This window comes from Petromyzon marinus, chromosome 43 (assembly GCF_048934315.1).
Source record: "Petromyzon marinus isolate PM22_M1 ecotype Great Lakes invasive population chromosome 43, UKy_Petmar_22M1.pri1.0, whole genome shotgun sequence".
NCBI lineage: Eukaryota > Metazoa > Chordata > Hyperoartia > Petromyzontiformes > Petromyzontidae > Petromyzon > Petromyzon marinus.
The window spans coordinates 7230796-7346515 of NC_133709.1; the positions used below are offsets into that span (position 1 = coordinate 7230796).

The 115720-nt window shown below is 45.6% G+C and overlaps 1 protein-coding gene and 1 long non-coding RNA gene across 5 annotated transcripts; both read right to left on the bottom strand.

Annotated features, from left to right (window-relative positions):
• Positions 1 to 19694: 19694 nt before the first annotated feature.
• LOC116951470 (chymotrypsin-like elastase family member 2B) lies at positions 19695 to 109056 on the bottom strand. Of its 4 annotated transcripts, none has more exons than XR_012946753.1 (8): positions 108214 to 109056; positions 108003 to 108097; positions 95701 to 95804; positions 95365 to 95487; positions 40954 to 41090; positions 24365 to 24501; positions 23973 to 24125; positions 19695 to 22466 (listed from the first exon to the last, which is right to left on the bottom strand). XR_012946753.1 is itself a non-coding variant. In XM_076073771.1 (6 exons), exons 1-6 carry the CDS (start codon positions 108251 to 108253, stop codon positions 82330 to 82332), a joined length of 546 nt encoding a protein of 181 aa, XP_075929886.1. In that variant the 5' UTR covers positions 108254 to 109041; the 3' UTR covers positions 81581 to 82329. The 4 variants fall into 4 exon arrangements, 2 of the variants coding, with proteins under 2 accessions (XP_075929886.1, XP_075929887.1); XR_004404241.2 differs by lacking the exons at positions 19695 to 22466; positions 23973 to 24125; positions 24365 to 24501; positions 40954 to 41090 and adding exons at positions 81581 to 82376; positions 84947 to 85099; positions 85340 to 85482; positions 86770 to 86906 and having other exon boundaries at positions 108214 to 109045; XM_076073771.1 differs by lacking the exons at positions 19695 to 22466; positions 23973 to 24125; positions 24365 to 24501; positions 40954 to 41090 and adding exons at positions 81581 to 82376; positions 86770 to 86906 and having other exon boundaries at positions 108214 to 109041.
• LOC142930799 (uncharacterized) lies at positions 46525 to 56530 on the bottom strand. The gene is made up of 4 exons (XR_012946752.1): positions 55417 to 56530; positions 55206 to 55300; positions 46853 to 46956; positions 46525 to 46636 (listed from the first exon to the last, which is right to left on the bottom strand). It is a non-coding gene; the product is annotated as an uncharacterized LOC142930799 (long non-coding RNA).
• Positions 109057 to 115720: the final 6664 nt, after the last annotated feature.

A 115720-nucleotide genomic window follows, 5' to 3' on the forward strand; every position in this document is an offset into this window, starting at 1 on the left:
TTCAGGGCTACGTCTTGGACAAGGGCGCACCAGAACGGTTGCTGACCGACCAGGGAAGAAATTTTTCAGGAGTCCTGCTGAATGATGTGTGCCGCCTGTTGGGCACAAAGAAAGTGCTCACTTCGCGCTAGCATCCCCAAACCGATGGCATGGTGGAGCGCTTGCATAGGACTCTCACCGCTATGTTATGCCATCAGGTCGATGAATCCCATCTCGATTGGGACTTGCAGCTTCCGGGGGTCCTCGCCGCGTACCGCATGGCATCTCACGCGGCGACGGGATTTTCCCCGTTCTTTTTCATGTACGGCAGGGATGCTTTTCCTCCCGCCGACGTTTGGCTGGAGATCGAACAGCCACTGCAGAAGTCCAAGCTCGTTGGCCACTTGTGATTCAACCTCCGTAAGTTGGCCAAGGCACGGGAGGCTGCCATTGAGAATTCGGCTTCCCGCCAACGAGCGAATTTGAGACTGCATGACCCTCGGACGTCCACGCATCGGTGGACACCAGGAGGCAGAGAGTGGCTTCACTGCCCCCAGGTGCCGGTGTCCACGTCAGCAAAACTCCTCAGGCCATGGTGGGGTCCGGTAGAGGTGGTTGAGGTCCTGCGTCCCCAATGTATTAAAATTCGCTGGGGACGGCGTCGCTGGTTCGTTCACCCCTCTCGGTTAAAACCCTTCGTCACGCCGCGCATCCCTCCTCAATACACACAACACAGGGGCCGAGTGTGCGATGCGTCCGACGAGCCAGATGTTGCGCCGTTGGTGCCTAACCCACAGCGCAGGCGTGTCATTCCTCCTGCAGATGACACGGGAGTGATGGCTCCGTGCAGGCCACGTTCGGCCTTGATGGGCCATGGAGCATCAGGTGTCCCCGGGGTGATGCCTCAAGACCCACCGGATGCTCTTGTCCATCCTCCTCCTCCTCTTGTGCCGCCGACGAATCCTACCATCCTCTACGATGGCCCCGCGAAACACACGCGCGCGAAATCTCGCCATTTGTTATGATGTTCTCTTTCCTGCTCTATTGCCTTGTATAGACCTTATGTTGTTAGGGGGGTATTTATATGGGTTTTTATTGTTCATGTTCTTGTTGTTCGTGAGGTACACTCACAATTCTTCCAACGTTGATAATTTCGGAATTTCACATTGTTGCAGCCGGGACGGCTGGAACTTCCGAAGGAGGGGGTGATGTAGAGGTGTTAACTACGCACTGTTCGATAACCTGCATTGCCACCAGGTATAAAAGGGGCAGTGCAGCGTTACCTCTGGGTGCATAACGGTTGGGGTCAGACGAGGTGAAGTTGATTGTAGCCACGATTTGGTAAGAACCAATCAGCCAGTTCCACGTGGGAATGTGTGATTGGTTATACCTGGCCACGAACGAGTATAAGAAGGGGGACCCAACAGAGCTCGGGGAGTTCTCTCCCTACACGAAGACCGAAGCCCGGGCTGAAGACTAGCTAGGACCCTGGACCAGCCTTCCAGCCCTTCTGAGGGCTAAGGCTCGGCATACCCACTGGTCAGGACCCACCGGGCCAGCGGTGGGTCAGATAGCTTCCCCTAGGTCCCAGCTGGAGGACTCTAGAATGGCGGTAGACGCGTAAGTCCCGCCAAGATAGGAGGCGGTACCTCCTTAGGCTCGGATAGCGGTGGATGTGTAAGTCCCGCCAAGTCCGGAGGCTGTACCTCCTTAGGCTAGGATAGCGGTAGACGTGTAAGCCCCGCCAAGTCCGTAAGCTGTACCTCCTTAGGGTATCGGGTGATAACGGTTGGGGTCAGACGAGGTGAAGTTGATTGTAGCCACGTTTTGGTAAGAACCAATCAGCCAGTTCCACGTGGGAATGTGTGATTGGTTATACCTGGCCACGAACGAGTATAAGAAGGGGGACCCAACAGAGCTCGGGGAGTTCTCTCCCTACCCGAAGACCGAAGCCCGGGCTGAAGACTAGCTAGGACCCTGGACCAGCCTTCCAGCCCTTCTGAGGGCTAAGGCTCGGCATACCCGGTGGCCAGGACCCACCGGGCCAGCGGTGGGTCAGATAGCCTCCCCTAGGTCCCAGCTGGAGGAATCTAGAATGGCGGTAGACGTGTAAGTCCCGCCAAGATAGGAGGCTGTACCTCCTTAGGCTAGGATAGCGGTAGATGTGTAAGTCCCGCCAAGTCTGGAGGCTGTACCTCCTTAGGCTAGGATAGCGGTAGACGTGTAAGTCCCGCCAAGTCCGGAGGCTGTACCTCCTTAGGGTATCGGGTGAAGGGACCGGATACCCCTCTGTGTGTGTGTTAAGGACTGTATAAGGAAATAATTACAATAAACAGAGTGTGCCTCCTAACAAGTTTATTCGTCTTTATAAACACTACACATGCAACAATACACAAGAACATATTGCAATATGCAAGTAAAGCATCTACAATAATCATTGTACCGTCAGTTTCACGATACTTCAATTAAAGGATCCCAATGATTTATGCCACATAACTGCCAAGTGATAAATTAATCCAAAAGTGATTTTATAAAGTGCTAATTTAATTGGTAATCGTGATTTATTTCTGATCTGTAATTATTGTACTATGTACATGTTACATTCAGACCCGGCCGATGCTGTGCAGGCCAACTACAAAACCTCACACAGCACATCGAAGATGCTTACCAACAGAAGATGATCACTGGTGCAGCGTTTGTTGATCCATCTGCTGCATATGACACTGTTAAACACCGTATCTTGATCCACAAACTGTACCTCATAAATGTCGAACTAGACCTTAGCCAGACCATTCGTAGCCTCCTAGAGAACAGACGCTTCTATGGTCAGAAAAGTAGATGGGGTTCCCGAAAGAATGGCTTACCACAAGGCAGTGTGCTCGCTCCGCTTGTATTCAATACCTACAATGATCAACCACTTCCTACTGAATTTCAGCGGTTCGTCTATGCTGACCTCTGTATTACCACACAACAGAGGAATTTCAAGAACACAGAGAAGATCCTGGAGAGGGGACTGGACAAGATGTCAAGATACTCCCTAAATAATAATCTCAAACCCAACCAAAGTAAAACCCAAATCTGTGCCTACCACCTATGAAACTGGGATGCAGAGCGACGCCTGAATGTCACTTGGGGAGACCAGAGCCTAGTGCACCAGAGTCACCCAGTGCACCTCGGGGTAACACTGGATCGCGTACTCAGCTACAAAAAAACACACTTTAAATACCAAAGCCAAGGTCAACACACGAATCAGCATTCTGCAAAAGCTTGCAAATTCAAAGTGGAGAGCACATCTGTCCACTCTATGCACCACCGCCTTATCAGTTTGTTTCTATGTGGCTGAATATCCATGTTGTACCTGGGGGACGCTCAACCCACAGCAAACATGTCGACACTGCCCTAAATGACACGTGCAGAATCGTAACAGGGTGCCTGAGAGCCACCTGTCCCCTACATATATGCACTATCTGGCATAGCGCCTCCCTAACATCAGGAGGTGAGGAGCAGGTGACCACGACCGGCAAGTCAGAGTGACACGTTCGTCACCCGCTACATGGCCATCAGCCAGCACACTGTCATCGAGAAACAGCTTCTTGTGCTCCACTGTGCCACTGACCACATCACCATAATCTGCTAGCACTTCCCTCTGGCAAAAAGAATGGGAAAAATCAAGTGACAAAACTGCTGGATGGAGCCGGTGAGGAATCATCCCCAGTGAGGAGCTCGCATATGGTTCCAATTCCAAATAGCTCACATGCCGGAGCCTAAACATACTGAGAGTGGGTTTCGGTAGATGCAACTCTCGTATGAAATCATGGCGCTTCTGCATAAGCGAACAATGTGCTTGTCAGGAGAAGCAAACCATGGATCTACTCCTGGGATGCCCTGCAGCACCACAATGCACTCTTCAAGATTTTGCAATGCCAACACCAGACGCGGTGGCCTGTGCAAAATATTGGGAAAAGACCGTGCAGGTTGGACAGGTGACACGACGAAGAAGTCAAGATATGAAATATTTGTTAAAAAAAACCCCAAACGGCAATAATCATGGAATAATATTTTTCAAATAGATGATACAATGATCATGATATATCATAGTATCTCCATGTCACAGCAACCATTGTCACAATGTATCGTATCATCTGTAAATATACTGATTTATTTTTTAACACTAATGTAGAGACACACGACATGGAGAAGAACACATCCTCAAAGTGACTGTATGAAAATAATTACATTGATCTCCAGCTGTGATCTAGGAAGCACTAAATGGACAGCAAATTAGAATAGCATGAAATAAAATGGAAAAAGAAAGTTAAGAAAAGTATGGCGGGAGGAGATGATTAATGGAGGCAGAGGTCAGGTCAGAACCGAATGAACACAAATCTCCCTGTGTTCTTTTGGTGATCCATGCTACAGGTCCTTATTAATATCGATTAGAGTTCATCATAGATGTGTTGTTTTTAAACTTGAGAAAAATTAGGTCAACTCGGGTTGACTGAGTTGATTCGAGTTAGCTGTCCCATGAAAATAAGATGTTGTGTTGTCTCAAGGTCAAATAAGAACGTAAATCAATATTCAACTGTGAGTATAAACTGGCTGGCAAATTTCCATAATGTGTCAATTGTACCGTGTTGTTTATAATCGGAGAGAGCTGTAAAGAGACAATTGTAACCCACTGTACTGTTTCTATGTTCGAATGTCTATGTACTCCACCTTCACCAATACGCAGGGATCAGCGTGATGATGTTTGAAAAAAGTAGCCCAAGAACACTATTGTTTGTCTACATCCCGGGTGTGAATGCAGAACTTCACATCTAAGAAACTCATTATACTGTCACAATCCTGAAATTTTGAATTGATCTCATACCTGCCAAGGCCAGCTGTGAGGAGTGGCCTCATTACCACCCTCAATGCGGTTATGAGGAATCGCAGAAGAACCACAAGTCTGAGCCGAGACAAATGCTGTGGAAAGAAAAACATGCGAGTAACAAACACTCCTGGTGAAATAATTTAGCAGTTACATGAAAAAAAAACTTATAATGCAAAACCAATCTTACTGTGAGTAATATATATGTGAATACCTTGATTCAGCAGGAAAGTGAAGATCAGGAGAGTGACCATGATTTATTGATTGGGGTTTTCAACACAGTCAAATGACCGACACGCAGCCTCTATATATACGTGGACATACTAGGAAGTGAAATGTATTTCATGCAAAACATTTTGCATAGATAAATGTTCTGCGGGCATGGTGTCACGAGTCTACGAGTCGTAGGTGGTAAAATTCCATCACTACTTAAAAATTCCTGCGTGTTTTTTTGAGTTGCGACAGGAAGTATACAAACAATTGACGAGCGCATTGTGTCATGATCAGTGACTTTCAATTGATTGCCATTATTTTAAATCTTTATTTAAATGCCACATAATGTACATACACTGCATTTCTAAGCTAGTTTATGTAAATGCACGAGTTAAGTCTGTAAATTACTTCATGAAGTCAAACTATTCGATAAAAACCCATGGGATACAATTCACGGAATACAATTACGACGTATATAGCAGTGTGCACCTATTTTATCTGTAAAAAAATAGTTTCTTACCTGTTGCCATTATGCTGCTGACAACCACGTCTAGCCTACTTAATTTCTTCCCCTCCTGATTTTGTTAGTCATACTTAAATGATGAACTCATTTGTGATTAACACCAATGCCACAAAATGCGTGTTATAGCCACACCAAAAGCTTCGTTTTCACACATTAGACGTAGCATGCACAATTCTGTTACGGTTCATTTACCATAAATGTGGTAACATACTTTCAGAGCATTTAATAGTTACATACTCTCAGAGCATTAAAAACGAGAATATACACTTGCTCGCTTTCTATTGGCTTTATCAGTACAGGATACTCTGAAGAAACAATAAGTAAATTAAATAATAATAAAATCCGATTCTTTATATGCAGCACAAGCGTAGCGCCTCAAGTAGGGAGCGTTGTATTGCGGGCTAATGCTGATTGCTCGGTTTGGAACTTCTGAATTCTTGTGAACGATCATATGAGGGTGTTTTTTAAAATCTGTTTTTGTTGTTGTTGCATTACCGGTACAATAACCGAATAAAAACACGGGTAAAACACGTGTTTTTGCACATACTGTAGAGAAATATCGAGCAATAAACATTAACGTTTTCACTGATGAATGAAGGGAGCTGCCATGGTGTGAAAACGAGCATGTCACATACACCACGACAGTTGCAATGGGAAAATGTCTTCCCCATTTCAATTTCTGTTTCTTAAATGGTTACACCACAATCGTTTGACAAGGTTGTATGTGGGTGGGATAAAGTGTGGATACGTCCACCTCTTCCAATGTTTGGTCAGCGTGGAAGAGGAGACCAAATACGCAATAGAACTGCGTGTAATTAAGGCTATTTCGCCAGCGGTGGAGTGAGCAAGAAAATAATTAATTTCAGGATTGCACTTTTAACTGAGAAATGAGGCCAAATGTACTTAGACCGCTGTGCAGATTGCTCGTTTCCGCGTACCAATAAATGCAATCGCGAACATTCCACTGTAAACGGCACCGTTCCCTACTTTTCTGACTGGTAATCGATTCTAAAACGGTTAATGGATTACCTCGTGTCATTTTACGACCCTAAATTATATGCAAGGGTGTCGACCCCCAACGAAATTGCGTGACGGGCGCGCGTACTTGGTTCACACGTAATTTGCTTAATCGGAATACGTGGGAAGGGGCCATGAATGGTTTCGGCTATTTCCAAACACAGAATTAGGCGTTTTTGTTCAGTGGCTTAGCAAATATTTGAATCATGTCCAATGTATCCACAATTGTATGCTCAATCACTTTTAAATGACAATCGGTGACATCCACCTTGATCAATTATATTACACCCAGTGCGGTAATATTGCACGGTGTGACTGTCATTTTCTATCAATGTTCACAAATCAAACCCTTTTTTTACGTCTTTACTATTCTTGATTGGCGAGTATGTGAACGCACTGAGTTTTCTTTATAATAATAGTTTGTTGCATATATAGTTTTTCTATTAATTATGCTAATAATTTGTAGTAATTCTATAAAGTTGACCATGTTGCACAACCCAATTCCAGCCACGCACGGAAGAGTAACATATCACGCACCACATTGCATGCATCATGGTTCTGTAGTGCTGATGGTGTGCAATGTATCTGTGATTGAATTTAATTTTGCTTACATTGTAATTGTTGTATAAAAATGGGTGAATGTCCATCTATTTGGAATTCATTTATGAAATAACATTTTAATCATGCAACCACGAGTATAGCATATAAAGGTTTCTAGAGAAAAAAAAAACTAATTTAAGGTGCGATAGAAAAAAAAAACTCCTGTGTTTTATGTGCTTTTAACAGTATAATTGCTTAAACAAATTGGGAGTACGTTACAGAGTTCATAATTATTACTTGAGAGGAGAAAGGGGAAAAGGTACAGGAATTACATGGCAAGCATTGAGAAGTTAAAACGGCTGAAACGGAAACATTGATTCATGTTGTATTAAACAAGCTTGTGGTAATATTTCAAGAGACATTACGATGTAAATATCAGTGATCCAGTATGTGTATTCTTGGTTCTTTCGGTAAAGTCACGTAGAAGGGAAACAATAAAATGATAAAAATATTAAACAATACAATTTTCACGTTTCGACTGCAACACAAGCAATCATCATCAGGTGTTGTTGTGGTTTTCACACCTGATGATGATTGCTTGTGTTGCAGTCGAAGCGTCGTGATAATTTTATTGTTTTATATTTTTATTATTTTATTGTTTCCCTTCTATGTGACTTTACCGAAACAACCAAGAATATGAATCCCTGCAGTCACGAAAGCTTTAAATCAAAAGATGCAGTATGTGTTAAGACGGCGATGACCATCTTGATAGTACCGTTGATTGGCCACAAGAATGTCCTTCCAAGTTTAATAACGCGCCATCACCTGCACATTGGAAATTCACATAAAATACAGTTTAATCTCATGAAATATTACTGACAAGCAATATTACAACACAGTTATTTGTTTTAAAATCGACTAGGAACGTAATTGTAATGTTAAAGGCCAATACAATGGTTGAAACCACTCTATACATCCAATGACACAATTTCGCAGGCCCAATATTATGACACAAAATTATGCATTTTGCTTTTCTCGTCTAAATATCGGGCTTTTTATTGTCAATGGATACATTTTATAGCGTAGTTTCAGCCCTGTAAATTGATATTAAAAGCTGGGGACATGGGGTCAATGGAGAACTCATTGAATAATTTAATATAATTTAGATGCATTTACCCTTTAAAAGTGGTATAGTTTACTGCAATATGTTTAGGTTCTTTATCCATTTGATCAGTTACTGTTTTATATTCTAAATTGGAATTGTTGTATATTAGGGAGACTTGATTATTTGTATAAAGATCATCATATGACTGGCAATTAACTTTATTTATATCAGAAAGCCTTACTGAGTCTCAAATGTAAATTGAATAAGGGCATTCACTGGGATTCACGTAGGGTTGCCATATTTTCCATAGACCAAATCTAGACATTTCTTGTTTGAGTCACAAATTGTCACTCAAGAAATATTCTTACATCGCATACACCACTTGAACCATCACCAGCACATATTGTGTTGTCGGGTAATGTAGAACCCCAAAATGCATTTGTTTTGTACGTGTCGTCGTCTATCACTGGTAGGATGGCTTGCTGGAACATGCTGGTATATACGCCTCTATCTGAAATATATAGGGGAAATTACAAATAAAACTCAGTGACTGCTGTGTTACGATAAAATAAAATAAGAATTATGATTATTGCTTGGTGTCTTGAAACCCACTTTCAAATGACCTTGAGGCAGCCTGTAAGAAAGTGTGAATCGTATTCCACGTGAAACATTCATTCACAAATTTGCATAGACATGTCATTTATTTTTTATTCGAAAAATGTGACCGAACCTGTGTTTAAGGTCTAAACACAGGTGGCCTTCCTGCTAAAACCCACCGGGTATTGGGCCTCGAGACAAAGGTGGTAACATTCCATCACTCATTCTTTCCACATTTTTTGGGTTGTGACAAAAAATATAAAAAAAATAATTTAATGGGGCGCATTTTGTAAAGAGTGAGATGAATTTTAATTAATTACCGCACATCAGTACTGTTATGAATATGAGAGCAGGGATGGAGAATTACAATCTAAACGTTCCAATTTCTCATCTGGGTCTTAATGCATTTCTTCCAATTTGCTTTGGAGCCAAAATATTGTTCTACAATTTTCCTTGAGATTCTGCTGGAACAGAATGCTTTGGAGCATTCCTTATAATTTCCATCAGTTAAAATACAGTAACTGAATATGACACAATTTTCTGACGCTTAATATGGTAGATGCGTTTCAAAACAAAAGTGGTCAGCCATCCAGAAATCCAGCAGAAAAGTACTTTTTTTTATAATACAGCATCGTATGAATCATGTTTAGTCGAGGTAAAAAGCTCACAGGTCGTGGACACAGGACGAAGCAGGGCTGCACAGGTCATGGACTCGCGGGTGCCGGCACAAACCAAGTAAGGTGCAGCGGTTGGACAGCTCGCAGAGCTTTTCAAGGTCTCGGCACGGACCGGGTAGACTTGAGGCTTTGGCAGTGGTTACAGGGCTGAGTTGCCCTGCGGATTGACTCCTCGGTGTCTGCTGCTCATGGCAGTGTAACACTGTCCCGAGATTACTTTTAGACACCTCCTGTCACTGGAACACTGCGCAAGGAACTACTGCACTGACGTAATAAAAATGTGCTTGAATCTGTCACTTGACTCTTTAATACTGTACTGGATGTATTGACACTCAACACAACCGGGATATACTATCACCAGCACTGTAACACTAATGGGATCTCCTGTCACCGACACGCCAAGAATGTACTGGGATTGACTTCCATTGACACGACAAAACTATGCAAATATCTACTGTTGAACTGTGATAGACTGAGATCTACTGACAGCACTACACTACTGGGATGTACTGTTACAAACATGACTGGGATCTACTGTTACTGACACTGTAACAGTATAGTTTGAGAGCCTTCAAACAAGCAATGGCTCTGCAATTGCAATTCCTCGTTCTCAGTGTCGGGTGTTGTTGTGGAATAATGGTGTACAGCATCCACTGGGACTTCCCATCAAGTTATTCTTTACGACGGTTGGCAGTGTGTGCCGGGTTAAATTGTGGATTACTCCCAACCTCTTTCAAGGATGCCTGGCTAGCGTGGAAGACGAGGCCAAAACACACTCTGGAGGGGGTGTTAGGGAGACTGCCCCCCGTCTCCCCGTTCTCCTGTGACCCACCGTCCTCCTGCTCTCCCCCCTTCGCTGCTGCTCCTCGGGGCATGATTGAACTAGCTGCACTAACCAACTCGCAGATACACCGCGGTGCCCTTCTCGTACACGCTGACCACGAGCTGCGCAACGGCGAGAGTGCCCACGCGTACAGAACACACGGGGCACCACAACGCACAGGCTCACAGTTAACGTGCACGGCGACCGCGCACGCGCGGGCAAAATATACGCACGTGCGCAAACACAAGACACCACACAACGCACAGGCTCACCACACCACGCACCCCCCTCCCTCCCCGTACTCACAGAGACAACACGACACGGTTATATGTCTACTGGTGGTTTATTCTCTATTTAACTAGAATGATTCTACTCGTGTTAGTGCGGGTCAGCAGGGCAGGTCTGTCCTATCTTCCAGCTGTTTAGGGCTCAATTTGCCTAGTCTCTCCCTACTCACCCCTCTACGGGATTTTTTCCTCGGACTTACCTCTCCACTCTATACTTACGCTCCGACCTCGAGGTGTAGGAAGCCGCGGAAAGGCGAGGCCGCACGTGGCTTTGGCTGGGAAACTGGACCCGGCTGCTCTCTGACCCGTCTCACGGACGTTCGAGTAGCAGTGGGGATGACGACTCCTCGATCCCTTTCTCCAGTTGACCCCCGGCGCAAAGAGACTGAGCTTCCCAAATCCATCCCTTTTTATGCTCCAACTTCAAAGCCTACGTGCCACCGACCCGCTGGCCCCTTATCCAATCGGCAGCCTCGGATTTCCCGCCCCTGGCCAATCGGATTATCCCCCCTCTCCGACGCCCCGCCCCCATTGTTTAAACGATGTGTGCCAGTTTGTGGTGATCGCACACATCGTTTACAGACCTTAAAGGTCAATCTGCGCCGCCCCGCCCCCCGCCTGCCTGCCGTTGCGTGTGCCTTGGGCATTTCCTCATTGCGGTTCTCAGTGAGTTCGCCGTGGCCATACAATTTTAACTTAATCCACGGCGCCGCAGTGTCATCCGGCCTGGGAGGGGTTCTGCCAATTCCCTGGCCCTGAGAAACCGTGGAGCACCCCCACGAGGGGGTCTCTCGGGTAAAAACTCAGGGGCAGGTGACCCCCCACAAGGCCCTACGTGAGTGTATGTGTGTGTTCATGTGGGGAATGGTGGGGGAAGAGCTGTGACGGAAGCCGGGTGGCTTCTCTACTGCAGCAGCACGGCGGCGGCCCCGCCCTCGGCGGAGCGGCTTCGCTGTCGTGGCATCACAGGGGCCTGTCCAGAACTTCCTCTGGTGGAGGCCTTTCTGCCAGCGATGATTATAAAGGGGTGCACTCTTTACCCGTTTAAACTTGTTTTTTCTTGCCTTTTCATAAAAGCTGTGTCGGGTGGTGGCAAGTTTAACGACGTATTTATATTTATGCGATCTAATCCCAAAAAACTTTTATTATGGATGTTTGAACTAATTGTCACCACAGGCTCAGTGCTGTAAATATAGAGCCACCGCCTCAATGCTCATTTGAGCAGGACAAAAACAATCACTATGACTTCATGGCTTTGACTCCAACTTCTTCCAAGACGTCTTGGGCGAGCGTGAAAGAAAAGGCCAAAAATATCCCTCGTGAGGCCAGAAATGGCACGAGCAAAGCAAATTGCAGTGCTGAACCGTCTTACATTATAATAAATACCATGTCAACTCATACAGTTTACTCTACTCTTGTACAGGGACATTTTAGTTTTCAGATCCATACGGTTCAGAGTTTTACACATCTGGGTGTTCCACCAATCCTCACCTCCCAAAAGTTTACGGATCGCAGGTGTGTGCAACTACCCCTGGCTCGATCGTTTCAGAATTCCTGTACACAATTTGTTGATGTATAATACCTAGCACAGATGATGTGGTCACTGATGTGAAATTACTGTATTTACAAGGCTTTAGGGGTTATTTTCGCACAAACTATTCAGTCCTTTTTCATAGGAGTCACATGACCTGCCCCGCTGCTTCCTCGAGTTTTGTTGCGATTGCCTTTTAATTGCTTTTTTCATCATTCCTGAACGTCAACACTCATCTGTTTAATTTATGTTGCATCTGCTTTGTCTGGCATTATTGTCTCTTTCCCCATGCAGCATGTTTCCTACTTTTCTGAAACTAGGCCATGTGACCTCACTGCTCAAGAAAATAGTTTCCAAGTGAAATTATCCTGTTAATTACTGTCCAATCGCAAACCTAGCAACAGTTAAAAAACTTTTATTTAAAGCTTTCATGACTGCAGTAATTCATATTCTTAGCTCTTTCGGTAAAGTCAGGTTGAAAGGAAACAATAAAATAATAAAATATATATAAAACAATAACAATTTTCACGACGTTTCGACCATAACACAAACGGTCATCATCAGGTGCGAAAAACCAACGGCAAGAAACATTTGAAAGAAGTGGCGGTTTGCATCTATTTCTTTATTTATTTTAAACGGTGTATTTATTTATAAAAAATAAACGTTATCACCACGGGCAGCGATTTGGCAGTTTATTTAGAAGGATGAGTCCATCTATGTTCTGAAAAGAGGAGGGGGGAGACGAAAAATTAATGTATGCTGTCTGAAAGCCACCTTAAGCGTGAACAATCAATTAAGACCTGAAATGGTTTATCAAATCCTTCCAATGATTGCTAAGCCAGAATCCATCTTCTCGGTTGAAATTGTCTCTGTGCTTGTATATGTGGATAGCTTCATGAACGAATCTCTCATGGTAGCCAGATGGCTTGCAAAGAACCTCTGTCTTGGAGAAGTCAATGTCAGGTGAGCCTACTGAATTAGAACAATGATCTACCACGGCCGAGGTGTTGGTCCTACCGTGTTTAAGGTCTGCTTTGTGTTCACGAATGCGGTCCGAGACATGGCGTTTGGTTTCTCCAATGTAACTACTACCACAGAGGCAACTTAGTTTGTTGACACCAGGGTACTGTATGTCCGGAATCACATCTTTTACAGACGGAACCAGATCACGGATTTTACGTAATGTGTTGAAACGGACCTGGATCTTGTGTTTATTCAAGATTTTGGAGATCTTTTTTGTGATCCCCGCAATGTAGGGTAAAGTGATGGTTTTGAAAGGCTCCTCAAGAGGGTCCTTCTTCTATCCACATATACTAGCACAGAGACAATTTCAACCGAGAAGATGTATTCTGGCTTAGCAATCATTGGAAGGATTTGATAAGCCATTTCAGGTCTTAATTGATTGTTCACGCTTAAGGTGGTTTTCAGAGAGTATACATTAATTTTTCGTCTCCCCCCTCCTCTTTTCAGAACATAGATGGACTCGTCCTTCTAAATAAACTGCCAAATCGCTGCCCGTGGTGCTAACGTGTTTTTTAAATAAATACACCGTTTAAAAATGAATAAATGCGATCCGCCACTTCTTTCAAATGTTTCTTGCCGTTGGTTTTTCACACCTGATGAGGACCGTTTGTGTTATGGTCGAAACGTCGTGAGAATTTTTATTGTTTTATATATATTTTATTATTTTATTGTTTCCCTTCAACGTGACTTTACCGAAAGAGCTAAGAATATGGTTTAAAAACTCTTAAAACTTCTCGTCCTGTCAAATTAAGAACCATGGGACAAATTCGGCATGCCCTCGACGGTATTTATGTGCCACCTCAGCTACTCAAAATAGGCATGAATGTGTTATTTTCTCAAAATGTTTTAATTCTCACGCCTGGAATGGCCCCAAGCTATAAACATTATTTTTGTAATTAAAACAAATGCGTTAGATTGGTAAGAAATGGGCATCAACTTTCCGATAATATTTTACCAAACATCGCAATCTTTTGGCAATGCTTTCTGTTCTGAAGAATGGAGCAGTTTTAACAAATGTTAGCTTATATTTGTTCAGATGTAATACAGCTGCTGATGACAATCAAAGGCATAGTATGCCTAGCCTAGGCCTAGGTGCCCCTTGTCCAATTTCCCGCCATGCCTACTTCGTAGCCTGTTGCCTCAATCATTCCAGACTATGGGCCCCAGGTTAGTTGCACTGCCTGTACACTCAACAGCCAAGCCACCGTTGACATCTCTGGTAAAGTGGCACTCAAACGTTGCTCCTTTGACACTGCCACTGAGAGATCTGTCAACCATTACACCATAGCAGCATCCACAACGCAGGTCACACGGTTCAATCATTCTTTAAATTGCACACATTCCAAAACCTGTATGCATGGAACTTTGATTGATTTTCATTGGAAAGTTACATTCAATTTATTGTCATTGACAAAAACATCTCGGAAATATGTTTCATTCTCCAAGACATTCGTTATCTCTGTCAACATAAACTGGTGCAAATCATGTGGCAAAAGCAGTTGCGTAGCAGTCTTGCAGGAGTGCCCGTGCACGTTGGTTTAGTAGGCGGACCTGAGCAGGATGCAAATCATGCTCATGAGCTTCTCAAAGCCGGCATCGCCTGCGGCAACGGTGTCAGCAATGACCGCGGCCAGGACCTGGAAAGACATCAGAGAAAATTCGATTTGGCAATTAAAATAGGTTATCTTTCATTACACAAGCATCTAATAGTGAATGTAAAACTTTTTTTTTTACTTCTGTACTTTGTGCAAAATGGCTATTCATGATCCCGGCTGCCACTAGGCCATAAAACGTATTATTGAATAGAATTGCAGACTGAATCGTGAAAATAAATAAAATAGGGGAGAGTGGGGGATCCTTACAGACCGATTGAGTATAATAAATATTTACGTAACTACTCTATATCAAGTTTTAGGTGGATACAAAGGCACTATGTGAGAGGGATTGAGATGTATCTTCATTAGTAAACCCTGTACCAATCTTGCTAACAGATGTAGGCAGCAATCACCCAAGAGCCAACCAGTAGTAATTGAACGTTATGTTCACTGCATTCGTTACCTTGAAGTACTGGGGTCCACCTAAAAGCTTATGGCATGCTTTCCACTCAGATCCCTTAGCTTCATGCTAATCTTCTCGGTGTCATCCATGGACGTCACGGCATCGTTGACGGCGTTGATGATCCTCTCGGCGTGCTAGCGCACGTCCGCGGATTTCTTGAGCTGATCAGCCGAAGTCATCCCCTTGAACTTGGGGAAGAATTCCTGAACAGCGGGGGTGCTGGTGAAGAACCTGTTTTGAAGGAAGGATCATTCTGTGATTTAAATTTATTTGTCAATTGGGCCAGATAGTTAACCATACACAAAATTTTATTTTTCCAGTAGAAGATGCAATACATCAGGATAATGGTAATGACAAAATATATTTTAAAAATTCCACTTATCCTACTTACTTATTATGGTTAAGAATTAACACGATTGCTATATTATTACAATTTTACGAAATGAAGGTGTTTCTACGTGTTCACTGCTCATAACAAAAGATTGCCTTTCTTCACGAGGATGTCCACACCGGAGGTCGCATAATTGAAGTATGAGACCTCCGGTGTGGACATCCTGAGAGGCGCAACACTTCTAGAGTCGACGATAGGCATGGTGATTGCTTTTGGAGGTGATCAGCGATGATCCTGCGAAGGGAGTCTGAAGTGATGAGCCACTCATCTGAGAACCTCGTTATATATCCATTTAATCAGCGTTTTCCCAATATCATACATGATGATGCAGATGTGAAATGATTGCAGCAACAACATTAAGAACGATGAAATTAAATACTAAATACATTTATAACAAAATCTGAACTATTCGTGAATTAAATGCTAGTATGCATTTAGCATTTTTTGATTTTCATTATATATTGACAGGAAACAGGATAATTTAAACAATATTTTTTTTTATAAATTGAAGTTTATTGCAATATGATTATGGGCCAATATGCACCATCAGCTCTGAGTGAAGAAACAATAGATTTTGTAACGGGGCTGTTTTCTGCGGTATTCTGAAAACATGGTATGAAAATTTCTATTTAAAGATTTTGTGACTGCAAGGATTCATCTTCTTTGGGTCTTTCGGTAAAGTCACGTAGAATGAGAATAAAATAATAAAATAAAATAAGACAATAAAATTCTCACGACGTTTCGGCCACAACACAAGTAGCATTCTTCAGGTGAAAGAACAGAACTGTCGGGACGACAGAGCTTCAATTAACGCTGCTAAGATTCGCAGCGTCTTTTTTAAGCTCGGTGAGCGGCGTGAAGAGACTTGACAAAGGAGTTGACATATCAAAGCAGCATAATTTAGCATTGAAAAAGCTGAAGGATTAGCTTGTGACAGAAATAGCTGTGTTAAAGTCAAAGTTTACATATCAACAGAGGCAATTAGCATATGCACGCTAAAAGGCCTCCAACTATTAACTATCATAAAGTAAACCATAGCGTCTTTTAAGCTCGGTGAGAGGCGTGAAGAGCCTTGACAAAGGGGTTTACATATCAGAGCAGGAGAATTTATCATTGAAATAGCAGAGGGATTAGCTTGTGACAGAAATAGCTGTGTTGAAGTCAAAGTTTACATATCAACAGAGGCATTTAGTATATGGACGCTAAAGGTCTCCAACTAACCAACTATCATAAAGTAAACCGATGTAAAAAGAATTAAGTCTATATCACATCAATATAATAAATGTACTTAATATATTCTTCAATAAGCTGAGCTATTAATCATACAGCACCTGGGTATACATTACACTATAAAATGAATACCATATAGTAAACCAATAAAAAAAAACTAAAATATAAGCTCCTCAATGTTATCAATAAACTCTATATACTCTCCAGTCAGCAAAGCAACTAACAATAAGTCGTTATATATCACAATGTTATATGGTGAAAAATGGCGTTTTTTCCTTCCCCTCAACACCAGAAACACGGACAGCGACATTCAGGCGGACGAGTCAATCCATGCTCGGAAGGGAGGAGGGGGGAGAGAGAAACAGTCACAATGCCAGCGAAAGAGCTGCGGTCTGACGGTCACCGTAAAATACAATTAATTAAGAACCGAAATGGTTTAAAACATCTTTCCAATGGTTACTAAGCCAGAATCCATATTCTCGGTTGAAATTGTCTCTGTGCTTGTATATGTGGATGGCCTCATGAACGAATCTCTCACAGTAGCCGGTTGGCTTGCAAAGAACCTCCGTCTTGGAGAAGTCAATACCATGTGAACCCACTGAATTAAAACAGTGATCTGCCACGGCAGAAGAGTTCGTCCTACCGTGTTTCAAGTCTGCTTTATGTTCGCGGATGCGGTCCGAGATATGTCGTTTGGTTTCCCCAATGTAGTTGCTACCAAAGAGGCACTTTAGTTTGTAAATGCCCGGATATTGTATGTCTGGAACAGCATCTTTTACAGATGGAACCAGATCACGGATTTTATGTACTGTGTGGAATCGGACCTGGATCTTGTGTTTATTCAGGATTTTGGAGATCTTTTTAGTGACTCCTGCAATGTAGGGTAAGGTGATGGTTTTGAGTGGCTCCTCAAAAATTGCACTTTTTTTTTTACAAATTTTACTAAGAACAATTTTGATACATAACCGTATAATAAAATGTTAGCAAGTTCATATAAATTCAAGTACTCTTTATATTACACTTATTATTTATGCTTTGATTCTAATACGTTTCTCGTGTTTTCTACCTTATAATTTTACGTGCTCATTTGTTCATGACTAAAATAACCTAAATTTAGATTTAAAGCTTTCGTGACTGCAGGGATTCATATTCTTTGTTCCTTCGGTAAAGTCACGTAGAAGGGAAACAATAAAATAATAAAAATATAAAACAATAAAATTCTCACGACGTTTCGACTGCAACACAAGCAATCATCATCAGGTGTGAAAACCACAGCAAGAACATTTTTTAAAAGTGGCGTTTTTTAACGTTAGCACCACGGAGAGCGATTTGACAGTTTGTTCAGATGGACGAGTCCATCTATGTTCGGAAAAGAGGAGGGGGAGACGAAAATAATGGATGCGGTCTGAAAGCCACCGTAAGAGTGAACAATCAATTATTTTATTGTTTCCCTTCTACGTGACTTTACCGAAAGAACCAAGAATACAAAAGAACCTACCAAAGCATTATTTTATTGTTAGTCAATATTGCATTGTGCTGTGAATCGTATAAATGGGAATGTAATGTACCCTATTGAAAATTGTATGACATTATATCGTAGGTATGTTAGAACTGCATGTTAGGGTTGTGCAAAGTCATCATGCTGTATGACATGCTGACGGTTATCTGCAAGCATGCTGGTGATGCAACATTTAGATGGACTTCTTTGGAGTTATATCCTTTGTCCAGAAAAGTCTCAGGCTCACTTGGGATTTTGGCCACTTTCAAACTAACGAGTGTTTTTGCATGACAGTAAATGAGAGTACCTGGGGGGACAACATCGTGCCGAAGAGAGTATGACAATGCATGGTGCTATACATGCAGTGTTTTTAAATAAATATGGTAATGTGAGATGGCCATCTCTTTCGTGGCACAGATCCAAGAGGAGTCTCTTTGGAAAGTCAGAGTGGTGTACACAAACAACTGCTGGTAAATATGCTCGCATGCATTTCATTTACATCCAAGATGCGTGCATTTTATTTATATCGATGTCCCACAAGCCACAGTGGGGTTACAATGTTTAGTTCCGAGAAGCTTGAGACAACCCATATTTGGTATACCTTGAATCGTCTCCATGGGCTCCCTTGAAGAATCGACATTTTGCCTTGCTGTGTGCTTGTTTCCCCAAAATTAAAATGATTCTTAGAAGCCTGGTAAGTCCCCAAGCTATAAACATAATTTTTGTTGCAAAGATAGTTTTTCTAAGTGGCAACAAATATGTAAAAATATGAGCAAAATCCTGTTTCAAACTATATCAAAATCTGTTTGCGGTCCATTGTGGGCCATTGCCGAAAATTATAACTATTTTATTCAGCTGTGAGACAACTGTTCATGACAGGGCATGATAGGTAGGGCAATGCCATTGCCTAGTGGTAGCGCATTCACTGCTTTTTGTTGAGTTACATGGTTCGAATCCAGTAGCCGTCCTAATTATTACAGCGAGTGTAATAACTATAATGTGCCATTTGCTTTATAGTAGACATTAAAGATCTCCTGACGTAATAAGAAAGAGTAGGTCATTGCGTGCCATAGTCAGGGTCCAAATTTGCCAAACTGGAAAATTGCCCGTAAATTGCTCAATTGGGATTATATAGAGAGATTATCCCCTCCGACTCGCAGACTGATGCACCAGGGTCATTCAAATTAGCTTATCTGTTCTCACCTAGCTAAACAAAATACACTTGAACATGACAACCAGATGCATAGCATGGTTAATGTAATAAAGTCACATGTAATTTTGAAAGCTTATTTCGTGAAAATTGCATCCCACAACGCTGTACAATTTGTAAAACGTGCCGTTTTCAAACGGAGGCATGGGAAACCACATACAAGCCAGAAGAGAGCCAGAACCGGTGCCAACAATTACCCAAGCTATGCGGCCTGCCAAAATAATCCCGTTGGTTTGGCAAATTTGGACCATGACGCGGGCACACAATGAACTATTATCGTGAAAGACGCCACGGGTCCTTCAACGTCCACTCTGAAAGCAGACGGCACGTAATATTTTTTTGTGTTTTTAACCCACTGTATTAATCAGAGAGGCTGCTGGATTTGAAGCTTGAGCCTTTGTAAAAAGGGTCGAGTGCACTTCCATTCGGCAATGTCACCCCCTTGTGGTTGGCATAGGTCTTGGTGCAAGGGATAAAATAGGGGGCCCTGTCCAATTTCGCCGCCCCCCCCCCCCCCCCCCTTTATCGTCTGGAAGCTGGTAAGAACACTTAAACCACGTAAATTTTTACGCACCGGTGTAAAATGGCAAAGCCATACAGTTTGGACCTCCGGAACATGTACCAAAGGGTTTATTTAGCTTTTTTTTTACAACCCTCTAACGAGACTTGTAATGTGTGCAGAGAGGAACAATTACAATTCATACGACTCAGAGGAGCTCTTTGGTACAGGTATCTTTGTCTACACACCACACAACACCCATTGTTTAGAAATCTTTATTCAAATACTACATTACGTCCAGAAACTTCATTTATAAGCTATTTTAGGTACATGCACTGGTTTGTAAATGATTTCATGAAGCAAAATGAGTAAATCCATGAAGTATACAACACCTATGGGATCCCATTCACGGTATACAAATCGCTGTATATAGCAGTGTGCAACTATTTTAGCCATAAAACATGTTTTACCTTTTGCCATGATTATATTGCTGATATCACCATGTCTAGCCTACTTAATTTCGCCCCTCCTGATTTTGTTAGTAGTACTTACATGATAAAATAATTAATCCGTTTGTGGCTTACAACACCGCCACTGTATAAATTCGTGTTCTGTCCACATCAAATATTCATAATAAAGGTTTTTGGGTTAGATCGCATTATTTATAAATGTGTCGTAACCCTCCACCACCCGACACGGCCAATTAGCAAAATAAAGTGTCACGTTGACAAACTACAATTAGTTCACTACTTTAGCCCACCGGTGTGTTGAAGAGTGAATCCACAACATTGACAGTTTGAATGCGACGTTTCGCTGGTAATTACATCCAGCATCATCGGGCAATTCGCCAGAATGGTAAAGCCCTCACTTGCTCTCGGTCTTAAATAGCGCAGCAGGGTGACGTCATCATTTAACTCATTTCAGGTGCAGTGATTTGAGGCCGAGGGGGGGGTATTGTAATTATATAATCGATTTGTAATCAGTCAATGGTTATGATTAGTAATGAGTTGTAGATTAGTATTTAGTTGTAATGTGTGTTATTGTGATTATATGCTACATTAGTAATCCGTTAATTAATGTTTCCCCTATAAGGAATTGTAATATGTATTATTTAATATTACGCTTCCAAGCCGCACTAAGCCTAAAGCTATTAGAACGATTAAAGTTATTTCTGTTTCTCTCAATTTCAATGGATTCTCTAATTAGTCTTTGCCAGTAATAATTAGTTTTACACAACACTTCAACGTTATCAAAATCAATTGAGTGTCCTTGTTGACAAGCATGTTCTGCCACTGCCGACAGTTGTGTTTGAGATAATTTAATATTTCTTTGGTGTTCTTTTAGTCTTATGCTGATGTTACGTCCCGTCTGTCCAATATAGCATCTGCCACATAAACAATTAATCCGATATACACCTTCTGTTGATAATTTAGGTAATTCGTTTTTCGTGCAAGATACTAGTTTTTGAATTTTGTGTACTGTACCAAATCTTACTGTAATGTTTTGCTTTTGCAAAACATTGCTAATTTGTCAGTTACTCCTGAGATATATGGAATTTTAATTGTTTTAAGAATCTGATCGTTTTCAGCAGTGTTGCTTTGCGATCGTGATTTGGCATTCAGTGCTCTGTTAATTTGAGTATTATTGTAGCCATTCTGTCGTAATGCTTCTTTAACGAGTTTGATCTCTCTCACTAGACTTTCACCATCTGACACTGTTTTAGCCCGATGTATGAGCGTCTTGATAAGAGAGGCTTTCTGAGCTGGATGATGATGCGAATCTGCATTCAGATAGGTATCAGTGTGCGTTTGCTCTCTGTCAACGCTGTTATTTTCCCGTTAATGCCATGTCCAAGCAAAATATCTAGGAACGGGAGTGTGTTATTCACCTCCATTTCCATGGTGAACTAGATGGCCGGGTTTTGTGTATTGAGATGATTTAGAAAATAATTAAGTGTATCATTACCATGTGGCCAGACAACCAAAGTGTCATCCACATATCTAAACCAAAAAGATGGTTTTAATGTGCTCGAGGCAAGTGCTCTTATTTCAAAGTTTTCCATGTACAGATTTGCTATACGTGTTAAACTCACATCAAATATGTCGTTTTCACATGTTAGATGTATCATGCACAATTCTTTCACGGTTAATTCGCCATGTGGTTACGTAACTTTCAGTGTTTAAAACAAGAATATACATTGTTACCAGCTGTTTCCTTTATATATGTAAACAACATTTTTTGATTCAGATTAGATTAAACAAGCTTGTGTTAATATTTCAAGAAACATGATGTAAATATCAATGAACCGGTATGTGTTAAGACGGCGATGACCATCTTGATGGTACAGTTCATCGGCCACAAGAATGTCCTTCCGAGTTTAATAACGCGCCATCACCTGCACATTGGAAATTCACATAAAATACAGTTTTATCTCATGAAAAATTACTGACAATATTACAACACAGTAATGGTTATTTGTTTTTTAATCGTTTCTAAATGTAATTGAAATCTTAAAGCCAATTGAATGCTTGAAACCACTGTACATCCAATAACACAATTTCACAGGTGAAATATTATGACACAAAATTAATAATTTTTATTTTCTGGTCTAAATATCTGGGTATTAAAAAAATAATTTCTTGCATACACTTCATAGTGTAGCTTCAGCCCTGTAAATTGTTATTAAAAGCTGCGGACATGGGGTCAATGGAGAACTCATTGAATATTTTAATATAATTTAGATGGATTTACCCTTTTAAATCTGTATATTTTACAACAATGTTTAGGTTCTTGATCCATTTGACCAATTACTGTTTTGTAGTGTAAATTGGAACTTTTTACATTAGGGAGACTTGATTTTTTGGAAAAAGATCTTCATATGACTGGCAATGAACATAATTTATCTAGGAAAGCCTTCCTGAGTCTCAAATGTAAATTGATTAAGGGCCCTCATAGGGATTCACGTACGGTTGCCATATTTTCTATAGACAAAATCTAGACATTTTCTCAGGTAGCATAGACCTATCAACACTATACCACATAATACCATAATAGAATTTAAACAAAACTAACCATTCTCCATATGAATTATTTCCCGCCACCCGAACAGAAATGTAAATTTCTGAACTGTCTGTGTGAAACCCAGATCAAACCTGAACAAGTGGGAACCCTAGCTTGATGAGCTACTTGATAAGTTATACAGACGGACGTGTGAAGGAGACTTTGGTTGGTGTACTTCAACTTCTTTATTTCGTTTTCACCGCTCGTACACCATAGAAATACTCGTTCAAACCAACCCCGTTTCCTTGTTTTACAGTCCATTTTAAACCTCCTCTCAGCCCTTCCCCACCAATCACCTTTCTAAACTTTACCACTATTTTACGATCCGTTTCTCTTCGACCAGTGTCATCCACTCACCAATCTGATTGCGTGTCGTGCACGTCAGTGCTCACACCCCCGATCTCTATTCCTTGCCCGAGTGAGCTGTGTGTGCGTGACGTCAGTGACCCCTGACCTCCGACCCTTACTTGGTGTATCCCCCGTTTGCGTGATTGACATGTGCGGCGTGTGTGATGTCGAGTGCGGAAAGCATGCGTGCTGTTTGTGTGGTGCGAATGTGAGGATGGACGAGACATCCTCTACACATGCATCAATTTGCTGTACTGCCATCTTATGGTCAGCTCAGTCCAAGTTTTGTCTGATGAAGTCTGGATGAGCCACCAGCCTCACATCTAAAGCACTGCATCATAAGTGTATGCCACCATGTTCAACAAATGATAGACATATTCCATTAAATATATGAATTTGCAGAGTGTACAAATACTGTTTCAAAATATGTATAACGGATGAACATAGTATACGAGCTTGTGCATAACATTAGCTGTTTAGATGTCCAGCTTACGTTTTGAATCCAGGGAATGTAGGCAGATATACGAGTGAAGACTGTAGGCACATAGTAATCTTTACAACTCCGTTTTGATATAAATGTAACAACGCCATGCAGAACCCATGAATTGTCACTCTTCAGACATAGTAGCGGTCCACCCCAATCACCCTTTGAACGAACGGAAAAGTCATTGTTAAACCATTATCCTTAACCACAACTGAAGTTGAGTAGACAAAATTCTTACATCTGTCAGACTGTCAAATACTGTACTGTGTGAAATATCTTGATGCACTTTGAGCAGAGTAATCCATGCACTGTACAACTTGGGCACATTATTCCTAAAAACACTTTCACAACAAATGAGTAAATTGTTTACAAATTGTGACTCAGACAAGACATTTTCTTACATCGCATGCACCGCTTGATCCATCACCAGCACATGTTGTGTTTGCAGGTAATTGAAAACCCCAAAATGTGTTGCATGTGTTGTCGTCAATCACTGGTAGGTTGGCTTGCTGGAGCGTGCTGGTAAGTAAACCATTTTCTAAAAAATATCGGGAAAATGAAAAATAAAACTCAGTCACAATCCTCTTACAATATCAAAATCTCATTTATAGATATATTGTACAGATTGCAGTCAAGTCGCAAGACGTTTCCTTTTTCAAAAAGGCAGCATTCCACGAGAAGCTGCACCAAACACGGCAACACATTCTAAGTTAAGGGAGGCGCAAGGGAATTCTACCATGATGTGGTGAAATCTCATCTGTAACAGCATTGTGCAAAGTTACGAATGTCCTCAAAGGTGCACACCGCTGCAGGGTTTGGGAAATCAGCAGCAGTGTCCACAAAGGTCAACACAACATTAATGCAAGTGATCCCTCAACGCCTGGCCGTTGGTTATGTTGTCAGATCCTGCAACTGTTGTAGAGTTACCAGCTGACCTCCAGAGACCACACCTTGGTCACCCACTTTTCGGTGTCCACTTCAGTACCTCTGTTGATAGTCTGCCCCCCATCCTGGTACTAATGTAATGAACAGTGGAAGGACGATCGTGATGTTAATGAGGCCAGTTTTTAGACGGTGTTACCACAATAATTTCTACAAATAGAGGAATCCAATGGCAACCACGGATTTGCCAACCACGGTGTATTACTTGTGTAGTGTTGAACACGGAGGCACACACTTTGACTTGGAGGCAACACGTTTATTACACAGCCCCAACACGGCTAACTACATCAACGTACACACACTAACTAGACCCCAACAGGGTAACAACAGCTAAGCTTAACAGGGTAACTACATAACCGGGTCAGTCAGTAAGATGCTGGCTGACCCACGTTGCCGAGCGAAGATCGAAGAGCTGTAGCGCCGAGGGTTGATTCCAAAGAACAGCCCAGAACACTCTCGGGACTGCCCCTTTATGCTCATGAGCGTGGCCTTGCTCCGCCTTCGGCCACGCCCACTTTGAGACCTTTCCCGAAGCATCTCGACTGAGCATCACGTGTCCCTCAAGCCCCCCTCGGGCCCCCCTCACTACCCTGTCCCGGTCACGTGCCCTCTTGGGTTCTCCCAGACTACCATGTCCTGACTTGCCCTCTCTCAGGCCGTTACCAAGACTATGCCCCTTAGGGCCCGTCCGCATGCCGTACTCACTCTGGCCCCAGAGAGGGGTTCCAGACGCACAGTAGCACTCTTATAACAGTGCCTGGCGCTAACACCATAGTGACACCCTTAACGTCACTACACTTGTATACCATTTACCAACTGCGGTCTGGACATTTTAGTATCCATGGGTAAGCACGGTGTTCAGCAAGTCAAATTACGTCGGAATTACATCATTGCATTGTTGCATGAGATTGTATTTCGTGACATCATTGTTACAGAATTGCAGGGCCATGGTCTTCTGTGGCCCGGAGGAAGAGGGTGGACCGAGCCCCTCCTCCTAACTAGCCCCTCCCCCATCATCCCATTGTCATAATCATCTTACCTATAAAATTCATTTTTTGTCCGTCTGCGCACGCGCGTTTGCGAGGGATTTGGCTCCCAAACGGTGGGGTTTACGTAAAAATAAAATTAGCCAGGTACCATGCTGTAAGCCCCACGGTGGGCAAGCGCTCTTTCCTTTTCCCGTCCATCACCTTTAAATTAGTTTAAATAGCATTTTTTTACGATTTATCTATTTATTTATTTTCACTATTATGTATTTATTTTCCTTCACCGCTCAGGGCAGGACAACGCAGCAGGCTGCACATGCGCACAGTGCTCATCACGGTTAGCCCCTAGCAACCCACACGCGCCATCGCCGGAGGTGTGTGGCCTTTTTTATTCGCCTGCACACTCTACAACAGGGGTCGGGAACCTTTTTGACTAAGAGAGCCATGAAAGCAAAAAATTTGGAAATTTATTTCAGTGAGAGCCATATAATATATTTTAAAAGTGAATTCAACTAAATGTCAGTATAATAAGCCTCTGAATTTATTCTTTTAAATAATGTTGTTATAACACTCACCATTAATGCGACTTCTGGTGCTGCATGGATTTGCTGATGTCTTTGTAGTCGGGTTGGTACTTGGTGAGGTTAAGCTTCATGCAAGCGTTGAGGCTTTCATCCGTTAAACGTGATCGTAGGTTGGACTTGATGTTTTTAAGATGTGAGAATGACTGCTCACATGCATACGTAGATCCAAACATGGTCAATACAGCAATACTCACACGCTGCAGTGTGTGGTATGTGACAGGAAGCGCGTTCCAAGTTTTGAGAATCAGCTGGTCTTCGGGTTGGAGTTTTTTCATTTCTGTCCACATGTGCTTGCTCGCCAACTCCGCTTTCTGTCGTGTGATTCTTTCCAAATCTTCATTCAGTGACTTGAACTTATTCACCCACATGTCTGAGGCCTTCAGGTCAGCCACTTCTGCTTCAAAATCTCTGACGGAGACACCAGGGATGTAATTCAGGTCGGCTGTGTTCAGTGAACACTCGTTTGGATGGGTGATGAACTTAAAAAGACGAGTGTGCTCACGAAATTCTCCAAAGCGTGCTTTGAAGGACTGTAAGAGACTGGATGTGCAGTCAGCTAGCTGGTGGAGATCAAGGTTTTGAATGGGCTCACTTGCTGTGCATGCATCTTTAAATTGGCTCAGTTTTTCAAAATGTAGTAAACGACCTGTTTCAAGATCCGTGATGAAAAGCTCCAGCTTGTTTTCAAAAGCAAATACAGCTTGTTGAAGGGATAACACTGTATTTCCAATGCCTTGCATTTTCACGTTGAGCTGGTTCAGATGTTCAGTCAGATCTACGAGATAGTAAAACTTGAGGAGCCACTCGGTGTCGGCTAGCTCAGGATGCCCGACGCCTTTCATTTCAAGGAAAGTCCGGATTTCGTTCAGGCAAGCCGCAAAACGGCTAAGCACCTTCCCTCTTGACAACCAACGCACATTGCTGTGCAAAAGCAGACCAGGATAGTTATTTACAACTTCATCCAGCAGTGTTTTAAACTGGCGATCATTTAAGGCTCGGGCAACAATAAAGTTGATCACACGAATGACCAGCGACATCACTTCGCCAAACTGCCTGTCACACATCTGAGCACAAAGTGCCTCCTGGTGTATAATGCAATGGAAACTTAGGATGGGTCTATTTTCATGTTCACGGAGAAGCGCCACAAATGCTTTGTTTTTCCCCACCATACACGGAGCACCATCAGTACACACTGAGAGAAGTTTATCCATAGGTAGACTTTTTTCTTGAGCAAACTCCATGAAAGACTTGAATAAATCCTCACCTCTTGTGGACCCTTTTAATGGCAGAACAGCAAGACTTTCTTCGCGCAGTGTGTCACCAACAGCATATCTTGCAATCACGCTGAACTGCGACAAATGGCTCACGTCTGTTGACTCATCCAAAGCCAGAGAAAAGAACGGCGCTGCATTTATGTCCTTCACTTGCGTTTCCTCCACTTTGTTTGCCATCACGATGGTACGATCATGAACAGTTCTTGCCGACAGAGGCATGTCTTGTATCCGTTTGATTATCTTGTCTTTGTTCGGAAGATCATCAAAAAGTTCATTGGCTACATCCAGCATGAACGTTTTAGCATACTCGCCATCTGTGAATGGTTTTCCGTTCCTCACTATTGCTAAAGAACCAGCAAAGCTAGCCGAATTATAGTCACCTTGCCGGGTCCATACGCGGAGTTGCTGCTGGCTAGCTTGCACCCTGCTCAGCTCTTGGCACGCTTTCTTTCTGCTGTCTCCCGCAGGGTATTTTGATGCAAAGGTAGCGTGGCGCGTGTCGAAGTGCCGCTTTACATTCGACCGTTTCAACGATGTAATTTTGTCATTGCAAATTAGACACACCGCAGAACCCGCTCTCTCCACAAAGGCGAATTCTTCGGTCCATTCGTCCTGAAATGTACGATACTCGTCGTCTTTTTTTCTTTTCGCCATCTTCTTCGTCGAAGGGTTAGCTTTGAGCTAATGACCGAGCAGACGCAGTCTCAGACTGATTCAAAAGGGGGCGTTTACCTGTTTTACCCAGCAACGGCAAACGTAGGCCAGTATCATCCAATTAAAATAATGGACAATTGCTCCTGCAGCCCTGAACAGGACATGCGCAGTGAAAAATCGATGGATGGATTAAAACAAGTGAGAATATTTTGTTTTATCTGCGAGCCATATGCAATCATCAAAAGAGCCACATCTGGCTCGCGAGCCATAGGTTCCCGACCCCTGCTCTACAAGGTAAGTTGCACACATTAGTATTATAAGCATTTATAAAATTACACTTTGCACTGCTGACAGGGGTTGCCCCTAGCAACGCACACACGATCGGCACACATTTTCATTCGAGTTAAACATGCAACTAAAATACAAAACGCTGAGGTTATTTCTTCACAGTGTTATGTCCTCATCACCCCACCCCAACGCAATACGTCCTGTTACTACTATAGAGCCCCGAGATATTCTTATAGCGCTTAGATAGTATTATTGTAGCGCGGCTGGGGGGAGCGGCCCAGCCCCCAGCCTGCCAAGGTGACACTCGGCCGGCTGCGCACTCTCGGCGAGGACAAGGGCTCTGCACGGGACTAGGCCTCACCACGACAATGTTAAGTACCATTTCCTTGCTTCTTTCCCTAACCTCACCTTGATAGAAACCAAGTTTTTGAATAATCACCTTGCTAATATTACATTAACTGTGTGCAGACTATTTTTGTTTGCCTGGTCACAACTAATCTTTTAACAATCACTTTGTAATGATATTTATTATTTGTCAACTCACCTTTATAGAAAACTTTACTCAATAACCACCTTGATAATATTACATTAATAACAACTCATCTTTCTCTTCCTTGCTTCTTTCACTAAACTCACGTACATATAATCCTGTTATTTTAATAATCTTCAAAATATAAAAACATTGATTTTTGTGTGCTCACAACTAATATTCTTTCAATACCTTGGTCATTAATAATATTATTGTGTTAACTAACGTTGACAGAAACCTGAACTTTAAAGAATCAACTTGAAAATACAGCATTGCATTTGTTGTGTGGTTAATCTTGACACCACTGGAGACTTGTAGATCCACACGGAGACGGAGCTTCTTGTAAGGGCTTGCGCCAGTTGTTTATTAAACACTCTTCTTCACACACGACTCTGTGTACTGCACACTCTACACACGACGCCTACACCCGTAATGGTGCGCGTCAGAACTCTGACCTGCACGTGGAACTATCTCCCATTATTCTACGCACCGGCACGGCTCCCCTCGTCTGCCCCGGGCGGGGGCTCGCCCATCACCGCCAGGCGACGAGGTGAGGCTCTACCCCTCTAGCCTTCCTTCGGCGGCGGCTGGGCTTTTCCCACAGCAGGCACACGTTCCCATCTCTACTTTGCCACCCTCTACAAGCCAGGGGAAGGGTACTGGGAATTTCTAGCACTTACACAGGCTGCTCTAGCCTGGCGCAAATTTCACCCTACCACGGGTCACAACTTCGAACCTCACACGATCCCATCTCTCCAGACGACCTGGACCACGTCACGGGTCCCAACCTAAATACCCCAGGGGTACATGACGTCACCGTCCCGCCCACCGTACATTACGTCACTCCATGACGTCACTGCACCGGTGGGTGAGCGTGACGTAACGTCATTTTTTACTACTCTACACATTCATAATGTTCGTGTGCTGACAACAAAAAAAAAATTATTGATCAATATTAATATATGTTTTATTGTGTCTAAGACCTTGTGTACTAGTGAGTCCATGTGCGTCTGCCACCATGTGTGTGTCTACGTCCGTGTGTGTATCAGTCGATGTGTGTGCGACTCGATGTGTGTGCATGAGTTGCTATCTCTGTGTGTCAGTCGCTGTGTGTGTGTTAGTCAATGTATGTGCGTGGTGTGTGTACACAACTAATATTTAACAATTAGGTTACTTCAATTTAAAATTATTGTGTGTGTCTGCGTCCATGTGTGTGTGTGAGTCGACGTGTCTGTGTGCGTGAGTCGATATGTGTGTGTCAGTCGATGTGTGTGTTAGTCAATGTGTGTGCGTGTTTTGAGTGTGCGTAGACAACTAAGATTTTTACAATTAAAATAGTACATTCATTAATGTTTATGTCTGTCTAAGTACATGTGTGCGTGTGAGTCGATGTGTCTGTGTGTGAGTCGATGTGTGTGTGTGGCTCCATGTGAGCGTCTTAGTCCATTTATTTGTGTGTGTGTACGTGCATGTGTGTTAGTAGATGTGTCTGTGTGTGTCAGTCGATGTGTGTGTGTGAGTCGATGTGTGGCTGAGAGTCTATGTGTGTGTGCGTGAGTCGATGTGTGTGTGTGAGGGTCCATGTGTGTGTGTGAGAGTCGATGTGTGTGTGTGGCAGTCGATGTGTGTGTGTGTGGCACCATGTGAGTGTGTAAGTCCATTTCTTTGTGTGTGTAGGTGCATCTGTAGCGCCATAGATGGAATGGTACCTCGTACCGTCAGGGGAGGGGCTGCAGTGCCAGCCCAAGAGAGGAGGGGCTGCTAGGGGCTCAGGATCCCCAGACAGCTAAGCCCCTCGGCGCCCCCAACGGGGGGATTGGGCTGCGGGGGTTCTGGGATCCCACGCAGCCCCACCCCTCAATGGGCAAGGGGCATAAAAGGGGACCTCCCCAGCCGATCTGGACCAGTTGAAGACCAAAGCCGAAGACCAGCTAGATAGGACCCTGAGACCCCTAGCCGCGCTGTCCTTTTCAGGTGAGACCCTGGGAACCCCTGGCCCTGATGTCCTTGTAAGGGCCGGATTCAGTGGGTCAGTGGTCGGAACTCGCACCCTGGCTAGGGCGAGTTAGAATAGCCTCCCCCTAGGCACCCATAGCCGGAGGACCCTGAGTGTAGTCCTGTGTTAGGGCATGTTAGCCCGGAGGCAGCACCTCCCCAGACAGTAGCTGTAGGAGGACAGTAACCCAGAGTGTACTGGGACTGTACTGCCGAGCGAGGTGGTTTAATAAATAGTGTTGCCTCCAAGAACCGACTCCAATGTCTCCTGAATCCACAACACTACAACTGGTGTCGGGAGTGAAAAATGGAGACACGTCGGACAGCACGTACCTGCAGCCCGGACGGGGACGGCGGCGATCGTGCAGGGCCGGGGGTGGCGACCCTGTCCGGGGCCGCCATCGCACTGCCGGCCGAGCAGCCACCCACCTCGCCACCCACCGCTTCCCTGCCATCACAGACCCCGCTGCAGGAGGCGCATCTCCGCCTCGCGGAGCTGCTCCAAGCCGCAGCCGCCATCCTGGGCAGCATCCATCAGGCGGAATCGCCTGCGTCGCTGGGGGAGACGGAGCATGCCGCCAGCGTGATTCCCGCCATAACGGGAGGAACTTCCACTGGGCGCGTGGTGGCCGCTGGGGGCCACGTGACTTCCGGGACTGAGGGTGTCCAACCAGGTGGCGCCGCGTCATCAGGGCTGCGACCGCTCCCAGTGAGCGACATCTTAGTGGGGATGGGAGCTCCTGGACCCGCGACAGCCGCATCTTCATCGCTGGCCGAGGGTCATACCGCCAACATCCAGCAACGCCTGCCGACGTTAACGACGTTTTCAGCGGTGGGAGGTGACTGGGCGGCCTTCCAGCACCGGTTCCTCTCCCACTTGGAGATGGCCGGCTGGTCGGAGGATGACGCGCTACGCGCCCTCCCGGCTACACTGGACGATGACGCCCTCGCCTACTTCATCACGGTCACTCGGGAGAATCGCTCCACGCATGACACCCTTCACCAGATACAGGCAATTTATGGCATGCCCTCCGACTCCCGCCACCGCTTTGATACCCAGAGGAGGGGGGAGGCCGAGTCTGCGCTGGCATACCGTACCGCGCTGCTGGCGCTGGCTAAAGCCGCCTACCTCCGCATGGACCAAGAAGCGATCGACTCACTCGTCCTCCAGAAGCTTGTCGTCCTGGCTCGGGAGCTTAGAATCGTCATGCCAGCGGCTGACGATGACGACTTTAACTCCTTGCGAGCTGCACGGAGTGTCCAGGCACACCTGCGACAGCAGGGGGCGCCGACCGTCACTGCCTGCGCCGCTTTATCGGTGGGCCTGGACCGCGACGATGACGGGATCTACGACCGGGCCTTCTCTGCCTCGGCGGGGGAGGACCGGAGACCGGCTGATCGTCGGCCCCTGCGGGATCGCCGACAACGCGACCGACCGGCCCCGCGTCAGGACGGTGCAACCATCACGTGCTACAACTGCGGCTTGCGGGGACATGTGGCATCGGGCTGCCGGGTTCCCCAACGCAGCAACCCCGGGCAACCTCCGGCGCCTCGCTCACCTTCGACTCCGCGCCGGTTCCAGGCAAGTCGCGACACCTCACATTCTCGGCCCCTACTCTTGTCACGCACTCGCACCACACAGGGTTGCCATGCGTCGGGTGGAGGGGATCCGGGGGGGGGGGGGGGTGTGAACGACAGGGCGCTCGGACCGGGTCAGTGGTCCGAGTTGGCCCATAGGGTCGTCGCTGCGGCCGCAGGTTCATCTGCCATCATAGGTTCCATTGAGGGGGTTGACGTCCAGATGTTGGTCGACACGGGAGCGTCGGCGACCATCATCTCGGACCTCATTTATAACATCTTGCCCGACAAGTGTCGTCCCATGCGGACTGTTGATGTGCCATGTTTTGCCGCTAATGGGAGTTCGTTAGGGATAATTGCCAGGATTGACGCCCAGATCCGCATCGGGGATGTTCAATTGCAAGGGCCTGTTTTGGTTTCGTCAACCCTCGCTGTTCCATGCCTCTTGGGCACGGACTTTCTGGTGAGAATGCCCATTAAAATTCCCATCGACCAGGGGTGCATCGAGCTCCCCTCCGGCCGACGCATTGCTTTCTTGCCCTTACCCACTCGATTGTACGCTGCGTTTGCCATGGTCCAGGCGATGGCGTCTCGTACGATTCATGTTCCGACCGGCTGTCAAATGCTCGTCCCTCTTCGGTTTCGGAAACTTCTTACATCGGACGCGCTTGCTAAAGGTGTGCTGCTAGGTCCGTCCAACACGGCGATGCGCGAGTTAGATCTTATCGGTGCGCAGACGCTCGTGTCAGCTGACAGGGAACCATTCATTCAGATTTTGAATGCGGGGTCAAGGACCACAGTTATTCCCCAAGGCACGGTGCTTGCCCATGCTTCACCGGCCCTTGTGGGAGACTCGTTGGTGGGTCACGTTGGGAATGTGGGCCATCCTACTCCGCATTTATGTCCGGATACTGAATGGACTGACGCGCTTTGTTCGGGAGGAACGCATTTGTCATTGTCAAAGCGCCTTCAATTGCGTGCTCTCTTACGGGACTTCACCAATGTCTTTAGCATGGGTAAATTTGACATCGGCTGTACTAAGCTACTCAATGACCACATTGACATGGGTGACACTGCGCCTATCAGACAAAATACATTTCGGTTAAGCCCGGGTGAAAAGAACATGTGCGGATAGCCGTTAATGACATGTTGGCGGCCGATGTAATTTCGCAATCCACCAGTCCTTGGGGAGCGCCCATTGTTTTGGTCAAGAAACATGATGGTACCCTTCGCTTCTGCGTGGATTTCCAGAAACTAAATAAAGTCTCGATTGCGGACGCTTATCCACTCCCCCTAATGGATGAGTCCCTGGATGCCCTAGCAGGCGCACGATACTTTTCGACTTTAGACCTGTTGCCTGGCTTTTGGCAGTTGCCTCTTGATGACGCTTCAAAACCAAAGATGGCCTTCCGCACTCCTCAGGACCTCTTTGAGTTTAATCGGCTTCCCATGGGATTGCACTCGGCTCCAGCGACGTTCCAACGCCTGATGGAACTGGTCCTTGCTGGACTCCAGTGGGACTTCTGCCTGATTTACCTCGATGATGTCATTGTTTTTAGTCTAACTTTCGATGACCATCTCGAACGTTTGAGGGCAGTCTTCCTCAAAATGCGGACAGCAAATCTGAAATTTAAGCCACAAAAATGCTTCCTCATGCACGAGTCCGTTCATTACCCGGGTCACATCGTCAGTCGCTCCTGTATCGCCACAGACCCCGAAAAGACCGACTGCGTGCGCTCTTGGCCTGTTCCCACCTCTGTGGGGGATGTGCACAGCTTTGTGGGTTTTGCCTCCTATTATCGCCGGTTTGTCACTGGATTCGCGTCCATGGCCAAACCCCTCCATGCGTTGACAGCCAAAGGCACGAAATTCCACTGGGGAGATGCAGAGCAGGCCTCCTTTGATGCCATCCGAAAGGGCTTGATTGATGCTCCTCCCTTGCGATACCCCGACTTCGCTGAGCCTTTCATTTTGGACACAGACGCCAGTGATACTGGCATTGGTGGAGTATTGTTGCAGGTGCTCAATGGTGTGGAATGCGTCGTAGCCTATGGCAGCCGTGTGCTGTCCCCCGCCGAACAGCGTGATTGCGTGACCCGTCATGAACTACTCTCCATTGTTTTCTTCATCCAGCATTACCGGCCATATCTGTATAGTAGACACTTTACAGTACGTTCGGACCACGCAGCGCTTCAGTATGCTTTGAAGGTCGATCAGCCGTCGGGCCAATTCTCACGATGGCTGGAGATCTTTCAAGACTATGCGTTTACGGTGGTCTACCGGAAGGGTATTCGGCATGGTAATGCTGACGGCTTGTCACGGTTGCCCCTTGTCGGAAAATGTGCTTGTTCCTTGGGTTCGGGCCGTTGTAAGCCTCCTGACCCAGCGTCGCATCTGTCCCTTGCCGCCACAGCCAGTCCGGTCATTGACGGCCAGGTGGCGTCCCATGCGCCTATCGCACAAGACACGCTGTTGGGCCTAAGTTCTGACGAATGGGGACGTCTTCCATTGGAAGACTTATTCCTCCTCGGCTTACGCCACCATGCAAGGGAATCGCTCGAGGGGGGCGGCCGGGGGGGCCCCGTGTCCTCATGATGTGTTATGGCGGCTCGCACACATTCAAACTTGTTCTCCCCACGTCCCTGCGGGGTAAAATTGTTTGGGGCACCCATGCGCGCTTGCTTCTTTTGGGAGTCCACAAGACGCTGGCTACTCTCCAACTCGAGTTTTTTTGCCCAGGCATGGCCAGGGATGTGGCCGACCTCCTGCAAGGTTGCACTGAATGTGCTCGCCGTAAGCTGCCTGTGAGACCATCTTGCCCACCCTTACAATCCATTCGCGTCTCCCGAGTGAATGAAATTGTCGCGTTGGATATTTTGGGTCCATTTCCAGCTACCCCGCGAGGTAATAAGTACCTGTTGGTTGGGGTAGAGTATTTCACCCACTGGGCCATGGCCTGGCCTCTCCCCAACCAATCGGCAGCGGCCATCACGGACGCCTTTTTCCACGGCTACGTCTTAGATAAGGGTGCTCCTGAACGGCTGCTGACCGCTCAAGGTAAAAAAAAAATTAATCCACTTTGTTGTGAGATGTGTGCAACCTGCTGGGCACACATAAGATTCGCACTTCACCATATCATCCTCAAACGGATGGTATGGTTGAGCGCCTCCACTGAACACTTACCTCTATGTTGAGCCACCAGGTGTGCGAGTCACAGGTTGATTGGGACCTTCACATCCCTGGTGTGCTAGCCGCATATAGGATGGTGCCCCATGCGGCTACGGGTTTTCACCATTCTACCTCATGTATGGCAGAGAAGTCTGCCCCCCGGTAGATGTACAGTTGCACGTCAAACAGCCATCTGCCAAGTCTAAGATGGCCGATCATGTCCGCGCCAACGCTCGCCGCTTGATGGAGGCCCAGGAGGCCATTAAATCTAACTCAGTGGCACCAACAGGCTAACGAACGCCTGCGGGGACTCCATACGTCTCGCCACACATGGGTTGAAGGAGACCGGGCTTGGCTTCATTGCCCTCACGTGTCCCTGGCAACGTCTTCTAAGTTGCTTAAACTCTGGAAGGTTCCCGTCGAAATTGTCCGCATGCTCCGACCCCAGTGTGTTAGAATTATGTTTGGAAAACGCTCGTGGTATGTGCACCCCTCGCGCCTCAAACCTTTCACTCCTCCTCACACCTCCATGCCACCACACATGGGCCAAGAACGTCTTGTGTCCGACAAGTCAGGTGAGGTGCCAGGGGAGTCTAACCCTCAGCCCAGTAATGTCGTTCCATCCTCAGGAGCCACGGGAGTTAAGCCATCCTAGCCGCCTGTGCCGGCGGATTCGGGGGTCGGTGGGTCACCGGCCATCCTGTGCGTCCCGCCTCCACAGGCCCCTTCTGCTCTGGATGGGCCGGCCTTTGGATCTCGTTCTAAGTCCCGGAGATTTTCTTGAACCACCACGAACCTTTCCTCCATGCCACCCAATCACCTTGCACCGTGTTGACAACCGTCGGTCGCTTGTTTTTGCTCTTTTGTTCCGAAGAGGCGGGTGGGGCAGGGGTCTTCATGTATATATGTTCTGGTATTCCCTTGTACAGGTGGGCTGGGGTATTTCTAAGGGTTCGCGTGCGGTTATTTTTGTTACTTACGTTCGCACAATAAGGCACACATACACTTCGTTGGTTCATCCTCTGGGTTATTGTTGTATTGTTGCCATCCGGGTCAGCTGGATGCTACGAAGAGGAGGGTAATGTAGCGCCATAGATGGAACGGTACCTCGTACCCTCAGGGGAGGGGCTGCAGTGCCAGCCCAAGAGAGGAGGGGCTGCTGGGGGCTCTGGGATCCCACGCAGGCCCACCCCTCAATGGGCAAGGGACATAAAAGGGGACCTCCCCAGCCGATCTGGACCAGTTGAAGACTGAAGCCGAAGACCAGCTAGATAGGACCCTGAGACCCCTAGCCCCGCTGTCCTTATCAGGGCTGGGACTCTATGCGGCTCAGTGGTGAGACCCCGGGAACCCCTGGCCCGACGTCCTTGTAAGGGCCGGGTCCAGTGGGTCAGTGATTAGAACTTGCACCCTGGCGAGGGCGAGTTAGAATAGCCTCCCCCTAGGCACCCATAGCTGGAGGACCCTGAGTGTAGCCCTGTGTTAGGGCACGATATCCCGGAGGCAGTACCTCCCCAAGCAGTAGGTGAAGGAGGACCCTGAGTGTAGTCCTGTGTTAGGGCACATTAGCCCGGAGGCAGTACCCGCCCCAGACAGTAGCTGTAGGAGGACAGTAACCCTGAGTGTACTGGGACTGTACTGCCGAGCGAGGTGGTTTAATAAAGTGTTGCCTCCAAGAACAGACTCCAACGTCTCCTGAATACAGAACACTACACATGTGTGTGTTAGTCCATGTGTGCCTCAAATATTGGAAGAAGTCACCCCCTGTGAGTGGCTGGTTGAGGTGCCATCTGTTGAGGAAGTACTAAAGGCAATCCAGAGTCTGAAACCAGGAAATGCACCGGGCAGAGATGATCTCCCAAGTGAAATGCTGAGGGAGGGTGGCGTTTGTGCACAGACTGCCCTACATGACATCATAACAACAGTCTGGACCACTGGACGGGTTCTGCAGGATTGGAAGGATGCCCTTGTGGTCCCCCTTTTTAAGAAGGGGGACCGCACAGGCTGTAAAAACTACAGGGGCATCTCACTCCTCAGTGTGCCGGGAAAGGTCCTGGAAAGGATTATTCAACATCGCCTTGCTAGGCACGCTGAGGAGAGGCTTGCGGAGCCTCAATGTGGTTTCAGGAAAGGGCGGTCCTGCACAGATGTCATATTTTCTGTCTGTTTGATACAGCAGAGGTGTAGGGAATTCCAACAAGACCTAATCTCTGCTTTATTGACCTGGTCAAGGCCTATGATACATCAGTAGGCCTGGGTTCTGGGTTCTTCGTGCTTTCGGAGTCCCTGACCCTCTTCTCACGATCATTAAGGACCTTCATGATGGTGAGCGGGCCTGGGTAAAACTACGTGGCCGAGAGTCGGAGCCATTCCCTGTTCACCTTGGGGTGCGACAGGGATGTCCTCTGGCTCCCACATTATTTAACATATTTTTTGACCACGTAGTTCGTGAAGTCTTTGATGGCTGTACCAGAGGAATTTCCATCTGGTACAGATACAATGGGAGGCTGATCAATGCCCGGATGCGGTCATGGGGTGGCTCCCTATTAGCCAGCCACGTTATGTATGCCGATGATCTAGTAATTGCCGCTTACTCAGAGGAGGAGTTGGAGGCGCTGCTGCTGAAACTGGAGCATGCCACTAAGAGTGATGGGGCAGTTGTGGAGAGAGTGGAGAGTTTCCCATACCTGGACAGTGTGCTCATGACCGGCTTCGGTTTGACAGCAGAGGTCTCACTCAGAATCAGTTCGAGCGGCATTATATTTTTATTGGTTGCATAACGCTGTGTGGAAGCTACCTGGTCTGTTGCTCCACACGAAGCTTCAAGTTTTTTCGGCTACGATCATTCCCTCCCTTCTCTACACTTGCGAAACGTGGACCCCCCTAACGGAGCATCTTCGACGATTGGAAACATTTAGGCTGGCCTGCTTACAATCCATCCTGGGTTTAACCAGGCTGGATTGTGTGAGGAGCTCAGAAATCCTTGAAAGATCTGGGCAAAGTCCCATCAGTGAGCTCCTCCGGCAGACAAGGCTGCATTGGCTGGGTCATGTAACCCGCATGCCCAGTCACCGCATGCCTAAACAGCTTTTGTTCGGCCGGATAGAGGGGGCTAAATGGGCGCGGCATGGGCTAGAGAATAGATGGAATGATGTGGTACAGGAGGATGTGGTGCTGAGTGGACTACTGGTACCAGCGGTGTCAAGACCGGCCTCTGTGGAGGAGGCTCGTGAAAGACGCTGCTGGGCAGTTGAAGGCAGTCGCCCTCCAACAACAACGGCGGGTGGAGGAGTGATGCTCACAACAACGAGCGGAGCACCGGGTGGCTAAAGCACAGCAAGTTGGCACAGTAGGGGGCACAGGTGGTCCATCAGCCAGTCATCTCAGTCAGTCGACCCGTGGCACCTGGGTTTGCTCCGTGACCTCCTGCCAGCGGGCGTTCGACACTTCACGTGGCCTGGCACAAGCGTCGTGGTGACATCACCGCCACTTAGTGGCTATTGGCGGTTGTTGTTGTCCATGTGTGTGTGTAACTCAATGTGTATGTATCGAAAGTCGATGTCTGTGTATGTGAGTCCATATGTGTGTGTGTGTAAGTCGATGTCTTTGTGTGTGTGGGTCAATGCTTGTAAGTGTGTGTAGGTCGATGTGTGTGTCTGTCTTTTTCGCCCGGGCAACGCCAGGTACTTCCCACTAGTGCATAATAAAGGTATGTAAAGTAAATGTAATGTTAATTTATGTTGTGTAATTTACAATATTTTATTCGGTGTTTTTGTTCATAAACAGGCAACTTAGTGAAGCTATGACGAGTCTGACTGTGGGCGTGGTACCCCTAAACCCCCTATTTCCCATAGGCCCTGAACTTTAACAACTGTGGATTTCCCTCCCGTGGCATTTACCAGGAATCTAACCTCCGCAGTTGGCGAGGCATTGCTGTACTAATTTTATTGATGGAACTGGTGGCGAGATGTTAACTGCCTTGCCTGGTAAGCAGGAAGTCATGGGTTCACTCCCAACCCTGATGCCTGCATATTTCGAGTTTGCATGTTCTCCCCGTGATCGCGTGGATTTTTCTTCAGGTCCTCCAGTTTTTCACTCCACATTTAGAATCGACATGCGTTTAGAGTATTGGGATGCGATACATTTCCACGCGATAAACCATTTCATTGAGTTATCTTTTGTCACTAGGTCGCTTCTAAAAAAGAGCTATATTGCTCAGTAGGCCTTACCTGATAAAATAAAATGTCGTAGAAACATTCCAATAGAGCAGTACTTCTCAACCTTTTTTTTATTCCACAGCACACTTTTGAGCTTGCTCAATCTTAATGTCACACTGAACCAAAACATCACTGTGGGCCCTTCATCCATTCGTTGATTGATCATATCTCATGATGATGTGTGTGTGCAAACATCATTTTTCAAGTGAGAGGCCACAGTGGTGGACTTGGTGCCATCATGGACATGTGGAATATTCACAGTCACGTGTGTCGCTGTCTCATTGTTCACTGTGTGTTCCCCTGGGCTCGTTGCAACTCAATTGGAACTGCAGACACGTCAGGCTGGGGTTTAATTATTCATCCGGGGAGCACCTGACTAAGCCAATCAACTAAGAAGGGGGGAGTTGTGTGTTTAAGTATGTGTGTGAGACATTTTTTTTAAATGTCCAATGTCATCGTCTATTTACGGTGATATTTGTGTTCATTATTTTTAGTGCGTTGCGTGTTTATCAATTTGAAAATACCGCGGCACACCTCGGACTTTGCCACAGAACCGCCAGTGTGCCGCAGCACGCCGGTTGTCAAGCATTGCAATAGAGGACTCTTCTAAAAGTATTCATAATTGGCAAGATATTTTTGAGAAAAATACATTCTAATTATTACGACTATTATTACATTGATGATAGATGTTACTCATTGTACATCATAATCCTGTATTGCATATTTGTTTTGTGACTGCCTAATGTATGTGGTCATCCTTGTTGTTGCGACCTACTTGTTTTGGAGCCCCAGCCGATGACGTAGCATCTGCTTGCCGATGACAGTCGCTCATTGTCACTGGGAAGGCAGGCGAACTGTATTCCAATGTCCGACGTCACCGGTGCTTTCAGCTTAATCAATCCAATGTCTTTTCTATACACAATTAAAGGGGTGATATTGAGCATGAGAAGATCTGAGATAAGCATCAAGATATAAAACTAGTACACATTATGGTGGGTTGGATCCTAAAGGTATGTAAAACAAATAATGTATTAATTGTTAAACCTACACACTCGATTTTGTTTATTATCCATAATGTAGGGCAGGAAATGGTAGCCTCGCGTTTTCATGTCACCTTAAACAGAACTAATATCGTCATCTAGGTGAATTTGACGTCATTAATTTAAATCCAGATATCAGCAGAGCTACATTCCAATAATGACCCTTATAAATGTGAACAATGGATAGAGTGTACCAACGAAACAAATAACTGGCGAACAAGAATTGTGTTATGCTTGTGGTGAATGCGTGCGTGGCGGAAAACGGGGGGAGTTTTGGGATTGTAGGGCAGATGGAAGCCTGCATCAGATTGGGCAGAGATTGAGATATCCGGGCCAGTGTTGATTTCAAAGATGCTGGCTGTGCCCTGCCCCTTGGGCACGGATTTTTTTAGCAGGATGCTCCTGCAAATTTTTACCGACAAGGATTGTGCCGTCGGGGCAACTAATGTTTTTTTGGACTCCCTGCATCGGCGTGCAGGGCAGAATATTTCAGTTCAGGATCTGGTCAGGGAATCTCTGGAGATTCCGCCTGGCACGCAGGCATTGGTCCCGTTGTGTTACGGCCGACAGTTGGACCTAGCAGATCCGGAGGCAGGGGTCCTCCTTACCCCGTCTAAGACAGTAACCCGGGGGCTTACACTGGTCGGTGTGCTAACACTGTTGAGAGGAAATCAGGAACAGTTCTTGCAAGGACTTAAGTGGGTGTGAAACCAGCAGTGGTTCAGGCGGGAACGGTGCTAGCCGATGCGACGGCAGCGGGGAGCAATGCATTCGGTTCCACCGTGCAGACGGTGGTAGGTGGGATGGTACATGCTGTGGAAGCTGACGAAGCATGGATGGATAAGTTGTGTGAGGCGAACCCTAAGTTGTCCCGAGCACAACGGGCTGAGTTGCGATCCCTGTTACGCAAATTTTCTGAGGTTTTCAGTAAGGAGAAATTTGACATTGGTCGCACCTCCTTGGTGTAGAACCATATTAACATGGGCACGGCAGCTCTTATTTGACAGAATCCGTATAGTTTGTTGGCAGCAGACATAATTTCTCCTTCCACTAGGCCTTGGGGTGCTCCTGTTGTATTGTTAAAGAAGTCCGATGGCACGCTGCGGTTATTGTTGATTTCCGAAAGTTAAATAAAGTTTCAGTCGTGGATGCTTACCCACTCCCGCGAATGGATGACTCCCTGGACGCGCTGTCGGGCGCTCGATTTTTTTCGACCTTGGATCTTTTGTCGGGGTTTTGGCAACTTCCCCTGGATGAGTCATCCAAGCCGAAGACAGCCTTCCGGACACCCCAAGGGTTGTACCATTTTAACTGCCTTCCGATGGGCTTAAATTCTGCCCAGTCCACCTTTTAAAGATGAATGGAATTAGTCCTAGCAGGGTTGCAATGGGACTCATGTCTCATTTACCGTGACGATATTATTGTGTTTGAACACACCTTTGAGGAGCACGTGCAACAGTTGTGCTCGGTGTTGTCTAAGGTGCGGTCGGCCAATCTCAAGTTGAAGCCTGCAAAGTGTCACCTGTTGCAAACCTCCATGTGGTACTTGGGCCATATCGTGTACGATTCCGGGATAGCGACGGACCCAGACAAAATGGCGTTTGTGCGCGACTGGCCAACTCCCAAGACGGTGGGAGAAGTGTGCAGTTTTGTCAGGTTCACGTCCTATTACCGAAGATTCTTTCCGCAATTCACGACAATTACCAAACTGCTCCATGCTTTGACGGCAACGGGCCAAAAGTTTAGATGAGGAGAGGGGGAGGAAGGCGCCTTTTTTGCGCTGCGCGAGAGCCTTCCCAACGTTCATTTTAGACACATGCCAATGACACGGGCATAGGGGCTGTCCTGTCACAGGTTCAAAACGGTATCAAAGGGTGGTGGCATACGGGAGTCATGTACAGTCAACTGCAGAACAACGTTACTGCATGACCAGGAGGGAACTCTTGGCTATGGTGCACTTTGTTCAACGATATAGGTCCTACCTTTACGGGAGGGATTTTGTGGTCCGTACGGATCATGCGGCCCTCCAGTACTCCTTGCGGGTGGATCAACCCACCGGCCAGCTCTCACATCGGCTGGAAATATTGCAGGAGTACTCGTTCTGGGTGAATTACCGGAAAGGGTTACGCCACAGTAATGCGTACGTGCTATCCTGATTGCCTTGAGGGGAATGTTGTGCTTATTCAACGGGTACGGGGCGGTGTAGGCCACCAGGAGCCAAACGGCCCGATGTTGTGGCAACGGTGGATGGCCCAGCATCTGTTGGGGAGATCGCACTAGAAGACAAAATGTTGGGCCTCACGCATGCCGAGTGGGGGTGGCTACAAATTGATGATACGTCCTTGTTACACTTGCGGCGGCGTGCGTAGCAGGAACAAAAGCTCTAGTCCTGCGAAGGTCTCGAGAATAGTTTTTAAGGAAGGACTGCTCATGAGGTGGGACGAGGGGTTGCAACGTTATGGCATGGTGGTTCCCACAGTTCTGCGAGGTGCATTGACTCGGGTGGTACACGAAGATAAATTGTTACACCTTGGGATTTGGAAAACGTTGCTAACTCTGCAAAATGACTTTTACTGGCCTGGTATGTCAGAAGATGTGTACCACCTCGTTAAGGGCTGCACCGATTGTGCACGCCAGAAACCACCAGCCAGAAAGTCTCAGCCGCCCTTGCAGTCCATCACCATGTCAATGAACTGTTCGCGCTTGACATTCTGGGACCCTTCCCCAGTACACAGAAAGGTAATAAATTCCTTCTGGTGAGGGTAGAGTATTTCTCCCGGTGGCCAATGGCTTGGCCCCTACCCGACCAGACAGTGGCGTCTATAGCCGATGCGTTATTGCATGGTTATGTGTTGGATAAGGGGGCTCCTGAGCAGCTCCTTACGGACCAGGGCAGGAACTTCTCATCTAAGTTGTTACGCGAGGTATGTGACGTGTTAGGCACGAAAATTATTCGGTCATTGCCTTACCATCCTCAGACAGATGGAATGGTTGAACGCCTCCACAAAACCCTGACATCGATGCTTTGCCAAGCAGTCGATGAGGCGCAGACAAATTGGGACCTACACATCCCTGGGGTCCTGGTGGCATATAGGATGGCCCCTCATGTCTCCACGGGATTTTCCCCGTTTTTTATGTATTGCCGAGAGAGTGAACCCCCTATTGATGTCCAATTGGGCCTGGCCTCTGGAAGGAAGAGGCCTTCTCTCCCAGTAACCCTGCAGGTCACGCTGGATCGAGTAGCGGAGGCACGCGAGGCAGCTAAGGAAAACACTGCAAGGGTGCAAGCCATGGGTAGTAGGGGATAGAGCATGGCTACACTGCCCACAAGTGCCCTTGCATACGTCACCCAAATTGCACCGGCCATGGCAAGGGCCTGTGGAATTCATAGACGTTCGATGGCCACAGTGCGTGCGAGTGCAGGTGGGACGTCGCCACTGGTTTGTCCACCAGTCACGCTTAGAAGCGTATGTGCATCCCCGAATGGATAATTAATCCCCAGTGTCCGTGTGGTCGGGGTCTGATGTGTCTGACGAGCTGGGGCGGTTGGCAGAAGTAATCGGACACCGAGGAAAATGTGTTGTGCCACCCGCAATTCCCAAATCCCTGACATTGGGGAAACCCCGACGGCCCACCACATACAAGGGGCCACCGGCAGAGGACCTGTCACCTTTTCCCGCGAAACCTTCCAATGACCTAAGAGCTTGAGTGCAAGCCCTTGTTGTCCTAAGAAGGACAAAAACCCGCCCAGGGAGAAGGACCAGCATCAATAACTCGGTCGAGAGGTTTGACATTTCGGTGATGAATCATTAGTAAAAAAAAATGTTTTTGGTTGTGTGTTAAATGACGATCACTTGATCGAAATGTCCACTGGTTGTTGTGACGATCGGGTGTGTTCTCGTTGCATGCATTATGCAAATATATTTATATTGTTGGGTTTATTGGTGGGTTGTTGTTCTCCTTGTTCTTTTGATGAGTAGGATTATTTTTTTTCTCTTCCTGCTCTTCGGTCCTAACACATTGTGTGTTCGTTGGTTATTGTCTTATGCGGATGGTTCTGCCTAAGAGCAGTTATATTGGAATTGTGTTAGCTGGGACGGCTATGTTTTTAAGAGAGGGGGGGGGGGCGGTGTAAGGACAGTATGGCTCCCCATGGCCGTGGTTACTAATTGATACGATGGGAACAGACAGGGTCATGTAAGGGTAATATGGGACCTAAGTGGTCATTACTAATAATTGATGCGACGGGCACTGACAGGGTCACGTAAGGATAGCACGGGACCTAAGTGGTCGTAAATAGTAATTGAGACAGAGACAGACAGGGCCAGATGCGGTGAGAGAGTGTTCAGGAAAAGGGGCATGGCCAGGTCGTGAGTGGGATAAAAGCCGACGTGGAACAGGGCTCTGGGCTGCTGTTGTGGGGGAACAAAGGGACTGTTGTCGCCGTCGTCATCTTGGAGCGGGTCGTCTTCATCATCCGGGATTGGGCACCTTGTAGTCTTGGAAGCCTAGAGTTATATTGTCTCCGTTACTACTACGCGTCCAATCCGGTGTAGCCAGCCAACTACACAGGGAGCGTCACGTAGAGTCACAGAAGTTACCCAGGTGAAAATAGTCACTTGCAGTTACTCGTTAAGTTATCAGTGAGTCGGTGGACTTTATTCACAATAAATATGCATATAACTGGACAAGACGGTGTCTCTGAGAGCGAAATTATATATGTGGGTGACTTCAATTGCAACCACACAAAATGGGTTTACTCAGAAAATATTGTAGCCACTGCATTTGTTTTTATGGGACGAGTGACACATGAAATTAGCAGCCTGCACGACTTTGGATGGTGACCATTCGTACCTCCAGCCACCCAACCAGCAAAACTTTTAATAATAATACAGTAAAATATAAAAGTACCTGTGTTGAACCAGATTTCTCCCCACCCCCAACGTCACCAGCACCCCCCTACCTCTTGCACGTGACAACCCTCAGGCCCTCCTCCTACCCGCATGCGCCCCCAGTCGCCCCCACAACCCGTGTCCCCCTCCTCGCGCACCCCTTCCCACAAGCGGCCCCGCCCCCCCACTGCATATCCCCACTCACTGCTGGCCACCCGCATGCCCCCTCCCCTCTGCGCACGTGGGCGGCGCATTTCAAGCCAGCCAGCAAAACTTCTTCATAATATAGTATGGGTGGTCATCCAATGATCATTTGCCATAAAAGCATGCAAACATTTTTTTGTGGGACGGACACAGATACACAGAAACTGACACTATATAAAAGTAGATGTGTAATACATACTCGAGGCTGGTGTAGTTAAATCCGGAATGGTAAGCAGTTAGGTAGGCTTCTGCAACATTTGCCCCAGCCTCCTGCTGGTATATATTGTGCTTGCCAAGCACTACTCGTAGATAATACGTCTGCCTGTGGATTTCACATAAACAACGCAACTCAAACAGCTTTAATTCCATTTAAGGGCTTCCAATTTTTAAATAAATAACAAAAAGTACCATTGATCCTAAGAAACAAAAGCATGGCTACATATAATAAAATATCTACAACGTATATCTTTATACATAACACAATAGCAGGTTTGTGATGATTAATATCTAAAAACTTGAATGCAAATGAATAACTTACTTGGCACAGCTGCCACTTGTGAGAACCCACTGTGGGGCGATGAGGGTTCCACTACAAAAGTGGTACCATGCGTTTGTCGTTGAATTGTAGTATTGCACAGAGACCTGTTATCGCATCAAGATACAATCGAGCAGTCAAAGTCTATAATCATTCAAAGATGCACGTTAGAATATTTATTTATACTGGAGAAATCTGATGAGCTATGAAGCTCTTTAAACAGATGTCCAATAGGGGCAGATCTGAACGTTACAACATTACACCTAACATGCATGCACCGATTTATTAATTAACTTAAATACTTATGCTCATGATACTGGCATCGAATCATGCACGAAATACAGTAATCTAAATAAAATGTACGCAAAAAGATGGAATCGTTTTTTTTTATTATCAAACATTCTTCAGCAGCGGATTGGACATGGCTGATGATTATTAGTGGTGTGCAGACACAACTCTGCAAACGCCAGCAAAATCCTCATTAACGTAACTTCATAACATAATTATTTTTAATAGGCTGACGTTATAGATGACTTTTCATGTGACAATGCGATATTAGTTTCCTTTTCTATTTGGCATTATTTTTTAGCTTTACTATACTATCAGTATTAATCAATATTATTGAGTGGTTCTTCCAATGTGTTAAACTGTAGTTCACTCAAAATAAACCTGTTACAAGCATTCTACAGTAATGAGTGGGAGATGGTTGTCTTCACGTGTGCCACCTGTTACGTGTTTTCGTATTACCTTAAACACAACTTATATCGTCATCTAGGTGAATTGGATAGCGTTAATTTGAATTTAGATAGGATTGGTTGAGCTAAATGCCAAAAAAGTCCATAAACCGATTGGTTGCTGTCTTAAAGTTTATCAACTGGATATTGAATTACTCAAGACCTAAATGTAACTTTCTGGTCTGAAACCTGAAGGAATACAGGTCGGTATCCAGTACAAAAATAATCAAATTAATGTAAATATTAAAACGATTGAATAGTTTAAAAGAAAAACAACCTTTTAAGGGAACTTGTCAAAAATACACGCATTTGAATGACTGGTAAAGTGTCACGGTATTGTAGGGATACCGTGACACTGTTTTCGGATGGATAACGCAGCCTTCCGGGTGCTGCTTATTGATCTTATGGCGTGTGCTGTGTGAAATTTCCTTAACACGGAAATTCGATGTTCATAGAAATTTTCCATAATTTGTTAATTCGTGGTCTGACGATGTTTCGACCGCAACACAAGCGATCGCTTGTGTTGTGGTCCAAACGTCGTGATTGATTTATTTTAATATAATTTTATGGTATATCTACATACGTGACTTTACCGAAAAAAACAATGAGTAATTTATGCAGTCACGAAAGCTGTAATTCTTTATTAACACACTTCTACGGGGAAGTTACCTTTACAATTCTGTCCTAAACGTATTGCGCCCCTTGCTTTCTCCTACCCCTCCTCTGCTGCCGTGCCACCCGGTCCCTCCCCCTCCCCCCCACCTCTACTTCTATTTAAGGCCTCTGTCTGTTCATCCCTGCGGCCCTTTTTCTTTTTCCTTGCTTTCCTGTCCGCCTTTCCTCTCCTTGCCTCTTGGTGTCCCTGTATATGTATTTCTGCTGACTTGTACTCTGTCTATGCTGGTATGTTCAATCCAGAGGATGAACACGAAATTTAGCACTCTTCTGAAATTCGTGGTCTGCCAGGCAAGTGTCTAACTATGTTGTTGGCCTGACTGGTTTTGCATCACTTAATTTTTTCTTAGGTTTGTTGAATTCTCGTCTCTCATCTTCTTGTTGTATTTACCTCCGTGCAGTTTGGCGCTCTCTATATGTTGCGTTGGTGTCGCCCTCTATGCTCCCTCGCTATTTGTTTTTTACACCTGATGTAGATCGCTTGTGTTGTGGTCGAAACGTCGTGATTGATTTATTTAATCGTATTTTATGGTATTTATACATACGTGACTTTACGAAAAAACCAATGAGCATAACCCAGAACTTACGCTTCATTTCAAAAGACAAGAATGGACAGCCACTAATTGTGTCATGAACAATTATAGGTACATTTGCAGACCCAACACAGACCAGCAGTCACGCACACTGGGCTACCGATACCGGTCATAACCTCAAAACTACATTCTCGTTGGAAAGTTCATGAGGCCAACTGGCCCAGCTATGAAGAAACCTGGAGCCAAAGCCTGTAATCTTCAATAAATTCATAAAAATTCTGACATTTGCCACGAGAGATTTCTCTCTTGGGAGGGAATCAGTAAAGATACATGCCATGTTGGCAATCAAAAATGTAACATCTCTTCAAAGAGTTCATTAAACAAGGTGAAAAAAACAAGGGCACCGCACTGCTAGTGTCCCTGAACTCTGCTGAAGAGAACGTTGGAAATACCTCACTGCAGATTTGGACTTTACTCACTCAAGCCATAAAGCCTGGTAACTCCTCTGGAACCTAGGTGACTCAACCAACAGAGCACAGACTACCAAACCCTAAATCAAATACGTTGGCTTCCCACACAATATGCTGCTCAAAGACACCAATGGACAATCGCACCAAACAAGGTGTCCAGAAACAACTCCCCATCACTTTGAGTCAACTACCAGAAGCAATAATCTAGTGAACGTACACTCACTGAAGTGGAAGGGGCCCTCGGGGCCATAAAGTCTTAGCAAGGCATAGGGATGTGATGGCCATTGTCCTGAGTTCCTAAAGAACCTGGGAATATATGGACCATCATAAACAAGACAGGTAATTTATTGACTTAAAGTTTTCGTGACTGCAGGAATTCATATTCTTTGGGTCTCTCGGTAAAGTCACGTAGATATGTTCAATTATAAAAAAAACCACAACATTTCGATCACAACACAAGCGATCGTCATCAGGAGGAAACAAAAGACAGGTAATATCCGGAAATAATGTAATTATTTCAGTTGTCCCCATTCTGAAACCCATAAACCTGCAAGACTCACTCTCAAGCTCCAGGCCGATATCTCTCATGTCCTCCACTTCCAAGCTAATGGAACGTGCATGCTTGCCTGATTTCCCCCCATTATTGACCCATAACTGCCTCTCGAACAAGCCGGATTTCGAAGTGGCCGTAGCTGTTGTGAACAGAAGCTGGCATTCATCGTCAACAGAAAATCAATACAGCAATGATTGACCTCTGCAGCCTATGATACCGTTGGCAGCCAAAATCGAAGCCGTTCAACTGTACACCTAATTGACGCGATGGTCGGCAAATGTACTTTGAGGATATGCCTCACTGGTGAACACAGCCACGAGAGTTATGAACAATGGCCTTTCTCAAGGCTTGGTGCTAGCACCGCCACGATGTAATACATATGTAACCTGACATGTACATCTTCTTGCAAGTTTATATACATATATACACATGACATAAACTTTAAACTAAACTTTGTTTTATTTAACCTTGCCACACAGGGCACAACTTTCGAGACTTCCAAAATTCTATACAAACACAAGATCCAGGTCCGGTTCAATACAGTACACAAAATTCGTGATCTGATCCCATCCGTGAAGGATGTTATTCCTGACTTACAGTACCCCGGGGTTTACAAATTGAGTTGTACCTGTGGTGATTGCTATATCGGAGAGACAAAACGACATGTCTCTGACCGAATTCGCGAGCACAAATGAGATTTGAAACACGGCAAAACGAATTCTTCTGCCATAACTGATCTTTGTTACAACGCTGTGGGTGATCACGATATAATTTTCTCCGATACCAAGGTTCTTTGCAAACCCACGGGTTTTTATCAGAGATTTGTTCACGAGGCAACTCCGATCTACAAACACAGACACAATTTCAACCGAGAAGATGGTTTCAAATTAAGCAACCATTGGAAAGATGTTCTAAATCGAACCAAACATTAAACTAATTTTCAATGGTACAGTATATTTTTCAAGTAGTGGTACCCCAAACTTTCGCAGCTCTTAAATTCCCTTTTCACACCATCAATAGGTAAACTCCCCCCCGCGCCAACCGGCATGTGCACCCGCATGTACACCACCTCTATGCTAAGTCGGCCAATCAAATGCTAATTTTTATGCTAATTCCTTTGTCAAGGCACCTTGTTTCCTCGCACACAGCTTAAAGGTCGCGGTCTGAGCGTTGCTGTTTCACTCCAGCGCTGTCCTCGAGACAGCCTGATCCCTTCACCTGATGAAGGCCGCTTGTGTTGTGGCCGAAACGTCGTGATTTTTGTTGTTTTGTTTTTTACCTACGTGACTTTACCGAATAGAACCAAAGAGTACCAATGTAGAGACACACGACTTGGAGAAGAACACATCCTCAAAGTGACTGTGTGAAAATAATTACATTGATCTCCAGCTGTGATCCAGGAAGCACTAAATGGACAGGAAATTAGAAGAATAGCATGAAATAAAATGGAAAAAGAAAGTTAAGAAAAGTATGGCGGGAGGAGATGCTTAATGGAGGCAGAGGTCAGGTCAGAACCGAATGAACACAAATCGCCCTGTGTTCTTTTAGTGATCCATGTTACAGGTCTTTATTAATATCGCTTAGAGTTCATCATAGATGTGTTGTTTTTAAACTTGAGAAAAATTAGGTCAACTCGGGCTGACTGAGTTGATTCGAGTTAGCTGTCCCATGAAAATAAGATGTTGTCTTGTTGTATATGCCCCCCTTTCCATCTTAATATTAACAAGTAATTTTTCAATACATATAGATACATATTTCTATTGTTTCTTTTAATTTTAATAATGAATAAAAACACCAAACCAGGCCTCAGCATGGCATGTGGAGGTCATATTTACGTTGACCCACTAACACGATTTTGACGTTCAGAGCCCTCCCAGGGTCAGAGGGAGCAGATAGAGAGCAGAGCGCAACGGATTGCAAGGGGCTGACGTAAACACAAAGCCAGGGTCACTGGGAGGTTGCGTTAGCCTAGATCTAGTTAAGTCAAAAAAGCTAATTGGTTCTGCATTACTATTAAAGTAACTTAAAGTCGGAATTTAATGACAGGGTAGGCTAAAGTTATTGATCTTCACACCCACTTTAATTGAACCCTGCCACAAGCTACGTCAATGTAACCATCACCCGTCTATTAATTTAATATGAAATGTATTTACATATTTTAATAATTTCTATACGACTTGACCCGAAGCCTAACAATCAGGTTTTCCTAAGTCAACATGAATGCTCTAATCCACCCATACGCAAATAATAAGCCGGGTTAAAGTAAGAGTAGAGAGGAAAAGAAATGCAAGCGCACAGCAAAACTGCAACGTAAGCAAAGGGCGATGTTAAACCCAGGGTCGGAGAGAAAGGAAGATCCCGGCCGTCTTTATATCCCCGCAGCGCGGAGTAGGAGTGTGTATACGCTCGGGGAAACACGAGTCAAACACCACAACGGGAAGCTGACCCAGACCTTGGATTAATACAGAATCATAACTGTGGAACTCTGATGAAATGAAATGTTAACTTAAAACTTTTTAACCATTTCTTTGTGCGTCGGTGAAAGTCGGAGGGAATATCGCCCCTCCCTCCAGGTTGTGCACCCAGACAGAGAGGCGCCTTCGAGACAATTTATAACATTTGATTGTTTTACTTGTGGGTTTTATGGTAGGAGTATGACAACGGAATATACCGTGGGTGATGCACACAATGACACACACTGACACATGTACGGACACACACGGACGCAGATACATACGGACAAGTCCTGACACAGCAAAAATAGAAAGAAACCCCGCCTTGTGGGCAGGATCCGAGTGAAAGGATTTTTGGGCATAAAAAGAGGATCCTGAGCATTGAAACCTCAGTTCGACCGGGGGGGGGGGGGGGGGGGGGTCGGCTCACCAGAGTTCGACCGGGGGGTCGACTCTCGGGAGACAGTTCGACTCGGAAGAGGTCGGAACTCGGGGAGTTCGACCAGGGGGTCGGAACTCGGGGAGTTCGACTCGGAGTTCAACTCGAGAGTTCGACCAGGGGGGTCGGAACTCGGGGAGTTCGACCAGGGGGGTCGGAACTCGGGGAGTTCGACTCGGAGGGGTCGGAACGCGGGGAGTTCGACCAGTGAGTCAGCTCAGGAGCAGTTCAAATCGGGAACGAGAGCAACAGGTCGCCAGCCGGCGAGCTGCAGAGCAGGGGGCGGCGAGCAGAGGCCAAAGTGGCCCGTCGCTACCCACTGACGTTGGCAAGACTCGCAGGGTAGTGAGGCGTCACCTAGTGTGATTTCCAAGAGCTGAAAGACAGAGTATTGCTGGAAGTTTATTCTACATTGAGTCCAGCTGCAGAGCAACCGACGCACCAAGCAAGAGCTTCTGCAAACCAGAGCAAGAGCACGTGCGACTTGAGTCATCCAGCAGTGGAGAAAAACCTGCTTTCAGCAAACCAGCAACGAGCACGTTCGAGTTCTCCACCCAGAGAGAGGGAGCGTGCCGATGCAGCTCATCCAGCAGCGGAGAGAAACTGTTGTCAGCGAACCAACACGAGCGTGATCGCGCAGCTCATCCAGCAGTGGAGAGAGGTGTCCACTGAGCAGCACTGAGAGCGATCAAGCAACTCTCTCCCGTGGACAGAGGCTGGCTGCTGTGTGGAGAAGGGAACGCCGATACGTATGATGCACAACCCCCACTCACCCTGACCGCTCTAAAGGGAGCGAGTATCCCTTTCATACAAGGGACACGTCGACGTATGTTAACGCGAGAAGACCAACCACACTCACATTACCCTATGAAGAGAACTCCACGATACGATGATGCGCTATGCCCCACTACACGACCAATCTGACGTTCGCTGGACCTAAAGACTCAACTCCAAACAATGACTACTCCACACAATTCATCACACACAAACACACTCAAGTCCGTGAACCATCTGGCCGTGGAAGCATCGATCGTGTGATAACAGTCCGTCGTTTATAAGTATATTCGTAATTTCCCTCTTTAATATTTTGTTTTGGACTGTACTTCTAATCGCATAAGTTACCAACCGATCCATCAATACGAATTAATCCTTGGCACCTTCGCCACGGAGCTACGCTCCCGGGGAGGAATCGTGCGAAACCGATTTTCTGATCATACAATCTTATTCACGAATTAATTAATCTCCCGTGAGATAACACGTTCCGCCACACACCCTCACACATAAGCCATTTCGGTAATCTTATAGTCTGTCCGGTGGATCTGTTGTTACATTTATGCCTTTGGAAATAATAACTGTTTGATTGTCTTTTTATATGAATACCGTTGCAGGTTAATCAATCGCCTGTGATAATGTGCTGACCATTTCAAGCATAATGATCGTTCATATTATAATGTATAAGCTTTTGTGTAGCATAGCATTGGCATGTTCTAACTCTCTCTCTCACGAACAGCAATCGCTTTATGCGGGGTCCATGTGTTATCAAAGTGAAATCGTACAGTCGTGGATGAGACTGTCTTGATACCGTGTGGATACCGTGTTGAAGTTCTGAGATTGAGAGTTCACATACATATTATAGTTAAGGTTTAATTAGAAAATAAATTGATTAATACAGAAGTGGTCGTGTGATTCTTTCCTGAAATTTTTGCATAAGATCTGTATCCTGCGATGAGATATGAACTCGGGAACCTAAACTATAAACACACCAATCCACACTCATTAAACTAAAGCGAATGATATGAACTTGGGACCTAAAATATGAACACTCGGGGAGTGTTAAAGCGAGAATCATTGTATTATGCTGATCAATAATACGAAGTTAGACAACGAGGCCGAATTGACACTAGCGTAACAGCACACGATTGATTGCGTTATCCTGATTGATAACCCCACCTCGTCAACGAGGCGGGGCCTGATTATCATAAAGGCTATAATTAACACAACCACACCCACTCGTATAAATTAATACGATTACGTCTCTAATTAGCATAGTTATACGCATAATTACACGAATGAACATAATTTTGGATTAATTATGCAAATTTCGAATTTCATTTAATTTTCATTACTTTTCATCAATTTTCACACACCCACATATACAACAGTCTCAAGGTCAAATAAGAACGTAAATCATGCAAATCAATATTCAGCTGTGAGTATAAACTGGCTGGCAAATTTCCATAATGTGTCAATTAATTGTACCGTGTTGTTTATAATCGGAGAGAGCTGTAAAGAGCCAATTGTAACCCACTGTACTGTTTCTATGTTCGAATGTCTATGTTCTCCACCTTCACCAATACGCAGGGATCAGCGTGCTGAAGTTTGAAAAAAGTAGCCTAAGAACACTATTGTTTGTCTACATCCCGGGTGTGAATGCAGAACTTCACATCTAAGAAACTAATTATACTGTCACAATCCTGAAATTTTGAATTGATCTCATACCTGCCAAGGCCAGCTGTGAGGAGTGGCCTCATTACCACCCTCAATGCGGTTTTGTGGAGTCGCAGAAAAACCACAAGTCTGAGCCGAGACAAATGCTGTGGAAAGAAAAGCATGTGAGTAACAAACACTCCTGGTGAAATAATTTAGTAGTTACATGAAAAAAAACTAGAATGCGAACTAATCTTACTGTGAGCAATACATATGTGAATACCTTGATTCAGCAGGAAAGTGAAGATCAGGAGAGTGACCATGATTTATTGATTGGGGTTTTCAACACACTGTCAAATGACCGACGCGCAGCCTCTATATATCCAGGGACATACAAGGAAGTGAAATGTATTTTATGCAAAAATTTTGCGATGATAAATGTTCTGCGGGCATGGTGTCACGAGTCTACGAGTCGTAGGTAGTAAAGTTCCATCACTACTTAAAAAATTCTTGCGTATTTTTTTGAGTTGTGACAGAAAATATACAAACAATTCACGAGCGCATTGTGTCATGAATAGTGACTTTCAATTGATTGCCATTGTTTTAAAATATGTATTCAAATACCACATTATGTACATACACTGCATTTATAAGCTCGTTTAGGTAAATGCACACGTTAGTCTGTTAATTATTTCATGAAGTAAAACGAGTAAGTTTATAAAGTATAAAAATACCACAATGCATGGAATACTATTACGACGTGTGCACCTATTTTATCTGTGAAAAAGTTTTTTTTACCTGTTACCATTAGTATGCTGCTGACGACCACGTCTAGCCTGCTTAATTTCGCCCCTCCTGATATTGTTAGTCGTACTTAAATGATAAACTAATCTGTGGTTAACAACAATGCCACAAAATGTGTGTTATATCCACACAAAATGCTTCCTTTTCACACATTAGACGTAGCATGCTCAATTCTGTTACGGTTCGTTCACCATAAATGTGGTTACATACTTTCAGAACATTTAATGGTTACATACTTTCAGAGCATTTGAAACGAGAATTTACACTTGCCCACTTTCTATTGACTCTATCAGTTCAGTATACTCTGGAAAACACAATAAGTGGATTCGTAAAAAAATCCGATTCTTTAGATCAAGGGGCCCCAACCCCCGGTCCGTGGCCTGCTAGGAACCGGGCCGCAGAGCGGGAGGTGAGAGCGGTGAGTCCGCGTGTGGCCCGCCCCCATTATTACTTCCACCTGCGCCTCTTTCCGGCACTGCGCACTTGTCTCAGTCGCAGTTTTGTTTACGCCCACAAGCTAACCCCTAGTAGCCAAAATATGTAAAAAAAAACAAACGTCGCTGGGGAGCTTCTTTGAAAAGGGGGAAAGACCCAAATGATGACCCCCCCCCCCCCCCACCCCGGTCCGTGAAAAAAATGTCTTCCACGAAACCGGTCCCTGGTGCCAAAAAGGTTGGGGACCACTGCTTTAGATGCAGCACAAATGTAGCGCCTCCCATAGGGAGCGTTGTATTGCGGGCTACTGCTGATTGCTCGGCTTGGAACGTCTGAATTATTGGGAACCATCATACGAGGGTTTTTGAAATCTGTTTTTTGTTGCATTACCGGTACAATAACCGAATAAAAAACGGGTAAGACGTGTTTTTGCACATACTGTAGAGACATATCTAGCAATAAACATTAACGTTTTCACTGATGAATGAAGGGAGCATCCGTGGTGTGACAACGGAGCATGTCACCCACACACCACGACAGTTGCAATGGGAAAATGTCTTCCCCATTTCAATTGCCGTTTCTTAAAGCTCCACTGTTGATGACCGCGATATAGTATAAATGGTTATGTGGGGGACGCGGGCCCCCGGCTCCCCCTCCGGGGGAAGGCTGATCTCGGTAGGGCTGCGGGCTCCGCACCTCTCGCTCGTGTGAGAGCCGCCGTTATTTGACTCTTCGCTCGTGGGGGGAGTGCTACCGCCCTCCGTCTCCTCTCCTTGCAGCACAGCCCCTCGGGTCCGCGGGCCCTGTTTGTGGGGCATAGCTCAGGGCTGGCGCATGGCTGCCTTAAATCAATCCGTCACTTCTCAGCCACTCAAACGCGACGTCTCTGCTCACACAACCCCGCGCACCACTCACATGTGCTGAACGGGGGTCAGGGGTCAGAGGGTAATGACGTCCTTCGCACACACGTTGCCGATTGGAGGGGGTGTCTCGGAGATTATTTAAAGGGCTGTATGAATAATCTCACGTGTACCCTGGCGAATCCACCGTTGCTCACCACACACGCTAACCACGAGCTACACGTATGGGCGAGCACAAACACGTGGGTAATTACACACTCGTGCGCAAACACAGGGTACAACGACGCAGGAACCCTGGTCGGGTGCGCACACAATGGCCGCCTCAACAGAGTTACCCACGCGCAAATCCCCATACCACGACGAGCGGACTCACACCACCATGCGCCCGTTCCACACTCGCAGAAACCACACGACAAGGTTTATTGATCACTGACGATTTATTCCTGGCGTGTCTGCGAGCTACTATCACCCAAATCAGTCTGAGTCAGCAGGGCAGGTCTAACCTATCTCCTGATGGTCTAATCCGATCTACCTCGTCCCATTAGAATTAAACTCCCTAGGATCTTACCCTAAATCCCAACTCTTTATTTCGTACTCACGTTTTGCCTTGGATGTGCGGGAAGCCAAGGAGAGGCGAGGCTGCTCGACGTTCTCGTTGGGAGCGGGGCCGGGCTGCGCTGTGACTCGTCTCACTGACGATCCAGTGGCCGGCAAGGTGACTACCACGATCCCTGACTTGAGAAGAAGGTGACTCTCCTATCCCTACCTTCTCTCGCTTTTTATTGTTCCCTACATCAAAGATAATTTGGCGCTGATCCGCTGGCCTTCCCGGCCAATCAGGTGGCTCGGATTTCCCGCCACTCTCCCCGGGCCGGTGCTCTCTCAGACATCCGCATTTTACCCTCTACACAAGCGCATCTGTCCTACCAATCAGAGGACCGGCCCTGTTTTCCCGCCGTTCGTGACTCCGCCCCCCTACCTGCCTGCTGACCCGTGTGTGTTGTGTGTGTTTTCTACCTGCGGTGGCTGAGCAGCCCCGTCGTGACCATGTAATTACAACCCAAGTCACGGCGCCGCGGTGTGAGTTAGCCTCGGGGGAGGTCGCCCAATTCCCTGGTCGCAGGAAATTGTGAAGATTGGTCCCGTGAGAGGGCTTCTGGGTGAAAACCTGTCAGCCAGGTGACCTCCCTTCGGGGCTCTATGTGGGGGTGTGTGTGTGTTCATGTGGGGGTGGTGAAGGAACAGCAGCGTCGGCCCCGTCGCTCGGAAGTGGCGGCATCGCGGCCACGGCGTCGGCAGGACGGCTTCGCTGTTTCGGCATCACAGTTGCAGGCATGGCTCCGACGGAGCGGCTTCGCTGCTGTGACACCACAGTTACACCACAATCGTTTGGCAAGGTTGTATGTGGGTGGGATAAAGTGTGGGTACGTTCACCTCGTCCAATATTTGGTCAGCGTGGAAGAGGAGACAATACGCAATAGAACTGCGTGTAATTACGGCTATTTCGCCAGCGGTGAAGTGAGCAAATAAATAATTTCAGGACTGCACTTTTAACTGAGAAATGATCTACTTAGGCCGCTGTGCAGATTGAATGTTTCCACTTACCTATAAATGCAATCGCGAATATTCCACTGTAAACGGCACCGTTCCCGACATTTCCGACTGGTAATCGATTCTAAAAACGGTTAATGGATTACCTCGTGTCATTTAACGACCCTAAATTATATGCAAGGGTGTCGGCCCCCAACAAAATTGCGTGACCAGCACGCGCGTACTTGGTTCACACCCGCACGTGATTCCCTAATGGGAATACGTGGGAAGGGGCCATGAATGGTCTCGGCTATTGCCAAACACAGAATTCGGTGTTTTTGCTCAGTGGCTTAGCAAAGATTTGAATTATGTCCAAAGTGTATTCAATAACTGTATGTACAATTGTATGCTCAATCACTTTTAAATGATGATAGGTGACATCCGCCTTGACCAATTATACTACACCCAGTGCGGTAATATTGCACGGTGTGACTGTCATTTTCTATCAATGTTCACAAATCCAACCCTTTTTTTACATCTTTACTATTATTGATTGGCGAGTACAGTGAAACCTTGGATTGCGAGTAACTTGCTGTTGTTGACCACGTTCATCATCGGCCATGGTTTATCCATTCCTGGATGAAATTTTCCTTCAGTCACCATTGGGGAATTTAAAAAGGAATTCTATGAAACTATACTCTTTGGTTCTTTCGGTAAAGTCACGTAGGTAGAAAAAAGAATAATAAAATCACGACGTTTCGACTGCAACACAAGCAGTCATCATCAGGAAATATGGCTTCAAATCAACATTGAATTCTATAAAGTTGACCATGTTGCACAATCCAATTTCAGCCACGCACGGGAAAGTAACATCCCATGCATCACACTGCATGTATTAAGGTTATGTGGTGCTGAAGGTTGTGTGCAATATAGCTGTGATTTAATTTAATTCTGCTTACATTGTATTTGTTGTACAAAAGGAGTGAATGTCCATCTATTTGGAATCACATTTTTTATTTATGAAATAACATTTTAATAAGGCAACCACGAGTATAACATATAAAGGTTCCTAGAAAGAACTCATTAAAGGTGCAATAGAAAAAACAAAACCTGTGTTTTATATGTGCTTTTAACAGTAGAATTACTGAAACAAATTGGGAGTACATCTTAGAGTTCAGAATTATTACTTGAGAGGAGAAAGGGAAAAAGGTACAGGAATTACATGACAAGCATTGAGAAGTTAAAAAGACTGAAAGGGAAAGATTGATTCATGTTATACTAAACAAGCTTGTGTTCATATTTCAAGAAACATTATTTAAATATCAATGATCCATACTCTTTGGTTCTATTCGGTAAAGTCACGTAGGTAAAAATAAAATAACAAAAATCACGACGTTTCGGCCACAACACAAGTGACCTTCATCAGTTGAAGGGACCGGACTGTCCAGAGGACAGCGTTAGAGTGAAGACAGCCAAGCCCAGGTCGCGTTCTTTAAGCTGTGTGGGAGGAAACAAAAAACGCCTTGACAAAGGAATTAGCATAAAATGATGTACTGGACCGGCACGGTGGGGGGGGGGGGGGGGGGGGGAGTTTACATAATGTTGATGTGAAGTGAAATGAGCTACTGTGAAAGTTTGGGATACCACTACTTGAAAAAATATACTGTACCATTGAAAATTAGTTTAATGTTTGGTTTGATTTAGAACATCTTTCCAATGATTGCTTCATTTGAAACCATCCTCTCAGTTGAAATTGTGTCTGTGTTTGTAAATCTGAATTGCCTTGTGGACAAGTCTCTGATAAAAACCCGTGGGTTTGCAGAGAACCTTGGTATCGGATAAAATTATATCGTGATCACCCACAGCGTTGTAACAGTGATCAGCTACGGCAGAATAATTCGTTCTGCCGTGTTTCAAATCTGATTTGTGCTCGCGAATTCGGTCAGAGACATGTCGTTTCGTCTCCCCGATATAGCAGTCACCACAGGTGCAGCTCAATTTGTAAACCCCGGGGTACTGTAAGTCAGGAACGACATCCTTCACGGATGGGATCAGGTCACGGATTTTGTGTACTGTATTGAACCGGACCAGGATCTTGTGTTTGTTTAGAATTTTGGAGATCTTTTTAGTAACGCCTGCTATATATGGTAGTGTGATGGTTTTGACTGGAGTATCAAGTGGTTGTTTCTGTATGGTGGGAGAAACAGCTTGGCGGATGGTATGGTCAGAGTATCCGTTTCTCTTGAGGGCCAGGTGTACATGTTTTAATTCACTGGTCAGGTGGTGTTGGTCCGAAATGCAATGAGCCCTATGGTATAAAGTTTTGATGAGAGAATTATTTTAAGCTGGGTAGTGGTGGGAATCAGGTTTCAAGTAGGAATCTGTGTGGGTGGGTTTCCTGTAGACAGAATGCCCCAATGATCACTGTTACAACGCTGTGGGTGATCACGATATAGTTTTCTCCAATACCAAGGTTCTCTGCAAACCCACGGGTTTTTATCAGAGATTTGTCCACGAGGCAATTCAGATTTACTAACACAGACACAATTTCAACTGAGAGGATGGTTTCAATTAAGCAATCATCACCAACATTATGTAAACTCCCCCTCTCCCCCCACCGTGCCGATCCAGTACATCATTTTATGCTAATTCCTTTGTCAAGGCGTTTTTTGTTTCCTCCCACACAGCTTAAAGGACGCGACCTGGGCTTGGCTGTTTTCACTCTAACTCTGTCCTCTGGACAGTCCGGTCCCTTCACCTGATGAAGGCCACTTGTGTTGTGGCCGAAACGTCGTGATTTTTGTTATTTTATTTTTACCTACGTGACTTTACCGAATAGAACCAAAGAGTATGGATCCTTGCAGTCACGAAAGCTTCAAATCTAGAATCAATTATCCAGTATGTGTTAAGAGGGCAATGACCATCTTGATGGTACTATTCATCGGCCACAAGAATATCCTTCCGAGTTAAAAACACGCCATCACCTACACATTGGAAATTCACATAAAATACAGTATTATCTTATTAAATATTACTGACAACCCCAATATGAAAACACAGTACTGGTAATTTATTTTTAAATCGATTATGAACGTAATTGTAATGTTAAAGACATGTTTGAAACCAGTCTATACATCCAATGGCCCAATATTGACACAATTATGCATTTAGCTTTTCTCGTATAAATATTTGGGTTTAAAAAAAAAATTGTCCTTGCATACACTTCGTAGTGTAGTTTTAGCCCTGTAAATTCTTATTAAAAGCTGGGGACATGAGGTCAATGGAGAACTCATTGAATTTTTTAATATAATTTAGATGCATTTACCCTTTAAAAGTTGTATAGTTTACAACAATATAGGAATAGGTTTTACCCTTTTTAACTGAGTTGTACGCCTTTTGGCGTCTTCTGGTCCAACACCAATGGAGACTAGGCTCTAAGAAAAGCTGTCTCGGGTGTGGACCAATCAAATTCAAGGACAGTGCATATTATTATCAGAGTTGTTTTTTTGTTTGCATTTTGACTGCTTGTGTTGTGGTTATTGCAAACATGATGCCTTGAATAAAGGTGTCAGTTTTTGTGCCAGTTAAAAAGGGTAAAACCTATTCCTATATCTTGTTTCTGGCAAAGGAGGTCTCATAATGTAAATTTACAACAATATGTTAAGGTTCTTTGTCCATTTGATCAATTACTGTTTTGCATTATAAATTGGAATTGCACATTAGGGAGACTTGATTTTTTTAAAGATCATCATATGACTGGCAATTAACTTTATTTATCTAAGAAAGCCTTACTGAATCTCAAATGTAAATTGAATAAGGACCCTCACTGGGATTCACGTAGGGTTGCCATATTTTCCATAGACCAAATCTAGACAAATTGTCGCAAATTGTGACTCAAACAAGAAATATTCTTACATCACATACACCACTTGAATCATCACCGGCACATATTGTGTTGTCGGGTAATGTAGAACCCGAAAATGCATTTGTTTTGTACGTGTCGTAGTCTATCACTGGTAGGATGGTTTGCTGGAGTGTGCTGGTAATATCTAGGGGAAATTTCAAATAAAACTCAGTTACTACTGTGTTACGATAAAATATAATAAGAATTATGATTATTTTTTTTAATTTAAAGCTTTCGTGACTGCAGTAATTCATATTCTTAGCTCTTTCGGTAAAGTCACGTTGAAGGAAAAACAATAAAATAATAAAATATATAAAACAATAAAATTCTCACGACGTTTCGACCATAACACAAACGGTCATCACCAGGTGTTTTATATATATTTTATTATTTTATTGTTTCCCTTCAACGTGACTTTACCAAAAGAGCTAAGAATATTATTATGATTATTGCTTGGTGTCTTGAAACCCACTTTCAAATAACCTTGAGGCAGCCTGTAAGGAAGTGTGAATCGTATTTCATATGAAACATTCTTTCACAAGTTTGCATAGACATGTCATTTATTTTGAATTTGAAAAATGTGACCGAATCTGTATTTGCGTTCTAAACAATGGTGGCCTTTCTGCTAATACCCCACCAGGTATTGGGCCTCGAGACAGAGGTGGTAACATTCCATCACTCATTCTTTCCACATTTGTTGGGTTGTCAGCAGTTTCGTGCATGTTTCTACAGAATGCATGTACTGGAGTTCCACTTTAATGTCATGGAATATGTCGCCATATGATTTTTTTATGCGGAATCATGGCTCCTGAATTGCTGAGAAATTCTACATTATGTATGACTTAATTTTAGCTCTGCCTGAGGCCCACCCACTTTGACCCATTCCGCAATGCAGACTGAGACGCAGGAGAAAGTGCTCCACTATTAGATATGATGTAACTTTGTGGCTTCGAAATCGCAGAATATTCTCCCCCAAAAAGGCCGTCACTATGTCAATATTGAAATCCAACACGTACCAAATAATACTTTATGAAACTGGTGAAACATTCCAATAGAGCAGTGCTTCTCAACGTTTCATTCCACGGCACACTTTTCAAACTTGCTCGATCTTAATGGCACACTGAACATCACTGTGGGCCCTTCGTCCATTAGTGGATTGATCATGGCTGTTGATGATGTGTGACGTGTGCACACATCTTTCTCAAGTGATAGGTGGACGATAGATGGATTTCCTGTGCCATTATGGAAATGTGAAATTTCCACAATCACGTGTGTAGCTTTCCCCTCAATCGCCGTGTCTTCTCCGGGCCTCGTCAGAACTCGATGAGAACTGCAGACGTGTGAGGCCCGGGTATAATCATTCACCTGGGGTGGGGGGGCACCTGGCTCAGGCGGGGAGAATTGTGTGTTTTGTGTGTCACTGTGTGCGTCTGTTAATGATTTAATTTAACCGTGTAAATTCAATGTCTATTTCGTTATTTTACGTTGATGTCTGTGTTAGTATTAATTACTTTATTTCGTTGTCTGTGTGCCTGTTGATCAATTCGAAAATACCGCGGCACACTTGGGACTTTGCTGCAGAACACCGGTTGTGAAGCATTGCAAGAGAGGACTTTTCTAAAAGTATTAATAATTGGCTAGGTATTTGGAGTACAATCTATTTTAATTATGATTACATTGATAGATGTTACTAAATGCAGTTGTTTTGAGTCTACGCATACCATATATTTTTATATTCCATTTTTGTGTTACAACAGAATGTATGTGTGGCCATTATTGTTGTTGCTGCAACGTACTTATTTTGGAACCCCATCCAATGGTGTAGCATGTGGTTGTGGGGGAGGCTGACTCCCGGCTCCTCACTCGTGTGGGATCCGCTGCTCCCCTCTTCCTCTTCCTGGGGAGGGTTGCTGCTCCCCGACTCCCCTCCTCTCGCCGCGGCCCCTCGAGTCCACAGCCTCGCCGACTCCACGTCCTCTGTATGGGGCATGACTCGCGGCTGGTGCTTAGCCACCTGGGTCAATTCACACGCTCTCTGTGCACACTCACGGACACGCAGCCACCCAAAATCCGACGCCGCTACTCTCCCGGCGCCGCGCACCAATTGCACGCGCGGGACGGGGGGGCAGGGGTCAAATGGCAGTGACGTCACTCATACACGCCGATTGGAGGGGGTGTCTCGGAGATGATTTAAAGGGCTGTATGAATAATTCCACGTGTACCCGGGCGAGTCCACCGTCGCTCACTGCTCCCATTTTATCCTTCTCTACACCAAAGAACTGCCTGGCCAACCCGCGATTCCTCACCGCCATTGGTGCGCCCGCATCGGTTCGCGCACGCGGACCAGGTGCACGCGCTCCCGGGGCGCTCCCGGGCCGCGCTCCCAGCAGCGGCTGGCGGGGCCGTTTGTGAGGGGGCCGAAGGAGCCGACGGAGGGAGCCGACGGAGCCGAGGGGGCCGACGGAGCCGGGGGAGCCGACGGGGCCGGGGGGGGCCGACGGAGCCAGGGGGGGCCGACGGAGCCGGGGGGGGGGGGCGACGGAGCCGAGGGGGGAGCGACGGAGCCGGGGGGGGGCGACGGAGCCGGGAGGGGGGCTCACAGGGCCGGGGGGGGCCGACGGAGCCGGGGGGGGCCGAGAGAGCCAGGGGGGCCGACGGAGCCGGGGGGGGCCGATGGAGCCGGGGGGGGGCTCACAGGGCCGGGGGGGGCCGACGGAGCCAGAGGGGGCCGACGGAGCCGGGGGGGGTGACGGAGCCGAGGGGGAGGGGCGACGGAGCCGGGGGGGGGCCGACGGAGCCGGGGGGGGGGCTCACAGGGCCGGGGGGGGGGCCGACGGAGCCGGGGGGGGGCTACAGAGCCAGGGGGGCCGACGGAGCCGGGGGGGGAGGCGACGGAGCCGGGGGGGGCAACGGAGCCGGGGGGGGCCGACGGAGCCAAGGGGGGGCCGACGGAGCCGGGGGGAGGCGACGGAGCCGGGGAGGGTCGATGAAGCCGGGGGGGGGGGCGACGAAGCAGGGGGGGGGTCCGACGGAGCTGGGGGGGGCCGACGGAGCTGGGGGGGGGGCGACAGAGCCAGGGGGGGCCGACGGAGTTGGGGGGGGGGGCAACGGCGCGAGCAGAGGGAGCCGACATTGACTTTCTCACACACCATGCACTGACTTTCTCACACATCATACACTGACTCACTCACACCATGCACTGACTCACTCACACACCATGCACTGACTCGCTTATCATGCACTTACTCACTCACACATCATACACTCGCACAACCACTGACCCATTCACTCATCATACACTGGTTAACTCATCGTGTGCTGGCTGACTCGCACTTCATACTCACTCATCATGCGCTGACTAACACATCATACACTCACTCAAGCTACTACTGACTCACTTATCATACGCTGACTCGCACATCATACACTCACTCACGCTGCTGCTGACTCACTCACACATCATACACTGGGAGTGTCGTCCTGCCAGCTATGGCTGCAGGTTTTGTCGTACGAGTTATGTATATCGTTTATTGTTAAATTTAAAATCACAGTTCCTATGATTACTGTTATTACATTATTTTTGTAGCTTTATTTTGGTAATTCGAAAACATATGGTTAATCTAAATTGTCTTATGGTTGTTGTTGTTGATGTTGGCTTGCACCACATTGTGATTTTTGCACACAGCGTTTTAATACGTTTTTTTATGGAATATTTGCTGGTTGAATTCCAGGATGTTTCTGTTGCGCGTCGTCGCTTTGGGATGTTCTGTGTTCATATTTTGTTTGTTGCGGTTGCACCCAACTTAAGAGCCGCATGGCTCACAGGGCTATACACAATAAATGAAACTTGAAACTTGAACTTCACCGACGTCCGTTTCCCTCTCTACCCATCAACAGAGGCCGCCGCTGGGCCGTTGCCATTGGCCACGGTGTGCAAGCATACTTTTCCGGCCAATCAGATGCTTCCCCTGGTGCTCGTGTGGACCTTCAGGACCCTAACCTGCCAGCCAATCAGACACATACCCGGCTGATCCTGCCTCCTGTGTGTTCTTAGCCCATCGTTCGTGGCCCCTTCCCCTCCTACCTGCCGTGCTGTGTGTGTCCTAACTGCGGTGACTGAGTCGCCTCGTCGTGACCATGCAATTGCACGTCAATTCACGGCTCCGCAGTGTAATTCAACCTGGGGGAAGTTGGCCAATTCCCTGGCCCCAGAGCTCGCAGCAGGAGAGAGTGCGCAACCAGCGCAACCAGCGCAACCAGCTCCACCAAGCAAGGGTGCCAGCTGCCAGCGAACAAGCGTTGTGCCGACTCGGCTCATCCAGCAGGAGAAAGAGCCTGACCAGCTGCCCGTGAGCAAGAGTGTCAGCGAACCAGCGGTGAGCGCAATCGAGCATCTTCAAGGAGAGGGGCATGCGGCGCAGCCCCTCCAGCAGTGGAAAGAGTCTGTATCTGCCAGCGGACGGGCAGCTAAGCCGACGCCCCGAGCAAGAGCGAGAACGAAGCAGTTTGTATGACCCTCCCCCACACTCACACCCTCACGACGCATCACCCGGCATGTGCTTTACGAAGACACACAACACGCATATAGGGACAAATCAAGAAGGGTTGCCATTCCGATGAGGTGCATTCAATATCAACTGATCGTGAAGAACATTGCTGCCCATTGAGTTAAGTGGATACGGTCATTTAGAAATATCTTAGTCGTTCGTTTTTTTCTTTTCTTTTTAATTGCATAATCTTGCCGATTAATCTATTGACGTATACTTTTGCTTTTGGGGTATAATAATTCGCTTTAAGGTATTTGTTTAGAACATCTTGGCATGCCTGTTTTAAAGACTCTCTCTATCACCAACTAAGCTCGTGTTACGCGGTGGAATTAATCATATGTGCGGTTGCCAAAGTGAAACAACGCAATCATTGATGGTTAAATGTACTGCTCCCTGAGGGAAAATTCCCCGATCGTACCGGGGGTAATTCCAAGCATGAGAGTTCGCATATTATAGTGTTAAGGTTTTGTTTAGAAATTAAAATTGCTTAACACAGAAGTGTTTGAGTGTTTCTTTCCTGAGTTCATGCGTGATAATCTTAATAATAAGAACTGTATCCTGCAGTGAGATTTGAATTTGGAGACCTGACATAACACACTAATACATAATCAGTAAATGTTAAAGCGAGAATAATTGTATTATACCGATCAATAATACTAACCTTGGTCAACGAAGCCGAGTTTAATCTGGCATACTTATAGCACACCTGCATAACTTCACATGATTAATTGTACAATCCCGATGGATAATACTACCCTCAAAAACGAGGTTTATCCTAATTATCATAACTGCATCAATTAGCATAATCACATACATTCGCTTAAATGAATACGATTATCTCTTGAATTAGCATAATATGTGCGCATAATTACACAAATTAGCATAAATTCGGATTATTACTAATTTTCACAAATTTCATTTAATTTTTATTATTTTCATCAAATTTTCATACCGGGCATATAGAACAGGCTGACGCCCACCTCCTCCTCTCCCCCCTCCTCCTCAGCCACTTCTTGCCGGGCCCCCGCTGATCGGGTGATCGGCCCCCCCGCACCAGTGCCTTCTCTGAGGTACATGGCTAAGTAGCTGGATCCTCACCGCCCGGAGTTATCCCACACACACTCCCCACGTACACCACCACTAATCCGGAGGTGGCTGCGTGCACGCGTAGGCGCACGTCACTCACCACGGCTCGCGCTAAAAATAACCGTATCAATATGCACGCCCCCCTCCCCCCTCCTGTGGGTCGGCCTTAATCCACTGCTGCAAACACGCATGGGAGTGTGAGCACGCGTAAACAATGACGGCCATAAATTTAGTAATGCACGCGCGTCCCACCGCTAAATGCTATTGTCGCTACATAAACACACTGCGTAAAACGCGCTGTGTAAACACGCACTCGAACGGGTTTTAACTCACCCCTCCCTCGCCCCATTAATTGTGCCCTGCCTGCACGGACGCAGGAGCCGTTAATAAATTACTGCCCGCGTGCCTCCCACACACACGCTCGAATTACGCACCACACCGACACTCTCCCACACACACAGAAATCGCGCGGCGCCGGTGCTCTGTGCTAAAGTTTATTAATAGCTCGTCTATAGCAAGCCCTGTGCGGCTCGGAGTAAATACTCAACGAGCAGCGCCTAGCCTATCCCTATTCAATCCCTGAGTGTACCCTCTCTCTACTTCTTACCGCGCGTACATACTCACGGGGTCATACGGACGCGGTGGGAGTCGGAGGAACGAGGGTACGAGAGGTCTCTGCCTGGGGTCGAGTTGTAGCCGAACTCGCCAGCGTCGCTCGGACGCTGCGCGGCTGGGAGTCGGACTGGCTGTAGGAGAACTGCTCAACCTTTTTTTCCCTCCCTTTTATGCCACGGAATCCAAAGATCCAGGGTCACGTGGTGTTATCCTGCGCGGCCAATCGGGCGCCTATCTTTCGATTTTAAACTGATGCCCCCCGCCCCTTACATGAAGCGTTGCTTCCCATTACGCCTCGATCCATTGTCTACGCCCCCGTCCTCCCACAACGTCCCACGGCTTTCGCAGCTGCAGTCAGTCCAGGAATTTCCCTCCCACCTCCTCGTCTGCGCTGCCCGCGTAACATTTACTCCCCCCTGGCCCCTTACCTGTACAGTGAGTGTCTCATTATGGTTAGCTCAGTGAGCTCCGTCGTGCCCATATAATTTTCAGCTAATTCACGGGGGCCGCAATGCAATTTGGCCTGGGGGGGGCGGCCAATCTCCTGGCATCGGGAAACCATGGGACATCCCCACTTGGGGCCCCTCGGTAAAAACCCATGGTACCAGGTGACCCCCCCACGAGACCCTACGTGGGTGCGTGTGTGTGTTTAGTGGGGGTGTGCGTGCGTTCATGTGGAGGGGTGCGAGGGGATGGCAGCGCCGACGGAGTTGCTCCATTGCTGTGGCACCACACAGAGATGTGTACTGCTGACTGAATGCATTCCACCGGTGGTGTCTTCAAACAGCATCTCCGGTGGTGACTGAGATGGTCAGGCTCGGGAGACTTCGCCTGTTCGGGAAAGCTGCCCTGCGGACGCCTCGGCAGATCGCACCAGAGGCCTGCGCCCATTCTCAATGGCGGCACTACCGCAGGACTGGAGACAACCTCAAGAGAAGACCATGGTTGACGTGGACACACAATGTTCAATGACGAATACTTCTGCTGGTCTACCATTTAAACAAAAACGTGTTTGTGAAAAAGTTACGTACATCTTGTTAACATTATGTAAGCATGTGTTCACTGCGTTTGTTTTGATGGGACTAGTGACACATGAAATGCGTAAAACTTACTGAAGGCTAGAGGGGTATATTGTGAATGGTAAATCGACAGGTAGACTTCTGAAGCATTTGCACCAGCCTCCTCTTGGTATATATCGTGCTTGCCAAGCACTACACGGATATAGGCAATAAAACTGCAGATATCACATAAGCACAACACCATTCATGCAGTTTTTTTTTCTACGAAGAGCTTCCAAGTTGAAAAAACCCTGTATAATTGATCCTAAGAAAGAAAAGCATATGTATGTTGAACTTCTGTCACACCGTATGTAGCCAATCGTGCAAATCGGAGGTGCGGGGGGAAGGACAAGCTAAACACAAAAAGCAGTTCTAAAGAAATTAGTTTTCAATGCAGAAGCGCATCTGAAAGCGCGCGATGCAGTAACCGTCTTTATAGCTACACATACTCGTATCCACAACATATATGTCAACCCGAAAGAATACCTAGCAGGTTTATGATTACAAATATCTAAAAATAATCCAAATACAAATGAAGAACATAATTGGCACACAAGCCAGATGTGAGAACCCATTGTGGGCTGATGAGGGTTCCCGTGCAGTATTGGTACCATGAATGTCAAGTCGTGGTAGAATTGCACAGACACCTGTTGTGAAGACAGCAGCATACAATCGAGTAGTTAACATAGGCATTTCAAAATACATTTCACCTAACAGGCATGTACTAAGGTATTAATAAAGGTAAATGCTAATGCTCATGACACAGACATTGAACCATGCATGTAATACATTGATCAGGCGATAGCCAGATTTGTCGCCTGATGAAGCTAGTTGTAATTACTGGCGAAACGTCGTACTCAGATTGTAAATATTGTGGCTTTGCTTTCCAACACACCGGTGTGCTGTACTAGTAACACATTGGGATGTTCTGTTTACGTGACAAACCTTAATAATTGGCTGTGTCGAATGGTGGCGAGTTTAACAACACATTTATAGATTTATGCGATCTAACCCAAAAAACCTGTATTATACTGGTCGTCTTCCTGCTAATACCCTACCGGGTATTGAGCCTCGAGACAGAGGTGGTAACATTCCATCACTCATTCTTTCCACATTTTTGGGGTTGACAAAAAATATATCCAAAATATTTCATGGGGTGAATTTTGTCATGAGTGGGATGAATTTTAATAGTATGCCTAGCCTAGGCCTAGGTGCCCCTTGTCCAATTTCCCGCCATGCCTACTTCGTAGCCTGGTGCCTCAATTATTCCAGACAATGGGCCCCAGGTTAGTTGCACTGCCTGAACACTCAACAGCCAAGCCACCGTTGACATTTCTGGTAAAGTGGCACTCAAACGTTGCTCCTTTGACACTGCCACTGAGCGATCTGTCAACCACTACACCATAGCAGCATCCACAACGCAGGTCACACATTTCATTCATTCTTTAAATTGCACACATTCCAAAACCTGTATGCATGGAACTTTTATTGATTTTCATTGGAAAGTTACATTTAATTTATTGTCATTGACAAAAACATCTCGGAAAGATGCTTCATTCTCCAAGACATTCGTTATCTCTGTCAACATAAACTGGTGCAAATCATGTGGCAATGGCAGTTGCGTAGCAGTCTTGCAGGAGTGGCCGTGCACGTTGGTTTAGTAGGCAGACCTGAGCAGAATGCAAATCATGCTCATGAGCTTCTCGAAGCCGGCATCGCCTGCGGCAACGGTGTCAGCAATGACCGCGGCCAGGACCTGGAAAGACATCAGAGAAAATTCGATTTGGCTATTAAAATAGGTTATCTTTCATTACACAAGCATCTAATAGTGAATGTAAAACTTTTTTTTTAAACTTCTGTACTTTGTGCAAAATGGCTATTCATGATCCCGGCTGCCACGAGGCCATAAAACGTATTGTTGAATAGAATTGCAGACTGAATCGTGAAAATAAATAAAATAGGGGAGAGTGGGGGATCCTTACAGACCAATTGAGTAGAATACATATTTACGTAACTACTCTATATCAAGTTTTAGGTGGATACAAAGGCACTATGTGAGAGGGATTGAGATGTATCTTCATTAGTAAACTCTGTACCAATCTTGCTAACAGCTGTAGGCAGCAATCACCCAAGAGCCAACCAGTAGTGATTGAACTTTATGTTCACTGCATGCGTTACCTTGGAGTACTGGGGGTCCACCTGGAAGCTTATGGCATGCTTGCCACTCGATCCCTTAGCTTCATGCTCATCTTCTCGGTGTCATCCATGGACGTCATGGCATCGTTGACGGCGTTGATGATCCTCTCGGCGTGCCAGCGCACGTCCGCGGATTTCTTGAGCTGATCAGCCGAAGTCATCCCCTTGAACTTGGGGAAGAATTCCTGAAAAGCAGGGGTGCTGGTGAAGAACCTGTTTTGAAGGAATGATCATTCTGTGATTAAAATTTATTTGTCAATTGGGCCAAATAGTTGACCATATGCATAATTTTATTTTTCCAGTAGAAGATCCAATGCATCAGGATAATGGTAATGACAAAATATATTTTTAAAAATTCCACTTATCCTACTTAAGTATTATGGTTAAGAATTAACACGATTACTATGTTAATAAAATTTTACGAAATGAAGGTGTTTCTACGTGTTCACTGCTCATAATAAAAGATTGCCTTCACGAGGATGTCCACACCGGAGGTCTCATGATTGACGTATGAGACCTCCGGTGTGGACATCCTGAGAGGCGCAACACTTCCAGAGTCGACGATAGGCATGGTGATTGCTTTTGGAGGTGATCGGCGATGATCCTGCGAAGGGAGTCTGAAGAAATGAGCCACTCATCTGAGAACCTCCTTATATATCCATTTAATTAGCGTTTTCCCAATATCATACATGATGACGCAGATGTGAAATGATTGCAGCAATAACATTAAGAACGATGAAATTAAATACGAAATACATTTTATGACAAAATCTGACCTATTCATGAATTAAATGCTAGTATGCATTTTGCATTTTTATGATTTTCATTATATATTGACAGGATACAGGATAATTTAACCAATATTTTTTATAAATTGAAGTTTATTGCAATATGATTATGGGTCAATATGCACCATCAGCTCTGAGTGAAGAAACAACAGATTTTGTAATGGGGCTGTCTTCTGCGGCATTCTGAAAATATGTTATGAAAATTTCGATTTAAAGCTTTTGTGACTGCAAGGATTAATCTTCTTTGGTTCTTTCGGTAAAGTCACATATAATGAGAATAAAATAAGACAATAAAATAAGACAATAAAATTCTCACGACGTTTCGGCCACAACACAAGTAGCCTTCTTCAGGTGAAAGAACAGAACTGTCGGGACGACAGAGCTTCAATTAACGCTGCTAAGATTCGCAGCGTCTTTTTTAAGCTCGGTGAGAGGCGTGAAGAGCCTTGACAAAGGAGTTAACATATCAAAGCAGCAGAATTTAGCATTGAAAAAGCTGAAGGATTAGCTTGTGACAGAAATAGCTGTGTTAAAGTCAAAGTTTACATATCAACAGAGGCAATTAGTATATGCACGCTAAAGACCTCCAACTATCAACTATCATAAAGTAAACCATAGCGTCTTTTAAGCTCGGTGAGAGGCGTGAAGAGCCTTGACAAAGGGGTTTACATATCAGAGCAGGATAATTTAGCATTGAAATCGCAGAGGGATTAGCTTGTGACAGAAATAGCTGAGTTAAAGTCAAAGTTTACATATCAACAGAGGCATTTAGTATATGGACGCTAAAGGTCTACAACTAACCAACTATCATAGAGTAAACTGATGTGAAAAAATTAAGTCTATATCACATCAATATAATAAATGTGCTTAATATATTCTTCAATAAGCTGAGCTGTTAATCATACAGCAACTGGGTATACATTACACTATATAATGAATACCATATAGTAAACCAATAAAAAACTAAAATATAAGCTCCTCAATGTTATCAATAAACTCTATATACTCTCCAGTCAGCTGAGCAACTAACAATAAGTCGTTATATATCACAATGTTATATGGTGAAAAATGGCGGTTTTTCCTTCCCCTCAACACCAGACCCACGGACAGCGACATTCAGGCGGACGAGTCAATCCATGCTCGGAAGGGAGGAGGGGGGAGAGAGAAACAGTCACCATGCCAGTGAAAGAGCTGCGGTCTGACTGTCACCGTAAAATACAATGAATTAAGAACTGAAATGGTTTAAAACATCTTTCCAATGGTTACTAAGCCAGAATCCATCTTCTCGGTAGAAATTGTCTCTGTGCTTGTATATGTGGATGGCCTCATGAACGAATCTCTCATGGTAGCTGATTGGCTTGCAAAGAATCTCCGTCTTGGAGAAGTCAATGTCATGTGAACCTTAGCAGTGTTAATTGAAGCTCTGTCGTCCCGACAGTTCTGTTCTTTCACCTGAAGAAGGCTACTTGTGTTGTGGCCGAAACATCGTGAGAATTTTATTGTCTTATTTTATTTTATTATTTTATTCTCATTCTACGTGACTTTACCGAAAGAACCAAAGAAGATGAATCCTTGCAGTCATGAAAGCTTTAAATCGAAATTTAATCGCCTCTACGGGGAGGAATTCCACACATCCTTAAGATCATTCAACAGAGTCCGGGATAAGATGGCTCAACTAATCGAGTCTCTCACCTTTCTGAAGAGATGCCGCGACTCTAAGGTAATACCAACCGCATTTACACTAACCTCTGCTGCTGCAACTTCTTTTAATGCAAGACGAATTCTAGCTAGATCTAGCTTAGCTCTTATCTCCAAAAAAATCAGACTTACACGCACCGAACTAGATCAGTTAGACAAGATACTCTACAAATCACACTCAACATTGACAGCAACGATGTCTACATCGGATTGGGAACATGTAGACAATATGACTACCTCTTCGGCTGCCACTATGTCGACCAAATGTAGGGACAATTTGATTTCCAAATGTAATCGCCGCTCCAACAAAAAATAAATTCCACATACCGAAAAGATAGACGTTAACAAAGTAGTAATTAATCGCAGTAACAGTTCCATTTCTGATGGCCTGAAATCCGTTTTAGCTAAAGGGCTAAACTTTGCTGTCACACCGAGACACATACCAGTTAATGATATCATTGCCCATGTTGACGTTGCACTCAAGGGCTTGAGTCACATTGCTGCAGACGTAGCAACATCTGAAATCGCTGCAACCCTTAAAAAACGCTAAGATGCCACCTAGCAACATCAGCAAAGAAGAACGCTTTGAATTATCTCAATTAAAAAGGAGAGATTATATTCATCTTCTTTGGTTCTTTCGGTAAAGTCACGTGACTTTATCGAAAGAACCAAAGAAGATGAATCATTGCAGTCACGAAAGCTTTAAATAGAGATTATATTGTCGTCCTCTCAGCCGACAAGGGCAATGCCACTGTCATCATGGACAAAACAGAATATAACAACAAAATTCAAGAACTACTCAACGATGGCAGCTATACAAAAATAAAAAGAGATCCCACCAACAGCTTGGTTACCAAAACGAACAAAATCATCTCTGATTCAACAGCATCAACTGATCAGACCAAACAGTTCTCGTTGAAACCCTCTGCTGCCAGACCACCAAGATTATATGGCCTCCCAAAGATACACAAAGAAGATACACTTCTTCGTCCCATCGTCTCAACTATCAACTCCCCCACCTATAAACTGGCACGTTTTCTGGCTGATATACTGCGACCTTTCACTGGAAAAACCACCTCTGCGGTACTAAATTCTACTCACCTGGTATCGACAACCAAAGGCATTTCCCTGTCCCCAGACGACCTGCTTGTCAGTTTTGATGTGGTGTCCTTATTCACCAAAGTTCTGGTACCTGACACCATCGCAATCATTGAAGACTTGGTTCATCAAGGACTGCATACTGATGTACCCCCTCTGGTGAGACATTGCTTAACCAACACATACTTCACCTGGAATGGAACTTTCTACAAACAGACTGAGGGCACCCAAATGGGCTCCCCCTTGTCTCCGGTTGTAGTCAACATTTTCATGGAGAAATTTGAGACTGACGCCATCCAGACTGCCACTCTATGCCCAACCTTATGGAAGAGGAACGTGGATGACACTTTTGTCATCTGGCCACATGGCCAGCCTGCTCTAGACCAATTTTTCGACCACATCAATTTCATGCACCCATCCATCAGATTTACCATGGAAGTCGAAAAAGATGGCAAGCTACCCTTTTTGGATGTCTTAATTAAAAGGAGACCTGATGGTTCAATGAGCCCCTCTGTCTACAGAAAAAAAACTACCCATACAGATGCTTACTTGAGACCAGATTCCCACCACCATCCATCCCAGAAGAACTCCCTCATCAAGACTCTATACCATAGAGCCCAATGCATCTCAGACCAGGAACACATTGCCAGTGAACTCAAACACGTACACCAGGCTCTCAGGGCTAATGGTTACTCCAACTACACAATCCGCAAAGCCATCACTCCAGTCATGAAGAAGGATACTCTTGAGGAGCCACTAAAAACCATCACCTTACCCTACATTGCAGGGGTCACTAAAAAGATCTCCAAAATCCTGAATAAACACAAGATCCAGGTCCGATTCAACACAATACATAAAATCCGTGATCTGGTTCCATCTGTAAAAGATGCTGTTCCAGACATACAGTATCCGGGCATTTACAAACTAAAGTGCCTCTGTGGTAGCAACTACATTGGTGAAACCAAACGACATATCTCGGACCGCATCCGCGAACATAAAGCAAACTTGAAACATGGTAGGACGAACTCTTCTGCCGTGGCAGATCACTGTTATAATTCAGTGGGTTCACATGAGTTTGACTTCTCCAAGACGGAGGTTCTTTGCAAGCCAACCGGCTACCATGAGAGATTCGTTCACGAGGCCATCCACTTATACAAGCACAGAGACAATTTCAACTGAGAAGATGGATTCTGGCTTAGTAACCATTGGAAAGATGTTTTAAACCATTTCGGTTCTTAATTAATTGTATTTTACAGTGACCATCAGACCGCAGCTCTTTCGCTGGCATGGTGACTGTTGCTCTCTCCCCCCTCCTCCCTTCCGAGCATGGATTAACTCGTCCGCCTGAATGTCGCTGTCCGTGGTTCTGGTGTTGAGGGGAAGGAAAACCCGCCATTTTTCACCATATAACATTGTGATATTTAACGACTTATTGTTAGTTGCTCAGCTGACTGGAGAGTATATGGAGTTTATTGATAACTTTGAGGAGCTTATATTTTAGTTTTTTATTGGTTTACTATATGGTATTCATTACATAGTGTAATGTATACCCAGTTGCTGTATCATTAATAGCTCAGCTTATTGAAGAATATATTAAGTACATTTATTATATTGATGTGATATAGACTTAATTTTTTCACATCAGTTTACTTTATGATAGTTGGTTAGTTGTAGACCTTTAGCGTCCATATACTAAATGCCTCTGTTGATATGTAAACTTTTACTTTAACACAGCTATTTCTGTCACAAGCTAATCCCTCTGCTATTTCAATGCTAAATTCTCCTGCTCTGATATGTAAACCCCTTTGTTAAGGCTCTTCACGCCTCTCACCGAGCTTAAAAGACGCTATGGTTTACTTTATGATAGTTGATAGTTGGAGGCCTTTAGCGTGCATATACTAATTGCCTCTGTTGATATGTAAACTTTGACTTTAACACAGCTATTTCTGTCACAAGCTAATCCTTCAGCTTTTTCAATGCTAAATTCTGCTGCTTTGATATGTTAACTCCTTTGTCAAGGCTCTTCACGCCTCTCACCGAGCTTAAAAAAGACGCTGCGAATCTTAGCAGCGTTAATTGAAGGTCTGTCGTCCCGACAGTTCTGTTCTTTCACCTGAAGAAGGCTACTTGTGTTGTGGCCGAAACGTCGTGAGAATTTTATTGTCTTGTTTTATTTTATTATTTTATTCTCATTATATGTGACTTTACCGAAAGAACCAAGGACGATGATATTAAAAATTGAACTTTTTTTTTTACAAATTTTACTAAGTACAATTTTGATACATAACCGTATAATAAAATGTTAGCAAGTTCATATAAATTCAAGTCCTCTTTATATTACACTTATTATTCATGCTTTGATTCTAATACGTTTCTCGTGTTTTCTACCTTATAATTTTAAGTGCTCATTTGTTCATGACTAAAATAACCTAAATTTTGATTTAAAGCTTTCGTGACTGCAGGGATTCCTATTCTTTGTTCCTTCGGTAAAGTCACGTAGAAGGGAAACAATAAAATAATAAAAATATAAAACAATAAAATTCTCACGACGTTTCGACTGCAACACAAGCAATCATCATCAGGTGTGAAAACCACCACTTTGTTTGTAGACGCCAGGGTACTGTATGTCCGGAATCACATCTTTTACAGATGGAACCAGATCACGGATTTTATGTAATGTGTTGAATCGGACTTGGATCTTGTGTTTATTCAATATTTTGGAGATCTTATTTGTGATCCCCGAAATGTAGGGTAAAGTGATTGTTTTGAAAGGTTCCTCAAGAGGGTCCTTCTTCATGGTTGGACATACATTACCCTGGCGTCTACAAACTAAGTTGCCTCTGTGGTAGTAGTTACATTGGAGAAACCAAACGACATGTCTCAGACAGCATTCGTGTACACAAAGCAGACCTAAAACACGGTAGGACTAACACCTCGGCCGTGGCAGATCACTGTTATAATTCAGTAGGCTCACATGACATTGACTTCTCCAAGACAGAGGTTCTTTGCAAGCCATCTGGCTACATGAGAGATTCGTTCATGAGGCTATACACATATACAAACACAGAGACAATTTCAACCGAGAAGATGGATTCTGGCTTAGCAATCATTGGAAGGATTTGATAAACCATTTTCGGGTCTTAATTGATTGTTCACGCTTACGGTGGCTTTCAGACCGCATCCATTATTTTCGTCTCCCCCTGCTCTTTTCCGAACATAGATGGACTCGTCCATCTGAACAAACTGTCAAATCGCTCTCTGTGGTGCTAACGTTAAAAAAACGCCACTTTTAAAAAATGTTCTTGCTGTGGTTTTCACACCTGATGATGATTGCTTGTATTGCAGTCGAAACGTCGTGAGAATTGTATTGTTTTATATTTTTATTATTTTATTGTTTCCCTTCTACGTGACTTTACCGAAAGAACTAAGCATATAAAAGAACCTACCAAAGAATTATTTTATTGTTAGTCAATATTGAATTGCGCTGTGAATCGTATAAATGGGAATGTAACGTACCCTATTGAAAATTATGACATTATATCATAGGTATGTTAGAACTGCATGTAAGGGTTGTGCAAAGTCATCATGCTGTATGACATGCTGATGGTTATCTGCAAGCATGCTGGTGATGCAACATTTAGATGGACTTCTTTGGAGTTAAATCCTTTGTCCAGAAAAGTCTCAGGCTCACTTGGGATTTTGGCCACTTTCAAACTAACGAGTGTTTTTGCATGACAGTGAATGAGAGTACCTGGGGGGACAACATCGTGCCGAAGAGAGTATGACAATGCATGGTGCTATACATGCAGCGTTTTTAAATAAATGTGGTAATGTGAGATGGCCACTAATGGTCCATGTCTTACAATCTCTTTCGTGGCACAGATCCAAGAGGAGTCTCTTTGGAAAGTCAGAGTGGTGTACACAAACAACTGCTGGTAAATATGCTCGCATGCATTTCATTTACATCCAAGATGCATGCATTTTATTTATATCGATGTCCCACAAACCACAGTTGGGTTACAATGTTTAGTTCCGAGAAGCTTGAGACAACCCATATTTGGTATACCTTGAATCGTCTCCATGGGCTCCCTTGAAGAATCGACATTTTGCCTTGATGTGTGCCTGTTTCCCCAAAATTAAAATGATTCTTAGAAGCCTGGTAAGTCCCCAAGCTATAAACATATTTTTGGTTGCAAAGATTGTTTTTCTAAGTGGCAACAAATATGTTAAAATATGGGCAAAATCCTGTTTCAAACTATAGCAAAATCTGTTTGCGGTCCATTGTGGGCCATTCCCGATAATGATAACTCATTTTTTTAGCTGTGAGACAACTGTTCATGACAGGGCATGATAGGTAGGGCAATGCCATTGCCTAGTGGTAGCGCATTCACTGCTTTTGTCGAGTTACATGGTTCGAATCCAGTAGCCGTCCTAATTATTACTGCGAGTGTAATAACTATAATGTTCCATTTGCTTTATCGTAGACATTAAAGATCTCCTGACGTAATTAGAAAGAGTAGGTCATTGCGTGCCATAGTCAGGGTCCAAATTTGCCACACTGGAAAATTGCCCGTAAATTTCTCAATTGGGATTATATAGAGCGATTATCACCTCCGACTCGCAGACTGATGCACCAGGGTCATTCAAATGAGCTTATCTGTCCTCACCTGGCTAAACAAAATGAACTTGAACTTAACAACCACATGCATAGCATGGTTAATGTAAAAAAGTCACATGTAATTTTGAAAGCTTATTTTGTAAAAATTGCATCCCACAACGCTGTACAATTTGTAAAACGTGCCGTTTTCAAACGGAGGCATGGGAAACCACATACAAGCCAGAAGAGAGCCAGAACCGGTGCTAACAATTACCCAAGCTATGCGGTCTGCCAAAATAATTCCGTTGGTTTGGCAAATTTGGACCATGACGCCGGCACACAATGCATTATTAGCGTGAAAGGCGTTATGGGTCCTTCAACGTCCACTGTGAAAGCAGACGGCACGTAATATTTTTAAAGTTTTTTTTTAACCCACTATTAATCAGCGAGGCTGCTGGATTTGAAGCTTGAACCTTAGTAAAAAGCGTCGGGTGCACTTCCATTCGGCAATGTCACCGCCTCGTGGTTGGTATAGGTCTTGGTGCAAGGGATAAAATTGGGGGCCCTGTCCAATTCCGCCCCCCCCCCCCTTTATAGTCGGGTGGCTGGTAAAAACACGAAAACCACGTAATTTTTACGTACCGGTGAAAAATGGGAAATACATACATTTTGGACCTCTGGAATATGTGTAATGAGAGAGCGTCATCTAATGGGCGGAAAGGGGTAACCGCATGGCCACCACCGGGTAGCGGGTATCCAATCCCAAGCGAGGATATATCTGGGCCAAAGGTAATGGCCGGAGTCAAAGGGGAACGTCCGGGAACCATCAGGAAGGTTCCACGAGGGGGCGTGGCTATAGGCGGAGCTCAGCTCCGCCGAGCGAGATAGAAGCAGGGACAGCGGAGGACTCAGGGTCGGTGTGTCGCTGCACAAGCCTCTCCCCATCATCGACCACGTGGCAGAACCCAGCTAGGCTCGTCTCTCCTCCTGGCACAGCGCCAGGCAGCGGCAGGATCGGGGAGTGAGAAAGAGGCGGACCTCAACGGCGGAAACCAGCGAGGCTCGCCTCTCCTTCAGGCACGGCGCCAGCCAGCGGCAAGATCGGGGAGCGGGAGAGAGGCGAACAGAGAGAACGGCTCGTCCCCGGCCAAAGAGAGAGCAGGGAAACATACGGGGAGAGCGGGAGTGAGCTGTGCAAGAATTATATCAATAAAAGACGCCAGTCAAGATCGTCGTGGAAGTCGTTTATTATTCTACCAAGACTTTTAATGTGTGCAGAGAGGACCAATTACAATTCATACGAGTCAGAGGAACTCTTTGGTACAGGTATCTTCGTCTACAATACACCACACAACACCCATTGTTTAGAAATTTTCATTCAAATACTACATTCAGAAACTGCATATATAAGCTATTTTAGGTACATGCACTGGTTTGTAAATTATTTCATGAAGCAAAATGAGTAAATCCATGAAGCGTTTAAAACCTATGGGATACAATTAATGCAATACAAATCGATGTATATAGCAGTGTGCAACTATTTTAACTGTAAAAAATGATGTTTTACCTATTGCTATGATTATATTTCTGACATCATGTCCAGCCTACTTCATTTCGCCCCACCAAATTTTGTTAGTCGTACTTACATGATAAAATAATCAGTTTGTGGTTAACAACACCGCCAATGTATAAATTCGTGTTCTGTCCACATAAAATATGTCGTTTTCACATGTTAGATGTAGCATGCACAATTCTTTCACGGTTAATTCGCCATAATGTGGTTACATAACGTTCAGAGCGTTTTAAACAAGAATATACATTGCTACCAGCTTTCTGTTGCCTTGATCAAAATACTCTTCAAAAAAGGTTGATTCAGATTAGATTAAACAAGCTTGTGTTAATATTTCAGGAACCATTATGATGTAAATATCAATGAACCAGTATGTGTTAAGACGGCGATGACAATCTTGATGGTACAGTTCATCGCCCACAAGAATGTCCTTCCGAGTTTAATAACGGGCCATCACCTGCACATTGGAAATTCACATAAAATACAATATTATATTTTGAAATATTACTGACAACCAATATTACAAGACAGTAATGGCCATTTCTAAAAACAGGTATTAAGATGTTAAACACCAAACAGAAACCTTATACAAGGCATCATGTCTGCATTAACCACAATGTTTGTGGTCAGAATTCAAACAAAAAACATACTCTGATAATATATGCATTGTTTTTTAAACTGATTGAGCCACACCAGAGACAGCTTTCTTTTGAGCCTCGTCTCAAACGGTGGTAGATCAGAGGACGCCAAAAGGCGTACAGCACAAAAACATTGCACTATCAGAGTAATGAGAGCTTGGGGTGCGCATCTGGGACCTCCTTTGCCAGTACCAAAATGTGATAATAGGTTTTTACCCTTTTTTTGGCAATAACACAGGTGTTAAGATGTTAAAACACCAAACAGAAACCTTTTACAAGGAATCATGTCTGCATTAACCACAGTGCTTGTGGTCAGAATGCAAAAAAAACATACTCTGATCAACTAGATTTTAAGTTTTCGTGACTGCAGGGATCCATACTCTTTGGTTCTTTCGGTAAAGTCACGTAGGTATAAAATAAATTAAAGCACGACGTTTCGGGCGCAACACAAGCGTCCATCATCAGGTGGGACAACCACAGCAAGAAACAATTGCTGAAGTGGGCAAAACCATCACGTTACCATGCATAGCAGGCGTTACCAAAAAGATTTCCAAAATCTTAAACAAACACAAGATCCAGGTCCGATTCAGTACAGTACACAAAATCCGTGATCTAATCCCATCTGTGAAGTATGTCATTCCTGACATGCAATATCCTGGAGTCGACAAACTAAGTTGCACCTGTGGTGGGTGTTACATTGGGGAAACGAAACAACATATCTCAGACCGTGTTCGCGAGCACAAGTCAGATATGAAACACGGCAGAACTAATACCTCCGCCGTGGCTGACCATTGCTATAATGCTGTGGGCTCTCATGTTTTTTTCCGAAACCAAGGTACTCTGCAAACCTTCGGGCTACTATCACAGGTTTGTTCATGAAGCCATCCAGACATATAAACATAACTTCAACCGAGAAGATGGATACAAATTGAGCAATCATTGGAAGGATGTTATTAACAAGGCAAAACCTTAACTGCTTTATGGTGTTGCCTTCATATCCGCATCTCCAGTCTTCTTCAGCCTCCCACTCTCAGCCCCGCTCACTCTCCCCCCCCCCCCCCCCCCGGCATTTTGCCGTGCTCACCCTTTAATCCCTTCTAGCAGCGCTTCACTTGGCAGCGCTCCACTCCCCCTACCCAACACCCCCTCTCTATCTCTCCTCCCTGGCTCCTCCCCCTTCTCTAACCTATATAACCTTTTGTTACAGCAGCCCTTTTGCCCACTTCAGCAATTGTTTCCTGCTGTGATTGTCCCACCGGATGACGGACACTTGTGTTGCACCCGAAACGTCGTGATTTAATTTACTTTATTTTATACCTACGTGACTTTACCGAAAGAACCAAAGAGTATACTCTGATAATATATGCTTTGTCCTTGAAACTGATTTTTGTTTGCATTCTGACCACAAGCATTGTGGTTAATGCAGACATGATTCCTTGTAAAAGGTTTCAGTTTGGTGTTTTAACATCTTAACACCTGTTTTGTTGCCTGAAAAAAAGGGGAAAAACCTATTATCAGTGTAATATAATTTAAACAATACTAACCATTCTAGATATTAACCATTTCCTGCCACCCGAACAAAAATGTCAATTGCTGAACTGCCTGTGTGAAACCCAGATCAAACTTGAACAAGTGGGAACCCTAGCTTGAGGAGCTTCTTGATAAATTATACAGAGGGACGTGTGAAGAGGAGACTTTGGTTGGTGTATTTCAACTTCTTCATTTCGTTGTCACCGCTCGTACACCACAGCAATACTCGTTCAAACCAACCCCGTTTCCTCGTTTCACAGTCTATTTTAAACCTCCACTCTGCCCTTCTTCGCCAGTCACCCTTCTACAATTTCCCGCTCTTTAACAATCCGTTTCTCTTCACCAATTCGATCAGAGTGTCATCCACTCACCAATCTGATTGCGTGTCGTTCACGTCAGTGCTAACACCCCCGATCTCTATTCCTTGCCCGAGTGAGCTGTGTGTGCGTGACGTCAGTGACCCCTGACCTCCGATCCTTACTTGGTGTATCCCCCGTTTGCGTGATTGACATGTGCGGCGTGTGTGATGTTGAGTGCGGAAGGCATGCGTGCTGTTTGTGTGGTGCGAATGTGAGGTTGTACGAGACATCCTCTACACATGCATCTATTTGCTGTACTGCCATCTTATGTTCACCTCACAGCACCCAGTTTTAGTTCTGGATTAAGTCTGTATGAGCCACCAGCCACACATCGAAAGTACTGCATCATAAATGTATGCCACCTTGTTCAACAAATGATAAGAGATATTCGATTAAATATATGAATTTGCTGAGTGTACAAATGCTGTTTTAAAATATGTGTAACCGATGAACGTAGTATACGAGCTTGTGCGTAACAGCAGTGTGAATGTGCAGCTTACGTTTTGAATCCAGGGAATGTAAGCAGATATACGAGAGAAGACTGGAGGCTTAGATAATTTTTTACAATTCACTGCTGATATAAATGTAACAACGCCATGCACAGCCCATGAATTGTCACTCTTCCGACATAGTAGCGGTCCACCCCAATCACCCTTTGAACGAACGGAAAAGTCATTGTTAAACCATTATCCTGAACCACAGCTGAAGTTATGAGTAGACAAAAGTCTTACATCTGTCAGAATGTCAAATACTGTACTGTGTGAAAACTTTTGATGCACTTTGAGCAAAGTAATCCATGCACTGTACAACTTGGGCACATTATTTCTAAAACACTTTCACAACAAATCAGTAAATTGTTTACAAATTGTGACTCAAACAAGAAATGTTCTTACATCGCATGCACCGCTTGATCCATCACCAGCACATGTTGTGTTTGCAGGTAATTTAGAACCCCAAAATGCATCTGTTTTGCATTTGTTGTCGTCAATCACTGGTAGGGTGGCTTGCTGGAGCGTGCTGCTAAATAAACCATTGACTGAAATATATAGAGAAAATGACAAATAAAACTCAGTTTTACAATATCGCATTCATAAATATATTGTACAGTTTGTGGTCGAGTCGCAAGACGTTTTCCTTTTTTAAAAAGGCAGCATTCCACGAGAAGCTGCACCAAACACGGTAACGCATTCTAAGTTAAGGGAGGCGCAAGGGAATTCTAACATGATGTGGTGAAATCTCATAACAGCATTGTGCAAAGTTACGAATGTCTTCAAAGGTGCACACAGCTGCAGGGTTTCGGAAATCTGCAGCAGTGTCCACAAAGGTCAACAAAACAGATTAATGCAGGTGACCCCTCAACGCCTGGTCCTTGGTTATGTTGTCAGATCCTGCAACTGTTGTACAGTTACCAGTTGACCTCCAGAGACCACACCTTGGTCACCCACTTTTGGGTGTCCACTTCAGTGCCTCTCTTGATAGTTTGCCCTCCATCCTGATACTACTAATGTAATTAACCGTGGAAAGATGATAGTAATGTTAACGAGGCTAGTTTTTGGACAGTGTTATGACAATAATTTCTACAAAGTAATAGAGAAATCCCTCGCCAACCGCGGATTTGCCAACCGCAGTTTATTGTGTAGCGTGCTTAAATACGCGGCACACACTGTAGTCCGAGGGACAAACACGTGCGTGTATGCAACATGAGGCTGCACGGGCGAACAACCACCTCATTAGGGGGGGAAGCTGGTGCAAACAAGGTCGGTCCGGGGTTGCACGCTGACACCAGAGGTGTTGCCAGGGAAACGGGCGATAAGGGGTGATTGATGGTCAGACAGGCGCCAGCCGGTCTGGCCCTAAAGAGACACCAGGGTGGAGTTGGTTAATTGGAGAGGGGACATAAATACGGCCGTGAGAGCGTAGAGGAGTTTGTGTTGCTGGGGACCAAGGTGAAGACATCTCGCCACTGCCGCTCAAGCCAGGGATGGACCTCAACCCTCACGAGTCGCCGGGCGGGTGATGGTTGTTACCCCCGCCCAGATTAGGATGAGTGAGTGGGTTGTTCCACCTGATGAAGGATTCTTGTGTTGCGATCGAAACGTCATGATTGATTTCATTTTAATTTATTTTATTTCTACCTACGTGACTTTACCGAAAGAACCAAAGAGTATGGATTCCTGCAGTCACGAAAGCTTCAAATCAAGATTATCATGACGATTACTACATTGATTATATATGTTACTCATTGCACATTATAATCCTGTATTCCATATTTGTTTTGTGACTACCTAATGTATGTGTGGCCATCCTTGTTGTTGCGACCTACTTATTCTGGAGCCCCAGCCGATGGTGTAGCATGTGGTTGTCGATGACAGTTGCTCGTTGTCACTGGGAAGGCAGGCAATCCGTATTCCAGTGTCCTGCGGCACCGGTGCTGTCAGCTTAATCAATCCAACGTCTTTTCTATACACAATTAAAGGGTTCATATTGAGAATGAGAAAATCTGAGATAAGAATCAAGATATAAAACGTGTACACAATATAGTGGATTGGCTCCTAAAAAAACAAATAATGTATTATTTGTTAAACCTACACACTCGATTTTGTTTATTATCAAAAATGTAGGGTGGGAAATGGTAGCGTCGGGTTTTCGTGTCACCTTAAACATAATTAATACCGTCATCTAGGTGAATTTGATGTCATTAATTTAAATCCAGATATCAGCAGAGCTACCTTCCAATAATGACCCTTGAAAAGGTGAACAACCGGTTGAGTGTACCAATAAAACAGTTAATAACGAATAACTGGTGAACAATGGATCAACGTTCACGTCACGCCCCGTCAGTATCCGAGTCTGCCTGGGAAAATGAATGATCCTACAAGCAGACTAAATTCGAAAAGAAGCTTCGTGAGAAGAGCCTCAAAGAATTATAGTCAAAGTCCCAAAGCCGAGAACACACAGCACCAAGATCACATTTCAGTCAGACCAGCCCTACGAATCCTCCAACTTAATGTCGAAGGCATATCAGCAGCCAAGCACAGTCTCATTTAAGTCCTTGCTGCCCAACACCTGCCTGCAAGAAAACCACATTTGCCCAATCCATATACTCAGTGGAGGTCTACTCACCCTTAAATCAGCAGGACTAGAAAGCAACCGCTTAGCTTAATGACTTTGCATTTGTGGTGCCACAACCGCGGAGCAACTCCGCAAGCGCCGCGACTACCTCCCGGCCCCTGCACTAAACGCACACCCGCACATAGCGCACCCACGTATTGTCCTGGCACATCGGGTTTTAATCCGAAGGGCCCCTAGGGGGAGAGTTCCACGGTTTCCCGGTGCCAGGAGATTGGCCGACCCCCACAGGACAAGTTACATTGTGGTGCCCCTAAATTGGCTTAAAATTGTATTGGTGCAAAAGGAAAAGGTTCCCTGGGCCAACTGCAATGAGTTACACACAACATTTGGGGGAGGACGGAGGGTGGAATATTAGGCATAAAGAGCAGACCCTAAGACGCGAACTACTGGGTACAGGAGAACAATGGGTGGGCGGAGCGGCAGCGAGAGTATAAAGGTGGGAGCCCCGGGAGGATTGGAGCTGTTGTCTACAACCTCCGGGCCATCACGACCCACTCCCTGCCTGCCGTCCTGCCTCTTCAAGCCGCTCACAGCATCCGTGTGATGCCAGCGAGTGCTGCTGCGAGACAGTGATTGGGCAAGTTTTCTCTCGTCCTTCTCCCTCTGACTCTCTCAGCGTCCGTGGGACGCCGCGAGTCCAGTTTCAAGGTACGTGGTAGGACGTTTGAGTAGCTGGATTCATAGGCAGAGTTATGCTCGGCTCTCCTCGTGAAATATTCCTCCTCCGGGTAATGCATATTGGTGCCATTAATAAACTCTGGTACAGAATATTGGTGTAGTGTGATTTCTGTGTGTGTGGGCAGAACCTAGGCGTAGCATCTGTGATCTGTGTGTGGCACATCTGCGTAGAGAGACGATGTGCCCGGCATGAGCGCGAGCACAGGGCTGCAGCGTGGGGGTAGTGTGAGTGATTTGAGCGTGCGCGTGAGGCGCGTCTATTGCAGCACCATACGGCCGCCTTCGTTTGCGTGTGCCTGCGCTCGCGTGCGTGTTCCACGGGGGGGGGGGGGGGGGGGGGATATTCATACCAACCGCCGTTTCTGTTGATTAGCGCTCGGCGCGTGGGTTGACGTGGGCCACCTACAGGCCCCGGATCGTGTGCTGCACACTGCGAGTGGAGCTGGGATGGGACTGCTGGGGAGGGTCACCCTGGTGGTCCGTCTCGGACACCAGGTGTGTGACCAATAATTCTATGTTGGCGCTCAATGTACAGCCTCGCCAGCGACGTACCACCGTGGAAGGCAGCGGGGAACGGATTCCGTTTCTGGAGCAAGAGCCGGATCGCCTCTGCTTCACACCCGTGGCCGCTACCCTGGTGATGGCCGTCACCATCGGGCCTCTTGCGGAGATGCTGGTGCCGGTGGCAACACCCTCCACCGATCCCGCACACCGACCATTGGGTGAGGTAATGCTGACTCCTCACCCGGAGTTGGCGGCATGGTACAAGGTTGTGGGGTCAGCCACGCTAGCAGGAAACGCGTACGGGGGCCGACTGTTTATGCAGGTATTTACCCCCCACAGTACCCCAGCAACGCTGCGTCAGCGCACCACGGCAGCCACAGTGTATTCCCTGCATGCACGCCACTCTAACAGCTCAGTGTTTGCCCTCTGGGCTGAGGACCCCTGCCGCCCGAGGATAACCAGGGCCTGGCCTGGTGAGACGGACCGACTCCCAGAGCAGTGGTCGTCCCCCTGCTTGATGCGCTACAGGTACCCTGGGCAGATCTACCCAAGGGGGAGGCTGATCAGCTGCGAGGGTTACTGCGGGAGTACGCCGACGTGTTTAGTGAGCACGATTCGGATATGGGCCGGACAGACCTCGTTAAGCACCAAATTGACACAGGTGCAGCCCGACCCATTAAACTCCCCGCACACCAACCAAGTGGGCACACCCGAACGGGCCCAGATTAAAGAGGTGGTTGCGGATATGCTCCGCAATAACATAATCCAACCCTCAGCGAGCCCCTGATCTGCCCCAGTTGTACTGGTGACAAAAAAGGATGGGTCAACCCGGTTTGGCGTTGATTATCGAACGTTGAACGCAGTTACACTCGGCGACGCCTTCCCCATCCCCCGCATCGATGACACCTTTGACAGCCTGGCAGGCGCTCGGCATTTTTCCCCCCTCGATCTAGCGTCCGGGTACTGGCAGGTGGAGATGGCGAAGGAGGATCAGCCAAAGACCGCATTTACCACCCCGATGGGACTGTTCGAGTTCCGAGTGCTTCCGTTCGGACTCACGAACGCGCCTGCGACGTTCCAGCAGTTGATGGAGTTGGTGATGCAGGGCTTGCGTTGGGAATCAGTGCCTAATTTACCTGGATGACGTGATAGTGCTCAGTAGGTCCCTGTCTGAGTACTGGTCCAAGTTACGGGAGGTGTTCCAACGACTGTGAGCAGCTCATCTCAAGCTCAAGCTGCGTAAGTGTTATATTGCGCAGCGCGAAGTTGGGTACCTCAGACCCCACATTAGTGAGGCAGGGGTGCGCACCAACCCGGGAAATGTACGCGCCGTAGTGGAATGGCCACAGCCGAGGAACCTGACGGAGATCAGGTCATTCTTGGGGCTAGCCACTTATTATCATCGATTTGTGAAAGGATTCAGCGAGATTGCAGGCCCCCTCACCCAACTAATTTCCCCTAAGAACTCCTATCAGTGGATGGAGGCCTACCAGACGGCCTTCACCACCCTCAAGGACCACCTCACCCATACCCCCACCCTGGCTTTCCCTGACTTTTCCACAGATTTTATTTTGGACACCGATGCCTGCAGCAGTGGGTTGGGCGCTGTGTTGTCCCAGGTAAAGGATGGGATGGAGCGAGTCATCGTAATACCAGCCCGACTCTGAGAGGGGGCCAAACTGAATTATTGCGTGACCTGTCATGAACTGTATGACGTGATTTTCGTGTGTAAGCAGTTTCGGACGTATTTGTACGGCAGGAAATGTCGCGTGCGCACTGATCATTATGCTCTGCAGTTCCTCCTCATATTCAAGGAACCGCGGGGGCAGATGGCCCGGTGCCTGATGCAACTGCAGGAGTATAACCTGCAGATCGAGTACAGGACTGGACGGATGCACACAAACGCGGACGCATTGTCAAGGCGACCCGTGGTGCGCTCCGAGACACGGACTGAGGAGGCCTGCCCGTGCTTCACGGGGGGACGCTGCGGACAGGCGACGGCCCCCCTGAACGCCCTGAGACTAACCCCCCTCCATTGGGAGAGAGTGCCGTGTCTGCCACAGAGGTCCCTGTGGACGGAGCCGGGGGCCCGGTGGGCCGCCCAAGGGCCACAGAGCCCGTCCCCAGGGGCCCGACGGGCCGCTCAGCCCCGCCTGGTTGGATCCGAGAGGACGTCCGTTGTGCGTTCCCGGGCCTGGATGACGAGCAGCTGAGACAGGCCCAGCAGTGGGACCTGGACCTGGCGGCAGTGGAGGCGGCCTTACAGGAAGAAGAGGTCGCCCTACAGGGACCCAGGAGTGGTTTGTACGCCCGGTTGTGTGTAAGGGATGAGGTGGTGCGGGAACTAACCGAAGCCGGGCAGCCGGGGTGCATCTGTGTTCCCGCCCAGGTGCGGCCCTAGCTGCTACTGCTGGTGCACGACCACCCGCTCGGGGGCCATGATGGGGAACGGCGCACTCGGGAGACCCTGCGTCACCAGTATCTCTGACCCAAACTAGCGCAAGACGTGGCCGCCTGGGTACAGGGCTGCCGCACTTGTCAACAATGTGGGCAGAAACCGGCGCAGTATCAGGTGCCCCTGAAGCCGTTCCGCATCAGCCGGGCAAACCAGCTAGTTGGGGTCTACCTACAGGGGCCATTCCTGCGATCGCACCGAGGCAACCAGTACATTCTCGTAGCGGTAGAGTATTTCACACGCTATCCAGTAGCAGTAGCCATCCCCGACAAGACGGCCCTTGTGGTCGCCTGGGCCTTTTTGGAGCATTACGTGCTTAAACATGGGATCCCCGAACGAGTCATTACACACCAGGGTAGTGAGTTCGAGGCAGAGCTCTTTCAGGCGCTGTATCGGGAGTTCGGGATCCAGAAGGACCGAACCACGACATACCACCCCCAGGCAAATGGTATGGTGGAGCGCATGAACCAGACCTTAGGGGGGAAGCTCAAACGCATGGCGGCCACCAATCAGCAGGACTGGGATGAACACCACCCCTAGACTCTGTTCGCCTACACCACCACGGTGCACACCTCCACGGGGCAGACCCCCATCCTAATGATGTTTAGTCGTGAGTCGCGCCTACCGGCAAATCTGTTGTTCGGCGTTCCCCCACCACAACCGGAGCCAGCCCATGGAGCACCTGATGGGGACCCAGAGAGGGGCCCATGGCTGGGCCTACCAACAGGGGTGGCCGCACACCAGCGGCAAGAGCAGGGCACCCATCCCAGTGTGGAGCACCCCTTCTACTCGGCGGGCTCTAAGGTATGGCTGCATACCCCACGCATAGAGGCTGGACAGGTGGGGAAGCTGATCACCTACTGGCACGGGCCCTGGACCGTGGTGCGGCAGATCTCCCTCTGGATGCTACTGATCCAGGGCGGGGAGAGGGGCCGAGAGACGGTAGTCAATGTCCTCCAACTGAAACCGTGGAGGGCGGCCCCGGCGGGGGAGACACCCACTCCTCGGGTGCCCTGAAACCCCGAAATCCCCACACCCCCCGTACCCGACGGCTTCGCGCCGTACATGGGCCCCACTGGGCCCCAGTTCCCAGCGGGCCCCGGCCTGGCAAGGAGGCGGCGGGCGCGGCGGCACTTAAACACCTCCGCCCCTAAAGTTCATTCCCCAGCCAGCGGACGCCGGAAAACGGGAGGAGCCTCTGGAATGGAGACGGAGACCACCGCATGAGCCTCGGACAGCGGAGCCACCACCCACGAAACCGGCAACGAGGGCCGGGCGAATCCCATGGACTCCGCGGTGCTACCTGGTTGAAGCGGCCTAGGCGAGGTGCTCTAGTCAACCCGGGATGGGGACGAACACCTCAGGTGGCTATGTGGTGCCACGACCGCGGAACAACTCCGCAAGCGCCGCGACTACCTCCCGGCCCCCGCACTAAACACAAACCCGCACGCAGCGCACCCACGTAGTGTCCTGGTGGGGGGTTGCCTGGCACATCGGGTTTTATTCCGAAGGGCCCCTAGCGGGAGAGTCCCATGGTTACCCGGTGCCAGGAGATTGGCCGACCCCCACAGAACAGGTGACATTGCGGTGCCCCTAAATTGGCTTAAAATTGTATTGGTGCAAAAAGAAAAGATTCCCTGGGCCAACCGCAATGAGTTACACACAACATTGAGGGGAGGACGGAGGGTGGAATATTAGGCATGAAGAGCAGACCCTAAGACGTGAACTACTGGGCTCAGGAGAACAATGGGTGGGCGGAGCGGCAGCGAGAGTATAAAGGTGGGAGCCTCGGGACGATTGGAGCAGTTGTCTACAACCTCCGGGCCATCACGACCCACTCCCTGCCTGCCGTCCTGCCTCTTCAAGCCGCTCACAGCATCCGTGTGATGCCAGCGAGTGCTGCTGCGAGACAGTGATTGGGCAAGTCTTCTCTCGTCCTTCTCCCTCTGACTCTCTCAGCGTCCGTGGGACGCCGCGAGTCCAGTTTCAAGGTACGTGGTAGGACGTTTGAGTAGCTGAGTTTATAGGCAGAGTTACGCTAGGCTCTCCTCGCGAAATGCGTATTGGCGCCATTAATAAACTCTAGTACAGGATATTGGTGCAGTGTGATTTCTGTGTGTGTGGGCAAAACCTCGCCGTAGCGTCTGTGATCTGTGAGTGGCTTGTCTGCGTCGAGAGACGGTGTGCTCAGCGTGAGAGTGAGTGCAGGGCTGCAGCGTGGGGGTGGTGTGATTTGAGCGTGCGCATGAGGCGCGTGTACTGCAGCACATACGGCCGCCGTCGTTTGCGCGTGCTTGCGCTCGCATGTTTGTTTACACAGCACGCTTTACGCAGCGCGTTTACACAGTATAAATAGCGTGAACGGTGAGGCATGCCCCATAGTCTAATCTCGGTGGTGGCAAAGCCAGCCGTTCAGGTATGTCCCTCAGAGAGGGCATTGGCTTGGGTGGGCCGATCACTCGATCGGCGGGGGCCCGGCGAGAGGCGGCCGAAGAGGAGGAGGGGAGAGTGGAGGGGGTGGACATCGTGCCCCCACACATTCGTTAAATAGAATAAATTTAATAACTATCAAGACCTAAATGTGACTTCCTGGCCAGAAACCAAAGGGGAAACAACATTCACATTTTTGCCTTGTAGGAGACGCACATTGAGGACAGGATGTAGATGGCAAACTACCAAATAAATGGTTACACCCTTGCTGATGCCATCTACCACCCTAATATCCTTGCCACCTTGCTTAGGCAAGGCTTAAAGGTACACCCCCTCAAGTATACCACAAGTGACGGCACATCTATATATATAAAAGGGAAGTTTGTGAATGTGTGTCTGTTCGAAATGTTTAGCATACTTCCCGACATGCAACAAACTTGAAATTTGGCATGTGGGTAGCTTCTAGACTGTACACAATGCAAAAAGTATAAAAATAGACTTTTGTATTTTGGGGGGCGGGGGGGCGCAATAATGGATATATTTTGCACGGCAAGTGAGCGGTGACGTCACATCTGTGATGTCACCCGCATGCGGCAGCGTTACGCAGTGTGCCTGCTGACGTCATGCAATACCCCCCCCCCCAACCCTCCGCGTAGGCCGTGTATCCCGCATCGCTGTCTCGACTTTCTAAGTCAACGCGACTATTTTCAGCTCGTTCTTAAATATAAAGCAGAAGATACATCTGTTTGTGTGAAGTAGCAAAAACTCTCGAACGCTGACCTCTGACGTAATGAAATTTGCACAGCTTATGCTGTCTGGAATTTCTAAGGGAACGCGACTATTTTCAGCTCGTCACGTCATTCCCTTCCCGAGTTGCCTGGTTAAGATTTAATTTCCTTGAGTGAAAAACATCCGATTTACTTAAATTGATTTGTTTCGGATTTTTTCGTTCTTGCATGCATACATTTTTTTCAGGGTTTTCCAGTGAAATATAAGGGAATATTAAATTCATCCAAGACAAGAATCCAAGTCTCGGGCGAAGCCGGGTAGTAAAGATTGTCGACGATAAATGTCACAGTCATGTGATGGTCATCGATGTATACATTACCACCACTGCCATTACCACCACTGCCAGCAGTCACTCACCCGGCTATATATGTGGGTGACTTCAATAGCAACCACACAAAATGGGTTTACTCATAAAAGATTGAAGCCACTGCATTTGTTTTGATGGGTCGCATGACACATGAAATTAGCAACCTGCACGTCCTTTGGATGTGACCATCCGTACCTCCAGCCACCCAACCAGCAAAACTTTTAATAATAAAGTAAACTATAAAAGTATCTGTGTTGAACCAGGTTCCTCCCCAACCCCAACGTCACCAGCACCCCCCTACCTCTTGCACGTGACAACCCTCAGGCCCCCCCTCCTACCCGCATGCGCCCCAGTCGCCCCCCCCCCCTCAACCCGTGTCCCCCTCCTCGCGCACCCCTTCCCACGAGCGGCCCCGCCCCCCCACTGCACGCCCCCACTCACTGCTGGCCACCCGCATGCCCCCTCCCCCTCTGCGAATGTGGGCGGCGCATGGCATGCCAGCCAGAAAAAAAACTTGTTCCTAATGCATTGTATGGGTGGTCATCCGATGATCATTTATCACCAAATCATGCAGTCATTTTTTGTGGGACAGACATAGACAGAAGTAAATGTGTAATACTTACTCAGAGCTGGTGTAGTTAAATCCGGAATGGTAAGCAGTTAAGTAGACTTCTGCAACACTTGCCCCAGCCTCCTGCTGGTATATATTGTGCTTGCCGAGCACTACTCGTAGATAATACGTCTGCCTGTGGATTTCACATAAACAACGCAACTCAAACAGCTTTAATTCCATTTAAGGGCTTCCAATTTTTAAATAAATAACAAAGTACCATTCATCCTTAGAAACAAAAGTATGGCTATATATAATACAAATCTACAACGTACATCTTTATACTTAACACAATAGCAGGTTTGTGATTATTAATATCTAAAAACTTGAATGCAAATGAATAACTTACTTGGCACAGCTGCCACTTGTGAGAACCCACTGTGGGGCGATGAGGGTTCCACTACAAGAGTGGTACCATGCGTTTGTCGTTGAATTGTAGTATTGCACAGAGACCTGTTATCGCATCAAGATACAATCGAGCAGTCAAAGTCTATAATCATTCAAAGATGCACGTTAGAATCTTTATTTCTACTGGAGAAATCTGATGAGCTATGAAGCTCTTTAAACAGATGTCCAATAGGGGCAGATCTGAACGTTACAACATTACACCTAACATGCATGCACCGATTTATTAATTAACTTAAATACTTATGCTCATGATACAGGCATCGAATCATGCACGAAATACAGTAATCTAAATAAAATGTACGCAAAAAGATGGAATCGTTTTTTTTATTATCAAACATTCTTCAGCAGCGGATTGGACATGGCTGATGATTATTAGTGGTGTGCAGACACAACTCTGCAAACGCCAGCAAACATAACATAATTATTTTAATAGGCTGACGTTATAGATGACTTTTCATGTGACAATGCGATATTAGTTTCCTTTTCTATTTGGCATTATTTTTTAGCTTTACTATACTATCAGTATTAATCAATATTACTGAGTGGTTCTTCCAATGTCTTAAACTGTAGTTCACTCAAAATAAACCTGTTACAAGCATTCTACAGTAATGAGTGGGAGATGGTAGTCTTCACGTGGGCCACCTGTTACGTGTTTTCGTATTACCTTAAACACAACTTATATCGTCATCTAGGTGAATTGGATAGCGTTAATTTGAATTTAGATAGGATTGGTTGAGCTAAATGCCAAAAAAGTCCATAAACCGAATGGTTGCTGTCTTAAAGTTTATCAACTGGATATTGAATTACTCAAGACCTAAATGTAACTTTCTGGTCTGAAACCTAAAGGAATACAGGTCGGTATCCAGTACAAAAATAATCAAATTAATGTAAATATTAAAACGATTGAATAGTTTAAAAGAAAAACAACCTTTTAAGGGAACTTGTCAAAAATACACGCATTTGAATGACTGGTAAAGTGTCACGGTATTGTAGGGATACCGTGACACTGTTTTCGGATGGATAACGCAGCCTTCCGGGTGCTGCTTATTGATCTTATGGCGTGTGCTGTGTGAAATTTCCTTAACACGAAAATTCGATAATGTTCATAGAAATTTTCCATAATTTGTTAATTCGTGGTCTGACGACGTTTCGACCGCAACACAAGCGATCGCTTGTGTTGTGGTCCAAACGTCGTGATTGATTTATTTTAATATAATTTTATGGTATATCTACATACGTGACTTTACCGAAAAAAACAATGAGTAATTTATGCAGTCACGAAAGCTGTAATTCTTTATTAACACACTTCTACGGGGAAGTTACCTTTACAATTCTGTCCTAAACGTTTTGCGCCCCTTGCTTTCTCCTACCCCTCCCACCTCCTCTGCTGCCGTGCCACCCGGTCCCTCCCCCTCACCTCTACTTCTATTTAAGGCCTCTGTCTGTTCATCCCTGCAGCCCTTTTTCTTTTTCCTTGCTTTCCTGTCCGCCTTTCCTCTCCTTGCCTCTTGGTGTCCCTGTATATGTATTTCTGCTGACTTGTACTCTGTCTATGCTGGTATGTTCAATCCAGAGGATGAACACGAAATTTAGCACTCTTCTGAAATTCGTGGTCTGCCAGGCAAGTGTCTAACTGTGTTGTTGGCCTGACTGGTTTTGCATCACTTAATTTTTTCTTAGGTTTGTTGAATTCTCGTCTCTCATCTTCTTGTTGTATTTACCTCCGTGCAGTTTGGCGCTCTCTATATGTTGCGTTGGTGTCGCCCTATATGCTCCCTCGCTATTTGTTTTTTACACCTGATGTAGATCGCTTGTGTTGTGGTCGAAACGTCATGATTGATTTATTTTAATATTATTTTATGGTATTTCTACATACGTGACTTTACCGAAAAAACCAATGAGCATAACCCAGAACTTATGCTTCATCTCAAAAGACAAGAATGGACAGCCACTAATTGCGTCATGAACAATTATAGGTACATTTGCAGACCCAACACAGACCGGCAGTCACGCACACTGGGCTACCGATACCGGTCATAACCTCAAAACTACATTCTCGTTGGAAAGTTCATGAGGCCAACTGGCCCAGCTATGAAGAAACCTGGAGCCAAAGCCTGTAATCTTCAATAAATTCATAAAAATTCTGACATTTGCCACGAGAGATTTCTCTCTTGGGAGGGAATCGGTAAAGATACATGCCATGTTGGCAATCAAAAATGTAACATCTCTTCAAAGAGTTCATTAAACAAGGTGAAAAAAACAAGGGCACCGCACTGCTAGTGTCCCTGAACTCTGCTGAAGAGAACGTTGGAAATACCTCACTGCAGATTTGGACTTTACTCACTCAAGCCATGAAGCCTGGTAACTCCTTTGGAACCTAGGTGACTCAACCAACAGAGCACAGACTACCAAACCCTAAATCAAATACGTTGGCTTCCCACACAATATCCTGCTCAAAGACACCAATGGACAATCGCACCAAACAGGGTGTCCAGAAACAACTCCCCATCACTTTGAGTCAACTACCAGAAGCAATAATCTAGTGAACGTACACTCACTGAAGTGGAAGGGGCCCTCGGGGCCATAAATTCTTAGCAAGGCATAGGGATGTGATGGCCTTTGTCCTGAGTTCCTAAAGAACCTGGGAATATATGGACCATCATAAACAAGACAGGTAATTTTTTGACTTAAAGTTTTCGTGACTGCAGGAATTCATATTCTTTGGGTCTCTCGGTAAAATCACGTAGATATGTTCAATTATAAAAAAAACCCACAACATTTCGATCACAACACAAGCGATCGTCATCAGGAGGAAACAAAAGACAGGTAATATCCGGAAATAAGGGAATTATTTCAGTTGTCCCCATTCTGAAACCCATAAACCTGCAAGACTCGCTCTCAAGCTCCAGGCCGATATCTCTCATGTCCTCCACTTCCAAGCTAATGGAACGTGCATGATTGCCTGATTTCCCCCCATTATTGACTCATAACTGCCTCTCGAACAAGCCGGATTTCGAAGTGACCGTAGCTGTTGTGAACAGAAGCTGGCATTCATCGTGAACAGAAAATCAATACAGCAATGATTGACCTCTGCAGCCTATGATACCGTTGGCAGCCAAAATCGAAGCCGTTCAACTGTACACCTAATTGACCCGATGGTCGGCAAATGTACTTTGAGGATACGCCTCACTGGTGAACACAGCCACGAGAGTTATGAACAATGGCCTTTCTCAAGGCTCTGTGCTAGCACCGCCACGATGCAATACATATGTAACCTGACATGTACATTTTCTTGCAAGTTTATATACATATATACACATGACAAACTTTAAACTAAACTTTGTTTTATTTAACCTTGCCACACAGGGCACAACTTTCGAGACCATTGTTAATTCTCTAACAGGCATATTTTCATTATTGGCGACTAATCAAATCCTTCCAAAACCACCAAAAGCGGACTCCACCTGAATAATTGTTCAGCAGATGCGACCCTTGATGCATCCTTTTGTGGTAACCCAGTGTACTATGATCCCACTCCAAGATATCTAGGGGTTATCATGGATATACGCCAAACCTTTGAGCCCCATACAGTATAAAACAAGATCTGTGAAAAGACAAATTAAAACATCGTATTGCTACAGAAATTTTCAGGAATGACCCCAGGCACCGGAAAATAGCTGTGAACTGCCGCCCTGTCACTAATCTACTCAGGTGCAGAGTATTGCACTCCAGCCTCGTCTGGGAGCTCATACACAAAACTGCTCGTTGTATAATTATCTACCACAATTGATATCATCACTGGAATTCTGAAACCAACACCAATCTCCTGGATCGCTCTTCTGGTGAACATTCTGCCACCAAATATCCACGGAGATATGGACACTACAGTAAATGGGTATTTACATGTTTTCTTTCAAACAACAACCTACCTATTGACCAAGACCTCAACAATGTACCTAGCTACCGACTCTAGTCCCGATCCCTCTTCTGGGTCGTGCTGTCACCATCCTAGAGTCTCATCCAGATTCGGAAGAACGCTGGCAAAGCGTGGAACGGTGCGGACATCCAGAAGAAACACCTTATTTGAGACTTAAACATGGCACCTCTTGGCTTTGAAACTCCTCGGAGACACTGGTGCAACCATTAACTGTATCATAATATCAACAGGCCGATGGACACATCTCCATGAATGGAATATCAAAGACAAGCCAAAGTGCGATTGTAACCATGCAACACTACACAAACTCCCTCTTGAAGCCCTCTCATGGCTAGCAGACCTCGACATTAGCATGCAGCTCAAGAACATATTGCCATATGCAAGTAAAACATCTACAGTCATTGTTGTACTGTCAGTTGCACAACATATATCAGCAATTAAAGGAGCCCAATTATTTATGCCACATAACTGCCAAGTGATAAATTAAACCAAAAAATATTTTGTAAAGTGCTCATTTAATTGGTAATCGTGATTTATTTCTGATCTGTAATGATTGTACTCTGTACATGTTATATTTAGACCTGGTCGATCCTGTGCAGGCAAACTACAAAACCTCACATAGCACATCGAAGATGGTTACCAACAGAAGATGATCACTGGTGCAGCGTTTGTTGATACGTCTGCTGCATATGACACTGTTCAACACCGTATCTTGAGCCACAAACTGTACCTCATAAATGGCGACCTAGACCTTAGCCAGACCATTCGTAGCCTCCTAGAGAACAGACGCATCTATGGTCAGAAAAGTAGATGGGGTTCCAGAAAGAATGGCTTACCACAAGGCAGTGTGCTCGCCCCGCTTTTATTCAATATCTACAATGATCAGCCACTTCCTGCTGAATTTCAGCGGTTCGTCTATGCTGACGACCTCTGTATTACCACACTACTGAGGAATTTCGAGAACACAGAGAAGATCCTGGAGAGGGGACTGGACAAGATGTCAAAATACTACCTAAATAATCAACTCAAACCCAACCCAAGTAAAACCCAAATCTGTGCCTTCCACCTATGAAACTGGGATGCAGAGCGACGCCTGAATGTCACTTGGGGAGACCAGAGCCTAGTGCACCAGAGTTACCCAGTGCACCTCGGGGTAACACTGGATCGCATACTCAGCTACGAAAAAACACACTTTAAATACCAAAGCCAAGGTCAACACACGAAACAGTATTCTGCAAAAGTTCGCAAATTCAAAGTGGGGTGCACATCTGTCCACTCTATGCACCACCGCCTTATCAGTTTGTTTCTATGTGGCTGAATATCCATGTTGTACCTGGGGATGCTCAACCCACAGCAAACATGTCGACACTGCCCTAAATGACACGTGCAGAATCCTAACAGGGTGCCTGAGAGCCACCTGTCCGCTACCTATATGCGCTATCTGACATAGCGCCCCCCTAACATCAGGACGTGAGGAGCAGGTGACCACGACCGGCAAGTCAGAGTGACACGTTCGTCATCCGCTACATGGCCATCAGCCAGCACACTGTCTGTCATCGAGAAACAGCTTCTTGTGCTCCACTGTGCCACTGACCACATCACCGGAATCTGCTAGAACTTCCTTCTGGCAAACAGAATGGGAAAAATCAAGTGACAAAACTGCTGAATGGAATCGGTGAAGAATCATCCCCAGTGAGGAGCTCGCATATGGTTCCAATTCCAAATAGCTCACATGCCGGAGCCTAAACATACTGAGAGTGGGTTTCGGCAGATACAACTCTCTTATTAAATCATGGCGCTTCTGCATAAGCGAACATTGTGCTTGTCAGGAGGAGCAAACCATGGATCTACTCCTGAGATGCCCTCCAGCACCACAATGCACTTTTCAAGATTTGGCAATGCCAACACCAGAAGCGGTGGCCTGTGCAGAATATTGGGAAAAGACCGTGCAGGTTGGACAGGTGACACGACGAAGAAGTCAAGATATTAAATATTTGTAAAAACTTCAATCGGCAATAATCATGGAATAATATTTTACAAATAGATGATACAATGATCATGATATATCATAGTATTTCCATGTCACCGCAACCATAGTAAAAATGTATCGTCTCATCTGTAAATATACTGATTTATTTTTGAACACCAATGTAGAGATTCTAGATTTAAAGCTTTCGTGACTGCAAGGATCCATACTCTTTGGTTCTAGTCGGTAAAGTCACGTAGGTAAAAAACAAAACAACAAAAATCACGACGTTTCGGCCACAACACAAGCGGCCTTCATCAAGTGAAGGGATCAGGCTGTCACGAGGACAGCGCTGGAGTGAAACACAGCCACGCTCAGACCGCGACCTTTAAGCTGTGTGCGAGGAAACAAGGTGCCTTGACAAAGGAATTAGCATAAAAATTAGCATTTGATTGGCCGACTTAGCATGGAGGTGGTGTACATGCGGGTGCACATGCCGGTTGGCGCGGGGGGGAGGGGAGTTTACCTATTGATGGTGTGAAAAGGGAATTTAAGAGCTGCAAAAGTTTGGGGTACCACTACTTGAAAAATATACTGTACCATTGAAAATTAGTTTAATGTTTGGTTCGATTTAGAACATCTTTCCAATAGTTGCTTAATTTGAAACCATCTTCTCGGTTAAAATTGTGTCTGTGTTTGTAGATCTGAATTGCCTCGTGAACAAATCTCTGATAAAAACCCGTGGGTTTGCAAAGAACCTTGGTATCGGAGAAAATTATATCGTGATCACCCACAGCGTTGTAACAATGATCAGCTACGGCAGAAAAATTCGTTTTGCCGTGTTTCAAATCTGATTTGTGCTCGCGAATTCGGTCAGAGACATGTCGCTTTGTCTCCCCGATATAGCAATCACCGCAGGTACAACTCAATTTGTAAACCCCGGAGTACTGTAAGTCAGGAATAACATCCTTCACGGATGGGATCAGATCACGAATTTTGTGTACTGTATTGAACCGGACCTGGATCTAGTGTTTGTTAAGAATTTTGGAAATCTTTTTAGTAATGCCTGCTATCAAATTCACCATGGAAGTGGAGAAAGATGGCAAGCTACCATTCTTAGATGTTCTGTTTGAGAGGAGACCTGATGGCTCATTGGGGTATTCTGTCTACAGGAAACCCACCCACACAGATTCCTACTTGAAACCTGATTCCCACCACCACTCAGCTCAAAATAATTATCTCATTAAAACTTTATACCATAGGGCTCATTGCATTTCGGACCAACACCACCTGACCAGTGAATTAAAACATGTGCACCTGGCCCTCAAAAGGAATGGATACTCTGACCGTACCATCCGCCAAGCTGTTTCCCCCTCCATACAGAAACAACCACTTGATACTCCGGTCAAAACCATCACACTACCATATATAGCAGGCGTTACTAAAAAGATTTCCAAAATTCTAAACAAACACAAGATCCAGGTCCGGTTCAATACAGTACACAAAATTTGTGATCTGATCCCATCCGTGAAGGATGTTATTCCTGACTTACAGTACCCCGGGGTTTACAAATTGAGTTGTACCTGCGGTGATTGCTATATCCGGGCGACAAAGCGACATGTCTCTGACTGAATTCGCGAGCACAAATCAGATTTGAAACACGGCAAAACGAATTCTTCTGCCGTAGCTGATCATTGTTACAACGCTGTGGGTGATCACGATATAATTTTCTCCGATACCAAGGTTCTTTGCAAACCCACGGGTTTTTATCAGAGATTTGTTCACGAGGCAATTCAGATCTACAAACACAGACACAATTTCAACCGAGAAGATGGTTTCAAATTAAGCAACCATTGGAAAGATGTTCTAAATCGAACCAAACATTAAACACATTTTCAATGGTACAGTATATTTTTCAAATAGTGGTACCCCAAACTTTCGCAGCTCTTAAATTCCCTTTTCACACCATCAATAGGTAAACTCCCCCTCCCCCGCACCAACCGGCATGTGCACCCGCATGTACACTACCTCTATGCAAAGTCGGCCAATCAAATGCTAATTTTTATGCTAATTCCTTTGTCAAGGCACCTTATTTCCTTGCACACAGCTTAAAGGTCGCGGTCTGAGCGTGGCTGTGTTTCACTCCAGCGCTGTCCTCGAGACAGCCTGATCCCTTCACCTGATGAAGGCCGCTTGTGTTGTGGCCGAAACGTCGTGATTTTTGTTGTTTTGTTTTTTACCTACGTGACTTTACCGAATAGAACCAAAGAGTACCAATGTAGAGACACACGACTTGGAGAAGAACACATCCTCAAAGTGACTGTGTGAAAATAATTACATTGATCTCCAGCTGTGATCTAGGAAGCACTAAATGGACAGGAAATTAGAAGAATAGCATGAAATAAAATGGAAAAAGAAAGTTAAGAAAAGTATGGCGGGAGGAGATGCTTAATGGAGGCAGAGGTCAGGTCAGAACCGAATGAACACAAATCGCCCTGTGTTCTTTTAGTGATCCATGTTACAAGTCCTTATTAATATCGCTTAGAATTCATCATAGATGTGTTGTTTTTAAACTTGAGAAAAATTAGGTCAACTCGGGCTGACTGAGTTGATTCGAGTTAAGATGTTGTGTTGTCTTGTTGTATATGCCCCCCTTTCCATCTTAATATTAACAAGTAATTTTTCAATGCATATAGATACATATTTCTATTGTTTCTTTTAATTTTAATAATGAATAAAAACACCAAACCAGGCCTCAGCATGGCATGTGGAGGTCATATTTACGTTGACCCACTAACACGATTTTGACGTTCAGAGCCCTCCCAGGGTCAGAGGGAGCAGATAGAGAGCAGAGCACAGCGGATTGCAAGGGGCTGACGTAAACACAAAGCCAGGGTCACTGGGAGATTGCGTTAGCCTAGATCTAGTTAAGTCAAAAAAGCTAATTGGTTCTGCATTACTATTAAAGTAACTTAAAGTCGGAATTTAACGACAGGGTAGGCTAAAGTTATTGATCTTCACACCCACTTTAATTGAACCCTGCCACAAGCTACGTCAATGTAACCATCACCCGTCTATTAATTTAATATGAAATGTATTTACATATTTTAATAATTTCTATACGACTTGACCCAAAGCCTAACAATCAGGTTTTCCTAAGTCAACATGAATGCTCTAATCCACCCATACGCAAATAATAAGCCGGGTTAAAGTAAGAGTAGAGAGGAAAAGAAATGCAAGCGCACAGCAAAACTGCAACGTAAGCAAAGGGCGATGTTAAACCCAGGGTCGGAGAGAAAGGAAGATCCCGGCCGTCTTTATATCCCCGCAGCGCGGAGTAGGAGTGTGTATACGCTCGGGGAAACACGAGTCAAACACCACAACGGGAAGCTGACCCAGACCTTGGATTAATACAGAATCATAACTGTGGAACTCTGATGAAATGAAATGTTAACTTAAAACTTTTTAACCATTTCTTTGTGCGTCGGTGAAAGTCGGAGGGAATATCGCCCCTCCCTCCAGGTTGTGCACCCAGACAGAGAGGCGCCTTCGAGACAATTTATAACATTTGATTGTTTTACTTGTGGGTTTTATGGTAGGAGTATGACAACGGAATATACCGTGGGTGATGCACACAATGACACACACTGACACATGTACGGACACACACGGACGCAGATACATACGGACAAGTCCTGACACAGCAAAAATAGAAAGAAACCCCGCCTTGTGGGCAGGATCCGAGTGAAAGGATTTTTGGGCATAAAAAGAGGATCCTGAGCATTGAAACCTCAGTTCGACCGGGGGGGGGGGGGGGGGGGGGTCGGCTCACCAGAGTTCGACCGGGGGGTCGACTCTCGGGAGACAGTTCGACTCGGAAGAGGTCGGAACTCGGGGAGTTCGACCAGGGGGTCGGAACTCGGGGAGTTCGACTCGGAGTTCAACTCGAGAGTTCGACCAGGGGGGTCGGAACTCGGGGAGTTCGACCAGGGGGGTCGGAACTCGGGGAGTTCGACTCGGAGGGGTCGGAACGCGGGGAGTTCGACCAGTGAGTCAGCTCAGGAGCAGTTCAAATCGGGAACGAGAGCAACAGGTCGCCAGCCGGCGAGCTGCAGAGCAGGGGGCGGCGAGCAGAGGCCAAAGTGGCCCGTCGCTACCCACTGACGTTGGCAAGACTCGCAGGGTAGTGAGGCGTCACCTAGTGTGATTTCCAAGAGCTGAAAGACAGAGTATTGCTGGAAGTTTATTCTACATTGAGTCCAGCTGCAGAGCAACCGACGCACCAAGCAAGAGCTTCTGCAAACCAGAGCAAGAGCACGTGCGACTTGAGTCATCCAGCAGTGGAGAAAAACCTGCTTTCAGCAAACCAGCAACGAGCACGTTCGAGTTCTCCACCCAGAGAGAGGGAGCGTGCCGATGCAGCTCATCCAACAGCGGAGAGAAACTGTTGTCAGCGAACCAACACGAGCGTGATCGCGCAGCTCATCCAGCAGTGGAGAGAGGTGTCCACTGAGCAGCACTGAGAGCGATCAAGCAACTCTCTCCCGTGGACAGAGGCTGGCTGCTGTGTGGAGAAGGGAACGCCGATACGTATGATGCACAACCCCCACTCACCCTGACCGCTCTAAAGGGAGCGAGTATCCCTTTCATACAAGGGACACGTCGACGTATGTTAACGCGAGAAGACCAACCACACTCACATTACCCTATGAAGAGAACTCCACGATACGATGATGCGCTATGCCCCACTACACGACCAATCTGACGTTCGCTGGACCTAAAGACTCAACTCCAAACAATGACTACTCCACACAATTCATCACACACAAACACACTCAAGTCCGTGAACCATCTGGCCGTGGAAGCATCGATCGTGTGATAACAGTCCGTCGTTTATAAGTATATTCGTAATTTCCCTCTTTAATATTTTGTTTTGGACTGTACTTCTAATCGCATAAGTTACCAACCGATCCATCAATACGAATTAATCCTTGGCACCTTCGCCACGGAGCTACGCTCCCGGGGAGGAATCGTGCGAAACCGATTTTCTGATCATACAATCTTATTCACGAATTAATTAATCTCCCGTGAGATAACACGTTCCGCCACACACCCTCACACATAAGCCATTTCGGTAATCTTATAGTCTGTCCGGTGGATCTGTTGTTACATTTATGCCTTTGGAAATAATAACTGTTTGATTGTCTTTTTATATGAATACCGTTGCAGGTTAATCAATCGCCTGTGATAATGTGCTGACCATTTCAAGCATAATGATCGTTCATATTATAATGTATAAGCTTTTGTGTAGCATAGCATTGGCATGTTCTAACTCTCTCTCTCACGAACAGCAATCGCTTTATGCGGGGTCCATGTGTTATCAAAGTGAAATTGTACAGTCGTGGATGAGACTGTCTTGATACCGTGTGGATACCGTGTTGAAGTTCTGAGATTGAGAGTTCACATACATATTATAGTTAAGGTTTAATTAGAAAATAAATTGATTAATACAGAAGTGGTCGTGTGATTCTTTCCTGAAATTTTTGCATAAGATCTGTATCCTGCGATGAGATATGAACTCGGGAACCTAAACTATAAACACACCAATCCACACTCATTAAACTAAAGCGAATGATATGAACTTGGGACCTAAAATATGAACACTCGGGGAGTGTTAAAGCGAGAATCATTGTATTATGCTGATCAATAATACGAAGTTAGACAACGAGGCCGAATTGACACTAGCGTAACAGCACACGATTGATTGCGTTATCCTGATTGATAACCCCACCTCGTCAACGAGGCGGGGCCTGATTATCATAAAGGCTATAATTAACACAACCACACCCACTCGTATAAATTAATACGATTACGTCTCTAATTAGCATAGTTATACGCATAATTACACGAATGAACATAATTTTGGATTAATTATGCAAATTTCGAATTTCATTTAATTTTCATTACTTTTCATCAATTTTCACACACCCACATATACAACAGTCTCAAGGTCAAATAAGAACGTAAATCATGCAAATCAATATTCAGCTGTGAGTATAAACTGGCTGGCAAATTTCCATAATGTGTCAATTAATTGTACCGTGTTGTTTATAATCGGAGAGAGCTGTAAAGAGCCAATTGTAACCCACTGTACTGTTTCTATGTTCGAATGTCTATGTTCTCCACCTTCACCAATACACAGGGATCAGCGTGCTGAAGTTTGAAAAAAGTAGCCTAAGAACACTATTGTTTGTCTACATCCCGGGTGTGAATGCAGAACTTCACATCTAAGAAACTCATTATACTGTCACAATCCTGAAATTTTGAATTGATCTCATACCTGCCAAGGCCAGCTGTGAGGAGTGGCCTCATTACCACCCTCAATGCGGTTTTGTGGAGTCGCAGAAAAACCACAAGTCTGAGCCGAGACAAATGCTGTGGAAAGAAAAGCATGTGAGTAACAAACACTCCTGGTGAAATAATTTAGTAGTTACATGAAAAAAAACTAGAATGTGAACTAATCTTACTGTGAGCAATACATATGTGAATACCTTGATTCAGCAGGAAAGTGAAGATCAGGAGAGTGACCATGATTTATTGATTGGGGTTTTCAACACACTGTCAAATGACCGACGCGCAGCCTCTATATATCCAGGGACATACAAGGAAGTGAAATGTATTTTATGCAAAAATTTTGCGATGATAAATGTTCTGCGGGCATGGTGTCACGAGTCTACGAGTCGTAGGTAGTAAAGTTCCATCACTACTTAAAAAATTCTTGCGTATTTTTTTGAGTTGTGACAGAAAATATACAAACAATTCACGAGCGCATTGTGTCATGAATAGTGACTTTCAATTGATTGCCATTGTTTTAAAATATGTATTCAAATACCACATTATGTACATACACTGCATTTATAAGCTCGTTTAGGTAAATGCACACGTTAGTCTGTTAATTATTTCATGAAGTAAAACGAGTAAGTTTATAAAGTATAAAAATACCACAATGCATGGAATACTATTACGACGTGTGCACCTATTTTATCTGTGAAAAAGTTTTTTTTACCTGTTACCATTAGTATGCTGCTGACGACCACGTCTAGCCTGCTTAATTTCGCCCCTCCTGATATTGTTAGTCGTACTTAAATGATAAACTAATCTGTGGTTAACAACAATGCCACAAAATGTGTGTTATATCCACACAAAATGCTTCCTTTTCACACATTAGACGTAGCATGCTCAATTCTGTTACGGTTCGTTCACCATAAATGTGGTTACATACTTTCAGAACATTTAATGGTTACATACTTTCAGAGCATTTGAAACGAGAATTTACACTTGCCCACTTTCTATTGACTCTATCAGTTCAGTATACTCTGGAAAACACAATAAGTGGATTCGTAAAAAAATCCGATTCTTTAGATCAAGGGGCCCCAACCCCCGGTCCGTGGCCTGCTAGGAACCGGGCCGCAGAGCGGGAGGTGAGAGCGGTGAGTCCGTGTGTGGCCCGCCCCCATTATTACTTCCACCTGCGCCTCTTTCCGGCACTGCGCACTTGTCTCAGTCGCAGTTTTGTTTACGCCCACAAGCTAACCCCTAGTAGCCAAAATATGTAAAAAAAACAAACGTCGCTGGGGAGCTTCTTTGAAAAGGGGGAAAGACCCAAATGATGACCCCCCCACCCCGATCCGTGAAAAAAATGTCTTCCACGAAACCGGTCCCTGGTGCCAAAAAGGTTGGGGACCACTGCTTTAGATGCAGCACAAATGTAGCGCCTCCCATAGGGAGCGTTGTATTGCGGGCTACTGCTGATTGCTCGGCTTGGAACGTCTGAATTATTGGGAACCATCATACGAGGGTTTTTGAAATCTGTTTTTTGTTGCATTACCGGTACAATAACCGAATAAAAAACGGGTAAGACGTGTTTTTGCACATACTGTAGAGACATATCTAGCAATAAACATTAACGTTTTCACTGATGAATGAAGGGAGCTTCCGTGGTGTGACAACGGAGCATGTCACCCACACACCACGACAGTTGCAATGGGAAAATGTCTTCCCCATTTCAATTGCCGTTTCTTAAAGCTCCACTGTTGCTGACCGCGATATAGTATAAATGGTTATGTGGGGGACGCGGGCCCCCGGCTCCCCCTCCGGGGGAAGGCTGATCTCGGTAGGGCTGCGGGCTCCGGACCTCTCGCTCGTGTGAGAGCCGCCGTTATTTGACTCTTCGCTCGTGGGGGGAGTGCTACCGCCCTCCGTCTCCTCTCCTTGCAGCACAGCCCCTCGGGTCCGCGGGCCCTGTTTGTGGGGCATAGCTCAGGGCTGGCGCATGGCTGCCTTAAATCAATCCGTCACTTCTCAGCCACTCAAACGCGACGTCTCTGCTCACACAACCCCGCGCACCACTCACATGTGCTGAACGGGGGTCAGGGGTCAGAGGGTAATGACGTCCTTCGCACACACGTTGCCGATTGGAGGGGGTGTCTCGGAGATTATTTAAAGGGCTGTATGAATAATCTCACGTGTACCCTGGCGAATCCACCGTTGCTCACCACACACGCTAACCACGAGCTACACGTATGGGCGAGCACAAACACGTGGGTAATTACACACTCGTGCGCAAACACAGGGTACAACGACGCAGGAACCCTGGTCGGGTGCGCACACAATGGCCGCCTCAACAGAGTTACCCACGCGCAAATCCCCATACCACGACGAGCGGACTCACACCACCATGCGCCCGTTCCACACTCGCAGAAACCACACGACAAGGTTTATTGATCACTGACGATTTATTCCTGGCGTGTCTGCGAGCTACTATCACCCAAATCAGTCTGAGTCAGCAGGGCAGGTCTAACCTATCTCCTGATGGTCTAATCCGATCTACCTCGTCCCATTAGAATTAAACTCCCTAGGATCTTACCCTAAATCCCAACTCTTTATTTCGTACTCACGTTTTGCCTTGGATGTGCGGGAAGCCAAGGAGAGGCGAGGCTGCTCGACGTTCTCGTTGGGAGCGGGGCCGGGCTGCGCTGTGACTCGTCTCACTGACGATCCAGTGGCCGGCAAGGTGACTACCACGATCCCTGACTTGAGAAGAAGGTGACTCTCCTATCCCTACCTTCTCTCGCTTTTTATTGTTCCCTACATCAAAGATAATTTGGCGCTGATCCGCTGGCCTTCCCGGCCAATCAGGTGGCTCGGATTTCCCGCCACTCTCCCCGGGCCGGTGCTCTCTCAGACATCCGCATTTTACCCTCTACACAAGCGCATCTGTCCTACCAATCAGAGGACCGGCCCTGTTTTCCCGCCGTTCGTGACTCCGCCCCCCTACCTGCCTGCTGACCCGTGTGTGTTGTGTGTGTTTTCTACCTGCGGTGGCTGAGCAGCCCCGTCGTGACCATGTAATTACAACCCAAGTCACGGCGCCACGGTGCGAGTTAGCCTCGGGGGAGGTCGCCCAATTCCCTGGTCGCAGGAAATTGTGAAGATTGGTCCCGTGAGAGGGCTTCTGGGTGAAAACCTGTCAGCCAGGTGACCTCCCTTCGGGGCTCTATGTGGGGGTGTGTGTGTGTTCATGTGGGGGTGGTGAAGGAACAGCAGCGTCGGCCCCGTCGCTCGGAAGTGGCGGCATCGCGGCCACGGCGTCGGCAGGACGGCTTCGCTGTTTCGGCATCACAGTTGCAGGCATGGCTCCGACGGAGCGGCTTCGCTGCTGTGACACCACAGTTACACCACAATCGTTTGGCAAGGTTGTATGTGGGTGGGATAAAGTGTGGGTACGTTCACCTCGTCCAATATTTGGTCAGCGTGGAAGAGGAGACAATACGCAATAGAACTGCGTGTAATTACGGCTATTTCGCCAGCGGTGAAGTGAGCAAATAAATAATTTCAGGACTGCACTTTTAACTGAGAAATGATCTACTTAGGCCGCTGTGCAGATTGAATGTTTCCACTTACCTATAAATGCAATCGCGAATATTCCACTGTAAACGGCACCGTTCCCGACATTTCCGACTGGTAATCGATTCTAAAAACGGTTAATGGATTACCTCGTGTCATTTAACGACCCTAAATTATATGCAAGGGTGTCGGCCCCCAACAAAATTGCGTGACCAGCACGCGCGTACTTGGTTCACACCCGCACGTGATTCCCTAATGGGAATACGTGGGAAGGGGCCATGAATGGTCTCGGCTATTGCCAAACACAGAATTCGGTGTTTTTGCTCAGTGGCTTAGCAAAGATTTGAATTATGTCCAAAGTGTATTCAATAACTGTATGTACAATTGTATGCTCAATCACTTTTAAATGATGATAGGTGACATCCGCCTTGACCAATTATACTACACCCAGTGCGGTAATATTGCACGGTGTGACTGTCATTTTCTATCAATGTTCACAAATCCAACCCTTTTTTTACATCTTTACTATTATTGATTGGCGAGTACAGTGAAACCTTGGATTGCGAGTAACTTGCTGTTGTTGACCACGTTCATCATCGGCCATGGTTTATCCATTCCTGGATGAAATTTTCCTTCAGTCACCATTGGGGAATTTAAAAAGGAATTCTATGAAACTATACTCTTTGGTTCTTTCGGTAAAGTCACGTAGGTAGAAAAAAGAATAATAAAATCACGACGTTTCGACTGCAACACAAGCAGTCATCATCAGGAAATATGGCTTCAAATCAACATTGAATTCTATAAAGTTGACCATGTTGCACAATCCAATTTCAGCCACGCACGGGAAAGTAACATCCCATGCATCACACTGCATGTATTAAGGTTCTGTGGTGCTGAAGGTTGTGTGCAATATAGCTGTGATTTAATTTAATTCTGCTTACATTGTATTTGTTGTACAAAAGGAGTGAATGTCCATCTATTTGGAATCACATTTTTTATTTATGAAATAACATTTTAATAAGGCAACCACGAGTATAACATATAAAGGTTCCTAGAAAGAACTCATTAAAGGTGCAATAGAAAAAACAAAACCTGTGTTTTATATGTGCTTTTAACAGTAGAATTACTGAAACAAATTGGGAGTACATCTTAGAGTTCAGAATTATTACTTGAGAGGAGAAAGGGAAAAAGGTACAGGAATTACATGACAAGCATTGAGAAGTTAAAAAGACTGAAAGGGAAAGATTGATTCATGTTATACTAAACAAGCTTGTGTTCATATTTCAAGAAACATTATTTAAATATCAATGATCCATACTCTTTGGTTCTATTCGGTAAAGTCACGTAGGTAAAAATAAAATAACAAAAATCACGACGTTTCGGCCACAACACAAGTGACCTTCATCAGTTGAAGGGACCGGCCTGTCCAGAGGACAGCGTTAGAGTGAAGACAGCCAAGCCCAGGTCGCGTTCTTTAAGCTGTGTGGGAGGAAACAAAAAACGCCTTGACAAAGGAATTAGCATAAAATGATGTACTGGACCGGCACGGTGGGGGGGGGGGGGGGGAGTTTACATAATGTTGATGTGAAGTGAAATGAGCTGCTGTGAAAGTTTGGGATACCACTACTTGAAAAAATATACTGTACCATTGAAAATTAGTTTAATGTTTGGTTTGATTTAGAACATCTTTCCAATGATTGCTTCATTTGAAACCATCCTCTCAGTTGAAATTGTGTCTGTGTTTGTAAATCTGAATTGCCTTGTGGACAAGTCTCTGATAAAAACCCGTGGGTTTGCAGAGAACCTTGGTATCGGATAAAATTATATCGTGATCACCCACAGCGTTGTAACAGTGATCAGCTACGGCAGAATAATTCGTTCTGCCGTGTTTCAAATCTGATTTGTGCTCGCGAATTCGGTCAGAGACATGTCGTTTCGTCTCCCCGATATAGCAGTCACCACAGGTGCAGCTCAATTTGTAAACCCCGGGGTACTGTAAGTCAGGAACGACATCCTTCACGGATGGGATCAGGTCACGGATTTTGTGTACTGTATTGAACCGGACCAGGATCTTGTGTTTGTTTAGAATTTTGGAGATCTTTTTAGTAACGCCTGCTATATATGGTAGTGTGATGGTTTTGACTGGAGTATCAAGTGGTTGTTTCTGTATGGTGGGAGAAACAGCTTGGCGGATGGTATGGTCAGAGTATCCGTTTCTCTTGAGGGCCAGGTGTACATGTTTTAATTCACTGGTCAGGTGGTGTTGGTCCGAAATGCAATGAGCCCTATGGTATAAAGTTTTGATGAGAGAATTATTTTAAGCTGGGTAGTGGTGGGAATCAGGTTTCAAGTAGGAATCTGTGTGGGTGGGTTTCCTGTAGACAGAATGCCCCAATGATCACTGTTACAACGCTGTGGGTGATCACGATATAGTTTTCTCCAATACCAAGGTTCTCTGCAAACCCACGGGTTTTTATCAGAGATTTGTCCACGAGGCAATTCAGATTTACTAACACAGACACAATTTCAACTGAGAGGATGGTTTCAATTAAGGAATCATCACCAACATTATGTAAACTCCCCCCCTCCCCCCACCGTGCCGATCCAGTACATCATTTTATGCTAATTCCTTTGTCAAGGCGTTTTTTGTTTCCTCCCACACAGCTTAAAGGACGCGACCTGGGCTTGGCTGTCTTCACTCTAACTCTGTCCTCTGGACAGTCCGGTCCCTTCACCTGATGAAGGCCACTTGTGTTGTGGCCGAAACGTCGTGATTTTTGTTATTTTATTTTTACCTACGTGACTTTACCGAATAGAACCAAAGAGTATGGATCCTTGCAGTCACGAAAGCTTCAAATCTAGAATCAATTATCCAGTATGTGTTAAGAGGGCAATGACCATCTTGATGGTACTATTCATCGGCCACAAGAATATCCTTCCGAGTTAAAAACACGCCATCACCTGCACATTGGAAATTCACATAAAATACAGTATTATCTTATTAAATATTACTGACAACCCCAATATGAAAACACAGTACTGGTAATTTATTTTTAAATCGATTATGAACGTAATTGTAATGTTAAAGACATGTTTGAAACCAGTCTATACATCCAATGGCCCAATATTGACACAATTATGCATTTAGCTTTTCTCGTATAAATATTTGGGTTTAAAAAAAAATTGTCCTTGCATACACTTCGTAGTGTAGTTTTAGCCCTGTAAATTCTTATTAAAAGCTGGGGACATGAGGTCAATGGAGAACTCATTGAATTTTTTAATATAATTTAGATGCATTTACCCTTTAAAAGTTGTATAGTTTACAACAATATAGGAATAGGTTTTACCCTTTTTAACTGAGTTGTACGCCTTTTGGCGTCTTCTGGTCCAACACCAATGGAGACTAGGCTCTAAGAAAAGCTGTCTCGGGTGTGGACCAATCAAATTCAAGGACAGTGCATATTATTATCAGAGTTGTCTTTTTTGTTTGCATTTTGACTGCTTGTGTTATGGTTATTGCAAACATGATGCCTTGAATAAAGGTGTCAGTTTTTGTGCCAGTTAAAAAGGGTAAAACCTATTCCTATATCTTGTTTCTGGCAAAGGAGGTCTCATAATGTAAATTTACAACAATATGTTAAGGTTCTTTGTCCATTTGATCAATTACTGTTTTGCATTATAAATTGGAATTGCACATTAGGGAGACTTGATTTTTTTAAAGATCATCATATGACTGGCAATTAACTTTATTTATCTAAGAAAGCCTTACTGAATCTCAAATGTAAATTGAATAAGGACCCTCACTGGGATTCACGTAGGGTTGCCATATTTTCCATAGACCAAATCTAGACAAATTGTCGCAAATTGTGACTCAAACAAGAAATATTCTTACATCACATACACCACTTGAATCATCACCGGCACATATTGTGTTGTCGGGTAATGTAGAACCCGAAAATGCATTTGTTTTGTACGTGTCGTAGTCTATCACTGGTAGGATGGTTTGCTGGAGTGTGCTGGTAATATCTAGGGGAAATTTCAAATAAAACTCAGTTACTACTGTGTTACGATAAAATATAATAAGAATTATGATTATTTTTTTTAATTTAAAGCTTTCGTGACTGCAGTAATTCATATTCTTAGCTCTTTCGG

Bases quoted from the DNA above. Each gene is read 5' to 3' on its own strand.
- LOC116951470 (XM_076073771.1), bottom strand. From the start codon at position 108,253: ATGGTCACTCTCCTGATCTTCACTTTCCTGCTGAATCAAG. The intron at 95,805-108,002 runs GTATGAGATCAA...ATGCGATAACAG, and splicing joins CTCACAGCTGGCCTTGGCAG to GTCTCTGTGCAATACTACAA. The intron at 86,907-95,364 runs GTAAGTATTACA...AATTGTGTATAG, and splicing joins TTTAACTACACCAGCTCTGA to AAAAGACGTTGGATTGATTA.